The sequence below is a fragment of the Rissa tridactyla genome, chromosome 1 (genome assembly GCF_028500815.1).
Source record: "Rissa tridactyla isolate bRisTri1 chromosome 1, bRisTri1.patW.cur.20221130, whole genome shotgun sequence".
In the NCBI taxonomy this organism is placed as follows: domain Eukaryota; kingdom Metazoa; phylum Chordata; class Aves; order Charadriiformes; family Laridae; genus Rissa; species Rissa tridactyla.
This window is the reverse complement of record NC_071466.1, coordinates 169,646,388-169,765,521: the sequence shown is the minus strand read 5'-3', so window position 1 is coordinate 169,765,521 and position 119,134 is coordinate 169,646,388. Positions and strand designations below refer to the sequence as shown.

General features: G+C 44.1%; 1 protein-coding gene across 1 annotated transcript; it reads left to right on the top strand.

Annotated features, from left to right (window-relative positions):
- Positions 1–10,400: 10,400 nt before the first annotated feature.
- Positions 10,401–96,229, top strand: CRADD (CASP2 and RIPK1 domain containing adaptor with death domain). The gene is made up of 3 exons (XM_054223195.1): positions 10,401–10,514; positions 13,916–14,221; positions 91,477–96,229. Exons 2-3 carry the CDS (start codon positions 13,924–13,926, stop codon positions 91,770–91,772), a joined length of 594 nt encoding a protein of 197 aa, XP_054079170.1. The 5' UTR covers positions 10,401–10,514; positions 13,916–13,923; the 3' UTR covers positions 91,773–96,229.
- The last annotated feature ends 22,905 nt before the right edge of the window (positions 96,230–119,134 follow it).

The following is a 119,134-nucleotide window of genomic DNA, read 5'->3' as shown; positions in this document are numbered from 1 at the left end:
AACTCTTTCCCTAGCCTATGTTTTAATTAAAGCAAATAGACCTGTGTTTGAACAAGGAGGGTTGTCAAGACTTGCTGTAATCTAGCCCTGCCCAGGCTGAAATAGAAACAACATATAATAATCTTGTTTTCCTTGTGATTTAACTGCTCTGTAGTACAGTCAAGATGCTCTGTCCCTTCTCATAAACTCTGGGGCACTGACCAGCTTATTTTGTTGCATCTAAACTCCCAGTGTCATGCACACAGTTTTGTCATTAACATGCTGGCAGAAATGAGTAGCGGGTCCGTTGAGACCAGGAAGACGCCAAGAACCCAAGGCAGAGGGGATGGTCCCTCAGTATGGCAAATGTTTGATACGTTGTTGTTCTCCCTGTGGAAAAGCCACCTGCCTTTTCTCCCTTCTTCTCCACGACTTCAATTCTCTCTCCCCGTTTGTAATGGAAGCTTTAGTGTAGAAATGGGGTGAGTTTTCTCCCGAAAAAAACAAAACAAAAGCTTTTGTTATGTCAATTTTTTTCCCCATGCCCTGCCAAAATGTAGATTGTTGGAAGTTTTTCATGTAACACAGCCCAGAAGAGCTCTTGTATTCCAGGTGTGCGTCATAATCACATGGTTCTTCTCTGCTTGTCATCTGTCTTGCTAGGGACTGCCACCCTGAAGCTGAGGAGCTTTTCCTGCAAGCAGTGCCCATGAGAGAGCCGTATTCCTGGGAACCCTTTTCATGCAGATGAATCTGTTTTCTTACAGTCCTTGTCTAGCTCTACCTTGAGCCGAGATAGCTGTTATATGGAACAACTCCTGTTACAGTAAGGAAACGCGCTAACCGCTGCTATGTCAACCTTCTACTACTGGGCATTTTTAGCCAAGGCAATACCTAGCTGTGATATGCTTGGGGTCTCAGTGGCGAACACTTATACGTGGGTCCTTTGAAATAATTTCCCTCCAGGCTAGCCCCTGGCCTGGGGATTTAAAATCCCGGACACCAATGCTGGAACAAGCAGACTGAGAAGACAAAAGCTTTGGGGTGCACTGAGACAGTCGTGTTGTACATATAAGAAATGATGTATGGCTCGTTGCCGGCAGCCTGCTGTAAGCAGACACAGGCCCCGGGTGTACCCCACAGCAGAGCCGAGCTCTGAGGAATGACACGGGGCAGATGCAGGGCAGGTCGCTGGGCTTTTTGTTAGCGGTTCTCCAAAGCACAAAGGCAACGGCAGGCTGAAGGCAGGGAGCGCTAGTAAACTGAAAGGTGGCGATTCTTGTAAATAATCAAGAGTAGTTACTGTGATGTGGAATCAAGTCACCGAACGTTGAGCATACCGACTTACACCTCCTATCACTTGTACTGGTTACTGCGAGGAATAAGTAGGGTCTGTAGCTATGGTGTGCGCGTAGCAGGGAACAATTTTTTGAACAGACTGGAGGGGGAACTAGTCCTCTTTGTATGAAAGCATAGTTCTTGTCCTCATTAGGATGCCAGCCCTGGGGCTGATGCACTGCACAAGTAAAACTAAACCACACTATGGCTTGCTGCAAGCTCGGCTTCATTCTAACACAGCACAGAGGAATAACTTCTTCTGGTACAAAAAATCCAAGGATAGCACTTTATTAGATTACAGTGATGCAAAAATCTTTCATGTAGACCCCATGAATTTTCAGGCACGATCATGTTTTCCAAACATTTTTTTCAAACTTCCAGTGCTTTTTTCTTTTTACTTTATGGAAGTTGCTGTGGCTTGTTCACAGCACTATCTTTTAAATTGCTGGCTCTTCAGATTCCAAAAATGAGTTCTAACTGATATATGTCATCTTGAGTTGCTAGTAGAGTGTACAGTGAAGCCAGTTTCACAGGTTTGATGCCCATGAGTCAACTGAAAATCGTGATAAGGATTTTAATCCTAAGCCTTTTTGTTTCATCCCATGTTTTGGTTTGGTTTTTCATTTTTGAGGCTTGAGGTTTGAGATTTTCCAGTTTATAATGTTAGTTGCTGAAAACCTCTTCATTTTAATTAAAGGAAGCCGAGAATCCCACAATCCTAAAAGTGATGCTTGAATAAAATAATAAAAAATATAATTGCAAGATGAATGATGGAAATGGAATTGGTTACTGTATTTGGTTTAGCACTAAACCTAGCAGAAGTGTGAACTGTGGCTCCAATTTAGCTGTATGGGTATTTCCCTGCTGTTAGTGCTATCAGCAGAGACAGAAAATGGTTCAAGTACAAGCCGGGTGGGTAGAGTGGGAATGTAACCAAGCAGCTGCGCCCATTGCATTGTAATTAATTTTATTTTAATCTGATCTCTTCAGTATTGTCCTAATTAGGTTTTATGTAACCACATTCTAGATAAACAATATACAATTATTAGCAAGAAGGAAAAATTGTTCACTAGAATATGGGGGGAGAGGAGTTTTTACACCTTAAAACAATCCAGAATTTACTGCCTACTAAAGACTGTGGAGCTTTAGAATCTGAGACTCTTACTAAGTCTCATTACCTTAAGAAAACAGAATCTACATATGATAGGAAGGACAGGATTCTACAGTTGGATGAATTCCTGTATTTTAGCCACCTCTCGTGCCTTAGCAAAGTGTTTCTGTGTGTGAATTACCTTGTTAAAGATCATAGAAAAGCTTTATTTACTTATATGTGCTATTCAAGAGCTTTTCCCTGTATCTCTGATAAAATTCCTATGGATTTTTCCTTTGTCTATAAGCTTAGGATCTAGCAGAAAGTAAGTTGAGAGGTGTCAGGGCTTTGTTCTTTTAAAGCCAAAACAGATGATGGAAATGGGAAAAGATGCCTTTAGACGTGGGTGTCGTGTCTAACAGTTATTTAAGATAAAGTAAAGTAAAACTTCTGCTAACTTTGCTGTCATTAAAATAAATCTAAGTATCATATTGACTGCTAGAGGAAGTAATGGCTTGAGGGATTCTAACGGTTGTATTACTGATTCTCAATAATTACAAGAAGCTTTTCTGTCGAAAGGAGAAATTTTATTTTAAAAAAACTATAGAAATAAGGGAAACGTTTAGTACATAAGCCATAAAATTTCCAAATAGAATAACCAGAAATTACTTGAAAGGTCTGAGCTAGTTAGCGCTGTATACACAAAGGAAATGGGGATGACAAGTTACTCTGGTATCTCAGCCGAGCTCCTGAAAACCGCTTCTTTATTAGTGTTGACTTCAGCAGCTCTCCGTATTTTGCTAAGCCCTTAGCATGACTGAAAATGCCTGGAAACAACATTCCACTGACACGTAACTTCAGATCACCAAGGTCTGAGCTCGCTTTACAACAACATGGCGCTTCGCCACGGTGTTACCGAAATGGGGTAATTTCTACAAGGGGCTGAAGATCCGTCCATGAAACTGGGAGACAGAGTCGTCGGTGCCCAGGGCTGTGAAAGGCATCGGTGCCGGACATCGCTGGTCATTATTGGGTGGCTGAGAAGGGACCGAAAGGAAAGAACGTGGAAAAGGCAGCAGCTCCTGTGAGAGGTGGCGCTTCTCACACGGTGTATCAAATAACTAACCATCGGGACTAGTGCTGTGCTGAAAGCTCCGGGGGAGTAACTAGGATCAACACGAGTTAAAACCACATAGAAACAAAGTCTGGCTAGATAACTGAACTTTAGGGAAAAAAGGAAGCTTATATCAAAATCAGTCTGTCCTGGTCACAGGGTTGCCAAGGGCAGGAGGGATTAACTGTGTTTATTAATTGGGTTATCTACAGGGCTTTGAAGTAGCCAGTGCCTATGAGAAAGTCTAGGGAAATGTAAAAACATATCACCATAATTATGGTGTTTAATCTCCCTGATAAATTGTGATTTTATTCTACTTAAATCCTATTTAAAAAAAAAAAAATGATTGCACCTGTGTTTTGGTTTGTGGTTTTTTGTTTTTGTGTTTTGTTGGTTTTTTTTTTTCATTCAGAGTTGGAGCCATTAACTCTCCAGGAACTGAAACACCAAAATAATATAATTACTTTCTATGATATTAGGAGTAAAAAAATGCAGGAGCAAAAGCTATTTATGTTAGCATAAGAAACAAGCTGACATTTATTAGGAAGAAGTTCAGACAGATAATACCCAAGAAAAGTTAGTGCCGAGTGCTGCAAAGAACAAAATACATTAAAAAAAAAACCCCAAATTCAATGTGCCTGCCATAAGTTTTCTTTCGCTGTCAGGCAGGGTTTATATAAGTAAACCCTTTTGTTTACAGTCAAATTGTTCCATAATTGATGTTTCATAGCTGAGGATTGCAATTTGTGCACTGTTGGTTAAAAAATAGTAAATGCGGAGGTTACGGTAAACGTGGGAAAAGGTTCAAAGCCCAGCGCAAATTCTTCTTTTGCCTTTATTGAGGTTATTTGGATCAGGCTTGATAACAAGAATTATATAAGAAACAGTTGCAAGGCTGATATCTGAAGGCTGTAAAATCACTTTTCAAAATGCTTTGTTACAATTTCATTGTATCTCTTTAGGTTGCAGCCCTGAAATAGGATCTGTTCAGCTTAATCTCTGAACCCACACTCAGTTTGTCCCAGGGGGAATCCCCGAATCTGAGGGGTTGCTCTGGACACCTAGTTTACGCATATCATGCATTTGCTTTTTTTTACCTAGCGCGCTGCTCCTTGATGCAGTCTGGAGGGTGGAATAAGTTGTGGATCAACTGTTAACTGCTTATGGCATTTTTAGCTGTTTCGCTTTCTTTTAGGAAGAGCAATATTAAATAAGACTGAGCCTACGTTAGCTACAATTTACCTGCCTGCAAAGTAGGCTTAACATTTTGTAATTTATCAGTGTGGGGTGAAAAGTCGCGTATATTTCTATTAACATTGATAGGAACTTCAGCTGCAGTGATGGTTATGTCTTTGAATGGCTGCATTGCTCGGAAGCGGGAAGAAAATATGTTAGGAAAGTGAGTTTCTTGTCTCACTCGATTGCAGTGGAAGTGGCATCGCAGCTCCTTGGTGAGCTGAAGCGCTTCAGGGGCGTGTTGTCTGCGAGGGAAACTGCCTGCAAGAGAACTCTTTTCTGGAAATTCATCTGTTTAACTCCCCTGACGGAGGATGCAGTACCTACTGCTGGCTGCTTAACTCGCCCACCGTAACCACGCCTGCAGACAGATTTCTTTTTGAAAGGGAAGAAAACTGCGTAAGCGAATTTTTAATCCAAGGGTATTTTTTGTTTGAAAATGGGACGTTAGGGAAGAAGTATAAGCAGTGGCAAATCTCTTGCTAGGCTACCTGTAAAATCTTTCCATGATTCCTTACTAGCTCCTGAAAAGTTTAATCTTAAAGTAAGACCCTTTAAAAATGTAAGTACTGTTTATGAGTTTGTCCACTTCAAAGGCTAGGAAAGAAACAGAAGATGACAAAAAGCAGTAGTTATTCTCCTCCTAAGTAAAACCAACCTTCCAGTCTTTTATCTAAAATGCTAGATCACCACTCCATATGCTGTAATCTGCAAATAAAAGAAGTTGGGTTTGGGAAAAGGTTTCAGACTTGAATCTTAAATTCCTTTTACTTATTTGTCAATGTTTGATTTTCAGGCTCATTTCTGAATTTTCGTTGTTTGTTCTCATTATTAAAATGGTTGTTTTACATTTAAAAACCAGTTTCGTAAGTCTGGAATAAATATTTAGAGGGTTGCACTATTTCATTTCTCTCCTCAAAGCATCTTTAAATTAAACTTCAAAACCAGAGAACTACATTATTCATATATTTAAAGAAAATGGACTAAAAATTCTGAGAAATACTGAGTCACATTTTGCAAATATTAGTTGCGGGTTTTTTATTACAATTCATTGCAGAGATTTATTATATTTTTTTCTGAAATGAATACAAAAGTTTCACACTGGATGCCTGCTTCTTTTCGTATAACTATTCTGCATTCAACTTTTGCCTAGAGATTATTTGTATCAAAATAAACAGCATTAAGAATTAAGTCATTGCAGTACGGCTAATAAACATGTTTAGTATTGAAACAAATGTAAATATATAGACACTACACGGTCACTTCAAACCCCATGGTTTAAAATGTTTTGAAACTTTCTGTGTTTTGAAACTTTACCTACATGCTGGACATGCCTTTTAATACAATACTACTTTTAAGGAAGTTCATGATGTGTCACCTTCATTTTGTAGCCATTGCTCTCTTTGAACTGTGTTTAATTTAAAGCCTGTATTATTTAAATGGATGGAAACTAACGAAGTGTCAGAATAATGTAAGCTGCAGCTCAGGGGCTGATCCCCTTCAGTCCTGCCCGTCACCTTTTCCCAGGAGCGATGCGGAATCACTTTTGGAGTAGCAAATGCCACCTGAAGAGTGACACCCCCTCCCAACCCACAGCCCAGTGCCCTCAGGCCCTGCCGGCACCCAGCACAGCGCACCTAAGCTCCGTCTACAAGTTGGACACTCTTCCCATACCAAAAACCTTCCCTTCCTTGGCATCAGCCTGGTTTTCGGTGGCTCGTGCATTAGGGAGGGCCACCCTTGCAAAGGGGAGCGCAACGGGGACCAGGGTGAGGAGGAAGAGGAGAGGGAGGAAAGGAAGGGATTCTTGCCGGGATGGCAATGGCTTGCAAGACCCTCAATCTGGTCTTCGGGCCACTGAGTTTGGTCCACCCCGACTCGTGTTTTAGCAGTGTTTTTGAGATACATTACATTCAGAAATGTTTTCTGTGTTCTTCTTTCTAAAAATGACAGGCAACCATATAATACATGTTTCTTTTTTTTTCCATTTTCATTTCAGAGGTTTTGTGAGAGGTTTAACCAATTAGATGTGTTTTTAATAAACAAATCTAGAGGCTCATATTTCTTTTCTTTTGTCCTTAAAGTTGGAATGCTGTCCTACAGACAATTGAAAACAGCGTAGTCCTAATAGATTACATCTGCTTGCACCAGTTTTAAAAACACATTTTGGCTCTCGTTATCAGCAGAAACAAATTAGTCTGTAGAAAACAAAGAAAATACGAACATGCTAGGATACAGCTTGACTTTAATTAGCATAAAGGATCCTCTCAAAAGCTTTTTTTTTTTTTTCAAATCTCATTATACTTGTACAGTTTCTAAAAAGATTTGGGACTTTTAAGTAAGCTTTAAAAAAACTGTATGGTATATTTAAAATTCTGGTACTCTGACCTGGAATAACCCACATTAAATAGAAGAGCATTGTCCGAAGAGATGCTGTTTTCACTTGGTTCCTACAGATTCAGACTCGCTACCCCAAATTCAGCAGTCCTCAAAAGCATGGCCTGACAACCACCGGCGATTCCCCAGTCCACAGAACCAGAAAGAACAAGGTTTTAAGTCTAAAAGTCTAATGATACTGATGTGCAGGATTGACTGTGGTTCGTTGATCCACAAAGTTTAGGAAATACTTTTTTAATTTACATGGCTTTGAGATTTGAGCAGAGTTAGTGGGGAGCTGAGCTGAACCCAAACTGTCTCAAATATATACATATATATATATTTGTTATTTTTTTTCCCTAAAACAGGAATATAGCTGAACTGTCCTTCTGAAGTTTTGTTGAACTTGGACCGGAACTGAACTGGAAGAACTTGTCACGGCTGAACCCAAACAGAACTGAAATGAAAAGTTTAAGGGCTTCTCTCCTTGAACTTCAAGTATTACCGGTGCCGCATCCTTACTCTGTAGCTGCAGAGTATAATCAGTGAGCCTGGGGGGCATTGCTAAAGATGGAACACCAGTAGCGCATTTACAGTATCCGCTAGTGAATTCACAGCACTAGGTATAAACTCGTGGAAGGAAAAGGAAACGCCAGATTTTTCCTTTAATTAGACTTGGACATCTGCTGTCATCCCCTTCCTTCCCAGGCTTATCTGTTTCCTTTCACTGGTTTCCTTCCTTGCATCTCTGTTTAGGCTGTAGGCAAAGACGTGACTAAATGCTGGCTGTACGACTGCTACCATTTACTTGAGCGGGAACCGGGGTTGCTCTGTGCCTATCCATATGTTTTACTAACTTTCTAAGATATTCTTGGACAGTATAAAATAAATAATCCTAATTGCCTCATCTGGCAAAAAGATACAGTAATGCAAGTGATGTAACTGCTTGTCTTCATTTTCTATTTTAATGTGCACATTATCTGCAATTAAATGCAGCTGTCAGGATCACAATGATGTGATATTTTAAGTCTCCAAGTTTGGTCACTCCAGTTCCAGATATAATACAGTTCCTTAGATCGTAACTGAAAAAAAAAAAAAAAAAGAAAAAAAGCTGGCAATCAGAAATACAAGAAGCTAAGAAAGGAAACTTTCAGCAGCTGTAGAGCGCTGTGCGGAGGAATGATCATATAGATGGTTTGTGCTGTTCTCTGCTCCCTGGTGCCCGTTTGTGTTGTTTACAAATGTATTTTTCTCACAACCGGTATTACAAACTATCCATGACATGAAAATGTAAAACCACCTCTGCTGTCCTTTGGCTACAACAGCAGCATACTTCTTGTCTTAGAGTTACCGATAACGACTTGTGTGGTTTCCAGTGTTGTCAGGTCATAGTAAATACGTTAATGCATCACTCTGAAACAACCCATAGGAGTATTTAAATTTTTGATATCTGTGTTTCTAGAAGACTAACACATGTGCCTGAGACAAAAAACCATTTACCTTGGTTTAACAGGTGTATTGGAACAAGGTATTATTTATCAATTATTTAAAAGCAATTTAACGCCCTTGTATCAAATTTATTGTCTGGAAATGATCCTAGATAAAAGCCCTATGTCAATTAAACCAAAAATATTGCTTAAAAATTGCCAAATAACTGGCATCTCTGCAGAAGCTGGACACATAATAAACGTATATAATTTTTTAAGCATTTCTCGAATCCAGCGTACAAACTTTGCCTTTAAGACTATGATTTACATTCTGCGTCCACATAAATTCTCAACTTTGTTGTCAGCCACAGGAAAATCGAAGGAAAAGGATCTAAGCTTTCTGAGCATGCCTAAGGTGTGTATCTGTATGCAAAACCTTGTAGATAAATATCATCTTGAGCATACGCAGCACACGAGCTCTACCAATAATACTTTCAGCTATATTTTTCCATGGCAAATATTTCCTGGGTACAACATCATGGAAAGGCATGTAAAGGTTTCCATAACTAATTTCCAAATACCCTTAAATCCCACAAATACCCTTAAATCTGTATGATTAGTCTACACTGAATGTACAAACGGGATTCACACAGTGGCAGCATTTCTAGCAGCAGCTGCAGCAACTACCTTCCCTGCTTTTCCAGAGGGTAGGCATTCGCAAGCCCAGCAGACCACAGTCAGCTCGCCGCGGTTGCCGGCAGCTTCAAGGTAGCGCGTTCCAGCTCTGCAGGATCTTCTTTTTTTTTTTTTTTTTTTTTTTTCCCTTTTCTTTTCTTTCATCGCTATTGCGGTCCCGGCATGAAAGAAAAGGGCTGACACTGCTGAAGCCCGTGTGACACCTGACTCCTACGTAAATATGGGAAAAAGTTCTTCAATGAGATGCGATAGGAAATGACACCGCCTCGTTTTTATAGCCCTATGAATCACAGTTTTCCCCTCTTCTACTGTACTTGGGTTTCAAATATTCACATAAAATTATGTGAAAGAGATGTTTTGGTATTCAGTAATGGATGAAGAACACTATGAGAACATCCACAGCACTTGAAATGTGGTAGACACCGGCTGGATCTTACTCAGCGGTTTTCATCTGTGAAAGCTTCTTCATTTTTAGGCTGTTCGGATGAAAGTAATCAAGCTAAATATATATAGTGTTCCACACAACATCGCTGTATGTTTGATACCAGCACCCGCACGAAGCTTGGCTTCGCGTATGCCTGCAAATAGGAACCAGTATCCCTAGACAGCAATGAGATCAGCTGTTTCTAATGCCCCGAAAACTGCGAGTTTTGTAGTTTCTCATTTAATTTTAGATACAACTCCTCCACGTTCTAAATAAACCACCCAGCGGCTGAGAGCGCAGCAGCTCCCTCCAAACTCCCGGCGCGGAGCCTCCTTCGCGGGGTCCCCCCACGCCACCACTCACCCCAGTATCCCCGGCCCCCCCTCGGCACCGGCAACCGGCGGGGCCCGTTCCCGAGCCGGCGTGGGGCCGGGGGCTGCTCCCCCTTGCCCGCTCGCGAAGTGGACGTGGGCCGGCTCCCCGCTGCCACCCCCCCAGTCCCCCGTCCCTCAAACACGGCAGCAGACCCCCTCCCCGCCGCACGCCTCCCCCGCCCCGAGGCCCACCTTCCCGGCGGGGAGGCGGCCGGGACGCGGCAGTGCCTCCCGACCGGCGGGGGCCGCCCAGCCCACCGCTGCCCACAGCTGACATGGCGGCCCCCACACTCCCGCCCTCAGCGGAGCCGGCAGCGGCGGCCTTCCCTCAGCCTGCCCGCGGCAGGGCGGCGGCAGCGGCGGCTTCCGGCGAAGCCCTCTTGCCTTCAACAAAGATGGTGGTCCCCGCGCAGGCTCGGCGGGCGCCGGGGCGCCCCGTGTAGTTCCCCACTTCCCTGGTGTAAGTACGGGGCGAGGGCGGAGGGGGCTCTCTCCTCACGGCGCTCGCCGCCCCCGCCGCTCTCTCGCCCCGCTCCCGGCTCCCGCCGCCCTGAGGGGGAGGCGGGAGTAACGGTGTCAGCCCTAGCGGGGCCGTTCGGCGGCGGCCCCCGGCGGCGCTGCGGACGCTGGGGCAGGGGACGGGCTTCCGCGGGGCGGGCCGGGCCGGGGCGGCGGGGGCCGCGGGACGGCGGCAGCGCCCGCCTCCGCTGCGGCAGCCGCGGCGAGAGGGAGCGAAGGGAGGCGGAGAGGAGGGAGGCCGTGGCGGGAGGCTGGGGGCCCGGGTGGCGGCAGGTCGGGCAGCCGGACCCTGGCGGCGGCAGGAGCGGCGGCTTCCCGACCTGTGTTACGGGGGAGGAGTTGAAAGCTAAACTTTTTTTTTTTTTTTTTTTTTTTTTTGAGGTGGGGGTGCGATTTTTAACCCGTAGGCGTGTAGCCAGTAGCCGAAATCACTCATGGATTAATTAGGCAGGGTGGACCTTATCCTTAGCACGTGGGAACGTACCGGGAGCCACGGGCAGCCGGTGCAGGTGGTGCTTGGGAAAGTGCCAAGGTGTTTCCAGGCAAGAACTGAGTACTCTTTTTAGGATCAGAAGGGGTCTTTTTAGGGTCGAGGCTTTCAGGAGTTTTATCCCCGTTCACAGACAGATTCTGCATTGGATCCAGAAAAATGCAAATGTGCCCATTTTGGTGTGGTGATAAGTCAAGGACTGTGCTCATTCAGCAGGACGTGGGGGTAGATTTCGTAAAATTTGGCTCTATTACAGAAAAGATGCATTTTTAGAAGCATCTGGGGAAGGTCTGAGCCATGTAATCTTTTGGGTAAACGGACATCTCATCTTTTTACATTCCCTCTAGCACCAGCATTACTAGAGGAAAATTTATTTTAGAGCTTACTTTGGATCTCCAGATATAGGCTGTGATTAAAATTATTAATTTTAATTTAATTCTACATTGCACTAAGCTCCGTCCCTACACTGTTACACACCAAAATCCTGATACATTTACATATCTGGGCTGCTTAGCTACTGACTTGGACATTTCCTTCTCACAGTAAACACACACAAAGAAATACTTAATCTTTAAAAAGACCTTAAAAATCAGTACACCCCATCCTGGAAGTTTACTGGGCCACCAGCCTTGGTGTTAAGGGCTTTAAAGCCTCAGTTGTGCTCACTCTGCAGTCAGTGAGCCAAAGGCCTTTTTCAGCAGAAATTCCCCCTTCAGATTCGTGGCTTGATAGGCATTTTTTCAGTGCACAAAGGTGCAAACTGAGATGGTTTGAAAAGGCCTTATTTTTGAAAAGCGTTGACTGCTTTGGTCATGAAGAAGGGGAGCTCATCAAGTGCTGTAGAGTGGCTGGAGAAGTCGATGTTCCTCATCCGGAACTGCCTGGGTTTTTCCGCCTGGGTTGAGGTAAGGCCCTCAGAGCCGCCACTGGGTGCCTGTCTTGGACTCTGAGCATTTCATAAGCTCGGGGGCAGTCAGGGAATCCTGGATGGGGGAAATGGCAGGAGTCTGCTGCCTGAATTTTATCTGGTTTTGCTGTAGTCCAGTGATTGCTCCCAGTAGTGTAAAGGTAGTGCGTGCTAGGGACCAGAATCTGCAGCTTCACCTGTCCAAGATGAGCATCCTAACATCAAATGGGGAAATCCAGTTCTCCCTCTTGCCTGCTCTTTTCCCAGCTCCTTTTTTGCACTATCATCTCACTCTGTGGTGGAGTTTGATGTTTGAGCTATGCTTAGCAAACACATTTTTTAAGGACATGTGCCAGGATAGCTGTTTGATTCCCGAATGACTGCTAGGCAGAAGGTAGGCACCTCAAAATTCACTTCAGTATAGAAGAAACATACTGGGTAGCCCAGGGAAGATGGAATGGAGTCCTCCTGGGAAGGTGCCATCCAGCAATGCTTTCAGCACTTGGGGGAAGCATTTTTGGAAAGTGGCTTTATCAGAGAGGGTCACAGATAGGGTTTTCCAGTCTCTCTCTTGTGGTCCTATGCTCTTGCATTCTGTCCAAGATGCCATTTATGTGCCTATATGTTCTGTTGGTTGCCTGCCCTGGATTTTAACAACCAGGCCAACCACCCAACCTTTGATGGGGCCTTGGGAGTCAGTAGGCAGCTCTGATGATATAAAGACTTGAGCAGGTTTCTTAGAAAAGCTTTGAAAACCTCTGCCTCTCCTTGTATCCTCAAGCTGAATCAAGTGCAGTTTCTGCAAGGTCTAGCTGTTCAAACGGCAGCTTCTAGATTAATTATCGTAAACTCTTTTGGTAATTACACTCAACACCTGCTGCAGTTTTTTGACTTCATTATTTAGGCATGAGATTTAATTGTATGACTCTGTCATTTTCCTTTTCAAGTTCCATTAATAGGCCCAGGGATATGTTTGTCGTTAAGGTCTAGACTAGACATCTTGATTCAGTTCATAGGTCTGGCTCAGGCTCCCAGTATGATCTTGGATGAGTTGTTTGGTCTCTCTGGACCTTGATTCCTCTTCTGTAGAGTGACTATAAAATGCATCATTTCCAGCTTTTGTCTAGTCAGAGTATTAGTCAAGTGAAATGAGAGCTGGCAGAGGGCATCCGATTGCTTCCTGTGAACACATTAGAAGGGTAAATACCAGGGAGGGAGAAGAGCTACTTAAGCTAAAGAACAGTTTTGGCAGAACAAATGCCTATAAATAGAAGGTGGATAAATTTGAGATGGAAATTCGAAGAAAGTTTCTCATCATCAAATCAGTGGAATTCCAGAGCAGCCTTCCAGGATGAGTCAGGGGGAAGAACGACCTGGTGCCTGAGGTACATTTCCACCCCTTGCAAAATTAAAATGCATCACGTAGGCCAAAGCTACCTGCTGACTCTGTCCCTGCTGCCGCCTGTCTGTGCTGCCTCTGCCAGTCTGGCTGCTGCTTTTGCACTGCTGCAGCAAAAGTGCTGCAACAGCAATAGCGTCACAGGCATCGGTAACAGAGGTCAGGTGTGACATTTCTCTGACTTTTGGGGGCTAGAGTCTCTTAAGGGCTGGCAAATGCGCCAGCTGCCTTTAGCATGGGTCTTGACCAGTTAGTGAGCGGGATTATTTGGCGTGGTTTTTATCCCAGCGAAGGACTGGTCTTCACAATGCCAAAGGTTCTCTTCCTGTCTAATATTTCCCAGATATGGTTGCATTTTAGCTCATGAGACAGTGAAATCTGAGCGGAAAGAAGATGGTGGGGATCATTAATAGTTTTCCAAGGTTGGTGATTCTGAGTTTGTCATTCTTTCTAAAGATTGCCGGGTATCAAACATCACTTCTGGATGTTAAAGGTTGAAGTATTTTAACCTTCACGCATTTCCCTACTCCTTTTCTCACGCTCTAGGTTGTCAGATGGATGCCAGAGACAAGCAGCTTTTACGCTCCCTGCGCCTGGAGCTCTGCACAGAGGTGCTGGTGGATGGACTTGTTATTCAGTATCTCTACCAAGAAGGGATTCTCACGGACAGTCACGTTCAAGAAATAAAGTCCCAAACCACCAGTCAGAGGAAAACTATGATGCTCCTTGATATTCTCCCCACCAGAGGACCCAAGGCTTTTGATGCGTTTCTGGATTCCTTGCAGGAGTTCCCATGGGTTAAAGAGAAGCTGATGATGAAGCGTAAGGAAATGACAGTACAAGATCCTGCAGGTAAGGCCAGCATTGTTGTTACTGATATTTCGAAGCTAGTTCTCAAGCCGGAATTTTGAAAGTATTGAATGTACCAGTAATTTCAAGTTATGCGTCATATAGATATGGAGCAGGATGCCAACAAAAGGGGAAACCAGCCAAACCCCAGGAAGTATTGCAAAGTTTGGGGAGTGAGCAGGGCTGAGTTTCAGGAGACTGGGAGATGGCAGGAGAGGCTGCTTTGGGAGAGGCTAGGATGTAGGAGGACCCAGACTCCATTACCTCAAAGGGAACAGGGTATAAAAAGTAGTTTTGACTAGCTACAGAACAGTCTTTTTGCCATCCATACCTGATTATTGTTTGTTTTATGTGTGTTTTACAGTGGTCTGTTTCTGTATTGTACATACTGACAGAATTTTTATTTGCTTACTTTTATTATGATTTTAATGTAATTTTGATTTAGTACCATGTGCTAATTTAGATTTATTCAGTTTCTTATGTTTACTGCAGTACCAATGTCTAGGATCATTACTTCCAAAATTACTAGCCATTGCTTAATTTTAAAACAAATTTAGGAGCTAACTGATTTAGTGGGTGTTAGATAATCTCATTTAGTCAAATCTCTGGCTTTCTGACATTTAAATGTACTTCTAGAACTAGTTTTCTAGACTTGGTGTTTGTTCAGAAGTGATTTCTTTGCCAATCTGTGCACGCAGTTGTTGAGCTGTTTTGAAGTCAAGATGACTGCTTAAAATGCACGTTTCTTGCCCTAGATTTTGGCAGCATGCGCTGGCTGCTAACCTCATGTTACCAGTGAGATAGTGAAATAATCCTCACTTGGGCACATCGTTTCCGAGCAGTCTGATTAACCTTTCTCCAAGCCCTCCAACCCCAGCCCCCCACCCTGTTAGAGTTTGGTCGTATGTATTTTGATGCACGTGACGTGTGATTTTTCCAGTGTCAATGTGCTTTGCCTGAGACTGAAAGCCTGTGAAGATGGGTGACTAAGACCCGTTGACCGCCATGTGCACCTGCATCCCAGTTAGCTGCACGTTCAAGAACATTTTGTCAAGATCTGCTGGACAAATCTGACATTATCTTACCTTAGGACATTTTTAACGGAATATTGTGGCAGCTTGTCTTTCTGCTGGCTCTCTGTGGAGGTTGCATTATGCTTGTTCAGAAATGGGTGAATAATTTTCAGAATTTGGGAAATAAATGTCCCATGCTACTCATCCGGGAAAACACTGCAAGTTCTCAGCACAACGCAAACTTGCAGCATTGAGTGTGATGGAAGAGACCTTGCTCGTTGTTATGACAAATCCTGTCACGCCAGTGCTCTTTATTTGCCTTACAAATCAGCCTGTTCCTTTGCTAATTGCTGGTTAAGCTGTGAAATAATCCTTACGGTTCCAGAAACGCACACATAGCCATCGAGTACAGTCAGGATCGCGTACTTTGTCAGCAGAAAAATCGTTTCTGATTTTTGGTTTTTTTGATTGTTTTGTGGATTGCTTGTTCCTGTTCTTGATCGATTGTGACTAATGTGCTGGATTTATGCGTATCAGGTTCTCTGGTTTCGAGTGGGCTGACTGTACTTGATAATCCTATTGCCAAATTTTGTGTGTAAATTAGAAAAGGCTTCCAGATTAGATCAAAGGTTACTGTTATTTTTACTGTGGCAATACGGAGTGTAAGAACACGATAAGAGGCAGATAGCCAAGTTTGTTTTAATATTTAGGCATGTTCTTTAGAAGCCAAAGAAAGAGAGCACCATCTGTGCCCTAATAAATGCTGAGTGCACCCTGGAATGAATTGGAAACTATGGCGGCATCATCAGTGCTGATTACATGCAAGAAAATGTGGTTTGGGATAAAAAGCCTAGCTTTGCATTCTAAACAACAAACTTGTAAGCTTTTGTCTCGGCAGAGTGCTTGAGCATATGCTTGGCCTTAAGCATGGAAAAAGCCATTTGCTCTAATAAAACTATAAGCATACTTAAAATTAAATGTGTTCTTCAGTGCCATGCTAGATAACTTCTGCCTTATTGGAAACAGTCCTTATAAATGATGATTTGTCAGTGGCAATTTCTTTTAAAGAATCCATTTGTAGTGAAAAAAGCCTGCCACATACGCACTACCTTATTCTAGACCTTAAAACTTTTAAAATTGAAGTTGGTTTTATGACCCCAGATTTTTAAATCTTTTTTTCCTTTGAATCCTGCATACTTATGGAAATCACATTCCTGCTGTTCACTTATTTATGCTCAATTAAAATTCTGTTTACTCAAGCAAAATAGCCTCAGTTTTTGCAGATCTTTTGCAGGACTAAGGACTGGTGGCAAGTTGTTCCTTGAAGGAAGGTTTTATTCTATAGTCTTTCACCTCTCACTGACTGCACGTAGGATTTTTAAAGTCAGTAAAAGTAGACTATTAGGTTTTCTCCATCTGAATGTAAAAACTGTGGCACATGCACAGTGATTTTTCTATGTCGGCCTTTGGATTATTGTGCATTTTGTTCAAAGAGATCAGGCTTTCTATCTTTGCTTTGGCTGAGAAATATAGTTTGTTGGTTCCCAGTTAAAAAAAATAAATCACAACTGTAATTATTAAGAAGTTTTTAATTTATTTTCTTCCCCTAGTAAAAAAAAAAAACAAACCAAAACAACAAACCAACTGAACCAAACAAACAGCAATTTCAGAAGGACAGAAATAAAAACATTTTTGGTGATGTAGTGTAAATACGATCTGGTGGACCGAGCAACTACAAAATGGAAGCTAAAGTCTGAGACCTAAACTGACTGCCACTGACTCATCGGGAGCCTTTGGGCAAATTCTTCCAAGGCAATGGATTTATTGATTCCCAAGTTGTGTAACTCGGTGTAATGTTCACGGAGCAGCATAGAGTGTAACTGTAAATTGGCCCAGGATTCAACCCAGAGTACGCAGTTTGGCTGCTTGCAAATAAACGAAGTTTAAAACCTGCGATATCCTGAGTTTTATTGCTGAATGTCAGTTGACTTAAAAAATAACATTTCTGTATACTGTTATCTGCTGTAGTTCCAAGAAACACAGAAGAGCCTAATCCTGCAGAGCACGAGGAATAGTTTTTGCATGGGAATCAGGAGAGTGATGTGCAGGCAGGTAGGGCCACTTGTATCTGTGTAATTGCAGCAGAGACGCCCCAAATTCCTTCCCCTTGCTTGTTTATGCACAGGGCAGCCTTTTGCCGAGGGTCACCTCTCTCCTCTCTCGTATGGGTCTGGCAGAATGCCACAGCTTTGGGGAAAACTTTTCTTAAGGTAGGGAAAGCATCCTTGTAAAACCCCAGAATCTCTAGAAGTAAATATAAAGTCATGTGCTTTTGGAGGTAAATGTTTATGACTTTAATTGATTTCAAGGTGATAGGGTGTGTTTCTCGCTTGTGTAAGAACCTGTGATAAAACAGTTCACCCTGTGCAGAGTGGCATTGCAAGACTTAATCATTATAAGCATGAACTGCAGCATGAGTTCCTGGTTTTGAAGATCAAAACTTCTGCCGTAGTAAGAGTTAACAAAAATAATGTGGGTCTGCTTCATTGGGAAAAGACTATTCTGCTTTTTCTGCCCTAGTTTGGATAACTTTATGCCTTTGTCAGAAACATAAATCTTCAATATAGTATTATAATTCCTATGGAAAACTACAGCTGTTGGCAACAGAATTCCATTCTTTCTAGGAACAGCAAACAGTTACTCAGTATTTTTTGCACTGAATAAAAAAATATAAGCTTTGACAGCGTTTGTTTATCAGACTGTTTTTCTAATTTCTCTCCACTCAGGAATTTTTCTGCCCAAGTATTATATTTCTCTCTATACTATATATTGCTATAAAATTATTTACTTCCAAAAGTGTTAGTACTGCACCTCTTTGTAATATAGATGATTTCTCCATTCCACAGGAAATCGCAGCATATTGAGAAAGGGAAAAGTCTGAGATACAGTGTTTGCCAAAGGAATCCTGCAGCAGCCGTTGCTCTCTGGCAAATGTTAGTGAATTTGGGGCATGGAGTTACACAGAACCGTCTTGGGAAGGCTGTTCTCTCGCAACTAAGCAAGGAATATTTTCGAATCCATGATTTTGTTGTTGTTGTGGTACCTAGTGAGCAGTCTGCGTTAGGGTCCTGTTAGTCTTGGGTGAGGTTTTTTGTTCATTTGAACAGATTTTGGTGTGGTTGGGGTTTTTCTCTGGATGTGTGGGGAGCGTGTGTTCTCATATAGCTATATAAAGCTCATGTTGTGTAACCCTTTGGATGAAGCATGCAAATACAAAACAAAGCAAAACATGTACTTTTGCTGAGAAAATCATCCTTCCCTCCGCCCCCCAGCTTTTCCAAAGTCCTTTTTCCACAGCCAGGTTGTAGGATTTTAAGAATTCAGATTCAAATGCAACAGCATTAGGACACGGGGAAGTTTAGCATCTCTTCTTACCTTTTGTTGGCTGCTTCCTGCCCTCTTCCTATCCTGCTTCCTCTCATGTCTAATGCAGCAAGGAAACAGCCAGGTCTCTTGCCCTTTTCCATTTGGATGTCAGATAGGAGAGCAGATGATGAATTCCTTTTCTCTCTCTAAAATGGTGGATAGAAGACGGTGCTTTTTTTTTTTTTTTTTTTTTTTTTTTTTTTTTCTTTCTTCCCTTTCCCTCTCCTCTCTTGTATAGTCCAGTGGCAGAAGGGGGAGTTTCCTCCCATGTATGTCTGAAGGAAAGGGATGGGCTTAGCAGCCTTGGCTGCACTGGATTGACCTGGAGATGAAGGAATTGCCCTTGTGCCACATCCCAGTGCCTGGAGGCTATAGAAAATGTTCTCTGGAGAGATTCAAAGGCATCCTCGTAGGAGAATTTCCCAAACCCTTTTCCACATTCCCATCCCTCCTGAAAATCGGGTGTTACATTTACAGCTTTGGCTTTGTTCCTGACCGCAGCGAGATCTGTGAAGTCTGGCATTAAAGGTTTGTGCACACACTCAATATTAACAGCATGCATCGTGACATGGACAAGTAATCAATGTCCCTCGTTCTACAGAGCATTCTGTGTATGTATTCTGGTTGTAATGTGTATATGAACATAAGATTTTATTTTTTTTTTTTTTTAACCGTTTAAGGGATATTTGCTTTTTTGACCTTTAATAAGCAGCTGTGTTTATGCTGCTTACATCTATGTTTTTCACTTTTTTGAAGCCTACCTCTTAGGCATCACTGTTATGAACTATAATATTTTCTGAACAGTCTCAAACAGCTTTTTTTCAGGTAAGTTAGTGGAAATATATAACCATACTTGGTGTCATCCTCAGTAACACAAATATGTGAAGGTAATAATAATAATGATTTAATTAAACATATAGTCCCTGGAAACAGGAGAGGAGGAGTGAGTTCTGGCAAGAGAGGTGTTTGCGCCAGCTGTGCCTGATCAGCTACTCATAACCAGTGCCACTAAGAGGAAGCAACGGGTAATTGGGATTGAAGACTCCCTGGTGTAGGGAACGGAGACACCCGTCTGCTGACCGCATCTGACGACTTCCAAAGTTTGCTGCTTCCCCAGAGACTGGATCCAGGACATCACAGAGGTTGCCAAGGCCTGGCCAATCATCAGACTTTGCTAGTCTCTCACGTGGGCACTAGTAATACTTCATCAGATTAAGGATGACTACGGGGCTCAGTGATCCCATGTGAAGGGATGGAGCCCAAGCAGTGTTCTCCATCCTGCCATTCAAGGGGAAAAACCTGGGAAAGGGTGGATGCATCCTGCATATTCTCACCTCTCTCTGCACCTGGTGTCATGGCAGCACTTTGAACTCTATGACCACAATGAAGTCTTCTTAAAAGAGTGTTTCTATTGCAGGCCCTGGTTCTTGGGGAAACTTTAATAACCCTGGTGTTTACTGGGAACGTGACACAGTACAGTGATCCAGGAGGCTTCTGGAATGCAGAAGGGACAATATCTTGATGAATGTCCTGGAGGGGTAGACTAAGGGAGGTGCTCTACTGGCCTTGCTACTCACAAACAAGGAACAATTGTTTAGGGATGTATTTGTTCATGTCAGTCTTGGCTGCAGTTACCATGCAGTGCTCAAGTTTAAGATACTGAGAGAAGAGAGGAAAGCAAGTAGCAGAGTAAAGGTCCTGGACTTTAGCTTGTTCATGAAACTGATGGATGGGACACTGTAGGAGACAGTTCTGAAGGACAAAAGCACCCAGGAGAGCTGACTGATCAAGGAAAACCTCTTCAAAGCACAAAACCGGTCCATTCCTACATACAGGAAAAGCAGCAGGCATGGCAGGAGGCCAGCTTGGCTGAAAGGGGAACTTCCAGCTGAGCTCGAATTCAAAAAGGAATTGTCTTGGAGGTGGAAGTGAGGACAGGCTACCCAGAAGCAATGTAAAAGCATTCTGTGGGCTTTTCGGGATAGAGTTATGAAGGGCAAAGCTTATCTGAGTTTGAAACCATTCAAGGATGTGAAGGACAACAAGATGGACTTCTACAGGTACACTGGCAGTGGAAGGCAAAAACTGATGAAGGGCACGGAAAAGGCTGGGTCTTCATATGCAAAGTCTGCTGTCAGTTGGCCCTGGTCTCTGTGCCTAGTAGTGGAATTTGGATGAGGGAGATGGTGTTTATAGTAGAAGAGAATTGAGTTAGGAACTGCCTGAGTAAAGTGGACATACACAAATCCACAGAGCTGGATGGGATGTGTCTGAGAGTGCTGGGGAGACAACTTTTGAGAAGCTGTTTTCTGTCATGTTTGGTAGGCTGTAGAAAGCCAAATGCACAAAGTGCAATAAAGTGACTGGGAACAGCCAGCTTGGGTTTACCACAGGTAAATCAAGCCTGACCAACTTGATTCTTGCCTTCTGTGATAAAATGACTGCCACTGTACATGACAGAAGTAGATTTTGTTTAATTGACTTCATCAAGGCTTTCAGCACATTCTCATAGCATCTTTGTGGCTAACTGGGGAGGTATGGACTGAATGGGTGGACTGCACAGTGGGTGAAAAAAAGGCCTGACCACCAGGCTCAAAGAGTGGTGGTCGGTGGTTCAATATCTGTCTGACTGGAGGCTAGTTACGAGTCGCGTTCCTCAGGGCTGACAGTAGGACCAATTGCTTAACCTATTTGTCAGTGACCTGGGTGATGGGAGGGATGGTATCTTCAGGAAGTTTGTAGGTGAATTAACTTTGTTGGCACACTTGTCAGTTTTGTGTTCTGGGATCTTCTGAACTGTGCCTAAAGGAGGGAGGCAGGATGACTCCAGGGCTTGTGGATCACTTGACGCAGAAGAGTGGGACTGCCTCTCAGGGGGATCCCAGCAAGCTGGATGAATGGGCCAGCAAGAATCTCATGACGTTCAGCAGAAGTAACCGTAAAGTCCTGCACCTGGGATGCAAAATAACACAAGATGGGCACTGACTGGCCAGTTGCAAGTCTGCAGAAAAGAGGCTGGATGTCATGATAGACAGCAAGTATGATGAAGACGACTAACCGCACACAGAGCTGCATCAGCAAGAGCAAAGCCAGAGGGCTGAAAAAGCGGTTATTCCCCTGTACTTGGTAGTAGGAGGCCGTATTCAAAATACTGTGTCTAGCTTTGTGCCACCAGTGCAAGGGAGAGACTGACAAACTAGACAGTCCTGTGGAATACCACTAAAGTGGTTAGTTTATCGTGAAGTACAGGGAAAGGCTGAGACAAGTGAATTTGTTCTCGGAGAAGAGAAGGCCAAGTAGACTCAGAAAAGGTGCAATCAGACTCTTCCTACAGGTATGCAGCCAAAGGAAAAGAAGTGGCATCCACAAGTTGTAGCAAGGGATGTTCTAATTGGATATAAGGAAAAAAAAATTCACAAGACAGGTTAAGCACTGGACACCAGAGGCTGCAGCCCAAGTAGCGTTGCCCAAAGAGGCTGTGGAATCTCTGTCCTTGGAGACAGTCAACACTCAGCAGTAGAAGACCCTGAGCAACCTGACCAGACTTTGTATCTGGCCTTGCTTTGATCAGGAGATTGGACTAGGTGACCTCCAAAGGTCCCTCTCAACCTAAATTTTTCTGTGATTCTGTAAACTTGGCATCACACTCTTTGTACTCAGTATGTGGGATTTTAATCCAAATATAACTGGTGCTGACGTGGGATACTTTGGATATGTATGCATGACTTCTAGTTCAGATTAGGAAGGTGCTTTTTAAGTATATTGGAGTGTTTGAATTAGATTTCTCTCAGGTGAGTCTAAAAAGGAAAATGAACTCTGGGTGTTCACAGAGTCCGTAGGACCAGACTAGAGCCAGTTAGAAATTAAACCTTCCAGCTGTGTATAGTCTGTATCAGTCTGTAGGTCCTCTTCGATTGATCTGTACTGCTTGCTAATATAGACGTAGCCTTTGCTGTCCAGTGAATGTGATGGTTTTGTCCACAAACACCTGCAGTCTTGGAATCCTTTCTTCCCAAAATTCTGTGTTCATACCTACACATAGATGTAGATGTGCATCGCATCAGGGATGCTACTGCATGCAAATAAATGCATTTCTTTTCTTTAATTATTTAAGCATCTCTGTTTCCCAGAGTTTATAGTACTGTTTCTCATCTTGGGGTATGTCCATTCTAAATGGCTTACAGAGTTCCCTACCTCTAGTTTTCCATTAGACAAAATAATCTTGTGTGTCCATTTTCCTCCTCAACTTACATCACAGTGTGATAAAATCATGCCCGCGTCTTGTATTTCCAAAAAAACATGCATAGTTGCAGTCCTCTCTGATCCTTGAGATCTTTTGTTAATTGTTGCCAGATTCCCACTGTTGGTCTTGTCTCAGGATGTGGCAAAGGAACCGTTGAAAAAGCTTTGTACAGACAATGATAGTTTTCTAGAATAGACTGGAAACTTTCTTGTAAGGACCTGATCCTGCAGCTTGATAAAGCTACTTGTAAACATGAAAAAGCAAGATGCAGTTGTTATTTTTGCATTACGTCATCAGTATAGGCATTCAATTGATACTAATTAATGGCCTTTGTGGCCCATTGATACACACTAATATATGCTCCAGAGCAGTTGAGAGAATTGCATACTTAAGACTTTGTAGACTTCTTTTAATGAAATTTTTCTTCATTAATATTTTCCTTCAGAGCTGGCCGGCTCTTCTTTTAGCACCTCCAGAATTGTCTTGGAGCTCCATCTGAAAATGTTTGTTTAATTTTTATATTCCCATTGTGGGGAAAATCTATTGTCTTTCATAAATTAAGTCTATGAATGCTGTTTTTAAAAAAAAAAAAAAACAACAACCAAGCAGCAAACACGTTCACCTTAGTTTCCGTGTGTTGTGGAGGCTGCGTAGCCATCCAGTGTCAGCAAAAATGTTAACCCATGTTTCACAGTGAAAGTCTGACTCCTGTGAAGTCCTGTTGACCGGAGCAGGGCAAAGGTCTCGCCACTGGTGACTGAAATGTTCTCTCTGGTGAAGGAATGGGTGCTGTGCTGTCTTCCCTACACTGATGTGGAAGCATGCCTTGACCTTCAAAGAAAAATAATTTCTGCGGCTGAAAAGCTGTTACTAGTTCAGACTTTGCACTTTTTTTGCCTGTTGACTGAGAATATCAGCAGTGATGTGACTTACTTCTCACTGGGAAATGTCACTTGCATGGAAAAGGTCAGGAAGGTCCTCTAGGATCCAGTTAATTATGCATGGTTATTATATCTTGAAACCCTCCCTGCATTGCCATATGCAACTAAGCTCTCCTTCCAGATTTGTTTACGGTCATATATATGTTTATATGAATGAGAACTAGAGCAGCCAAGTATCACTCATTGTTACCTCAGAGTGATGTAGCTGCAGTTTATCTTGTTAGAAGATTTACGCGTCTGTATACAAGGCTTTTAAAGCCAATTTTTATCTATTTGGCAATTGTCCGTGTAAACAGAAAACCAATCTTGTTGCTTCTTTTAGCCATTGGACCATTGTTCCAGTATAATGCCAGATTTTCTTTGTAAGTTTTCTTCCTGCTCTTGCTTTGTCTGTGAATAGATTTGTGTTCCCTCGTATATCGATGTATTGGCAAGGAGTTGTACAGCTGTTTTAACAAACACCTCTGCTGCGAACTGAAGGGAAGCTTTGGTGTTTCTTCCAATCTGCATTTAGAGAAGGGGCCGATTTGATTTATATGATACAGTTTGTGTGTGCAGGAAATAAGCATTAATGCATCGGGTCAAGGGGAATAAATTGCCATTAGTGCACCACGTCTTCTGGCAGCCTTCTTAATCTTCGTGTTTCACCACCTTGCCTGGGATTTTCAAAAGGACTCATAGTTAACCCAAGCTCACCCAACCCTCCTCCCGTCAAGGTCAAGGGTAAGCTCCCCTTGGCTTTAAAGAAGGCAATTTTAGTCCTGTGCTGATGCTTTTGAAAGTCTTACCTTTCATTTGCAGTTAATAATATGTTGAGCTCTTTAACGAACGGCCTGTTTCAGTCTTTGGATCTTTCTAATAAAACATGTGCTACGGTTGAGTGAAAGGACTTTACACAGGTAACGGCTTGACTGAGCCCCTTGCCGGCCCTGGGTGTCTCTGGCTGGCTCTGGTGGGAGGTGGGTTTCCTCCACGGGAAGCTGCATTTAAGCAGGGGCATAGGAATCCTCACCAGAATAACTGTTGAGAAAGGAAAGCTGGAGCAAAAAGGAAAACCAGTACTTTCTAGTATTTTTATGTGAAGAAAGTATTTATATAAATATGTTTTTATTTACTGTAGGCAATGGCTGTGTTTGCTCAGCTTTTCAAAGCGAGAAGACATTTTCTTTATTCTTACTCCTCTTCTGTTTAATTAAAGCATCATGTATTTCTCTGTGATCCAGCTCTGCCACATCCCACATAAGATTGGTTTCATCTTCGTACCCTTGAACAGCGATTGCTGCAGTTAGGGTTGCAAAATGCTTGCATCATCCCCGTGGCTCGTGTCCTCATGCTGGATCAGGGGAGTTCACCTACAAAATGCTCGTTTTAAAAGCAGGATCAGGTTATCACTATAAATGCTAGCCGGCTGTTTGCAGTAGAAATTAACTCGGGATTCTTGGAGCGTTCCTTTTGCGGGCACCCACATCCAAAAAGGGGAAGCCTTAAATCTTTTCCCACCCAGCTGCTGGCTGTGCTCACAGCCAGGTCCCTGGGCACCGCAGCTTTTGGTGCGGGAGCTCCCCGGGCACTTCAAAGCCTGCTCTGGGCAGGTCCCAGGCTGCCTGCCCCCTCGACAGTGCTGAGCAGCACCGTGCCTCGCTCAGGGCCAGTGTCAGGACACGCAGCCAGGCCTTTTTCCAGCAATCTTGCCCGCAGGACCAAATCCCATGGGCGGTGGCAGCACACAGCTGTCAGATGGGGCTGCATCCCTGCCAGCAGCTGGCAGCGAGGTGCAGCTCTTTGCATGGATTAGTTTAATATTAATAGGACCCCACAGTGTAATGGGTAGGATACCACCTTGTGACTTGACCTCTTAGGCACTCCCCAAGTAAGCGGATCTATGGTTTATATGAGCGGTGCCCCCTCAGCTGTGTTTTATAAATCTTTGGTGGAGGGGTAGCTCCAAGAGAGAGCTCAAAGAGAGAGACACTGGAACAGGTTTCCCAGAGAAGTTGTGGATGCCCCACCCCTGGAAGTGTTCAAGGCCAGGCTGGATGGGGCTTTGAGCAACCTGGTCTAGTGGGAGGTGTCCCTGCCCATGGCAGGGGGGTTGGAACTAGACGATCTTTAAAGTCCCTTCTAACCCAAACCATTCTATGATTCTGTGAAATCTTGAATTTTGACTAGAATAAAGTCCTTCCTAGTAGTTGAAAGAAATGAGTGTAAGTTCCAGAAAGAGATAAGGTAGGGCTTGACTTCCTCTCCTCCTTGTTTCGTCTGGGCTAATTGAGGCAGCTTCTAAGTCGGTGTGCTGGCCTTTGTGAATCCCCTTCTTAATGCCCCTAACTTTCCCCAGAAATTGTGCATGGATTTGAGAGAAATAATTCAGACCTGTTCTGGGGGAAGGGCTTTGATGATAAACCCGTGTCTCTTCCTTGCATCTGGATCCAGGAGAATTGACCCTGTTACAGAGAGTCTTGTTTTCATTGATCACTATTTGTTTATATAATTCATTGATCCTAGTTCTCATATATAGCAATGCTTCCATCCCTGGAAGTGTTCAAGGCCAGGCTGGATGGGGCTTTGAGCAACTTGGTCTAGTGGGAGGTGTCCCTGCCCATGGCAGGGGGGGTTGGAACTAGATGATCTTTAAGGTCCCTTTTAACCCAAACCATTCTATGATTCTATTGTATCTTTAAATTGTTCAGTTGAGTATGTGATCTTTCTTCTCCTATGCAAACTATAAATACATACACTTCTCCTGTCTATTTGAAGTTGTTATCTATGTTAGGGATTTTTCAGCTTCCAGTATGATCAATCTGTAGAATATAGGTAAGAAAGAAATGTATAATACATGCTCAGCCCAAATTTCTACCCTTTAATTAGAAGTGTGTTACCATACTTCTGTTTAGATAAAATTAAGTTGGCCAGCTGCTGTCGTGGCACTGCATTGATCTGATGTCTTGCACAAGACGAAGGCCTGAAAGGAGCTCCTCAGTCTTCAGAAGGCAATGGTCATCTTACATGGTGTCCATTTTCAATTAGTGGAAACGTGCGTTGCTAAAGTTTGTTTAATTGGAATAGCTAGTTAAAAGGCCTGAGCTAGTATATTTTTATTGTCAAACTCAACCTGCAAACGTTTGTTTGTGCAACTGTGTAGTGTGGTGCCTTTCCATTCACACTAATATCAGGAAGAATTGGAGTGTAAACCTTGCTGTTCACTTGAGTTTCATGCTCTAGCCTGCTGCATGACAAGGTGTTTTCCTGGCTAATGCTGATCAGAGGCATTCCTAGTGTGATTATATGTCCACTGCAGAGTGTACGTGCACCCTTTTACAAAATTCTTGGCATACCAGGCTCTGGTTTAGAAGATTTCTCCCCATTTGTTTTATGAAGCCAGATAAGAAGGGAAGTGTGATTTTCAGCCATGAATTTATGATTTAGAATCACAGAGTCATAGACTCAGGTTGGAAAAGACCTTTAAGATCATCGAGTGAAACCATAAATTTAACAGCTTTCCCTTCCACTGCTCAGTAGCTCATGCACTTGTTAAAATTCCTCCTGTAGACCTCCTGATAGCGTGCCCCAAGGTGCAGTTCACCATTGTACGTTCCTTCATCTTGGTCTTTCAACTTCAGCATCCTTTTGTTGAGTATTATCAAAAATTGGATAATATTTTGTCCATAAAGCTTCAGAGGTCTAAGTTAAGGAAATATACAGGATGTCCGCATCTTGATACAGCTTTCATGCCTACTGATTACTCCTGGTGTGAATCGAGGAAGGGTTATGAATTACTTATGCAGGATACAGCATTATTAGTTTTTCTTGTACTAAATAATATGCTGTCCAGTTAAAACCTCTCCAGTCTTATGTACAGACGGACACTATTTTTTCTATGTGCTGTCCTTACCTTGTAGGATCTTTCTGGGAAACTGTCATCATGTCAGCAGCATTGTCTGAGACAGACATATCCAGACAAGTTTGGAGCTGTTCAGACTTCATTGCTCTCTTGCATTACTGCCTGCGGTAATTATGAACTCTTCCACACGAGGCTGGAGAATAACAGAAGTCCTGGAATTGGGGATCCAATAACTGTTAATCCTGGAGCATCAGAGCGGGCACACAGTCCCAAAGCATGCCTATTCCTGGTGGGGAGAGGGAGGTGGTAAGAGATTCTGTGCTGCCAGGCGTTAATTAGCCTTCTGATTTGGCACCAGCTAACATTTGTACACCTCTGGGGTTTGCACTGACAAACAAAATCCTTTTCTCCGATTTTATGCCATAAGTGTGGCCTTTTGGTTTTTTTTTGACTGTGCAGTTCCTATTGACTGTATAAGTTGTAGCCCTTTTTCCTCCCATAGAGCTACCACCGTTTAGTTACTCAGACTGCTAATTTAATCTTACACATCAAGAAAAGCATTCATATTGTCATATTATTAGTGAAGAGCTACCCTCTGAATAGATTAAATCCTTTGATTTATTGAGTAAGCTAGTACAGGAGCAGGGTATAATATCCCCTGGAAAGCCACTTGTCATAGAATCAAAGAATCATAGAATGGCTTGGGTTGGAAGGGACTTTAAAGATCATCTAGTTCCAACCCCCCTGCCATGGACAGGGACATCTCCCACTAGATCAGGTTGCTCAGAGCCCCGTCCAGCCTGGCCTTAAAAAATTCCAGGGATGGGGCCTCCACGACTTCTCTGGGCAACCTGTTCCAGTGTGTCACCACCCTCATGGTGAAGAACTTCTTCCTAACGTCCAGTCTGAATCGACCCATCTCTAGTTTTAATTCATTCCCTCTAGTCCTACCATTACCTGACATCCTAAAAAGTCCCTCACCAGCTTTCTTGTAGGCCCCCTTAAGATACTGGAAGGCCACAATAAGGTCTCCTCGGAGCCTTCTTTTCTCCAGACTGAACAACCCCAACTCTCTCAGTCTGTCCTCATAGGAGAGGTGCTCCAGCCCTCTGATCATCCTCGTGGCCCTTCTCTGGACACGTTCTAGCACGTCCATATCTTTCTTGTAGTAGGGGCTCAAGAATTGGATGCAATACTCCAGGTGGGGTCTCACGAGAGTGGAGCAGAGGGGGAGAATCACCTCCCTCGACCTGCTGGCCACGCTTCTCCTGATGCAGCCCAGGATACGATTGGCTTTCTGGGCCGCTGGTGCACACTGACAGCTCATGTTGAGCCTCTCATCTACCAGCACCCCCAGGTCCTTTTCTTCAGGGCTTCTCTCAAGGCAGTCACTGCCCAGCCTGTATCGGTGCTTGGGATTGCCCTGACCCAGATGGAGGACCTTGCACTTGGTCTTGTTGAACTTCATGAGGTTGGCATGGGCCCACTTCTCCAGCTTGTCAAGGTCCCTCTGGATGGCATCCCTTCCCTCCAGCATGTCAGCCGCCCCACACAGCTTGGCGTCGTCAGCAAACTTGCTGAAGGTGCACTCTGTGCCACTGTCCGTGTCGCTGACAAAGATGTTAAACAAGACCAGTCCCAGTGCTGATCCTTGAGGGACTCCACTTGTCACTGGCCTCCACTTGGACCTGGACCCATTGACAGCCACCCTTTGGGTGTGGCCATCAAGCCAGTTCTTTATCCACTGAATTGTCCATCCATCAAACCCATATTTTATCAGCTTGGAGACCAGGATGTCATGCGGGACAGTGTCAAAGGCTTTGCTCAGGTCCAGGTAAATGATGTCAGTTGCTCTCCCCTTGTCTATCGATGTTGTGACCTCCTCATAGAAGGCCACCAGGCTTGTCAGGCACGATTTGCCCTTGGTGAAGCCGTGTTGATTGTACCCAATCACCTCTTCGTTATTCTTCTGCCTCAGCAGTGCCTCCAGGAGGATCTGCTCCATAATCTTACCGGGCACGGAGGTGAGACTGACTGGCCTATAGGTCCCTGGTTCCTCCTTCTTTCCCTTTTCAAAAATGGGGATTATGTTTCCCCTTTTCCAGTCAGTGGGGACCTCACCAGACTGCCATGACTTGTGGAATACAATAGAGAGCGGTTTAGCAACCTCATCTGCCAGTTCCTTCAGTACCCGTGGGTGTATCCCATCAGGTCCCATGGACTTGTTCACTTTCAGGTTCATCAGATGGTCATGAACCTGATCTTCACTTATGATGGGCAGTTCTGTCCAACCCCTGCTGTTGTCTTCTGTGACTCCAGGAGTGTGGCTGGAGCCCTTGCCAGTGAAGACCGAGGAAAAGAAGTCGTTGAGAACCTTGGCTTTCTCCATATCACTTGTCACCAGTTATCCCGTTTCCTTTCTGAGGGGGCCCACACCCTCCCTAGTCGTCTTCTTACCATTATTGTACGTATAGAAATTTTTGCCTTCCATGTACACCCAGTTCTAAATGGCTCCCTTTCTCCTTATCTGGTTTCAGTCATCTCCGAGCCACAACTATTGAGCCTTTCTCCATTCTGGACGGCTTTTTCCTTCTCAGTTTACTATTTCCATATACATAACCCTTTCACAGATCAGTTAACATTATAACATATCTGATTTAATTCTGAGACGCAAAGCACGTTGGTCATACATTCCAGAGAAGAGTTTAATAGCATTTCTGTGAAGAAACCAAACATCGTTGTATTGCATCTTCTTTAAAGACCTAAAAGCAAAGTTATTACTTGGGCCTTTCTCTAGGATTGCATGTTGTCCCTTTGTCAGGATGTTTGGAGCGGTCATGTTATTATTTCATGTCCTTTCTTACCGGCCTCTGAGTCCAGTGGTATTACAAGGCCAAAACAAATGTCATTGGCACATAGAATGTATAAAGTATGAAGAATTGACTGCTTTGCCTCACCATAGGGAACTGCTGTGAGTTATCTATGTGCTTATTTTCTGCATGACACTGCAAATGGATATTGCATTTGGGTTTTTGGATATAATTTCTTCCTTGTGTTAAAAATTGTCAACACCAAAATGACCCTGAAGTATCTTCCTTCTACAAAAGCTGTTCATCTTTCTTTTGCAGTGGTAACATTCATGTTTGCCATCATGGTCTTTCGTCTTTTCCAGTTTGTAATATATCTGTTATAAATTCTAATGTACAGTTGTGATTACTGCTTTGTCCTTGAATCATTGCAGCTGTGTAGCAGACACTCACTGATTCCTGACCACAGCTGATGGGCTTACTCCTCGTACTATGTTTTATAGATTTCCTCACCTTGTTTTTGAAAAAGGGTCTTTCTCAAGACGTAATCATTAACCTATCCTATCCTTGCATAGCCTACATTACAAACTTACCAGTGTTCTTTGCCTTGCCTTTTGGGGCCTTGTAGGAGCATATAGGCTTTGATGGGTTTTTTTCCGCCTGTGGAATCCATTATGTTGTTAGTAATATTACTTCTCCTGTAGTAGTCTCGCAGGTGCTCAGAAAACTTCCTTACCCGTGAAGTCTTAGCTGTAAAAGGAGAGATGCTTGAGGTTTTGTTCAGCATTTTTGTAATATAGCCACTGGGATGAGAGATGATGAAAGGGCAGTCATGCTGGGTCTGTTTTGCTCAATATGTCCACCGTGCCAAGGAGCTCACCATTAACCTTTGCCAGGCTCTGTCAAGCCAGACATGCACACCACCACGAGAAGGAAGCTTGACTGGGGAAATGCCAGCAGTGGGGTAGGACCTCTTTCCACTCCCTTTTGCTGTCCTGTCTCCAGACAGAGAGGTGCCAGGTGGCACCTGATAGTTTCTTATGTGTCTTTGGGAAATGGTGTCAGGGATGCCTTATTTGAAGCTCCCCTTTGGCCCCCTATTCTTACATTTTTTGAACTCCATGACCCTCAAGCCTCTCTCCTTTTTTCTTGATAATCACACGCGGTCATTTTCTTGTTTCCCCTACATCTAGCCATCTGTTGCTTGTCCGAGGTAGGAAAGTCAGTCAGGATAGTGGTGTAGGAAATAAGCTGAGAGTGAGCATTTAATTCCAGGGTTTTCAGTGACTGCCTTTTTAGGCATAGGTTTTAGTACTCAGTTTGACTTTTTTTTTAATTTCACTGGAGGCAGCTAATCAAAGTTCTGTCTTTTAACACCACAGTCATCATTATTTTCATGCAAAGTGATAATACAACACATACCTGAAGAAAGCGCATATGCCATGTCTGGAACACCAAAACGAATTACTTCAGACATACAGGCAGAAGGCAATCACTCAAAACAAGGTACGATTTAGGATCAAGATATGGGGAATGCGCTATTAGATAATCTTCCTCCACCGTTCCAGGTTTATAAAATAAGTATTGGCGCCTGCACACAAATGTGGTTGGTGCTTTAGGGATGCCAAAGAGGATGTAGCTATTTTGACAGAACTACAACCAATTCTACGCTTGTTTTTGCCTACAGGTTATGAGAAAGTGTTGAGAGCTGTTCTCAGCTTTGAGTGGGTCACCCTGGTTTTGGTAGCGTGAATTCAGAATACATATACATACCTAAGTAGTTTATTTCCAACGGGAAATGTATGTTTAAGTAGCTGAAAGTAGGTTGTTCAAGAGAACTGCTGCTTCTGGCAGACCACAATTCTCTTCGCTTGTGATGTACCCAGGCTGGCTGGTGAACCTTTGGCCTTGGGAGGAAAAACAGCTGAATCTCTTGCTGTTCTTGATGTTTTCTCATGGGGAAATCTGCATGACTGAATTATGTTTTGTACAGAAGAAAGCTAAATGGCTTGTCTTTAGAATGGTTTTTTATCACTTTCTTTTTTCCGTCTGTACAAGTTGGGTGTGTTACGCTCCAGGCAGCACCCAGCTGAGCTGAGTCTTCTCAGAAAAGTGTCTTGCACCTTGAACAAGCAGTACGTAGCAGCCGGAGCTTTGCCCCAGTACCAAAAGTACTGTGTGTGTTACATTTATACTGTAAAATACACCAAAACTTAATTTCAGGGTAGTTTTCTTTGTGACTAAAGCCAGAGGAGAAGCTGAAGTTTGCCTTTTGTCTACAGCTGTTTTGTAGAGTTTCAGTTAATGTTCAAAGCCTAGTAATTGGTCTAATTTTGTTACGAAGTCTTGAAATGGAATTTTAAAGAGTCATTCCTGTCTGGAGGTAAACCCAGTCATAACTCTCTCTGTTACAAGGTGAAGATTCAAGTTTTGGTTGGTTTTGTTCTGAACACAAATGAACTCTTCTAATATCAGGAAAGATTAAGGAAAAGGTGATTTTGATGTATGAAGTTCTGTCCATCTGTTTTCTCATCATGTTTCTTAGTAGTTCTTGTTTTCTTGCAGACCATGAGAAACGTGAACCACAGGTAGAACATGCTATTTTATCAAAGTTTTTGGTAAACCAACACATTTCTGGGAACTAGGCAAGGCTGTCTTTTGTCGCTCCTTTGTCTTTCCATGATATGTGTTTTTTTTGTTTTTTGTTCTTACTGCGGTTGAACAGTCGGATTGTAATCTGTAAAGAAAAATCCATAGCAGGACCTTTAGACAGTGACATAAAAAATCATTTAATTTGATAACAATTTATTGAAATTTCTATAAAGAACCTTGCCTGTGGAGCAGAAGTCACAGCATCACCTGCTGACTTTTATTACATACATCTCAAGCTGAAAGTGCTGGATTTCAAGTCTACTCTGTGACCTCCCCTAAGGAATATGCAGGAGAAACCTGAACTTCAAACCGAGTTAGTGTTAGGTAACATCTCAGAGTATAAACATCTCATATTCCCACCAGACACTGGGATTAGTGAGAAAGCTCTTGTTAAGAGGGACAAAGCTCCCAGGCTTCTTAAAGGCTAGCAAAGATTTATTTAATTTTTTTTAATTAAGAAGCACATAAAAAAAATCTTGAAAGCCTTGATCTTGCATAGGCACTTTACTCTTAGGCCCTGAAGCTTTTACAGTGGTTCATATTTAAAACTCATAAAAGAACATACAGCTGACTGGTATAATACAGAAGATCCTTAGGCCCAGGGGCCCTGTAGCATGGTGTTTCAAGAGGGTGCACTTTGCAAAGATTTGAACTTTTCTTGCAAGGCACCTCTCGCTGCTGGAGGGGAGTTTAACACCAGGGGTGAAGCCGGGAAGTGCCAGGTATTCGTAACTTGCCATGGGAGACATCTTTGTTAACTGTAGTACAGTTTTTTTAGGGTTTCAGATTGTGATCAGCACCTTGTATTGCATTTGGAAGAGAAGAGGAAACTGGTCTAAAGTACACGTTGTCATTCGACTGAGCTCATGGTTTCAGTAGCTGTGCAAACCTCAATTTTCCTTTACCCAATCTGTTTTGATTTGACTGTATGATATTACGTGTTTGTCATGTTTTTGTCTTGCTCCGTTCCCCTGGACTGAGATAAGGTTTGCTGCTGGTAATGTCTGGTGTGTTAATTGTCGTGTTCTGCCTTGACTTGACTACTTTTAAAAATGGCACTGCATAATCGACTTTTCAGGAATAGTTGCTCTTTTAAAGGGTTCAGTTTGCTCTACCAGCAAGGGTCATTGCTGCTTTATGCTATTTTTTCAGAATTTCTGATGCGAGTGATTTACAGCACTTGAACTTCCCAAACTATTCTGTAATTTACTCTACATGGATCTTTGTCCAGGACACGCTGACTACCCATAAAAATTGTTTGGAAAAGAAATTTCCCCTTTCAACTCAATAGCAAAAAATGATGTAAAAAAATTAATGTAGACTGTCTGCTCCACTGCCATGGGTGGCTGAGATGGGCTACAGTCAGACGTGCCATCTTATTGTTCTCCTCCTAAAAGATGTTACCAAAGAAAATGGGTTTTAGATGATTGCTTACATGACAGTTGTGCCTGCAGAAGAGATATTTAAACAAGGGACTCTGGTCTCGATCTGGACCATGACTAAACTTTGTCTGGATGCCAAACCGAGATCCCAGAAATCTGCTGTCTCCTGAGGCCATTGTGAGATCACTTGCCTCTTCTCTGGGGTGTCTTGGGGGGTAGCTGGAGCCTGTGACCCCCAGCCAAGGGCATGGCAAAGGGGGCAATGCATGGCTTTCATTTCTGACTCTTGAGGTGAAAGTTTTCAAGTCTTCACTCCCTCCCTTCATCATGAAGAATGGAGGGGTCTTTTTCTTCATGAAAACCAAGGGCAGTGGGTTTGTCAAAATGATGGCAGGAGCTGGGCATTTAGGCAAAAGAGCAAAGGGTGTTGGTCCTGTGGAGAAATTGCTGCCGGTCCTGGGTCAGTAGGGAAGGCAAGGGTGGCATGTGGACACCACGGCCTTAAGACATGGAGACCAGGCTGCTACGTCCTGCTTCAGACAGCAGCCTCACTCCTCAGACGGCCTCTTCAACTCGCGCCTTCCTTGACGTGCAGATCTCCGTTTATTTGCAGTAGTGAGCCGGATTTTTATTTATTAAAGGGCACTTTGGTAGCTCTCCTGCATTCGTCATTCTTGGCTCACTCACCCGAGCTTAACTGTGCCTTTTTACGTCCCGTCTCGCAGGTCACAAACCGTCTCCTGACGTGCTGTTGTCGAGCCGCCTCTCAACCCACCGTGTGGTCTCATCTATGTTCTGTTTTGCGTTTTGGCCCGATCTGGTGTACTTATCCGAGTGCCATATGTCTTACACTCCAAAAGAGTGATCCTGTCATAGTTTGAGGGCAGTTCCCTTCCTCCTTTAAGATTACTGAATTTACTCCCTGCCCTTAAAATCACTGTAAATGGTCCCTCCGAAGACTTCCTCCTCAAGCATCAAAAAACTACCCTAAGAGCCTTTTGCTTACCTTTTCAGAAGATGGCTTCTTCAAACTACTCCCAGATGTGCCATCCCTCCAAATAATACCGGGCTGGTTAGTTTTAGAGCTTCTTCAGAAATATTCAAGAATCCCCATATTATTAAGTTACGGATATAACTTCTTCCATGAAAAATTGCTTCCCTGCCTTCTTAGGGTTAACAGTTGCATTTAAGCGGTGGAGCAGAAGGAAGCTTGTTTTGGTATTTGAAACAAAAAGGAAAACCGGGAAGAAAAGTTGCTGTGTGTGTTGGTGCCCCCTTGGTTTCAGTTTGATGCTGTGTCGGAGCAGGACACAGCCTAGCACAGCCTTAACTGGGCAGGAGGCTGTTTTCTTTAATCTTTTACATTTGCTGCCTTTTCACTCTCACTGCATATTCTCTTTTTAATGGATTTTAAAGATCATTGTGAGCAGCGCGCCAGGGTGTTGAAACAACTCCCCTGGCCTATTCCACCAGTCACTCCCGTGTATTTCTAACCTATATTTGCTGTCAAACTTGTAGCTCTGATTTTCTGTGTCTTGCCGATGTCTGACAGGGGCATGGATCCGAACCCTGCTGTCTCTGCTTGCTTCTGTCATCACGTTGCGTGCTGTGCACCTCCTTTTCACTTCTAACTTTACTGAATCAGCATGGCAAGCTGTCTTCTGTGTCTATGTGGACATATATGTACACACACACAAGTATATATACAGTATATATACTGTAAGTAGTGGGGTGGTTACTGTTGGCCGCAGCGTGTAAAAATCCTGCTTTTTTCCTGAACCGGTGTGCTGATAATGCCCAGGCCTCCTAAAATTGCCCACTTTTCTTTGAGGCTTATCAGCACTCCCGTTTCAGGTGGGTGCTCTGATTGAGCCCAAATGTGTGGTGTTCAGCTGCCGTCAGCCTTGCCACAATGCTCCGATCTTGAAAGAATTTTCCCTTTACATCAAACTGTTAATTTTGTCTGTGTGCTTGTTTGGTTTTTTTGTGCTGCAATCCACTGAATGGCGCCTGAACCAGGAAAACAGAATGATTTGGGAATTTTATTCCCAGTTCTAGCGCTGATTTAAAGCGTGGCCTTGGGCAAGTGACTGCTGGTCTGCTTTCCCTTACGTTCACTGGAGGCAATGATATTCATTTATGCATCTCCTGGAGCTGCTCAGCTGCGGTATGAATGCACAGGGTGGATGGACCCACAGGACCTGCAGTAACTAGCTGCAGTGGGTATCAATGGAGTACTTCTTAATCACTTTCTCTATATTTTTATTGTCCCCCTCCCAGGCCAGATGGATTTGAAATTTATAGTTCTGAGAAACTGGATTCCTTTGTTCATACTGTATGGGGTTTTTTTTCTTTCTTTTTTTTTTCCTTTTTTTTTTTTTTTTCAGTATGGGGGTATCTAATTTAATAAAGGATTCGATCAGCTGGAGTGTGCACATTGCAAAGTGACAGACAGCAGAGGCTCCCAGGGGAGGCTGGGCGCATGAGCCGGCTTTAAGAGAGAGAAAGAATGAGGCAACGGTAAAATAAAAGATGTCTAATGCAGTTAACATACAAATACCTTACACAAAATGACTAGTCTGCTCTCTTTGTCATGCTAGAATGTGATGGTGTTTCAGACCTCATTACTTCTTTACTTCAGCTGAGGTTTAATGCTTTATGACAGGTGAGAGGTTTGATGGCATCTGCTTTTCTCAGATGAAAAAAAAAAGTAAATGTATCCACCTGCCTCTCCTTTCATTTGGGGCCTACAAAGGGTTAAGGACTGCTGAATGCAGACATATATGGTGCTGTATTGATATTATGTACTTTGTAATAGAAAACAGAATTATCCAGGTCAAATATCAATAACATTCTATAAGCCTTTCTAGGAAAATATAATTAAAACCATTCAGAGCTGTTTCCCATAACTGAATTTACTGTGTCTTATTGACTTCGGTCCTGCATCTACAATGTGATATTATTATTGACTTTTAGGGCTCTGCCTATTTTAAAAATAAAGAAAACACAAAATCAGGTGGTGGTATTCATTTTATTAGAAATCTTGCCCTCCTTTTCTCCCTGAAGCAGGGGTCATATTGAATTGTTGGAACAACAAAATGGTGGGGTAGCCCTTCAGCTGGTTTAAATTGTCATAGTCCCACTGAAAGCAGCTAAACCAGTGGACTGTCAACGGAGAACCTGCCCCACGTTCTGCATTTGAGCAACTTACTCCTTTGCACCCAAGGCTCCCAGCTACAGCACTACCTCTGGTTTTATTATCAAGCTATATTGACTTGGTTTCCTATTGAATATCGTGAGTAGGATTTAGAGTAGGAAGTTCGATAAATTGTTTAAATATTTCAGACAGAACGAGTTTGCTCTTCTAATTCTGTCCCTCCCCGTCCTCGAAGCAAATATTTTGTCATATCATCCACATTTAAATCAGGATTGTATTCCTCCAAGCATATAATTTTCATGATAAATATATTTTATATGTTCAGTAATTTCTTAAAACCTGTTTGCTAGAAGAGCCTCTTGAAAAAAAAGTGTGTCATACTCTCAAAATCTGAATGTTTATATAAAATAACTGATACTATACCATATTCAATAATTATATTTATTCTGAAGATTTATACCAAATATTAAGTATGTCTGTATTTTTCACACAAATCTGCTAGTGGAATAATTTTTAGTTGTAAATATTAACCATGCAGAACTGTTTTCTGCAAATATTACAAGAGCCTAAGAAAAATCTCTTCTGAGAATAGCTTTGTTATTGTTGTTGGCTGTGGGTAGCTTAGCACTTCATGGTTATCACACAATATGTGATCAATATTTAAGTTTTTTGAAGAAGTCAGATGTATGCAGATGTCTAAAATAGATGTGTATACACACCCACCCATATATATGTGTGTGTGTGTATATATATATATAAAAAAATAAGACATGGGTGTAGAACCTTACAAGGAGTTTAAATGTTTTATTTCCCTAAATTCTGTGTTCTCATGTAACATTGGTCTGATTTTCCTGAAATACGAAGTTTCCCCGAAGTTGGTAGGGACTGCGTTGTAGAAGAGAGGGAAGAATTCGGACTGTTTCCTTTCTACTTGACTTGCACTATATTGGGTATGTTTGTAACTCAAATAGAGTACCTAGATTTAACATTAACTTCCTTTAAAAACATTCAGACGTGGATATTTATTGGTTGTGACAGCCTAGAATAATTTTCAGTCCACTAATGTTTTCCATGCTTTTTTAATGTAGTTGGGGCTTAATTGTTAAAATAAGGAGCACCCCTCATGTCCTGAGGCAGACAGTGGCAGCACTTAGAAAAATCTCATGGTCAGTGATAAACGTACTCTGAAGGAGATGAGGTAAAAGAAAATAATTCTGAAAATATCGAGAGCTGAACAGGAATATTCTGTATGGAACAACAAAAATTAAAATAATTTTTTTCCTTCAGCAAGTACCTTTTTATCTTATTATAACTTAGTAGATACATGTGAAGCTGGTAGACAGAAAGGCTTCTGTATGAACCATAATTATATTCCTTGTGCTGTCAAAACTGCTATAATTCCATGGCTGAGTTTTAAAAAGTACATCCTAAAGATGATATAAGCTACTGTCCTTGTTGCTGTTTGGTCTGAATACTCAGTTAGGAATTCATTTGGGTGAATAGTATCTTAATTTATTTTTCAAGTAATTTTAGGTCACCTGCAAATTGTAGGCAGGTCTGAGCCATAATTTTTGTGTTTAGCTTTTTGAAAAAAATCTCGGTATTTCAGTTTCAAATGCAGAATTTTTTACTCTCTAGGTATGTGTTTAATATTGTAATAACTGTATGTTTGGATGTCTATATTTTCTTCTTGTGGCATATGAAAATACATTAGTATGTACAAGGGAACAAGAATTAAATAATTTAAAAATCTGCAGGGCTCTCCTGTCATTTTCATTAGTTAGTTCATGTCATTTATATTTTCTTCATGTCTAGCTTAAAAATGGCTCTACAGTCTGGTTTTGGATTGGTGTATGTCTTGTCTAAATATAAAGGTGGTGGTGGCGAAATATTTGCCAAGAGGAATGCACAGGGGATTTTGATGGCCTGTCCTGTTGTTCTCTTACCTTTAAACAAAACTGCTTACAAACACTCAAGAGCAAGCTCACAGACTGGGCAGTGGCTAGAGATTTTCACTCACACAATTCCCTCTTTTTCAAATCTGATAGTGCTGTGCTGTGCCATTTCAAGAAGGAATATTGGTTACAATCATGATAGTATCATTAAATGTTCTTCACTAAAACTTCACTGTTTTAGCATACAGGTGGCAGTAGGAAGATTAAGCCAAGCAGATGAATAATATTACTAAAAGACGACAGGAAAAACAATCTGATCCTGACCTGCATCGCTTGTTTTCACTGCAACTTCCCCCTGATCCCCCATTTTTCACATCGCTCGTGAATACTTGAAAAAAAAAATTGTTAAATCAAATTTTTAACATGCATCTATAAATTTGGCAGAGTCAATTTCTTGTCTGGGCCTGCCACTTTTATATTTTTAACTCTGTTCTTTCTTGCTATGTGAGAAGCATCACTGCAGTATGCAGAGAAATTGTAATTGCGGTAACACATGCAGTAGCATATTTTTTCCAGCTGCAAATTAATTATTCCCTTTATCTTTAGGATTATGGTGCAGCGCTATGATTTTATGATCATTATCAGGCCTCTCGAGGTAGTTAGAATATTGTGTAATACTTTTATGAGTTCAGAGACTGGACTTTACTGTACAAGAGTGGTTAACGCACATGGATACACCCCCAAACTTTCCAGTAACAATTACATTCCAAGAAAGGTGCTAAATATATTGCTACCAAGAATCTTCTGGTTTTTTCCTCCCTCAATCTTTGATGTAATTTGGGAGTGCCAAGAATTTTCACTTCACCTACTTAAAACATTTAAAAGTGAATATAAAAATTTGCTTTAGATTTTTATCCTGCCCAGGAAGCTTGATCCTGTGGCTATCACCTGGCAAAAATTCCCACTCTATTAAATGCGAGTTTTCCTTGTGTCAGGACTGCAGGAGTAGGGCTGGAGTTACAGTCAGCCCTTCGTGGTGAAATTATTCTGAGCCCACGCAAGGTTGCTGGTGTTGTTATTCTAGCTGAAAACTTCTCTACAAAGGCACAAGCCCTTGAAAATAAAGTTTACAAGATCACTTGTTTACATTTTATAATTCAGAGATGTAAACTGTTTGGTAGTGTTATGGTCAGTGTTTGTTTTAATTTGGAAATGTGTTAACCTTTGGAGGGTTTGGTGGTTTTTTTGAAGAAAGGTTCTTAATGTAATTCTTCTATATGCCCAAAGTAAAAGCTGTAAATAGATTCGAAATTATGACATATTTCTTTAGGTCAGGATTATACTCACTACGTAGTTTCTACCCACGATTACTTTGCAAAGTGAGAGCAGATGATAATTGGGGTAGTTTGCAGGCAATAACAACCTGCATTTTCTCACAGGAACCCTAGTAACAGTGTGACATAACGAAGGTAAAAGCAAATTGAATTAGAAAAACAGCAAACATTGTGTTTTATAACCCAAAATAAAATTCTTCAGCAGCAACTAGTCCTGTAATGTAATCCAATCTGTTTTAATACTGAGATTTTTCCAAGAAAGCAGGAAACAGTAAAGGGTAAGGCTTTCAAACCTCTGCTGTTTCGTTTACAGATCCCTTGTGTTAATTTAATGCTTCTAGGGAACTGGGGCTCTTTCTTTTTTCTCAGAATCCCTTCTCTAGGAAATACTGAGTGGTGTGGCACTGAGAAGCAGTCATGGTTTACAACAGATAAGCCAAAGGACCTGGCTTCAAATTCCACACTTCTCTGAGAAAACAAAACACGCCAATGCATGCTTCTCTCTAAAGCGGATGATTTCTTGCAAACAGGCTACAGAAAATTTACCTTAGAAGGAGCTTAGCGGGCAACCTTCAGGGCCTCGACTCTCCTCCCCTTCTCCTGTCCCCCAGTGCACGCACCAGCATCTACCCGTTCTGTGCAGTCAAGTTTTTTAAGCATAAAAGATAAATATTTACAGCTGTTACTTCTGGAGCATTACGCTGAAAGTTTTGCTGGCACAAAATTCACACGCCTGCCCCTTCCCAAACCCTGCCCGTGCATTTTCCCCATGCTCGAAACACCCCCCTCCCTCCCCCCAGACCAGAGACACCCACCTGGACAACTGGATTTTGCGGCTAAAACTGATTTTGCCTGGAAAAAAGAATTATAGAACGAGTAGCTAGCAAAAACGCAGCCTGTGAGCAGCCCTGCCGCTGCAGCTTTAGGAGATGCCTGGGCAATGCGTGGTTTGGCCTCTCGCTGTTTCTTTTCCTTGTTTTGCTGGTTAAAAAAAAAAAAAAAAAAGGCTTCACAGTTTGATTTCTGAAATTGCAACAGCCCTGACTTCTGGGGTTTTGGTGGCAGTGAGGGTTTGGGGGTGTAAGTTGTGGGGTTTGGGTGGAGGGGACCGTGGGGTGCCCCATGGTAGGGGGGTGTCCCTGAGCAGCTCCCGCCGCCTGGCCCACACGTGCTGGGGGACGAGCAGCCACCGGGAGGAGACATCTGGAAGGGGACCATCGCTGGGGACATGGCTGGGGACCCACTCCTGGCCCTCGGAGGGGCCGGGGGAGAACGAGATGTGGGGAGGAGAAGGAACGATGGAGGCGCAGCAGGAAGGAGCAGCTGCCGGACTGGATCCCAGCCCGCAGAACGAGCCTGGCACCTGGGGAAAACCAGGGAAATTGAGGCTAGGAAGGGGGAGAAGTTCATATCATCTTTTTTTTTTTTTCCCCCACCTCAACATCTGAATCAGTAATTAAAACTTTGTGTTAATTAAGTGAATTAAGTAAAATTCCCAGAGTTGAGACTGGTTTGCCTGCAAGAGGAAGGGAAAAGCAAAAATTAACAGCATGCTTTATAACCAGCAGGCTCTTCTGTCTTTGGCTGTAGTTTGCCTGGCACGGGAGGAAATTTTCAGTAACTTTGTTCTTGTTGTGATACAGAACATCCTGATGGACTGATACTTTTCCTCTGGTCATTGATTTTTTTTCATTACTATGTAAAGGCAGGGACAATATCAAAGGCTGAGCCATCTCCTCTCCTACTCCTTGGGTAGGCCAAAAGGATCTCAGATTCACGTGGCAGGAGCAGAGATTTGGCAGAAGGAAAGAGCATTGCCCTTTATCATACATGCTTGGTCCCAGCCCTGGTGCCATATAGCTTAGGAAAGAAAATTTAGCAAAGAGCTGTAGGTGTGCCATCGAGAATCTTGCTGCCAGGCCAGGGCAGGTGCAGCTCCCCTGGAGTCACCCTCATGGTTTAGGCTTATGGCTCTGAAATTGGTCCTTCATGGGATTGACGCCAGAGTGGGATGTCGTGGCGCTCCCAAGATCAAGGAAATATCTTGGGAATCTTCTTCAGGGACAGCTGTTCCTCCCACATAAGCAGAGGGAGACAAATCTCATGCTGCAGTAGATAAAGTGCCGCCCTGACTTTCTTCCTAAACCTTCTTTCTTTGGTTTTATATAGGAGGGAGACCTCTGCATCCATTTCATCAGCAGGTTCAGTTTTTGCTTGCAATGTGCGCCAGATGAGCTAATATTGAGGAGCGCTGGGAGAGAAAAAGAACAAGGCAGTTCTGATTTTAGAGGGTATTAACGTGCTGAATACTGTGCTGCTCAGATCTGTAGCAATTTTAGAGCTTCTTGTTTCATGTTCCCTTTGCAAAGGTACTTGAATCCTGCAAAGAATTCTTGATAATGTCAAAATGTTGCCCCTACCAATTAAGGAAACAAACTATAAAAAACAAATTGGCTACTCTGTCAAAATTTGCAAACTAAACTTCCTCTCCCGTCCCTGCCATTTCCAGATTTTTCTTTTATTTTGTTGTGCTGGTGCGTAAGCCGCTCAGGGTTGGCAGTGTTGTACAAAGTTACCACTGATTTCTTCTAACCCATGTGTTAACTCTTTGAAATGACATATTGTGTGCGTATTGGGAACAGACTTTGAGAAAACTGAACATAAAAATAAGCTAAGGATGGCCATATGAAGCCAGACCAAGGTCCATCTGTCTCAGCAACCTGTTTCTGATTAAGATCAGTAGCCCCGTGGCTGAGGGAAAGCAGCAAGAACAGGATCTGCCTGTAGCAGTGGGTACCTGCCTTGCTCTTCCTTCAGGCTGGGGCTTGGAGGCGTCATGAGCTGCAGTTTGTATCTCAGTGTTGTACAGTACTCCGTGGATTTTTCTCTCCCTGAATTAGAGAATGTGCCTGTTGAAATCTGGTGCTGGGAGATTGTGACGGATTCGACTTTTGACCTACTCTCCCATTCTGTTCCCCAAGCGTGGTTGGCTTGAAGGAGAGCGAGCAGTATACTCTCACTAAGGATGTAGCCTGTGATGACTATGTAATAAATCATCTACCTTCAAGCACAAAGGCAAGGTCCAGTTGTACAAAGAGATGCATGCAGGAAGGCCCTTTCTCTTTGACCTTCCTCTCCTCTTCCTTCACCAGGGGTCTTGCTCGGCTCAGGAGACCAAAGTGAGCCTTTTTTCTTTAGGATTGGCTCTGTAGAGTTATGTAGTGAGACTGCTTTAGTCTGACAAATGCTTCTGATAAAGAATAATGGCACCCAACTGCCCAAAGGTATCAGTTTGGTGTTACTTACAGAAAGCCTCGCATGAAGACTTGAAGCATTTCCTTTTGTCACTGTGCGATGCATGACAAACCAGCTTCACATGTGGAAGGGCAATGTCTGTCTGTCTGTCTGTCTCCCCTGTATAAAGTAGTTCCCCAGCAGCGTTACTATAAGTGGCTGCATTCTGGCTGGCACATCTTAGGATCATAGAATTATAGAATTGCCCAGGTTGGAAGGGACCTTTCAGATCATCAAGTCCAACCATCAACCTAACGCCGCCAAAACCACCACTAAACCATGTCGCTAAGTGAATGTGATTTGTAGATAACTGGTAATGAAGGACTCTGAAGTCCTGTAAGCAAGATACTACTGTAAAAGGTCCATCGATAAATTTGGACACATATAAACAAAGCTTGAAACTTGCAGCATTGATGATCTCTTTTCTGCATAGGATTAATCAATGCCATTTGCGTAGTCGTTCAGCAGTAATGCGAAATTGTATGTGCTGTGTTGTGGAAGTTGCTTAACGCAGGCAGTCTTCCATGTCTATCGAAAGAGCCACTCCATCTGCTCTGCCACTTCCTCTCTTCGATGGATTTCTTGACAGTCATAAGGAAGATAATAAAACGGTGCTCTCTGCATACCAGACAGATAGAATTTGTCCTATGTCCTATTAAGTAGTGCTTATTAATTCATAGCCGCTTGGGGTGCTTTTAAATGAAGATGAAAGTTTGTGGGTGTTTAATTCACAGGGGGTAGAATGGGTTTCCATGTTGCCCTATAGGTTGTAAGAATAATAATAACCAGCAAGAAAATTATGAAAGGCCTCCCATTACAAAATATGGATTAAAACAAGTCAACTTTTATTCAAATGTGGTAATCCTTGTTTTCACGAAAACTTCTTCAGACATGCAGCAGGTCTCTGCTCACACTGAGATCCTTGTGTTTTGTCCCATTTCCTTTTGTTACATTGTTGTGAAGGTACTGAAGTTGAATGAAACTAGCATTTTCAGAGAGATGCCTTAAAATTTAGGGTATATTCTGTGAAGAAAAAAGATATTAAAGATGAAGTTAAAATGTACATTTTATTTTTACTTAAATATTAACAGTATGACTGAGTTTGACCTTTGAACTCGAAGACTAGGGGCTATTAATATGAAGGTTTGTGACTGACCCTGTGAAGTGTGATTATAATCACATTGCCTTTCACTTATGTATAATTCATTTCCAAGCCAGAGCTTTGATCTTCCCAGTTGATACAGACCTTATATGGTTGATATGTCAACTTCTGCCATGGTTGGGTTCCAGGTCGTTGTGCAATTTTACGTGTAAAAGCTTAGCCCTATCAGTTGCTAGAAGTCGGCACAGTGGGAATAAGCCAACGGAGCCAAAGTCATCCTGCGGGATCAACTCGCTGGTCGCGGTAACAGGAGAAATGTAAAATGAGAACCGGCTCCATTGTTCTCAGCAGTCACCGTCTCCAGGTGTGGAGACCTCAATACGTAAGGCAAGGGAAAAACAGATGTTTATTTTGCTTTTGCAGCTAACAAATTGAGCAGCAGAATGAATAGTTTCCCCAAAGTTCATGGCGCATTCAGGAACTGAAGTATTAAGTCCCAGTCCACTGTCCTAACCACAGACAGTTTTTCTTATCATCAATTAAATGAAAAGCTTTCAAGGCTGTTTTTCAGGGATACCTCAGAGCTGACGGCACTGGTCCATCTTAACCTGTGAGTGTTTTAATGTCTGGTATCTATTTTACTTCAAAATTTGCCGGAATTTAACTTCTGAGGTTGAAGTCTCCTACTAGCTCACTTCTGAATTCTTCCATGGTCCCAAGAGAAGACAGAAATTGCTGTTTCCTCTGTAGAGAATTTCTTGAGGTAGTATTTCAAAACCATCAGTGTGTATGTTTTCTAGGAAACCTGGTAAAATAATTCTTTAAATTCCTGAAAGATTGGAACCCTATATTAGCTCTAAATATCTTTTTTCCTATCGTTCTTACTCCCTTTCTTGTAAATCCAGGGGCTTACTCCTGCTCCGGGAATTAGGCGGCACGGAGATGAATGTGTTAAAAAAAGAGAAATTCTTTTGCAGTACAGTTGTACATGTCTGAACATAAGATTCCAATGGGCATGAAGAATAGGTATCAAATTATTTGCGTAGAATTTTCACTTGGAATCTGGAATTGGATTTGGGGAATCTTACCAAAATACATAACTCCAGAATGCACGAAGTTTAAGCTGTTTCAATAATTCCTCATTTTTATAGTTATCACTGTTCCTAATGAATTTGCTGCAGCTTATTTTAGAGGCTTTCGGAGTGCTTGTTAGGATTCCAGGATACTTATTGTTTGTACATCATAAAAACACCATGCTATCTTTCAACAGAAAGGTTTTCCTTTTAACAATCCTTTTAAGTACATTTCATGAAGTAACAAAGACAGCCATTAAAAGACAGCATTGAATAACTTCTGCCAAGTTTCAGTGAACAAATTTTTATTTAAATTAGGAATGGAAAAGATTTCCTGAACCTAGCATTCGTTCTCTTACTGTTCCAGGCAACCTCCTCCTGCTATGCCATTTGCAAACTGATCAAAATCCCGTTAAGTTCTTTGTCTTCACTACTGTCATTAAAAATATGTTCCAAAACCTCAGTGCGGTCAGGCTAGAAGCCGTCTTCTAACTTCAGCCTAAATTTCATTGTGGCCTGTTTATATCCACTTGTTCTTGAGTGAACATTGTCATTTTGCTTAAATAGCTCTGTTACTTCCTCTGCAATATATTTATAGAAACAAATCTTGTAGCCCTCTCAACCTACGTCTTCCGAGGCTAACCGAGCCAAGCTCCTCAGGTCCTCTTCTCGTCTAGGAGAAGCTTGTCTGCTCCCTTGACCACCCCAATAACCCTGCTGTGCACCAGTTTGGGGACCAGTTTCCTTCAACATGGGTAATGAAAGCCTTTGCTCAGTGCTCCAGTTGAGCTCTTGCAGCGATCTTTATCTAGCAGAATCACATCTGATACACTTTAGCAGTGTCTTTGTCTCTTATATCAGGGTGACTCTCTGTGCGATTTTATGGGTTTGTCTTCTTTGACATTTCTAGCTGATGAGTTTCCAGTTTATAGCAGAAATTTTGCTTTCAATCCTTTTGTTCGTGATCTTGCTTTTTCAGTTGCATTTCTAAAGCAATGCTTCACCAGCTCAGATAGTTCTTCCTATTTGATATCTCCTCAGGCCAGGTGATTATTTAATAAACTGGTTTCTTTTAGTTTATGAAACTTGCCCCTTTGAAGTCCTGAACTTTTATTACAGGCATTTTGCTTATCTCTGTTTAGTTTAAACAAAAGCAAGTAAAGATCTTTCAACTCATGATTATTTTCTTAATACAGTTGTATTACAGATATCTTTGCTACTCCAAAAATCAACCCTAAGACTGTCCACAGACCCTCTTGTTTAACCAGTGTTTGGTAAAGGAATACACAGGATCTCACATCCAGAAATAACTGGGCCCCTGCTGTTCTGCTGTCTGTACCTCATAATTTAAAATCCTGTTTTCTAGTAGGAATTGTGTCTTTTGAGTGGCAGGTATAAATTTCTTTGGGGAAAATGGAAGAAATCTTCTGCAAAGGAAATGAGAGCCTACTGCAGAGCATTTCTCCTAAATGGGTTTTGTATTATCGATGCTATTCCTTCTTATCACATTGCCATTGATATTATTCATGCTCAGTTCTTGTGTATCATTTTTACTTCTGTTTTTACCTTAAGAAAACACAGTCGTGTTCTAGTCCTGATTGCATTTTCTTTTTTTCCTGCAACGTATTGCTTCACATTTTGCACCAGCGATTAAATTTCCCCTTTTTCTTTGGTCAGTGGCCTAAGTATTAGTACACAAACATTTTACTTGTTTCTCACTAACCGCATCCATTTCCCTTGCTGGATTAGGCATAATCCTGTGTTTCCTCTCAATCACTGTACTCGGCAGTGTTGAATCTGTTTTCTTTCTCATTTTTTACTCACTGACGTTCCTTTGCCCATTGCCATATCTTTTAAGTGCATGATTTTTCAGGATCGTTTTTAAGCCTAACTCGATATCCTATATCCATTCAATACACAATTCTTATCTATAGATCCGGTTAGATGACAGGTTTCCAGCTCGTGTTAAGGACAGTCCCCCATTGTGGGGGGGACACTGACTCCTTTCTCTTCCATCCTTTCTCCTGTCGGTGGAGCATCCTGTTTGCTGTGTTAGCTGCAGTCTCCAGAACAGTCAGGATCCAGTCCCTCCATGTTTCAGTTCTTTTCTTTCTTGTAATGCTATTTCCCTCATGTTCTCTTTCCCTCCACTGCTCATAGGTCTCATTCTCTGCTTACACAATCACCCTTATCTAGGGGATTTTTGGTTTGTTTTATTTTGGCAAATCTGTGCCAAGTCCCTGCCACGGTATTGAGCTGTACTGGTTGTCTCCCTGTGTAAAAAAAGCATCTGTCAAATACACCGTCAAGGATGTGGGACGCCTCACTTTCTATATCCAGTCATCCCTCTTTGTAATTATTCGGGTCTGCCCCACTGCTGCCGTAGTCACTGTCGTCGTTTTCTCATCCTTGCCCTGAACTTGTAACAACAAAACCAATGAGAAAAGCCTTCCCCTTCCAAGCTCCTGAACAGCCTGCCCTCTTTCCTTCTCTCCGCTGCTGGCTCCAAGGCTGCTGGATCTGGTCCACGGTTACTGGCTTCTTTCTCGAGAAAATACATACCGTAATCAGTTGGTGAATTGCTTAATAGAAAGACTTACATTGAGGAATTGCACGCAGCGTAGTAAAAGTTGATGAATTTAATATTGCTTGTTATTGTATTAAAGGAACCTCTGACTACAATGCATACCAAAAAACCCAGCGTAGCAGCATTGTGGGAAAGCATTTTACTATTTGACTGTACGTATTGACAGAGATACTTTAAAGCTGCAATTTCAAAGAATGTTTTCTTTTCCTGAAAAATGAAGATGCTTCTATAAATTAAGCGTTTCTCTTTGAAGCTGTGGAAAAGTCTAAGTAATAGACAAAAGCAGCATATTTCTTTAATGTGGCTGATTCTAATAAGATAAATTCTCATTGTATGTTTGAGCCTGAAAAGAATGCAGGCAACGTTCAGAATAATTTCTTATCATTCACAGAAATCTGTTACAGTAATTGGGAAATTATTTAAGCTTGTTTGTTGGTGGAGTCGCAGTCAGAGGTTTACATTCTTATTCTTTCTCAAGACTGACGAAATTTTTTTTTCTATAGAACAGCATAGTTTAAAGCTTGTGAAAAATTAGTGGATTTTTCCTCCCTCTCCAGCAAAACCTATTGAAGTATACAATATTGATGAATTAGTTCAGTCTGATAGTTGAATAAGAGACCAAAATTTCTGTTACAATTGCAGATGTCTCCTGCAGCTGAGCATGAAATTAGGTAAATTTTAATTAAGTTACGGTTGCTATTTTTTGAGCTTTTGCTTTTGCTGTTCCTATCTTTTTTTCTCAGTTACTCTTACTGTTTTCCAGGAATTCTGGAACTAAGAAATGTTCTACTTAGAATTTGAAAACATAAAGCCTTCGGTTCAGTGAGTTTGTTTTTAAGTTTGGAAAGTAGTGAAATAGAGGTTTCTAATTTGTTAGTCTATGTGCTATCTTGTAAACTTGTTTAATATACTTTAATTGCACTTTACCAAGCAAATAACCACAAGCAGTAATTGCAGATGCATTCTTGCTACATTAAACAAACAAATGTTGCCCTCCAAAAGAGAGTGATTTTAATAACAAAAAAAAAAAAAAAAAAAGGAAGGGGTAACTAACTAAATAATAAAAATCACATTTTTTAAAATACGGAAATTATGTAATAGCTTGTTGCCATTCTCCTCTGCACTTGAATGAAACATATCTGCTTTTTATTCTCACTGGCTTCTGTGAAAGTAGGAAGTTCCTTCTTTCCTATAATTTTCCTATTAATTTGTTTTTCACGTTAAACTTGCCAAAACTTGACCTTTCTCTCATTTGATTCTTTTCTTTTTCCAGCTGTTTCCTCAGAAGTTAGTCCTTTTCTGCCTTTTTCATATTTTCTCCACCCTCATTCTTCTTTTCTCAGGGCCCAAGTCCAATGATGCTCAGTATTCAGAGGAAACCACGGCAGTGTTTTCCTTAGGCTTTCAGATCCCATCCTGTTTTTAGTGAGGAAGAGTAGAAGACATCCCTCCCTCAGTCACCAGCACCGGGGGCTGCAAGCAGAAATCTATTATTAATGCCTACTTTTTTTTTATTATTATTTTAAATTTAAAAAAAAAAAAAAAGAGAGGAGAGGGAAGGAAGCACCGGGCTAGTAAATGTGAAACACAAGTAGGTTATCACATCAGCAGAATTCAAGCTTGGTTTTAGGAACTGAAATTCACTTGTCCTATTATCTCAGAATGTACCTCTCAGCTGCCAGACCTATCTTGTTGGATTTTAATACCCAGTGTGGTTCTCCTCCTTCTCTTTTCAGGATCACAGTAATCACTCCTGGGAAAAGATGAAATAAGTAGCCTATGAAGTTAAATGCAGTTTAAGGTAAACAGGCTGGTTCCCACATGATGTAAAATGATATAGCTCTGCTAATCCTGTTTGGGATTACACCCGTTTCTGCCATCCAAGAAAAGTGAATAATGGCTTTGGTGGAAGACTCTGAGCCCAGCCTAAAAGAGTTGTCAGTCAAGAGTACAAGTGCTCTCCCAGGAGTCAGTCAGTGCACGGTGACAAATACTTCATTTGTCACAGCCCAGGTTTATTTTATGAGTAAGAATTATTGATGTGTGCAAAGAGGAGATAGTCTGTAAGGGGAAAGCAGGTCTGAAACAGACAACAACTGGTAGCGAAGTTGGCTCTTCCACAGCTCCGGAGGGGGCTGACCATTTCCGTTCGCATCAGACCTGGGTCTCAGCAGCTTCTCCTCCAGCAGGAACGGGCCCCTCATTAGAGCCCGTTATCTCACCTTCCTAACATGGCCCTCAAAAAGCTAAGACTCGCTGCCTCCCAAAGCAATACCTTCCTACTCCTTGTCCTGGCGCACGTCCTGGGATGCATTCCACACTTGTCCCATTTGAAGGCCAATACTATAGTATATACTGGCTGTGTGCTGTTAGCCAAGCAAATCCTAAGTAAGCAGTATGTAATATCTGCATTTCTTTGAGGTTCCGCAGCGTGCCTTCAGAACCAGATACATGATTACCCATTTCAAGATTTAATGCTGCTCTTTTGGATTGGTGGGCCAGATAATTGATCTTAATGGCATCTTGAATATTGCCTTGCTCTTCTTTTTCATCACTTGCACTTTCCCGGGTAAAAGCTTTTCCTTTCTCCAGCTGAATTTCTTTGGTAGATTCTAATGATACAGGCAATCTCCTTTCCGATAGCTGGTGTTTGCTTTATGTCAACCATAGTAAATTAAATTATAGTTCTCTCAATGCAGAAGAAACGACATTCCTGTTGATATGCATGCTTTTGCTTGACATGTTGGCACCTGTAGTTGTGTGTAGAGACTGGCTTGAGTCCACCCTGTAGCAGTTACAGGTGACAGGAGCAACATCCATTTTCTCACTTCATTGTAGCAGGTCACTTGAGTGAAGCTCTGTATTTGAAAGACATATCTTCTTCCTAACCTGCAATTTTCTCCCTGCCAAGGAGCAGCAGAGTTGGCCTTTTAGTGCAGACTTACTTCTAATGCTGGTATCAGTTGTGTCTTTGCTTTTCCCATCAGGTTCCCTTTGAGTACTGAACTTCCAATATTTAAGATTAATTATTTAAACCTGAAGTGTTTTCTCACATATCGTGATTCTGTTGGTCAGAAGTCTCTGGCTAGCTGAAACGTGTAAAAATAACAAGGGAAGAAAAAAAAAAAAAAAAAAAAAAGAAGATCCCTCCATAAAATGTCTCTGTGCTTGTGCTGCTGGGAGCAGGTGTTGAAATTGGGTGTGGTAAATTCCTGTGCTGTCTTGGAGAGTAATTTTTCATTTGAATGACTTATTGGTAGATAAGTGGAAAGAAGAAAGGAGAGTGTATGCCCTGGTGATGAAGTGTGTTTTAAATGTGACGTAATCTGTACAACACCTTTCAAGGGAAGGGCGTGCTGGATCCTTGAAGATGTACCACTCCCAAGCGCCTCATACAGGACTCGGTGCTGGCTGCCGTCGCCACAGCCCTGCTGGACTCGCACACCTGACAGGAAAAGGCAGCAAATCACCACCCTCGCGATGTCCCTGTGCAGACAGTGTCTCTACTGGCACCTACTAGGTCGGTCTCAAGCTTGTGATCCCCTTCTCCTGCTGAAGCCTTCTTTCTCTTGGAACACATCACAACTTTTTCTGCCATTCAGCAACGTTGACCACAGAAGTGGGTAAGATAAACCATCCAAAATCTCGTAACCCAGAGATGCACAGTGATTTTTCATGCTGCCTATCCTCTGAATGGCTGCCACCCTCCCCTTGAGACTGTGCCAGCAGGTTCATCTGCCAGTCCTTCCCACTAGTGGGCCTGTGGGAAGAGGGACCTCTTTCCTGCAGAAGGAAAGAGACTGATTCAAGGCTAGATGGTGTGGCTCATGTCGCACCCCAAAACAGCATTGAGAAACCGCCTTCTTCCTCCGTTGACTTTGCCTTGTACATAGGGTAAATTGCATTGATTTAGCAGAATGATAAATCTGGCTTCAGGGCTCTGGTGTCTTCTAGTGGATAATGAGACCTGTGCTGGATCCTGCATACTCAGCAGCAGGGTCTCCCCCCTCTTGGTGATACGGTGTCTCCCCAACCCCACCCGGGTGACCAGCATGGAGCACTGAGAAGAGATGCTAATTCCCTAGAGGGGAAGACAATGATGTAATGGAGATATATATATAAGTTTCAGTTCCTTCCTTAGAGAGCTCTCTCCATTTTCCCCCAGTCATGACTCTCTTTGTGATTTCCTCCTTAGAATCCTCAAGCTGCTCATGCTTCCACTCCCTGGTTTCCAAACCCTCAGTCCCTTCTATTAGACCTCTGGGCCTTGATTGTGGCCAAGGCCTCTGCCCTCACCCATCCCCCTTTCTGGCTGCTCCCAAAAGTGTCCCACTTCACTTCCAGCACGCACAGATGCTGTCACAGTCTGGTGGATCTGTTTGCTCTTCCTTCCCATTGCTTTCTGGAATGAGCTAGCTATTCTGCTCATGAATGTTTTGTACACGCTTAGGGCTCCCAGGCTTCAGGAAGAAACCACCACCTGGATTATCTCAGTGCTTGAAGCAATCTGCAAAAGGAAAATCTGTTTCTTGTTCCCTGAATGAGGAATAGCCACTCATCTCAAAAGAAACTTCCCAGAGCTTCCTTGTGCATAATGAAAAATGAGCTCTCCTTTTTTCTGCTTAGCTGGAAGGCGGGTCTGGATGGTTGAGGAAAGATGTGGTCACAATCCTACATAAGCCTTTCCAGCTCTTTTGAAGGAAGATCTTTGTCTTTACTTTTTCTCGCTCCTGCTGTTACTGTGTCTACCGCTCAGTGTCTCATCTGGGCTTGGCTTTGCTCTGCAACTTTTCCCTCTGAATCTTCCTCCTCTCACATACCAGCTGCCTACCCTCCCATCCAAGCAGTTTTTCACACCGTATAATGTTTTGCTGTTCTCTTTTCCCAGCGATGCAGCACGGTGGCTTGCCAAGCTGGGACACACCTCTGTCTGACGGGGAATGTGGAATATACTTGGGGGGGCCAGGGCGGGTTGCACCGTGGTGTGCTTCAGGGAGTGGAGCAAAGGGAGTACCTGGAAAGAAGTGGCTGGTACAGGGCTGGGGGAGTTTTTTGGGAAGATGAAGGAGGAGCAGGAGAACACAGCAAGCAGGAGAAGCCGGAGCACATGGTAACTAGTGGCTGGCGCAGCATCAGTCTTTAGTCATGGAGGCTGCCAGCCTATCCTCCTCTAGCTGTGGTCAGTTCTGGGTGCCTACCTCCTGCCACCCCTGCCCAGTCATCACTGCTAGCTGCCCTCCCCATGGTTTTCCTTGGAAGAGCAGCCTCTTTCTCATAGGACACAGGCTGCAGTTCCCCATCTCTCCTTTCCTTGTTTCTCCCAGGGTCTCAGCAGTTCTCCATCTGGCTGGGGAAGGCAGGAGAGGGCATAAGGAATGTATCCCAGGAGAGCAGAGAGGAAAAGATGTTGAAGAACTGCTGCTGTAGCTTGCTCCTTCTCATTAGTAAGAGTGGTGTGACTTGGTGGCATGTGTCTCTGGGACCTCTGCCAGAACATCCATTTGGTGTGAGCTTTGCTTGGTGGAGTGATACAAATAGCAGAGGTCCTCGCAGAAACCAGGGACTGTCAGCTGAAGTTGCTGCTTTGCTTTTTATTTCTATTAGGCTGTTAGGCTTTTGAAGTGACTTGAAGTACTTTTTGTCTGTGGTAAATCAGAGCTTTCTAAAGCCAGCATAAGTAAAGAAAACCTTGAAACTTAGGTGCAGTCAGTGAGGTTAGTGAGACTAGAGCAGGTGGCGTCAGTGTTCAGAGCATGCCCCCCATTCCTGTTACTCTTTTCTCCCTGAGGTTTGTTTGCTCATTTTAATAGAATCTGTGTATCAAGGCCAAAATACTGAATATCTCTCTTTTTCCTCTCTGAACTGGGGTTTGCTTTTACTAGAGGGGACTGGAGGCCCCTTGGGGCCCTTGGATGCCTGTGGAAGGTGGGGGAGGCTGATCAGTCCTTTCTTTAGAAAATTTACTGGCATTTGATAAGGAACCTGAGCTACACTTTTGAATTTGAGTGTTAAATGATAAAATTAATCTTGGGGCGGTCTTATTTTTTTTTAATGTGAAGGGGAGAAAACAAGCAAGGGAGAAACCGATTCCTCACGTATTTCTTTTATTCAAGCTAATGATAAAAAAACAGCTCTTCAAATGTAGTTCAAGGTGATAATAAAAGAGGATCTCTCTGAGTGTGGTTAGCGTGTATTTGTTCACCAGCCCTGTAGGAAGTGGTATCTTCTGTGCAGCATAAAACCACACAGCTCTCAGGTACTTCTCAAAGTTACAAGAAGAGCAACGTGCACACACAAAACAACCCAACAAACCCAAAACAACCAACTCTCCAAACCAAACTGCAGCCAGAGTGGGACTCCCTAGCAACACAGCTACCTATTCTGAAATTATCTATCCCCAATTTCCCTCCAGAATATCTAAATTAAAATGAGGACAAGTTGCCAAGCTAATTTATTAGTGAGTAATAGCAAAACTGGCTAAAACTGCCCTGTCCTTCTTCCCTCAGTCCTCTTGACCTTAAGGACCATTTTTATGTTAAAGCAGAATGGAGATTAGAGTATTTCATGTTTGTGATCCCTGGTGCCCTGTTTCTGCTAAAATGTCACTGTAATGAGTATAACTGTATGTTGGCATGTTGTACATGTTGTGCATATATGGCCTGTTCTGTCATATGGCTGTGGTGCACATCAGTGGATATCTCAGGATGATTTGCACTGTAAGGCGTGTGTGTGTGTGTTTGAGAATGACCTCAGTTTCCTGGTAGCAAAGCTATTTTGCCATTTTGTCTCTAGCTGGGTTTGTCCAGGAACCTTAGTGTCCCTTTCTAATGGCTTGCGTTTGAAACGGAAATAATTTCTTAGCAGCTTTATGAATATAGAACAAACCGATTGTGAATTGGTATCAGTGGCATGGAAACTGCATAAGTAAATTGGATGTAACTTCAAGGGCTAATGGGTATATCCTCATTACTAGGAATGGTTAGTGAAAAGCCAGCAAGTGATACAGCTGCATTTGAGTTAGTCTGGCTTGTCTGGATGAAAGCTCTAAGCTTTGTCCATATGCTGAGCATGGGGCTTCCTCGTTTGATACTCTGGCCTTTATTCAATGGAGTTCTTAATCACAAGCCTAACTTCAAGCATAGGGATAGTCCCACTTATCATGGGTGTTGACAAAGCTGTCTCCAAGAGTCCATTTTCTGACTTCTCTAAATATAGTATTTTCTGCTAGCGTAAGAAGTGATATTTGACCCTTCATCCTGGATTATCTTCCTCTTCCTGCTTTTTCACCCCCAAAACACACTAGGCTTTTTCAGACTGGAAGGATTTCATTCCTCTTAACAGAGTGGATGAGGCACGGAAAAAGAAATGTTTATCAAAAAGACCAAGAAAACAAAATTCTACAGAGCATGGAAGTTTCAAAACACATTAGTTTGCAGCAAGGGGCAAGTGACTTCTCAGAGTGGCAAAACGATGTCCCTAATGAAAAGAATTACTACTTTCATAGGCACAGTCACGACATCACGGAATGGTTGAGGCTGGCAGGGACCCTTGGACAGCATCTAGTCCAACCCTCCTGCTGACAGCAGGGTGAGCCAGGGCAGGTTGCTCAGGACTGTGACCTGTCAGATTTTGAGCATCTCCAAGGATGGAGACTCCACAGCCTCTCTGGGGAACCTGTTCCATTGTTTGTTTGATCACTCAGTAAAAAATTTTCTTGTGTTTGAGTTTCCTATATTTGAATTTGCACTCATTGCCTGTCATCCTGTTGCTGGGCACCACTGAGAAGAGCCTGGCTCCATCTTTTTTACTTCCCCCCATCAGTTGTTTACGCACATGGATAGGATCCCTCTGAGCTTCCCTTTTCCAGGCTGAACGCTCCCAGTTCTTTCAGCCTCTCCTTGTATGTCAAATGCTCCAAGCCTTTTCATCCTCTTCCTGACCCTTTGGTGGACTCTCCACAGTGTCTATGTCTGTCTTTTTCTTGGGAGCTCAGCGCTGGACCCAGCCCTCCAGCTGTGTCTCAGCAGGGCTGAGGAGAGGAGAAGGATCACCTCCCTTGGCCTGCTGGCGATGCTCTGCCGAATGCAGCCTCAGAGGCTGTTGGCCTGCTTTGCTGCAAGGGCACATTGCTGGCTCATGGTCAACTGGTTCATCAAGGTCCTTCTGAGAAGCTGCTTCCCAACCTGTACTGTTGCCTGGCGTCGTTCCTGCCCAGGTGCAGGACTTGGCATTTCCCTTTGTTGAACTGCATGAGGTTCCTGTTGGCCCATTTCTCCAGCCTGTCCAGGTCCCTCTGGAAGGCAGCACAACCCTCTGGTGTGTCAGACACTGCTCCCAGTTTTGTATCGTCTGCAGACTTGCTGAGAGTGCCCTTTGTCCCATCATCCAGATCATTCATGAGGAGATTAAATAGTTTTGGCCCCACTATCTTCCCCTCGGGCACGCCGCTAGTGACTTGCCTCTAGCTGGACTTTGTGCAACCCTCGAAGCCCACCAGCTCATTCCCTTTTTGGTCTATCTCACTGTCCACCTAACTAGACTGAACCCCATCGCTGGTCTGCTAGGATCTTATGGGAGACAGTGTCAAAGGCATGACTGAAGTTGAGATAAACAACACGTGCTACTCTCCCCTGGTCACTGAGCAGTCATTTTATCATAGAAGGCTATCAGGTTGGGCTATCGGGTTGCCATGAAAGGACCAAGGAAAAAAGCAGCAGCTAAAACACTGTTGCATTACTTTCTCAGACAGTGGATTTGCTAGCTAGCATCTCAGTGGACTGTGAAACTCAGATGCGATTTTAAGCCTGAAGCCAGCTACTTTTAAGATCGAAAAATGTATTTTAATTTAATTTAACAAATAATTAGTAAAACTTTTCAAGCTGGTTTTTTTTTTTATAATTCTAGTTGCAAAAAAAAGGACATAAAATCAGTGCAAAAAATTATTCTTGAAATTTGGATCACGCAGGTTAGCAACAATAATTTATGAGCTCTTTAGGTATCAGAGGGAAGAAGGCCACATAACACCGCAATCTTACGGCTTTTCAAGTGTGGCTAAATTTGTTCATACTGTAAACTATATCAGAGTGAAATCTGGACTTTGCGATTTTGTGTACTGTTTTGCTATTCCAGTTGGGGTCTTTTTTTATCTCTTGCTGTAGTTTAACTTTCTAACTTCTGTGCTAGTTAATCATTTATAAGTGTTCAATACTATACTAGATTTACAGGGAGTAACTTTGGCTCACTGCCTACATAAGTAGTGCTTTTTCTTTTTTTTTTTTCTTCTTAACGTTTTAATGTGTTGCAACTCTGTGGCCACTGTTGAGTCATGCTGTGTAACTAGGCCAAGCAGGGATGTCTTGCCTATTTCTGTCTTTCTAAGGATATTTCTAACATTTGTCTCTAATTAAGAGAATGAAGAAATGAGGGAAAACAAGGAATTTTTTTATATGACCTCCAATTACTTAAGGAGAGAGTTAAACTTATCAATTTGAGTTCTTTTGTTAAAATGAAAATAGAGCATTGGGTCATTTGTAATGCCTAAGTACTTTCATGGGGAGAAAATATGGGATGCTAAAATAGTGGGTTACTAAAGGTCACTTGAACAGGAGCAGAAGGCATAACAGGAATCAGTGGCTGAAAGCTGAGGCCAGAAAATTTCAAATTAGAAGCAGGGTTCATATTTTTAATAAGGGAGGTGGCTAACCTTTGGAGTAAAATGCTGGTCGACAAATTAAATATTTCTTGATATCTGCTACTGAAGACTAGAAAATTTTCCGGAAGATGTGCTGTAGCCAAACATAAATTTGCCCTGTATTCAAACACAGCTGAACTTAGTGCAAGAGCAACAATCTGAAATAAAATGGTTTGTGATAATGCAAAAGGTTAGACAAGAGCGGGGAGGTTCAGCATCTAACTCTGGGTCATACATGGCCCCTCATCCAGCCCGACCCCCTCTGTTGCTGTAGGACTCATCCATCATGAGATGGAGTGAAAACTAGCATGCCTCTGGGAAAAGTGTGGCCAGTAGCTACTTCTGCTAAGACACACAGGTCTCTGTCTGAGGACAGTCAAGAGCATGCAGGAGCCTAGTTGTACCTCACTCCAGCCCTTGAAATTCAGCTAGTGCCACACTTGTAAAACGTCTGCTTAAAAGTCTGGGATTAGATATGCAGAAAAGATTGAAGAGGGCAGATGTGGATACAATCATTTAGAAAGACGAGGTGGTCTACCCACACTCAAAATTCAAAGACTGGAAAATGTGGGAGTAGCAACTGCCCCAGGAAAGTGTAACCATACAGGAATGGAGCTGAGGAACCCCATAACTCCCCTTAAGAGATAGAAGATGGTCCTGCAATTAAGACCTAGGAAGGAAACATAGAAGATAAGGATCCTGTCAATGCAATTTTAAGGCTGGGCTAGGCGGGGGAAGTGGGGAGTTGTAAGGTGCTGTTTAGCCTGCCCTCCCACGTTATAGCTCACATACTCTGCACAGTAATCCTTCCGTGAACCTCATAACTTCTGTTGAACTTGGTCAGACTTTTCTAGAAAAATAGATGCAAGGCAAGGATGGGCAAGGAGCGAAAGTACTGTAGGTCAACGTGTCCATTTATAAAATGGAGAAAACATTTGGCTAATTCACAAAGGCGTAGCTGTGTGGATAGGGTACCCTCTGATCCTCCGATGGGAGGTGCAACAATTACAATGTGTTGGTTTTTTCTTGTAATCCTGGGCGTGTGTAAGGCCTTGAAGATGAGTCAGCTATGAATTAATAATGTGGGGAGCAATTAAGAAACCCATATCATTTAGCAAAATTCTCTTCTTAGGACAGCAGAAAGTACACTGAGACTGCTGTAGCTAGGTCATAGGTCTGTCACCGCTTGTGATCCTCCCACTGAAATCACTGTGGCAGTGACAGTGTTGGACATCGTACTGAATTGTGACCATAGTCCCACGGATCAGAAGTAACAGACCGTTGTGAGCCAAGTCTGAGATTCTTCCAAAAACATGTCAGTGCATTGGGGTTTAGCTCCCACTGAACTCCACTAGTCTTCTCTAGAAATCTCAGACATGAATCTCCAAGCAGATCACCTGTTGTTATCTGACCCACCTATAGAAACTCCACCTATGAGAAAAGCTGTTTATTCAAATAACTGGCCTAAAAATAAAAACAGCATTTATAGTGCATTTCAGAAATCCATCAATTATAAATCCCAGGAACTTGTGTTCAGAACACAGGAACAGCTCTCATCCTTCTGTGTAGGGCTGGGAAGATGACAGGGAGTAATACATTGTTGGGAAATTGGTATTTGTTGTGAGATATGTTTTTTGACTGTGAAACATTACTTTAAGTTGTGTGGTTTTGTTGTTATTTTTCTTATATTCATTTTATTACGGGCTTAGGGACTAACCAGGGGCTATTATGCAAATGCGAAGTGTCATCTTCATTTTGCAGATATCTCCTGCTTTAAGTCATTCTTGACATAAATTGTTATAGCACAGAATAAATCATTTGATACTTAAAGGAAAGTTATTAGTTTGTGTAAGCAGAAACATTCATTGTTACTAAAATCAAAGAGGTACTCTTAAAATTCATAACTCCACCAGAGGTTTGAGATAATTTTCATACTTATATTTTGGTCATCTTGTTCTGTTGAGATAAAGAGGTAGAGTCACTATTTTGGAGGAAGCTCCACATACACGGCCTTTTATAAACCATATAAATCAAACTATCAGATTTGATTTTTATTATAGGAACTCTGCTTTTATTACATTTACCCTGTGTGGGTAATGTACTCCGCCCGCGACACCCTGCTTTTGAATTTTGAATATAATCAGTGTCACAGTGACCTTACAAATATCTTATGCAAACTTTTTATCTCATAATGTCATACCCAAATGCTCTCATCATCCTATATCACATCATCTTCCCCATCCTATATCACATCATCTTCCCCACCTTCTCAATGCATTCCAAGCTACCCAATTAGCACATAACACATTTCATTGCCTCTTACCTAATTAGCAGGAAACAGTTCCTTCTTCTGTGTTATGGAAAAAGAAATTATTTGACTTTTAGGCCAGCCAACAGAGATCTTAATCTCCTGGGCCTCTCAGAAATCCCAACCTTTATTTACACCACTGCAATTACTTAGCAAACAAACAAACATGTCACCATGCTCCACGGTGCATTATAAAGTGATATTTGTCAGCAAGATGGTATGCACTGAACTCAGCGTCTCTGTGCTCTGAATATTGCTGAAGTTTTGCAGGCAGCATAGCAAAGGAGAATTTTGGAGAAAGAGTTGCAAGAAGCTTATCTGGAGCAAATGACAGATTTTCCCTCCAGATTAGCCGGCTACTTTAGGAATGGATGCTGTCTGTTAGAAGATGCTGATGTAACCTGTTAACAGAGATACCCATTTCTAGAAGTTCTGCAAGCATTCTTATAATTACTCCGGGTATTCAGATGATCTGGACTTGGACCTCTGGATTGATTTGTTTCTTGCATCATGGTGCCTAATATCACATGATAGCTCCATAGGGGTATTTAGCACTAGCCTGGAGTACCGTGATTCTGTGATGCTGAGAGAAAATGGTAGGATCCTTCTGCTAGAACTTAAGATGAACCTCTGAGGCAGTCGATGGGAAGTTTGTTTTTTTATGGGAGGCCCTATTTTTAAGCATTTCTCTCTGTTAGAGAGGCCTGAGAAAAGCTGTGGACTGGCTTGGAAAAAGAGCCTACCTGGCGCAGTGTTGCTTCTTTGAAAGAGGCTGGTGGGAGATGGTGGTGAAGTATAGGGCCTGAACGTGTCCAAAGGCTGCATTTGAATCACTGTGTTTTGTAGTCACTGAAGACTGTTTATCCTCTGGATTTATCTAATCTGTTTTGAACCCAGTTATACTTCAGCCTCCAAAACATCCTGTGTCTATGAGTTTGGCAAATTGTAGAGTGAGGAAAAAAGCTAATTTTTTCCTTCCTGCTTTTTAGTTATACGCAGCCTGTTAAGGTATGTATGGTAAGCACCTGTGCTCAAGGGTGGCTTGCATCTGTCTTTCTGTTCCTTTGTTTTCAGTGAGCGTTGCTGACATGGTGATAGATACTAAATATAAAAAATCATTACCAAATGGAAAGTATGAGCACAAATAATCTTCTCAAGAAGATTATATATTCTCTGCACAGATGGTGGCTTTTTAGTGTTCACAGACTCAGTTGCAAATAAAATGAGAACATACGTTTTTATGATCTTTTGAAACTCACTGTAGCCCACAAAGCAGTTTGTGATATTGCTGTTGCGAAAATACTAATTTTTACACAGGTGATGCAATCTCTTGTTGTTCTGTGGTGGTATGAGGTTGGAAAGACTCTTTTAGTAGTTAATGCGTCATACTCAACCTGGAGGCCTGTGACAAGTGGACTAGCACAGGGTCTGTTCTGGGACATGCCTTGTTTGACATCAGTGACCTGGGGGAGGAAACCAAGTGCACATTCACCAGGCCCACAGATGACATCAAACTGGGGGAACCAGCCGGTATGCTAAAGCACAAGGTTGCCATTCAGAGGGACCTAGGCGGGCTGGAGAAGGGGGCCAACAGGAACCTTAGGAAATTCAATAGGGACAAACATCAAGTCCTGCACCCAGGAAAGAAGCAACACAGGCTGGGGGCTGACTGTGGGGAGCAACTGTGCTGAAAGCAAATGTAGGGATGTAATAGACAGCAAGCAAACATGAGCCAGCGCTGTCCCCTGGCAGCAAAGAGGGCCAACAGCATCCTGGCCTCTTTCAAGAGAAGCTGAGACAGTAGATTGAGGGAAGTGATTACCTCCTTCAGCACTCATGAGGGCACATACAGATATCGTGGCTCGTTTTGGTCCCCTGAGCACAGGAAAGACATTGATAAACTGGAATGAGTTCAGTGAAGGCCCATCAGGATGGTTGGGGGCAGGAGCACCTGACGTGTAAGGAGAGGCTGAGGGACCACGGCTGGTTCAAGCTGGAGGGAAGATGGCTTCAGAGGGACCTCGTAGCTGCCCCTCACTGCTTACGTGGGAGTAATCGAGGAGAGGGAACCAGGCTGTTCACACCAATGCACGGTGGTAGGGTAAGAGTCAACAGGCATAAGTTGAAACAAGAGGGATTCAAACTGGATGTAGGGAGATACTTTTTCTCCACTGGGACGGTCAGGCAGTGGTTGCCCAGAGAGGCTGTGTGGTCTCTGTCCTTGGAGGTTTTCAAGCCTCACCTGGATAAAGCCCTCATCTGATCTCACAGCTAATCCTGCTTTGAGTGGGAGGTTGGACTGGAGATTTTCTGAGGTCCCTTCCAGTCTGAATTATTCTATCCTTCAGTTACGCCAAGATTTCGCCCACGGTGCATTTGTACGTGCCAGTCACTGGCAAGCTTGATGTGTGTTAAGGGCAGTTAGCATCAGTCCTATGTGGATTGCATAAAGATAGGTTCAGTGCCTAATGGGTGCTCCTTTAGAAGCCAGAGGCCAAACTGTTTCTTCTTTAAGTATGTGTCAACGTCCCATCCTGCAATAGGTGTGTGTCAGCTTGGGAAAGGTTTTTTTAAGGGTATTGTTTGTCAGGGTCACTCATGTTCTGTGTGTCTGCTTGTCTTTCCAATGAGGATGTGAAAGAATAAAGCAAATGTGATCCTATTACAGCTCCCTTTTTCTTTCTGTAGTCCTGAGACGGACCATGAAATGCATCCAACCGGGTATTTTTATCAGACTTCAAATTTGTCCTTTCTAGATTTGTTTGGTGAATAAAGATTATCCTCCTTTCTCCTTTCCTCTGCTTATTTTTGTATGTTGCAAATAAATAAATGAAAGTACTAATCAATTTTTCCATAGTACACTTTCATGTATGATTCCTCAACATAGCTTCAAATGTAATAACAATTAAATTCCTACTGTCTTGTAATGTGATAGTTGGAAATTCTGCCCAAGAGAAAGAAAACAAACTGCAAACAGCCTAGAACACGTTCTCTTGGGTTTTGTGCTGGGTCTTAAAAAAATGCAGTAATGTCATCTCTGATGCAACCAACAATGACAAATTTTATAGGAGCTACGGTAAACACAAAGATTAAAATTATTCTTGTTAATGATTGCTGCTTTTAGTGCTACATGACCTGAAATAAAATCCAGTTGTGACAATCTAGATATGCTTTGTTGTGCTGTAAGATACCTTGATGTTCATGAATGTGCTGCTGCTTGCTGGACATTACCTGTGTGTCCTAAAGCTCTAACTTTGGTGCACCTGTTCCTTATTTTAACAGCTAATATACAGAAAAGTTTTCATGCTGGTTCATGTCTCCCCAGCTGACAGATAAGTTAAACTCCCACAGCAGGTTTTCCGTCTTAGCTTACCAGTCCCCAGTAGAGGATTTGATTATTGATGTTTCCATAATAATTTGGGGAGCCTACATGAATATGTAGTTTCAGGCATGGTATTTAGAAGACATCACATCCTATGAATGCTTTGGAACTCTGAACCATGAATATGGTACTGTATTCTCTCACTTTTGTCAAAAATCCACAGTGCAGACCCTGATGGACATTATCTCTGTGATGCTTGACAAGAAAATCAAGTAGATGCCCATTCATTGTTTCTCTGGAAATGGAGGAGTTCTCAAACTCCCAAAACAATGCTTGCAGTATGGAGTACCTCTGTGAGCTCTTCACTTTCAGGAGGGAAAAATAAACTTGTGAACTTGCTGAGTAGGAGGGCAGTTTCATGAGAAGCTGATAGAGAGCTGATAAACATCAGTGGGGCTTCCTGTGATGGATCTCTTTGCTGCCAAAGGTGTTAACAATAGCAACACTTGAATTTCAGGAGCATGAGTTCAGGGACACTGATCATTGTCTTGTTGCTTGTGGTCTCTTTTTCTTTCTCAACCAGTTCCTCCAATTTCCAACAAGGTTTCTAAAGGCTGGAGAGAATAAGCCATGACCACTTTCAGAGATCCAGACTGGCTGGGATAGAGCTGGCAATACCCTGTCTCCATTGAGACTTCAGCAGGTGGTGATTGCTTCACAGCATAAACATATGTCAAAGAGCATACGCAGTTCCAAGTTCTTTCCAGCGAACATATTGGTTATACACATGATCATTATTACTGGTCCAGCTTAGCCAGGACGTCACAGAGTTATGACCAGATAGATGATCCGAGCCCAAGGCTCCGGCAGCGCAGAGCCCGGCGTGGGGCAGAACGGTGCCATGGAGAGGGCCCTGAGGAATCTGCCTTCCACTGACCTTTTCTGTCCAAGGACATGGACAAGATTTGTCATTCGATATTCAGACTTTGCTCTGGGGCTGCAGATCCTGGAGCAGAACACTTCATCTTTCCATTCAGCTCCATCCAGGGTGGAGGCCCCATGCCTGGAGACGTTCAAGGCCAGGCTTGATGAGGCTCTGAGCAATCTGATCTAGTTGAAGATGTCCCTGCTTGCTGCAGGGCGGTTGTACTAGATGACCTTTAAAGGTCCCTTCCAACCCAACAGATTCTATGAGTCTATGATCAGAGTCCACCTCTGTTGTGCAGTCTCACTCTACCTCCACTCATGGTGCTGCGGTTTCTCATGGCCTTGCTACGAGGTTGTTCATCAATGAGGAATGTGCCTTGCCCACAATGTCCTGAAACTCACTAGTTCCTTTTTTGTTTCCTTTTTTTTAGAATACTGATTTTTTTGCATAACTATGAACTGCTTTCTATTCGATGTCACTGAATTGAATTAAATCTTTTCCTGAGTTATTGCATTCTGACACATTCTCTCGTCTTGTCCTGCGCAGTTGTTACTACCAGCATTAATGGCAGAATCAAAAAGAATGCAGCTGAGCTTTCAGCTCCTGGGCAGTGAATAAGGCTGAGAGTTAAGAAAAGACACCACCAAAAATGTTTAGTTTTTGTAAATGGAATTAATTTTGTCTGGAAGCCACAAGGTGCAGAATTTTAATGTCATTTCGATAAGCCACTTTTCAGAAAAAAATTACCTTTAAAAACCTCAGAATTTTAATAGGTAAATATGTTTTAATAGGTAAATATGTTTTATAAATGTGTTTTAATAGGTAAATCCATTCTGTGATTCTGTGATTCTGTTTGTTAAAAGCCAGCAAGTACAGACAGACATATCTTTAGAATGGAATAGAAAGAAACAAACTTGTACTGGTTATTCAGAGAAAGTAATGGAATATATGTATATCTCTGCTCTGTACTGAAAGAGACCTATTGGGGTTGCTAAGAGAATTATTAAAAATTAGGAAAACACTGAAAGCAAAATCATCTTCACTATTTAACTCCTTATGACTACATATTGCACCACTCTTGAGTTATGCAGTCATAGATACGCATTTTCAGCAATAGCACCACATCAATACGGTGAAATGAATATCAGAATAGGTGAGGGGACTTCACTTAGGTTTTATTTAAGACTTCAAACAAAGGCAGGCAGTTCTCAAGTGATAGTTTCCCTGCAGGAAGTACCTTCACCTTTGTTGTGTAGGCACAGTAATGTACAATGGCTTTTCAGTGGGTTGGATTTTTTTCTTGTTTTATTCTCCAGCTAGTCTTCACACTGAGCTGAGGGAGGATAACATGTTATTTAAAGTAATGAAGGTTATTGCAGAGGTAATTGTTGCATGGGTGATATTAAAGTAACACTTTGCAGCTGGTGAGCACTTCACTTCCCATTTCAAAGCTAAAAAATCCTCAACAACAACCAAAAAAAAAAAAAAGAAACTGCATCATTTAGATCTCTTTATAAGAAAGCATTAGAGCATTCTCCAGTATGAGGAATATTTATCATCTATCCTCATATGTGATTTGCTGGCATAACCAATAAAGGAAAATAAGACAAAGCCACCTAATGCTGTGATTGCAGATCCTGTGTTACTGGCATTGCAACCACTTTTTGAAGTTTGGGAATAAATGAGTAGATATTTTTAGATATTGTTGCCCAATGGAAACACTTATGTACCATAATTAAAATTTGTGTCATTAGTGTTCATAATCCTTCTTGCCTGCTGGCTGGCCTGTACATCCCTTCCTGGGAGTATGGCCTGATCTGGGATTTATAATGAGAGTTTGGCCGTGCCCTGCTCTCCAGTTTGGACTCGGGCGTGTTGTGCTCATATGCACATCGCTTGACGTGTAAGGCAGCTGGCTGGCTGTGATGAGGAATTGGAGGGAAAACGTGGATGGGAGAGAACAGCTTCTAGCTTCTTGGCAAAGCCTTCTAGTTTTTCAGCAAACCTGCATGATCGATTTGATTAACGCGGAAAGCACAGAAGGTGATCTCAAAGGATATAGCCCTTCAGCAGCAGAGCGGAAGACGGCAGAACAGCCGTGATGTTCATAGATGCTTTAATAAGTTCAGAAGTGGAACATACTGCTGCCTGCTTGCAGAGCCAGATTGTGAACTCCTTATCGTGTAAATCTCTGCTGAGCTCATGGGGCTGTCTAAAAACCCACAATATTTTTTTGTAAGAAAAGATGCCTAAATTCAAAACCACAGCCAAATGTCAGATTATTTAGATTTTAGAACTTTAGTGGGAGTTTAGGTTATCAGAATATAAAAGATTGCAGTGTTTCTCTTTGCTTTTGGCTATATACTTTTCTATGTAAGAACTGCCAGCTTTCAGCTGCCAGGTTATAATTCAGATGAGGCTGAATTTCAGTAACAGACAAAATGATTCTGAAACACAGACCTGTTTGGGACACATCTAGGACTTGTGTAAATGTTTTTGGTGAAGGTAGAGTATTCAGGTCAGGTACAGAATATGCTCCTGGTGTCTTAAATTTAGGAATTTTCCTACATTTCAGCACCGTCTCTCTCAGTGTGTCAGGTTTGTATCAGGCTTGGAAATGCAATTGATAGCCAACTGGCTTTTCTTTTAAGAAGACTCAAAATGCTCGAACAAATTAACAAGTTGTGAGGGCTTCCAAAGGGAAATTGCCCAGACTGGAGCTTGTCTGAGGAGAGTTTGTCATCAAGGGGAATTCTCTGCCATCTAAGAAATCTTTCACCAGCAGTAGACATCCCTTACGTAGAAAACACTGCCAAGCACTTATGGAAATATTTGAACTGGAAGTGACTGACTAATTGATTGACTGGGCTTTTTCTACCACAGCCTTTTTCTTTTTTTTTTTTTTCCTTCTCTCTTTTTTCTTCCCCCCTCGCCGCCCCCCTCCCTTTTTTTTTTTTCTTTTTAAATCAGGCAGTTTAGAAACCAAAGACATTCCTGGCCAGGACTGCTTCCTCAATTGACTCAATTTTCCCATTTCCTCCCTGGCTTCCGCCAGCTGTGCTGGGACGGGAAGTTCTGCTGTGCCCTGCTCGAGTCTTATCTCCTTTTGCAGCTCAGGCCCAGAGTTTTGCTGTCATTTGCAGACCCTCAAGCAGCCACTGGTGGTGAACACCGAGGCAGGAGGCTAGAAAGCCATGCACGCGTTTGGTGCCTGAGGGCAGCCAGAAAAACAGCTTTACGTAGGCATTTTTGTGGGAACTGAGAGGTGTGGATTGAAACCCCCTTAGAAATGAATTGCAGGTGCCTAGGGATGTTGGGCAAGGTGGGTCAGCAACAGCACCGGTCTTCGGATCTCATTGCGAGGACCGTGGCATTGCTTGATTTTGAAATAAAGGATTTATCCTGCTCTGGAAGAGGATTCTAGGCTGAGAACCTTGAATGGAGACATACCTCCTTGTGGCCCTGTGTTACGTTGTTCTCGAGGGCAGAAAGGCTCAGCACTTCTCATTTCGTTAAGTTGGTTTTTGCTCAGTCTGCCAGCTATTGTGGATCATGCTCTCACAAGTCTCGCTTGCCCCATGCACAGCATAGACGGAGCCTCTGCCTTCAGGAAGGCATCTAAAGGTCCCGTGAAAATCCAGTCTTTGAAATCTTGCAAGTTTGCACTTCCCACTTTGCATTTGTTCAGACCTTTGTGGAGCCCTTAGCTGTTTGGAGCAGTTTGCTCTTTTTCTTTTGAAGCACACAATACCTTTCATCATGGTCTTTTCCCTGGAGCATTGTTTACATTTGCCTGTTCCTCTTCAGAAATGCAGAGGTAGCTTACTTCGGAAGCCTGAAGTGCTCAGCTTGCAGTATTGGAGCAGGTCTCCCCTTCCGGGTCAATTCCAAAATACAGAACTTGTCTTTTCTCAGTTTTTCTCCTTTGCTACTTTATTGGGCTACGACTTTTCCAGGAAGATGACACATCAGAGTAGATAGGTGCCACCTCCCCTGCCTTCTCAGGCGGTGCCCCTTCAGCCTCATGAGCCTCAGGAGAGATTAGCTTTTCAAAGCTTTCCCAGCATCCTCTGAGAACGTGTCAGACTTTGCTCCCAGAGCTTGTGTTTCTTGCTTCAGTGCTGCAAGCTGCTGGTCATTTCATCCTTGAGTAAGATCACTTCTTTCTCAATGACGCTTGACAAGAAGTTTGGAATTGCCTTTTCTTTGACTAAGACTTCAAGCTTGTTTGAGCCTCAAGTGCTCTGTCTTTCAGGCGATTTAATGCTTAACCCTCCGGTTCCCCGTTTAATGGTGCACATGTCTTTCTCAAAGAGCAGCTGGAGAAGAGAGAAAAATTGCCTTACAGGCATTTTGCAATCTTACCAATTTGAGAGGCATCGAGGGGGATTGCGGAGATTGTCTGCAAGAATCTACTAGGGAGGATGTGACTGCTTTCCATTGCCCAACACCATCCTTCTCTCTTCACTCAGCATCTTCAACCTTGAGGCCCAGGGAAATGCTGTAAAGGAGAAATGAACCTACAATGAGCATCAGGATGCAAAGTCTGAGCGTTACCAAACATTAACAAAGTTACTTTCCGTCAGTTGGAAGGAATGTCTAAAGTAAAGCAAGTATTGAAATGTGTGAAACAGGCTGGTAAAACTAACTTTACAGCTATAAAATATTACCAAGGCAGCTGCCCCATGCAGTTTTTTCTGATCTCGGTGGCAGTCAGTCTCATGGAAGAGCTTTGCTCCGTTTGGGAGACGGAGCTGGGAGAGCTTCTCCATCTGCAAGGGGGCGGCTTGGAAGGGCTACAGCAAAGGGCTGAGGACAGTTCGTACTATTTTAAACTGTCAGTTCCAAACGGAAATATTTTCATGTGAGCTTACTGATAAGCAGTAGTACCAGCTTGGATTGCTAAGCCTGGAAGAATTTTAGAAGCTTTTTTTTGTTGGACTTCCCATGCATAGGTTGCAGTATTTACTGACACTCAGTGATGGTACCAGAGCCCAAATTTGGTTTTCATCACAGAATTTGCATTTCGTGGTCACAAAAGGTGGAACTAGACTGGCAACTTTCACTTTCCTTTTTTAAGGGCTATTTTTAAAATGTTTCACTTTCTGGCTCCCCTCCATTTGACCTGTGGTGTAATGTTTGGACTAGAGATGCTTCTGGGGAAATATTAAATCCAAACAAACTCCCTTCCACCCTGTTTTTCATGAAATCTTTCTTGGATGGTCACTAATGCTCTATGGTTTTTTCCATTACATTCTCTATTAAACACATACACGCACTAGAGATCTCATGATTAGTAATTTCCCCAAACTAAAGCAATTTTAAATGCTTTTTTGTTTGTTGTGTTTTGGAAGGTAATTAGAAACACTATAATACTTACTTGTTTGGTTTGTTTTATTTTTCTTTGCTTTGGGGTTTTGGGGATTGGGGGAGATTTGTTTGGAGGGTTTTTTTTTGCTTTGTATTTCCTGAGGATGGGCTGGGAGAAGTGAAGAATTGGAAACCCTGGAAATCCTTGGCACTAAAATCAAAATGATTTTTTCCCCTTGGTAGTATGTCTGGAAATGAGGAGAGATGGCTTAGTCTGTTACACTCTGATTTATGGAAACTTTCGGTAGTGACAATGCCTTCAGTCGTACCTAGGGACATACAAGTTCCTTCTTTCACAGAATGCTAATGTCTTCCTGAAGCCATGCAGACCATGCAGATGCGATGCAGGCAAGCTCTGGGGGCATTTTGAAGAGAGATCTTTCCTTTTTGCAGGCAGCGTGGCAGAAGCTGAATGAAATATTCAAAGCTCACTATTAGGAATTTAATAAACGGGACCTCCTTGGCTGATTTGCCACTAGATATGTCTCAGTAGAGAAAGAAATGAAGGTCAGAAAAGGAAGGGAAGAGGAGACCAAATGGTCAGGGTAGAACAGATGTGAAGGTTTGCTGTGGCTGTGGTCTGTCCAAACCTTTGCCAAAACCCAAAACCTGGCCTCCCATGAAGTTTCAGTGTTTCTCAATCTTGCTTTATCCGTGCTTTATTATTTTATTTCAAGTCTTGTAAAATCATCAGCTCCCAATGCAATAAAATCTCTGCTTGCTTTGTTTATGTCTAACACATATATCTATCTTCCTCTGCATGCCCCACACCTGGGATAACATGACAAGGGGTCTCCTCATGTCTTCACAGACAGTCTTTGTTCCAGGGTTTTTAAATCAAATCATTTACTTTGTATCCTATTGTTGGGTAAAATACGTATTTCATATGCTGCTTTGGTAGCCCAAGTATCTTATGAGACTTACATTCTTCCTGCTGAAGTGTCTTTTCAAAAATATCTGGTTTGAGTTGATGAATCTGAGAACTATAATCTGTATTTTTATTATGAGCTTCTTGGCACTGGTATGTAATAAATTCGCTTCGTTACCCCTTCCAAGAGAAATACTGCGAAGTTGAGGGTCATGAATGTTTCATATCAATATCCTGTCTTTAATAAATCCTGGTCACTTCTGCAAAAAATCTGTCTGCTTTCTGTTCTGGGATATTCATGAAAAAAAATATGGAAAAATGAAATATTTTAGTCTGGGACTTCCTTCCTTTTCGCTCCCTCTGTCTCCTTTGTCTTCCTGGTAGATGTCTCCAGGACGTGCTAACTTGTCCAGGCTGCAGCTGAGCCCAGGAGCCAGAAAGGAGTTGGTCCATCCATACCTCTTGTGGCTCACTTTCCAAAATGTTCTAACCTCTAGCATTTTAAAGCTTCTGCCTTCCGAATCCTAAATTATTTGTATATAACAGCTTCCTGCCCCCCCCACCCCCACCCCCATCCAAATATTTTCTCTCCATGGCAGCAGCAAGCAAAAGTCAGTATAAGACCACTAGGCTTGTGGAGTAGTGGAATAAACCGCAAAAACCTAAGTGATGGGAACCGGGTGCTGTGCCTGGCGTGTGGCACGTGTCTGGGGCTCATGGGCACTGCTGGTTTTAGTAGTAAGAAAGCTTTCTCAGAGTAACATTGCTTGGTCCTTGTACTCTGCCAGAGTCCCTGTCTTCCCAACAGGCTGGCATCTATGCTGGCAGCTTGTTCTGATTTTCTTCCATTATTTTGTCTACTGGGGACAGACGGACAACCTTAGGGGTGAGCTGATGACTTTGTGAGAGTGAAAGAAAGTAGACGAAATGAGAATAAACTAAGACTATATGTTTTTATTCTGGTTATAGTTTCAGCAGATGATCCATGGAACCTCTGCTGGTACAAAAACCTGTTACAGGGGAAGATTTACCCACATCATTAGGTGTAACACCACCTGTTATCTACAACAAAAACTCAAGCTATGATCTCATAACAAATGAAAGCTATGGCATACTAGTTTCCCAAAGGAGCTGCGATACCAAGATTTTCAGTTTACTTTGGAAGATGCTACCAGGATGTAATTTCATAGGTGGGTTTTCTGGGCTGTTATAACTTGTCAAAACACACTTCAATTAGTCCAGTTACTGGAATTCCCTGGAGGAAAGGAGCCTTCAGAGGAGTGAAAACCACAGCGTAACAGCACAAATAGTTTTCCCATCTGTTGCATAATAGGGTGACTTGCTTGGTTATTCCTTGCTTGATCCTTTCCATGCTGAAAGAAGTATTTGGAAGCAAAAGTCCAGACAGCGTTCAATGGCCTGGTCTTTTTTTGAAGTCAGGTTCTGAAACAAGGGAAAAAACCTAAGTAAGGGAAGCTTCGGGAATTTCCTAATTGTCTCATCCCCTCCAGGACAAAGGGAAAAAACGTTTTGCTGTGTACGTGGAAGCATGATTTTGCAATTATGGCGTATGACGGAGACTCCAGAAATCCTGAGTTTTTAGCTCTGCCATAGCTCTGTCTACCATTCCCCCCTCTCCTTGCCACGGGTGATAGTAAAATCATTCTGGGAGGACCCTGGAGCCTTGTGAGGAAGGACGCGTGTTGTCTTTTCTGCCTGATGTTGTTGCAGAATATTAGCACCCATCAGCTCTGCAACACACCTAGATTTCCTCCCACAAGCAACAGCAGGGTGAATTTAAATTCAGGCCATTGTGTGGGTGGGGGTGCAGGACACTTCATGTGCAGTGTAAGTAAAGAGATAATGTCTACAGCGTGCGTAAACTATCCTTTGTTTTGGGAAATGAGACCGACATCAGCTATTAAATCATAGAATCAGATAATCATAGAATAGTTTATATTGGAAGGGACCTTTAAAGGTCATCTAGTCCAACCCCCCCTGCAATAAGCAGGGACGTCTTCAACTAATCAGGTTGCTCAGAGCCCCATCCAACCTGACCTTGAATGTTCCCAGGGATGGGGCATCTACCACCTCTCTGCGCAACCTGGTTCAGTGTTTCACCACCCTCACTGTAAAAATTTCTTCCTTATATTTAGTCTGAATATTCTCTCTTTTAGTTTAAAACCATTACCCCTTGTCCCCATCTTACCTGTAGGCCTTCTGTAAGTACTGAAGGGCTGCAATAAGGTCTCCCTGGAGCCTTCTCTTCTCCAAGCTGAACAACCCCACCTCTCTCAGCCTGTGTTCATAGAAGTGTTCCAGCCCTCTGATCATTTTCATGGCCCTCCTCTGGACCTGCTCGAACAGGTCCATGTCCTTCTTAAGCTGGAGATTCCAGAGCTGGATGCAGTACTTCAGGTGGGATAAACCTAATAAAGCCTGTGGCCTGAAGCTCTGGACTTAATCGCTCGTTTGGTTTGCTTTTCGGTTCACAAAGCAATACTTTCCCACTCTAAATACAGCTTATCACACCAAAAATGTGTGGTGCTCTTGCAGTTGCTGTGGCAGACGCTGCTTTTAATGAGACATTCCATGTGGAAAGCAGCAATTCCATACAGCACAGCTCAAGCCTCACTGAAGCTGGAGAGAACAGCTGGCTTGGCTGATGCATGCTCCATGATACTGAATTTGGGCTGACACCATAAAATCTGACCCATCGGTGTTTTATCACTGGTGTAGGGTTGCTGTGTTCCAGCTGCAGTTGCTGGATCAACAGTTGCTGGTGGTCTGCTGAGAAGTTGCATGTGTGTGTGCGCGTGTGGTTGGGATGTTTCTTCCATTCCTGTTTCCAGGTGCAAGCAGACTCAGAGTCACGGAGGAAAGAGGATGGTTGTTGTTTGTCCCCAGAACTCGTCATGTTTCCAAGAGCTGTTATTTGTCTTGGTTTGCGTGGAACTTACTTGTGCCAATGATGGTCGCTGGACTTTCACTTATTTCATGTTTTGTAGATAGTTGTTGAGTTTTAGGAGGCCAACGCCCTGTTGCTGGGTCAGGCTGGCATTGAATTACATCTCGCTGTGCCGGTGAGCGCTGCCGCACCGTCGGAAGGAGGGATACCCAAAGGAAGCCGTGCTGCCTTGTCGTCGCAGCACACCCTTGGAGACTCAGCTGGAAAGGGCTCGGTCGGTTAACAGCCAAGCCTTATAGGAGGTTCCTGGCCAAAAATAAATTAAAAAAAAAAACAACCCAAAAAAAAAGCTGCCGAGGGAATAAACTAAATCAGTATGTGTTTCTGCCACTGTCTTTTCTGGTACAGTCCTGCCTTATGTACTTGCTATTGCAAATTAAGTTTGGGTTTGTTCCTGTGTCACTTTTTTTTTTCGTGGGAGACATGGTATAGCCAGAGCGACGGGTCACCTTCTGCACCTGGTGGTGCAGGCTCAGCTCTGAACCATGTGATTTTCTAGCTGGGAATTCGGATTTTCCTAGTAGACTCAAAAAAAAAAAACCAAAACCAACCAACACTCCAACACCACCACCAGTTAAAGCAAAAGATTGTTGTAGGTAGTTAATTAAAAATTGTGTAATGTTAATTATATAGTCTGGCTAGATACGCGCTCCTGTAATACATAAAATAATAGTTTCAAGGAGGGAATTGGAGAGACGGCTATTTTTGCATTGTTAAAGAGAGCAGCAGTCTTTATTTTTGAAAACAGCCAGGGGCTTGTTTGGCAGCAAAATGTTAACCCAGCAGCCATCATGCTTTGCCATCTGCTCAGACAAAGCACGCCTTAAACAAGGGTGACTCCTGAGCAGAAACAGAGACAGCGTGCGATGTATCCACACACTCCCTTCTCACCGCTGACCTGCTCAGATCCCTGTCCCTCAACGCCGTTGGAAAATCAGTAGCTTCCAGTGCCTTTTTCTTCTCCTTTACCAGCCACTCCGGTCTCCGCCGCTCTCTCCGTGCATGGGAAGGCTGCCCCAGCTTTTGGCCGCCCCGGTCGTCTCCTCGCTCACCAGTGCTTTCCTCCCTCCTTCCCGAACATGTGGAGGCAGCGGGGATTAACACCGGGGCTGCACGAAGCCAACTGGCAGCAGGAAAGCATCACAAGCTGTGCATCCACGCTGGGCTACGGGGTTTGATTTATACAGCCGAAACCCTGAAAAGAGGTTTGCAAAGATACAATTCAAGAGGAAAAATTCAAGCTGACCTCTTGCCACACTTAAGGCTGGGATCTGTGCTAAACGAAACAGAGGTACCAGCTCCCTGCTACCTTCCACACCAAATGCCAGTATTAACTGGACACTTATTTAGGAAATTTCAAATAAAAAAATGGTTTCTGAACCACACTGAAAAAAAAAAAAAAACACCCAGAAAAAAATTTCTGTCTTGGTGGAAAATTTTTGTGTTTTTTTTTCCAACAGAAGCTGAGGGAATCATTATTCTCCCTGTCACTCTCCTTCCTGCTTGAAAAAGTGGGCGGGGAAGGAGAGAAAAAGCTGGAGAAGAAAAAACCAAATTCATTCTTTAAAAGTAGGAGGGGAGTTTTGTTACGGAAAAACTTGCAACATACCTTTGACACAGGCAAGTCCACCCATCCGGTGGGAGGGCTGCGTGCCTGCCCGGCGTGGGTTAGGAGACAAACCAGTTGCCTTTCTGTGATGGAGGGACACAGTGGTAGTGCCCTGCCCCAGCTCCAGGGTCCTCCAGCAGCCGCAGCACAAGGCAGAGAGGAGAAGAGAGATGGAGGAGATGGCCGACAGCGGGAATAGGCTAAGTCAATGCTAAGCGTGAGAGACCAGAAGGAATCCATGCTGTGAACTGTCTGGGAAAATCTCTCGCTTCATGTAAATGCAGACATCGGCATTTAACTCAAAGGTGTTTTTTTCCAGATTAAACCCAATGCCTTAAAGTCCACGTGAAGCAACTGGCAGAATAGAGGTGAGGTCCAGACGTTGGAGGATGCTTTGGTAAGCAGTGACAGTGGATCAGCTACGGTCTTGTGTAGCTTTTCATGAATTTTCAAGAAATGGTCATGGCAGCACCTGCATGCACAGCGAGCACAGATGGGAGAGGTTTTCAGATACTTTCGTGAGTTACCTGCGGTCACTGGATGGCTGGCAACAGACAGGGCAAAACTTCACTTAAAGTCTCCATCTTAAACGCATGGGAGCTCCTCTGTGCAGAGCCTTCCTAGCTCCATGGGTCAAAAGCTTCAGGAGGATCTGCTCTGTACAGAGCCCCGCGGTCAGAGCCCCAGCCTCGTCCCAAGCACACGTGTGCGTATTTGTCTCCAGTAACATTTCAGCCTTTCTGGCTCAAATAGCTGCTGGCCCCTTTGGTTGTCTGCTCCCTCTGGTTATCAGTACCTCAGTGGATTTCCAAATTCCAATATGCTCGATTCCATACCTGAGATCGTTTGGGACAATTTATTACCTACACTTCTGGAACCTGGTAAATTAGGTTCTCTGTTTAGAACTGCAGAGCTCCATCAGCAGCTGACGATGGGCACCTTTCGAAGCAGTGGTCATGAGCTGGGAATCCAGCATGGATGAGCTGCTGGGCTGTTGTCTCCTCTAGTGCTTTTCCTTTTGGACCTGCGCTCTTTGGAGTTATTTGAGCATAATCATGGCAACCTCTGTGTACATAAACTAATACATGCAAAGCCCTTTTTCACAAGCCACGCCTGAGATGATTGCAAACTCTCCAGTGCAGCATCTCTCCTCCCTACATGTTTGTATTTAACACAACAAGGCCAGTCTCACGGGGAGTTTCCAGACAGTACAGTGTGGCAGCCATAAAATACAGTAGTTCAGATATAAGAAAGGCTGGGAGGCTGTTGGTTCAGAGTTCCTGGAAAGCCTGGGATGGTGTACAAATGAGGTAATATCTAAAACATCTTCAAATATGTTTCTAAAGCAAATGTTGCACAATTAAATTAAGGCTTCAGAGGAATAAAAAGTAGAGGCAGATTTGTTTTTCTGTCGAATAGGACAAGTGTGTCATATTTAATGATTCCCATAGAAAAATGTGGACTTCAAAATTAAAGCCATAGCCATGTTGTCAGTGTAACAAAGTGTACCGGATCGGGACATACAGAGCTGGAGACAGTTGCATAAAACCTGAGGAGTTCTCACCATCTCTTTCTAGTAGAGTTTTGTCTTTTCTTAGGCTTTCTCTTTTGGTCTAATATGTGAATTCATGCAGTAATTATATTTTTTCTCAGGGTCAGAGACTGAGAAGCAGAAGAGCTGTGCTGCAGATTGCTTCAGCTGCCTCCTGCTGTCCCTGCATGTAGCTCTGATCTTATTTGATAGATATTCTCAAGCTGTGTTTCTTAATGAAACTGTCTTTAAAATAGCAGTCCATGGGTTTACAGAACTACAAATTTTTTGCAGTTGTGAATCTGATTTTTTTTTATATCCGATTTTATATGTTGTTTGAAATTACTCCATTAAGCTTATGTTCAGCTGTTCCAAACATACTGTTCCCTGTAAAAGGTGTGCTCCTGCCATACTTACAGACACAGACGTCTTTCATTGACCGATTTCTCTAATTGCATGTGGAAATAATTGCATGACACAAAGAACAGTATTAAAAATCACTTCTGCTTTCTTTGCTTGGTTTACAGAAGGGGTCTCTTGAGTCGCTTTGTCGAATGCTTTGGACCTGGGTTGTTTAAAAAGGACTAGTGGCTTCTTGTGGTGATCCAGGGATTCTTGTCCTGAGTCTGACAATCCACCTGCATGGACTGTGCAGGTGTGTCCTGGAAGCATTGAGGCTTTTCACAGTTTTCAGCTTGACTGCTCCCATGCACTTGGCAATTTTGGAGGTAAACACTTTCACAAATCTTTAAATTCCAAGATGCCTTGAGCAAGGACTTCTCATGGGTTGCCTAAAGTTCTCAAACAATTCAGGTACAATATAAATATCACTAAATAATGGCTAGTAAATAATGTATCTTGAAAAGCCTGAGTCATAGCAGTACGTTCATGTTCTTGTCAACCTCTTTCGAGTAAACAAGCCCTCATTTTCAATCTACAGAACTGAATAAAGATATTTAAATAGTTCAGTCTTGTGGCTTTAGGACGCAACTCCTAGGCTGTATAACAGACTTGGAAAGCTGGCATCTCCCAAAATGAGGGAAAACCAAAGTGTTGCAGCCAAGTTTTCGTCTGTCTTCTGCACTTGAACTTGTGAACTTGCGCATGAACCCTCCGTGCCTGTCATTATCATATTTACACACACTGAAGTGCAAGTGGAAGGTCAGGTTAGGTAGCTGGGCACTGTCTGTGTGGTTCATACCCAGCAAGGCTGCGTTTGCATACGCTGATGTGGTACGGCGCGTTTCCGCGGGTGGAAATTCGAGGCCGCTTTCGCAGAATGTGTTAACCTCGCATCGCCAGATCGTTCGGCTCTGCTCTGAGGAGCACAACACTCAAAATCAGTTAACGCATTGAACATGAAGCTCAAAATATTTAGCCCTGTCTAACACCGAAGTCAATTAGAAGGTTCATTGCAGGGTATGTTTGATTTCTTTACTAAAGTCAACCAACGCACAGCAGTTACATCTGAAGAAGGAAGGAAGAGAAAGATGTTGATGTTTACAGTTCTGGCACTAAAGTTTTCAGCATTATAAAAAAACCAACCTGGTCTCTTTGTTTACGACTTTGTAGAACTGAAAAGATGTTTGCTTAAGGGAAAAAAAATATCCTGTCTTAAGATTGCTTTTCCATTGTTACCTCCAGGAGGTAGCTGTGATATCAGGAACAGTTGTCGAGGAAATAACAGCCCTTCTCTCTTGTTCATAGCAGGATTTCGGATTTGTCTGCCCCAGGGACACAAGCATCATTTGTATTTCTGCATCTCTGGGACAGAACAGATCTGTCTAGTTTTTTGTTTTGCCTTTTGGTTTTGTTTCAGTCTCACTTATGTTAGGCATAGCTGTGTAAAAATCCCAAACCAAGTAAAACAAATCTTTTATGGTCTGTCTGATCTTCCAGCCTTTTCATTTCTGATGTTAAAACATTTTTATTTCTGATTTGCTATGTATGAAAGCCAAAATGACTGAAATTTCAATTCTGGATCAAAATCTGGCAGCTGGTAGACTACAAAACTGTGAGGGAAAACATTGTTCTGTATGCATGAGACATGAAAACGAATTGTTTAAGCAAAAGATTTTTTCAGATGTTTAGGTTTTGCGTATGAATTGTCCCACTAATACTAGCATAAATCTTTGACAAACGCTGTAAGTAATATAAATGTTTGCTAATAGCTTGTTTGTTTTCCAACTTGCTTCAGTTGCTTTGGCAAACTACTATTCCTGAGTGAGTAAAAGAGTAATTGGGTCTGCAGCACCTTCAAGTGCGTGGCTGCAGCTGTGAGTCACCTCATGACTTTCAGGAGTGTCTTGGGGTCCGTCATGGCGGTGGCGGGTCAGCACGGGGTGTCACCTGCGAAAAGCCGTGTCACAGGGCAGCCACGAGCCACGCCAGCGAGCACATGGCGCGGGATACTGCGTCAGTGCTGACTCGGAGGGGAAAGGAGCACTCATCAAACCCCTGGCAATGTAAAGTGCTCTGTGAATTAGGACCTCTGTTTATGAAGTGACTTCGCCCATGCTCCCGTTCTCATCCTTTTTTGCTCACAGGGTGGTGTGACAGTTCCCTGACATGAATTGGTGGAAATGAAGTCTAAAAGGGGATGAGTTTGACTTGTAGATGTCTAAGACTCTCATCTTTTTTTATTAAGGATTTGAAAATGTTTGTTTATTTATTTACTTATTTATGCACACAGACAAATATAATCTCACATTTGCTTTACAGATAATTAAAAGTCCTGTGACTGTGACCTTCTAAAATTACTGCCCTATCAGTCAGCTAAAGTTGCTTTCAGACAGTACGGGTCTGTCAAACCAGCCTTGAGATTCCAAATCAATTTCTTTCAGATCTTCAAGCGACTTGGCACTTGAGAGGGCTGGTTGCGATGCTAAGCCTCCCACTCCCGCTGGAAATTCAGAGAAGCAGATGATGCCACCTGAAGCTCTCCTTCCTGACACCTATGGAAAGTCCCGTCTTCTGACTCAGGCTGTTGAATCGCAGGCTTGGCAAGCTGGGCGTAGCGACCGGCTGTGGCTGGGCAGTGTATTTTAGTACCAGTACCTGTTTTTTTCCTGTGGATTTTGAAATGTCGAAAAGTCTACTACATTTCGTAAGCCTTTAAGGCACTGACACAAGAAAAGGAGGAAAAAAAAGAAAGCAAGAGGGGTCTAGGTCTGTGTTGCTTATGGCATTTTGTGAAGCCTTTTGCACCTGCACAAAATGTCTGTAAAGAGACACTAAACAACCACGTTGCATTTTGTTTACTTGCTTTGCATGGGTGTAAATGATTAAATAAAATGCCAAGCAGTGGAAGATTCAGCATAATGATTGTACTGTTTTAGCTTGCTCTGCATGGCTTGTTCTATTAATATATGTTTGTGGTCAGGAAGGAACGCAGTCTCACTTCGCTAAAATCTGAAACTCGGTAAAGCATAATATGTGCAGTATTAATTTTGGTTTGACACCTGCCAGGCAAAGATCCTCACCAGCCAAAGGCATTCTTCTCAACCGAGCTCCATCTGTTGTGCAGATCTTCGGTTCTGATATTTCTAACTACTCGAGCCAAAGGAAAAAGAAGAGCCAACTTGAAGGGAAAAAAAAAAAATCTCTAGGAGGAATGAACAGTTTTATCAAGGCTAAATATAATGGCTTGTTGTCATACTTGGTTTAAGTCCTGTAAGGGAAACATGTGCGATTAGTTGCGTTGTATAAGAAAACAGTCCTTTATACTGGCAGTATGATTTTTGTTGTTGCGTGAAAGGAACATCGATAGCTAAAGTCCAAGCACATGATTTTATTGTTGAAATGCTGCAGCCTTTAGAAAGATTTCTCGGTAGAAAAGTTGCTAGTGAAAAATTTACTCACTTATTGTACTCAGCAGATAAAAAGCCCAAGGAGTCGGCCGTGATTCTTGCACGCAGAGGAGCAGTAGGATTAACACTTGCCTCAGCTCTTTGAAAGACAGCTTAGGCTATTTGAAATAAGCATTCAAGTAGCATCTGTCGAAAGAAGCTAACTTCCAGTCCCCTGACAAAAGTTGCATAGATGAGTTTGTCACCTAGCTGAGAAAATAATCATTAATTGCTCCAATTGTCTTTGTTCTGCACTTGAAGTGGGTGAATTACCCTGTCAGAGCTGTCCTGCCCACCCGGGTAAACATTTGCCTCCTATGAAACCGTGAGAAATCTACTGCAAATATGAATGTGCTTTACGATTATCATCCGCTGATTGTTAATTATTATTTGTGATAGCGTGGAGAAGAAACTTTACTTGAAGGAAATGTTGGCTTTGTGTGCTTCAGACCAATAATTAATGGTTGAAAGTGTCATGAGTATTATCAAACTCCATTGAATTCACTAAGAACTGCAGAGCATTCAAAAGTGTATAGAAATCCACAGGCATACTTCAGAATTTGATTTTTTCACCATTATTTCTAGAGTTGACTCTTGCTGCAACTGCCAGCATGTAAACTGCAGACTCTCACCTCTCCTCTCTCAGGCAATCAAGGTAGCACCTGGCTTCCAAAAAGCGGTCATACGTCTTCTTTCCATTTAACTTTTCAAGTTGTATTTGTTCATTTGGGGAAAAAAAAAAAATCTTTGGCCGAGCTCTGAACGCTCAGTATCTCTATTTCAGCAGTTCTTCCAAATGATTCCTAAAAGCTCAGGTATTCCTCAGAACCTCCCAACTGAGTAAAAATTTTTTTTCTTCATTAGTGTAATGCTGCATGCTGAACCTGTTCATGCATTCATAGCAAAGGTATCACCGCAAGGATGCCAGTCTTAGCTGTGGCTTCAGTGCTGATGCATATAGCTTATTTACTTATAGCAATATAGAAACCTATAGGAAATATTAAGCTAATTTCACTTCCATTTCAGGGCCTACATCAGCATCAAGTGCTGCTAAAAGTAAAAAAGTATAAAAATACAGTATCATTAAGACTAATCCTGTCTGTAACGTAGGGTATTCCTGCTTGAAAAGAGAACAGTTATTATAGTGTGTTGTGTTTGTGTTTTCTTTGCATAGGTATTCTTTTCTTTGCATGCATCTGCAGTCGCCGCTTTATTTATGAAATTAATTATTTGAATTCATGGTATGCAACAGCAGAGAAATACTAGGCGGGATTGTATTGAATTTTTTGCATGGGAAACAGATTAAAATCCACGCTATTAACTGCTGAAACTTCCTCCCTGCTCTTCCCAATAAAATACAAATGAAAAAGTGAAAATCCAATTTCTTTCAACTCCTTAAATCCAGGGATTGCTCCCTACAGCTTGAAAAGGATGAAAACTTAAGACAGCATGAATTTATTTAGGGACTTCTCTGTCAATCTGTTTAACGTGGATTAATACTGAAGGCCATCAGTATAGCAGAGATCTGTGGTACAAAACCTGTAAAACAGATTAAAAAAAAAGTTCAGGAAAACTGCATAGCTACTGGAACTGAATAGTGGGAATACAGTTGAAAACTTTTATCACGAGATCTGAATGTTGATGTTTCAGGTTTTAGCAGTCTGCTGCCACATCCGCAGCTACTAGGCAGTCATTAGCAAGTGATAAAGAATATACAAATTAGCTGCTGGTATTGAGCCAAAATAGAAACATCTGCGTTCTTGAATTGCCTGTAGATTTAAAAAATTTTGTGCTGTCTTTTTTTGCCTGCCCTAATACCCAAAATGTATTTAATGTCACAAAGCGTGATGCTTTAGAGCTCGCACAGGAGAAGAGATTGCCAACAAATGAAGATACGTGTACTTTTTAATTACACCGGTGATGCTGAGTCCCAGCAAGCCTTTGGCAGGAAGGAGTTGAATGTGGTACCATGGGTGGATTTTGCGTCACTTGAGGCAGACTGTTTGAAGTTGCCATAGATTTGATTATCATGGGATCATGGCCACAATTTATCCTGCAAGCTGGCTGTCATAGGATTAGATTCCAATTTATTTAAAATAAGACAGAGAACTTCCTGTCTTTTAATACAAGTCTTAAAAAAACAGCACGATGCGGAGGAATGCAGCCAGTCTTAAAAATTTATTCATATTTGCTTTCATTTTGATTAGTGCCTTTCATAATTTAATTACAAGACATGGAAATGTAAATTACCATGATAGAAGTATGCTTACGAGTATGTGTTTTATGATCATTAATTGACAGATTGGTTTTATTCATACACATTCTGTATATTAATGACTGTTTGCATTCATCAGATCAGAAATTATCAAGGTACGAAAACTTTACAATCCTGCATTTGTGAAGCATAACTGCGGCATATACTCAGACGAACATAAAATTCTCTGTCAAATTTGTTTTACTGTAACGTGGTCAGTTGAAAAAAATGTGCTGCTTTCTAAACCCTTGTTTTAGGTGTTTTTCTTTTAATGTGCTTATGGTACAGAGTCCAGTCTGCAGTTTTGTCTGGGAATTTAGTCTGGGAAATTAACCAAGATTTGATTCTGATGGCATCAGAGAAGATAGTATTTATTCTTAGGAAGGTAACGGGGCCTGTTGTTCCTACAAAGGTGCAGTTTTCCCATTCCCGGGATTTCCCTGTGCTGAGTCAGCTCTATGGGGGGAAGAAGCAGAAGTTCCCAAGCAGAAATCAGAGATCAGCACATGCTTGGCAGCCATCGTTAAATGGTGTCCTCCGATAGCCTCAAATGGGATGAAGGAGGTGGGCAGCTCTTTGGTAGTGAGCAGAAGCCTACAGAGGAGGCAACCAACATGGATAAGTGGAACAGCTCCCACAGTCTTCCGCCTCGCAGCTACCCATGTAACTCACCACTCACATTTGTCAGGAGAGACAGAGAAACAGCTATGTACGTGCTGAAAGTGGGAGAAGGCTCTACATCTCCAAGATATTGTAATCTTCTTGTGTAAGTTATTTTAATCTGACTGTATTAACTTTATATATGGAAAGATCTATCTATAATGGGGTCAGCTATCTGTCTTCAAGTAGTACAGGATTTACAGTTCAATTTTTTCTCGCTTCTTGGTCGAGCGCTTTTTGAAACCCATCAACACCAGGAGGAGGACCTGGTGGCTTTTCAATGGGCTGCGTGATCCATGCTGTTTGCAGATGTATAGAAAAGATACATATAAGGTGATGCATAGAAGAGAAGTATTTTTCCATGTTCCCTGGAGCATGATTATTTGGAGCTGTTGCAAAACACTAATGTTCCCTTCCCAGCCTTTGAATCAGTCTGGTGTTTAATTAGCAACAACGACAACAAGAAAAAAAAGAAACACATAAATTATATAGCAGGGGTTGGTTTCTAGGTAGTCTCTTCTACTTTTTTCACCAATTAGCGATTTGAACTTGCTTCTTGTGTTTAAACAGGCCCCGAATCAGCCCCTTCTAAAGGGTCTTCTAAAGTTCACAGCAATGAAATAACCTTATAATGCTCCATGATCATTTTTAACTTGCACAGGAGGGAGTAAGCGCTGCATTCTCCATGCAGGCCTGCCAAGTATCTTACATCCAGCGTGATACTTTCTCATCTGGCACTCCAGTCATTCATTGCCACAGGCTGGCTTAGAGCTCATGAATTTGGATGCGCTGTAGGAAGAGGACAGGCATTTGCCTGCAGTTCCACCTGTTCAGACAGGGTTGGGAGAGAACAGCTGAAAAAGAAAGCAGAGGAGCAGCCGTACACTGTCACCTCCTATCCCCTTTTCTAACAAATTGAGCTAAGCCACCCCCTGCTGTTACCCAGCACCATTTGTTTATTCGACCCTTCTCTCCAGGACCTCCACCGTGATCTGGTCTTTGACTTCAGTGACCTACAGCCCCCACTGGGATCCCTCAAAATGCTTACTCTCTGCTTTCCCTTCCATCCAGCATCTCTGGTGGCTCAAGGGGGGGCTGCGGCTCTCAGAAGTCTCCGATCTCTCCATTAGTGGGAGCACTGCATACTTACCTTCCAATTCAGGTTGTGCAACCCCACCTCATTGCTCTTGAAAGCCTGTCCCAACCTGATCCGCCAAGTGTTGTTCTGCTGCTTGACCCACTTCTACCGAGGTGCTCAGGCCAAGGGGATTTCACTTTAAAGCAAATATTACCTGGTTGTGTGCAAGTTGTGTTTGCTATTGTGACATGCAGTCATTAAATAATTTCTGGAACATCGCACAGCTGCCAAAACACACAGCACACAGTCTGGCAACCATGACCATGCCCGTTCAGTGCCCGCTGCTGGGTCTGTGGCTCAGGTTTGTGGAACAAGTGCACTGTGCTCTGAGGGGGCAGGAGGGAAGCAGAGCCTGACGCTAGATTCTCTATTATATATGTTGGCCTTTAGCTGAAGTGCCCCAAATGTCACTGGCTGCTGGCATGGTAGCCACGATGACTCTGTGGAGCTTCAAAGTCCCTTTTAGCCTAATTTCCTATAGTAACCACGGCTGTGTGCTCCTCTGCTGCGGGCCGTTGTGTGTATTCATGTACCCCTAGTAGCTTCTGAACCTGTTGTCCAACTTCAAGAAGCCTGCCTAGTTGCTGTTGTGGAAAGGAGCAATTTCATGATGTCTTGCGAATTGGTAAGCAGCTGGAGGAGAGACGTCCTGAAGCACGAGTCAGCTGTAGAACTCGCACCTGGGGGAAACAAGGCTTCTTCGGTTTGCTGCTTGTGGAACTGCTTGATCTAACTTTAGCACTTCTCAGGGAAGAACTGTACTCCAGATGCCAGGAAAGATGATTAAAGAGGACTCTGAAATGCTTGCTTTGAACTCTTCAGAAATTATGAACAGGATCTGGTAAGAGGGTCAAGTGAACAACAGTGACTTGAGTCCAGATCACTGAAGGACTCTGTACACCTATCAGTAGGAGATGCTGAGGCCAGATGCATGCCTAAGCAACTACTCCTTTTTACAGTCTCATTCCAGCTATGCAGGGTCTGAAGCCCAAAATCACCTACCTGTTTCCGATGTGATTATATAAAAATTAGAGCATTTGCCTAGCACTGTTTCTGCCAAGGGCTCTTGCATTCAATTTTGCTCTGTTTCAGCACACCCCTTGATTCCCGGGAGAGTTTTCTCTCCACCAGGCTCCATTCTAGAGGCTGGGAAGCGTTCTTGGCCCTTCCCAGGGAAATCTTTATATTTTTTGCTGGAATGATTTATCAGGAGAAAAGGAATTAAGAGGAGCATGACTGTGCGCCTCAGCGTTAGGATGTACAGCTCAGAGAGACCTGGATTCCCATCTCTGCTTCCAGGGCTGCTTCTGTCTTCTTATCCACTGAGTATGTACATGGTCATTTAAATGGATAAAATACAGAGGCAGCACTGGAAGCTGAGACCAGTCCCCAGAACATCCTTTCCCAAGGGACAGATTTATTATGTAGTTATTAGATAAGAGGTGGGCCATTGTATCCCTGGCTCCCCAGCTGTCTCCTGAACTGCCTGTGGAGTTGTCCTTGCAGGATTTGGCAGCAGCTGATTGAGACTTTTTCAGCATTTTGGATTCAGGTACATCATTTCCATCAAAGTCCTTTTTACACAGCAAAGAGCAAAAGCTAAATAGTTGGTTTTGTGTTGCATCATGTAAAAATGTGTTGACTGCATAAGGGAGAAGACTCCCTGAAACTCCCAACAGATGCTTTTGGTTTGTGTGTCTCTACACATTTTTGTTGTGCAGAGAAGTCATACTTACATGGAGGGGGATCCTTTAGACAAAACCGTAAGGCACTTTGGGCTGTCAGCAGTCTGGAGGAATCAGCTGGGTAGTTTACAGATCACCCAAAAATGCCTCAGCACTTTTCGCTGCTGTGTCCTGTGTTGGAGCCAATCTCGCTTGCTCCCCACTGCATTCCAACAGCATGGAGAGCGGGAGGTCAGTTCCTCGATGCTGATAAAGATATTCCCATGGCACAAGACAGCCTAAGAGATGATCTCAGCTTTTTTTCATCACCTAGAGATGTCATGAGAAAGCAAAAGCAAAAAAAAAAAAAAGTCTTTAAGTGAGTCAAAGCCCATTTTCACTGGACTTTATCTTGCATCCTCCCACTTGTGCCAAGCGGGAGCTGGGGTGAGTTTATTTTCCATCCCCCTGTTTGTTGCAACATCTTCTTGGAGTCTCCTACTTCAGGCTGGAGAGGTCCTGAAGAAAAAGAAACGCAAAAGCGGCGACTGGCAGCCTTTGCCCCATATGTAGCTTTGGTATCTGGGTTACTCTGTTTTGTCTGGTGCATATCTGTGATACTGTCTATTTATATCCAGTTCTGTTTCCTGTCCACGCTCACCAGCTCCTGTCTCCTGGTCTGTGCAGTGGTCTGGAAGCACAGATGTACACACAGGCCAGAAGTTGTCAGCATCTCCTGTTTTTTTAACTGGGACAGCTAGGATGAAAGCTTAGGGTGGATGAGCTTCCTTGACCAGTGAGAGCTGGAGATGGGGAGAAGCGCATTCCCTTGTGCTGCAACTTTGAATAGAAGGAGCTGCAGGTCTTTCTCTGGGTCGGTTTAATCTCCAAAACCAAGATGGAGAGTGTCCTCCCCGCCGCTAACCTGGAGAAAGGGGATTTTCATGGTCCCAAGCGCCGTGCCAGCGCGCTGGCCGTCAGTCCCGGGAGAGCAGCTCTGCACCAGGCTGGCTCGCTCCCCAGCACAAAGCTGTCGGCTCCCCATTTCCTCAGGGACTTCGTGGCTTCAGCGTGAGCAGCGAGACTTCAGCCTCTAAATCTCCACAGCGTGTGGCCCTGGCACTTTGCGGTCTCGACCATGTCCCTAGCTGGACACGGTGTTTCACTTGGTGTCCTCGCTGGAGGTGGCAGCACCACAAATCGCCTTCTCCAAGGAAACCCTAAACACCCTCCAGTGGTGCCCCAAGCGCCGCTTCTTCCCCTTTCTGACAGTGCAGTGCTCGTTTTGCTAAGCTGAAGCATGTACCCGATGTAAGCATGGATGCCTCCACATCGGATCCACCTAAAGCAAGAAGAGCTTCACATTTTTTGCAAAATTGAGGTCACAGTCTCCACGACGTACCTTTCAAATGCAACTGGAGGATCTGCATAATTGAAACTTTTGCTCTAGTCTCATTACTTCCCTCAGGCAGTTCCTGACAAATGGAGATTATAAGTGAGGGTCTGTAGTAAACCTAACTAAAAAAAGGCATCTTTAATGTTTTTGCAAAGTGTTCAAAGAAGCTTGGGTGCTGAGCACAGAAAACACATTTCCCTTTTACCTGAAATGCCATTATGTTTATTAAATTAAGAGTGGCATTAATCCTAGAACATATCCAAATCTTTTTGTGATTTTGCATTTGTCATAACTAAAAGTTCTCACTAAATATTTCTCCATACCTCTAAATAATATCACCCATCATGTAATACTTGTCTCAGATTTTCCTCAGTGACTTTGTATCAGAGCTGAAAAAGAGCTATCACAGAAAATAAAATGGGACTAAAATAACAGTCCTTTGTATTAAATTTAACATTTGGCTTCTGTCCCAGGATTTTCCACATCCATATTAGAATCAGATGGTAGCGTAAGATGAAAAGATTTCCTGGATGGGTTTTATTCCTATTCTTATTAAAGGGCTGATAACAGGCTGAAGGCAAGATACTTGTTGTAGTAAAAAAATCTGCCTAGTATCAAAGGCTGGATGGACAAGCTGACATGTATTATTGTTAGGCCTCCCTGCTTGATCGCATTTCAGTATCATAAAATTATTCTGCTAGTGAGCATGAAGTATAAAAATTCCAGCGTGAGAGCAAAAAGCCCAGGCTGGCAGGTAGCGCTCCTTCGGGCACGCCGCTTTAGACTCAGTAAGACAATACAAGGATTTAATATCAAAAGGCAGTGTTGCCGACAGCACAGTGTAGCTATATTTAGTTTAAATTTTAGTTATTCTCAAGTATTTGCATTCACGAAAGGCATCCCCTTGTCCTGACTTACCTGTGGAGCTGGTGTCCCGTGGGATGTGACAGCGTAGCGCAGCCCCACCAGTATTGCTCAGCCTTTTTCAGGAGCCGTGCATCCTCTGCCCTGTCCCCGAACCAGCCACTTGCCCCGGCTTCCTTTGGCAATCTGGAGACAGAAAGATCAAAGGGACCTAAATACTCTTCAGAAAGCAATTTTCCCTTTACTCAAAGCAGCTTTGTATAGTACTTATGTATGATTGGGCTTAAATTGTACAAACGTTTCCAGGCTCTGGGTATTCTATGCAAAACCAATTACTTTTGATAAAATGAAGGAATGGTGCTTTCTAGTGTTGCTGTTCTGCTGTAGTGGAGACTGCGAGCATGATATTGGAGCTATAAATTAGATTTTGCAAAGCGGCTCTTCTGTAGGGAGTCTGCTGCTTCAGACCGACAGGCTATAATTAGCGTTTTCTTGGGGATATTTTTGCTCTGTTTTGATGCAGTATCTTCAGCAACAGAAGCAGAGCAGCAATTGCAGGGCTACATTGACCCTTCATTTCAGCTTGTGATCGCAAAGGGTATCGAAGAGCAAATATGCTTTATAGGTATCCTATGCTGCTTTTCTAAATATACCTTTTTAAAGCAACTGGTATGTGGCTTGAATTTACAGGCAGAGAATCATTTCACCAGCACTGGGTGTTTACAGTGTCGACGTCAACGTCTGAGCTTTTTCCCAGTGCTCCTTTTACAGTCAATGGAGAGAAATGTGCACGTTTAGGGGAGTAATTCATCTGATTATTTTAGGCATCTTCTTTCCAGTGAGATGGATTGTGTTCTAGAACGGTCTGTTTCTCTCCTAAGCGATAACTAATCCTAGTATAATTAGTTCAGAAGAGGCTATCTGTAGTTACGTGAGATGGATCCCGTACAGCATGTTTCTGAATAGCACTGTATTCTCTCACTGTTCTATTAACACTGTATCAATGCTTTTTTTTTTTTTTTTTTTAAATGATCAGATTACTGTAGGGCACACACAAAGGGATCACTTGTGTTTGTAAGAAATACTTGATTCGGTCCCTAAGAGGTTTTTACCGCTGATAATTACAGCTACCTTCATGCTTCCTGTGAAAGCTGGTTTGGTAGTCGTGTTGGTCCTGTCCTCCATGACTCAGGTACCACTTTGATGGCACCGAGCCATCTTCTCGGGTGAAGAATGCGCTCTGGGGCATGTTGGGTACTTGGGCAATACGAAGGGACATAGGGCAGAAATCTCTGAGACAACATGGGTCTTCCTTGCACTCTCCTCAGAACAGCCTCAAGGAGGCCAGGTGAGTGGGGCTGTAGGATATACATGCCTGTTTTCAGGAGTGTAACTACAACTGGGATGAGGGATAAGGAAGCATAATTTGTATTGGGGAACAGTGCTGATGCCCTGTTCATTTGGATTCCCCTGAACCGTGCTTATGGGTTCATTCAAATAGAAGAAAAGCCCCCAGAGCTGGTCTCCTCAAGATGAGTTTGCCGTGTATGACAGAGCACAAAGGGTAAGTAGCATCTTAGGAGACAGAAGAATTTCCTGTGAAGAGCCCTCAGCAAAAAATGGAGTACTACCTCGTAACTAAGGAATCAAAGTTATTTCTGAAGTATATAACCAGAGTCACAGGATAGGAGTAATAAGATGTTATTGGTCCCATATTTGTCATTAGTCACTATATCATACTGGTGCAAGCAGATTGATTTTCAGAGGGTGATGGCTGCTGGAAACGTGTTCCCCAAAATCTATAATTACTTTTGGAAGTCTTGGCTTTGGAGTAGAATTCTGGTATCTGGATTATTGACACACAAACCCTCAAGGCTCCCTAGTATGGTCCACAGAGCATTATTTTTCTTCTAATTAATATTCTGCTTGATTATGTAGTTAATTTTTCCATGTGAGTATGTATTCTGTTTCTTTAATTAATGAATTATTTCACCTCAGCTTTGCTTATTCCCTCTTTTGTCAAGGTCTTATGTTGGTGTTTACATCATTACCTAGTGAGATGTGTACGCATTTTCTTTCTCTTTTTTCACAGCTGTAACTGAAATCGCACCATGTATTTTGAAGACTTCACCAACAGATCAGCAGCTGAACAAGCTTGCGAGGAGACTGGGACCCGAATGGGAGCATATAGTTCTGTGCCTGGGTTTGTCCCATACTGACATCTATCGATGTAAAGTCAATCACCCTCACAACCTGCAGTCACAGATCGTAGCTGCATTTGTCCTGTGGAGACAGCGTTTGGGGAAAAAAGCCACAATCCAAAATCTCCAAGCCGGTCTGATGGCAGAAGAAGTGGATCCTTCTGTGATACAGTACATGCTGGAGTGAACTTTGCTATTGATTGTGAGCTTTCAAGTAATTTGTTAAATTAATTAGAGGATTCACTGAAATGTATACTGAAGATCTGACACCTCAAACTGGAAAAAAATGGGGTTGGGAAGTGTGGTTTTATTAAGCTTAAACATTCCAGTTTTCTGTGGCATCTCGTGACTTGTAATTCTTTTCATGCCAGATTAATTTTTAGCAGGCATTAAAAAATGGATCACTCTTTCCTGTTCGCTTTTGTACTATTCCAGTGGGGATATAGGGTGACACTTACAGTCCTTGCAAGCAGGAGGCCCTGCAGTGAGTTCAGCGAGGTTTCTGGTTTCATTGCGGGAGCAACACTTGGTTTAACCTATTTTCTGGACTATGTAGGAGCCTTTTTTACTGCTGTTCCATGCTAGTTCCCTGATATCCCAGCAAGAAATGAGAATAATCACTGTTACTAATTTAACAATTTTACAACGGTTATTGCAGGTGGCTAATTTCACATTTATAAAAGTTTTAGCACCTACGGTTTCTTGCTAGGATAGATGGCTGCCACCTTAGTCTGCCTTTGAAATTGGCCCTAAGTGGAAGTAACTGGAACCTAGTGTGCCTGTGAGGCTTTTTCCAGTTATTATTTAATGCGTTTCTGCAAGGAGACAGGCAGTGTGCACATATGCCATCTCTTAGCATAGCATGGGTGGGGAGTTCTTAGTAAGACACATGGTTTAAAAGTGACTAGAAGATAGGCAGGAGATGGCAAACAGAGCAAGAAGGGGCATAAAAAATGAGACAACTTCTAAGTTGTCCGTGTTTGTCTCTGCTGATAAACTGGGAGACAATCAGGTGCCTGCTGAGTCTTTATACTATGTTCTGGATCCAGGCAATCTTGTTTCACAGGAGTTTTACTCTTAGGCTGAGTGTCATAGGCACCTTTCTCTGACCACCGCGTGCCCAACGGGGTACTGAAGCTTGCAGGTCTTTGCTGGTCAAGATGAACTCCCCACTCCTCTCCTTCCAGCTTGTGCCATCCACCAGGCTCGTTTGCGTTCTGCCAGCTTTTCTGCACCTAATGGGGGCAGCTTCGACACTCCCGTCCCTAGTTCTTTGCCAGCTGTAATCGTACCACCAGTGATGATTAGATTTTATCCAGAAGAATGGTAAAGCTTGGGCTTTTCTCCTCCTCCCCTCCTGGCAGGGAGTTTTTCTTCCTGCTGGAAGAAACCACTGAGGTTTTTGCTGATCAGGTAAGTGGGGATCAGTCCACAGGGTACGCATCCAAAGGCAATGGAAGTGACCAGCTGCTCTCTGAGGCCTGCTGATAAGAGGCAGAATGCATTTTAATTCTCCCTGGGCAGTTTGCTGTACAGTAAACGAGGAACAAAGTTTGGATGCAGGGTTTCCTGCATCCAAGGTCTATTTATGAGCAAGTTCTGGTAGACTCTTTCATCTGCAGAGTCTTTGCCAAGTTACTTCCCATCCTACACGATCTGCCCCGTATAATTTAACAGCTTAACAGCCTTGTCAGAAGTCTTTATTGGAGCATGAATGAACTTTACTGCCTTTTTTTTTTTTTTTTTTTTTTTTTAAGTCTTCCTGTGCCCAGCTTTTGGAAGACGTCTGGGAAATTAGGAAAGACAAAGAGATTTTAAGGACACGCTGTCTGCCTTGTTTTTAAGAAGCATGGAAACAGAAAACATATCCTGGCAGTATCAGCTCCTACAGGTCCCAGAGCAGTCTGATGGTATTTTGGTTTTAATCTTCTGCATACAGTTCTGACCTTCAGTAAATCATGATCCTGTTATACCTCACTCAGATCTTAACTAATCATATCCTGTTATGGCTACTTACAGGGTTTAAGGCTATCAACAAGTCCCAAATAAACAATGTAAATAAGTTTAGGCCTTGGGATTTATTTATTTTTCTGTTTCATGATGCTTTAATGCCAGCGTATTCCTTTTTGGTTGAAAATCATCCTAGAGGTGGTGTACAGGCATTTGGCAAATTGAGATGAGCGTGGCCCAGCACGGGGAGTGTGATGAGGACTCTGAAGCAATTCTGCCCGTGAGACGAGCAGGAGCATGGTCTGCGTGTTAGGGAAGAGGGGAAAAGCAGTGTCCCTGGCAGCAGTTTGGAGGAACAAAAGCTAGAGATGGAAGAAACTACTGAAATCACGTAGAGGAAGAAGCTGTCTCCCGGTCATATAAATGTAAGTAGCTTACCTTGTTCTGAGCTGGCATGGACCAAGTCTTAATACAGACTGGTCTGCAAAGGAGACATCCCCAGTTAACCCAGCCTGAAGGCAGTGCTCCGGGAAGGCAACTAGTCTGGATGGTAGAGCAGTGTAATGGGCAGACTCACAGGGCCCTAGTACCACCTTCTTTGCATGAACTTTGTATTTCATGTCCCTGATTTGTTAGACCAATGTCAGGTTATCCATAACTAATATATTTAGAGCATTTTTAATGATTAAGAAAACAGCCTGGAGTAGGTGTGAAGTCTCATGCCAAAGAAGCCTTCCTTGCAAGCCAGGTATCCTTCTGTGTATCTACTAGGGGCCACTGGAAACCTGATGGGGCACTATCTCATCAGGTAGTTTCCCCACAGTCTTTAAACTGGGCTTTAGGTGGGCTGAATCCTGCATCCCGGCAGTGGTACCGAAGTGACAGGAGCCATGGCTGAGCAAGGAATTTAAAACCTGGCCTCTTGTATTGTAGAACAAAGCACTTAATTCATAATTTATAGTTACTTTCACATTCCCAGGCCCTAAATTAATGCTGTAATACTTGAGTTGCAAATACTGAAGGGAGAGGTTTACTTATTTTATGAGGCTGTTTCCATTGCTGTTATTTTTAAATTCATGGAAATGTTCCTATTAGACTCTTCAGTTTTATTAAAGCTTGTTTTTGCACCACACAAATGCAGGGACACATTTAACTTGACAGTAGTATTCCTTTAACCCAGTGGATTTTTCCGTTCACTTAAAAATATTTTTCTTCTGTATGTAATGCTTTATTTTGCACAAGGATGCAATTAAGACAATTTAATTCTTCAAATGTATAGCAAGGCCTCTCTTTCTCTCTTAGGACAGCCAAAAGGTCTTAAAATGTTTATTCTTCTCTGGCTAATTTGGGAGCAAATGTTATTTATTTACATCTCACTCATGGACAAGGCTGGGACTTCAGTATTGTTCAGGAGTGAGGCAACTCAGGGAGTGAATTTCCCCATCTCTCCCTTCGCCTCAACTGCCTTGCGCCACCAGTTTGGGTGACGACAAGGGGCTTGCGCAGGGGTTCCTGTGCCCCCAGGACTGGTGCATGGGACAGGCTGAGAGCTGGGGGCAGCCCCCCCAGCAAGGACTCGTCCCTCTTCCACCGCTCATTGCTTACCTTGAGTGGCCACTCCAGGCTTCCGGCTAGTGCGTGGGCTCAGGGACAAAGGCTAGGCAGCAGCAACTGTTCTCTGGTGTGTTTGGGTTTCTTAACTGATGTTGAAAAAGCCTTTCTAGTAAAAATGGTATTATGGCTATCTACTTACCTATGGCAGTGTTTAGGAGCCCTGAGAGAGGAAAGCGTAAAGGTGGCCCCTGTTGGACCTTCCACTGAAATGGATGGCTTAACTTCTGTTCCTTGGAAAAAGTAGTTGTTGATTCTCTTCCTTGGTCTGTGAAGGACACTTTGAGATCCCATGTAACTTTCCTAAGTGGTAAGCAGGCTTTATAAAAGCTGTTTTGTACTCTGCAAGTACAGGTGGACTCTTCGCATAGCAACAGGCGAGATCTAAGAGCACTGCTTCCCACCTGTATAAAGTAGCATGGATGATCACAAAGGAGGGATCTCCTCAGGGCAGAACCATGTCAAGGAGGCTTTATGCTGCATTGAACGGTAGTTGGACTGTAGAGTAAAATGAAAATGCAGTCGTCTTTGAGCCGCTTCTCCCAGATGATGTGGGGGAAATTTCCATCTTGAGTCATATGTTATGGCAGTCATTGATCGATGGAATAAAACATTTTGCAAAAGGCTGGAAAAATAAACAAAGTCATATTATATTCACAGAACATAATGGGCACACTCATCTGATGCTAAATGCGGTCATGCTGCCAGTTTTGTTTCTTATTGGCAATAAAAACAGTCTCTGAGAGCTAATCTGTTTATAAACTTCCGTATTCTCCATGGCCATAGGCTGATGTCAAGGCATAGAAGAAGTAGAGATGAAGTAAAAGCTTTCTGTATTTATAATGAATATTGAAAAGCTTTGTCCAAATTTCCTTAAATGAAAAGAATTTTGATTTCCAAGGTGTCTTTCTATTGCCTGATAAATAGATCTAAAAATAAAACCACTGATTTGCCTTTTCTTTGGCCTTAATACAGTGCCTTTTTTTAACTGATTTCCTGAGAAAAAATGAACATTTGCCGGAAAAGGAAATAATCTTTCAAAATATCTTTCCAGACTAAAAAAAAGAAGTGTGCGTTTTAGCAGAACTCACTTCTGAACCTAGCATTTCAGTTGCAAAAAGAGATGACTTGGCAATTTCCCTTTGAAGCTGTTGGGGAGAGCTGGATGATCAATAGACCTGATCGGGGTGCAGGAAGACTCCCGGCACTCCTGCAGCAGTGACTGCACTAACACGTCTGCACGTGTTACAGATACCATTTCTGACACTGACGTCTGGTCCAAGCCCCAACAGCAAAGAGGCAAAAAAGTGCGCTTTGGATTAGGCCTTCTTTAATTGGAACCTGCTGAAGCGTGGTACTTTTACTACCTCCCTTTGAAAAGCAGTCTTTATGGATTTGGGGCAATAAAAAGAAAAGGGGTTTTTTTTGTGGGTGTAGCAAGCAGTCTAGGTTATGGGGTCCTCTTTTCACTGCCTCAAGTGCTACTTTGCACTATTCACTTCAAAGTAAGCGTCATAAGAAAGGAAAAAGAACAGAGGAGTGGAGCCATTCAGCAAAGGATATCGGTATGTTTCCAAAACCGAGAACGTTTGGAGTACTGGAATGTGAATAATCGCCTAAGAGGTGGGATTTGATGGCTCAGGAGATTGTTAATAGATTCATGGAGTTTTCCACCTCGAGATCAAGGATCCAAACCCACACTGACCCAAAAGAAATGTAACCTAGTGGCAGCTTGTGCAAAATGAACTATGCATTTTCTTTCTTCTTTCTTTAGGACTTTCATTTCTGACCTACGCAGCACCAGCCCTTGCTATCAGATTTAGAAAAGGGCATAGAGGATTAAATGAGCCAAGTGCCTGACCTGCCCTCTGCCCAGAAGAGGGACAAACCCATTAGACCCTGGGAGGGCAAAGTAGGCAACGTGAATTGCCACAGCCGGTGTTAGTGTTCACATGGTGCATGCAGAGAGGCCATCAGCTTCCCGAGATGTCACCCAGACCTCCTCCACACCGACAGCAAGCTCCTTCACAGAGAGGACACACAGGGACCTCCGTAACAACTCCTTGCAGCATATGCTCAAAAGCTGTTTTCACTTGTTGCTTAGTTATTGCTCTCCTGTGAGTGCTGTCATAGCCCTTCCTGATAAATGTGTGTCTAGGCATAATATTTAACTGCCCAAAGTCCCATTTCTGCATGACAGAGTCTCTTCCCATGAACGGGTTCAGGGCAGGGTAGGACAACACCTTAGCTGGGAGCGCTGCCCACGGGCAGATCCCATCAGTAGTGTTTCTAGTTGAAGATACGTTTCCAGAGGCAGAGTTGTTTTCTGATTAACAATGCCTTTTTTTTTTTTTTCTTTAAATTCAGAGCTGACCCAGCACTTGCTTCCTGGTTTGAGTTCTGTGGTGGCAGAGTGAGTTTTGCCCCCGGGATCAGGATGCTTGTGCATGGCCATTCCGTAGCTGTAAGTCAGCCTGCCCCACGGCACACAGCTCAGGCGCGGGCCTCAAAAGTAGCCATTCTGACTTCCAAAATATGCGAACTCTTCTAGCACCTGCGACATCTGCATGTTGCTGTTCACTGTGATTTCAATCCTTAGCTATTTTATTTTTACTGTCTCTAATCTTCTGTCTTTGCACCGTTAATTTTGGATTGTCCTGAAGGATATTGCAAACCGGAGCAGGGGTATTTTTATGCGCGCACGCTGAGCACTGTTCCCTGGGAAGCAGACACACGCAAACTCTTACACTCCGTTGATGATCGTTTTGATTTTTTAGTTATCCTTTCTCTGCGGGGAGGGTGATGCGTCCCCGCTCCCAACCCTGTGAACACCTGGAAGGGGCTGGGAGTGTTCCCACTTGGCTGAGGCTGGTCGGGATGAGCCCACAACCACATTCGCCTTTGTTGCACTTTAACAGGAATGGCACAGTCGTTGCCCTTGAAAGCCCAAAGGGCACCCAACAGCCCTGTAAAATAAAGGATATAAAGACATACTAACAGGAAAATAAAACTTTCAATTATCTGGGCAGGCATACCTCAGTGATACCGCCGTTTATGAGGTAATTTTATTTTTATGGACACATTTGCTAGGCTTTATTTAAATAAGAAAGCAATTGAATAACTAGAGCTTGTGGAGACTGCTGATAAGGATCCGTCTTTTGGGTTATTAAACAAACTGCATAGCAAGTGTTCAATTATTCTTCAAAATGCTTAAGCAACACCTTTTGTTCAGATTCCCATCTAGAATTACCTCCCAGTAAGTTGCCTCCCAGTAATTTCCAAGAAGCAGTGTGCGATCAGCACACACCCCTGTTCCGGATAATAAGGGCTTCTGAGAAAAAGTCTCAGCATTAACAAACAAGCCACACAGGGACCTGGAAAATCAAGCCTTCTGAAGGAATTTTACTTGCCTCGCACTGGGCTCGCTGTGCCATCAGGTCTGATGTCTGCATGCGAAATGAGCCTCAATAATTACATATTTTTCCTCTCCATTGCTGGTCCTGACTTTGCAACATTTGAGAAACCACTTCAGGCTGCAACTTGTAGAGCGAATGCAGACTTCTGATGAGCAGAGTTTGACGAAGGTATAGCGAGCCTGAGATTGTTTACTTAATGCACGCCTGGGGTTTGCTGTCCGAGCAAGTGGCCATCGCAGGGCGAGCAGGGTGGAGCACAGAAAGCTCTGCAGAGCAGAGGGAGCTCTGAGGAGCGTGGCCGTGCTTCTCAGCCATGGCGCAAAGCGTGACAACACGGCTCTTGAGGAGGCAACCAGAAGTTTTCCTTCTTGTGATACGCACACGTTTTCTCACCCAGCACCAAGTATTTGGGTCTCACAGAACTCGGAAAAAAAAAAACCAAAACCCCCTGAAACTAGCTATCTAAAGCAAGAGTCACATCCTAGAAGCAAGCAAGAGTAATAGCAAAGATCTGAAGAAAACTAGACTGGAAACAACGCCCCGAGTCTTGATGACCAGCCTGTTGTGAATTTGAGGATTGTGATTGTTCTGTTTCCGTGGGCTCTGTGTCATGGGTTGTGGGCTTCTCCGCTTCCATGCCAGCTCGGGGCTCCGGTGAGTCAGCCCCCAGGCGCCTGGTAAAGACAGGGAATAGCAAACAGATCAGAGAGGAACACGGATGCTTGAGCATGTGGAGGACAAAAATAAAGGGACTGGGAGAGGAGAGAATGAGCTCCGGAGCTCCTTGAGGGCTCACTCCCAGCATCACCCCATCCTCAGCAGTGCCCCAGGTCCCTGTCCCTGCCATGAGGCTGCGTGCTGGGAGATGTGTCCTCTGACACCAGCAGATGCCAGAGCAGGTAGGCCTTTTCTTTCTCTTTTTTTTTCTTTTCCCAGGCAGACACAACCCAACACATCAGATTTCACCCTGAAATCCAGCCGACGGGCTGCCTCCAGGTTTAACATGCTTTCCTAGAAGGGACATTGCTCACAGGGCACGCGGCTGCGATTTCCAAAAGCTAATCCCACGAGGCGTGCATCCTGGCGAGGGGACAAACCATGAGCGACTGAAGCAAAGTCGTCACCCAAAAGAAGCGCCAGCAGGCACCTGGCCAAGCATGGCCGACAGCAAACACTTCTGGCCATGGCTGCTGCCCGCCCAGCGCCGCCCCGAGGGGCACGTGGCCACCACTGCCTCCCTGAATGGGGGACGTGAGCACCGGGCCAACCTCGGGACATGCACCGTGCCAGGCTGGATGATGAGCCCTCGCCACCCCATCCATGGCCTCCTGCTGGCTGTCGTGGCCTAGTTTTGGGACGTGTTTAACCACCTGAGCCATTGGGTGCAGCTTTCTTGGAGCTGGAAAGCCTCACGAGAATGTCAGGCTCCATCAGCTGGAGAAACCTGCCTTCTGCCTTCAACAAACTGGCAAATGAAATATCTGGTTCCTTGGGAACCGAAATAAGTCAACAGAAGCATCAGCTGCTCTCAAGTGTCTTGTCTTAGAAATGCAGGTTTCTTCTCTTCAGTGATATAAATAAAGCACCTTGATCAAGGAGAAGAGGAGTGGGTGAGCATTGGCCCAACGTGGAGGCCCAGACTCCTGTTGCTCCTCAGGATGCCCCTTTACTGTACCCATGCTCGTGGCTAGTTCTGCTCTGCCTGCCCCACCATGGGCATGCTCAGCATGGGCCCGCATGGACCCTCAGGGTGGACCATGGTGGCATGTTTTAGTCCATCTTGCTCCTTCTCACCATCCCCATGAGCAGAGACCTCCCTGCTGGAAGGCAAAGCTGTGCATGGTGCTATCACCCGCCCACTCCCATTTCCTGTCCACCCCACTGGGACGTGCTGGGCACAGGAGTCATCTGGGTGCCTTCCTAGAGGGACTTGAAGGTGGCCAGCTGCCAGGCCAGACCAACTGTGCAGGCAGCCTGGGCTTCGCTGATCTTAATGACATGGAAACTGGTGGCTGGGTGAGCTGTGCGAGTGCCCTGGAGCTCACAGGAGCACTGCTCCATACCCGAGTCACAGCGTGGGCATGGCCAGAGTAATGGTCCCCCCCGGTGTCCTGCTGATGAGCCCAGCAGAGATCCAGCAACGGCGAGTGTGGCCCGTTGAGTTGGAGCTACCCATGCAGTGGTGACTGCCACTTCCCCTGGCAAACAGCAGTGTTTTTCATTAAAAAGCCAGCATTTCTCAAATAGTGCCATTGTGTTCTCCTGTACTTGAGCACGTTGGCAAACCCTTATGTTTTTTAAGGGCCATTGCAGCAACCAAGTAGGAGTGCTGCACAAAAGTAAGCCAGAAGTGCAGCTGATCAGAAGCAGCATCGACGGGCTGCCACCTTCGCTGCTGTGAACCCTCCTGGGAACATGAGCTTGGTGAGAGAACGAGGAAAAGATGAACGGCACCATTTGACAGTGGCTATAACTAACGTGGTAGGAAAAGTCCAGACCTAGTATATAAGAGGTGATCATACGGCATAACAGAATTGCTCATCTGTTAAGCATTACTAAACGCTTACTATACTAAGCATTGCCGATCTCCAGGAAATGTACCTAGGTGAAGCTGAAGATTTTTAAATCTAAAACTGATGGCATAAATCAAACCCTTCTTAGGCTCCTGCAATAAGAAGAGAAAAGGAAATTGCTTTTCAGCCCAGAAAGCATGCTCCTGGTAGCTGATAAACTGGCTGTGACTCCCCGCAGAAGGCACGATGGATAGCGAGAGAGCAAATATCAGAACTATAATGAGCCTCTAAAGGGACACAGGGAGCGGCAGCAGCTACTGCCGCTGCCGGAGGAATTTGGGGCCGCAGGAGATCCCCTTGGGAGGGAGGGGGAACTGCACCCTAAGGGTAAGGGTCTGTAGGGTGCCCAGGGTGGAGCTGCTTAGCATCCAGAGGCTTTCCCGTGTCGCTTTAACTGCTTCACCCTGAAGCCAGAAAAGATACCTGAGGAAACGGGAAAGCACCAATGCATTTGCACCATGCCAGCCAAAAGGTGGGCTGAGGCCTTACTGAGGTCGTGGGTGAGGGTGTGATCCTGAAGCAAAGTAACCCTACGAGGGGGAGCCCTGACTTCATCCCTTCTAGTTTTCATCTGGCCAACCATTTAGCGTTAGAAAGCCAGAGAAGGATCCATCTAGACATCTACCGTAGAGACACCTACATCAGAGCTGATCTTTGTCACATTCTTTTATAGTCAAGGGAGAGAAGCAGGCACCTTTTGGGCCAAATTCATCTACCTTTCCATATGTTTTTGCTAGGATGGGATGAATTCACACCCCAGTGACTATAATTGATGCCTAGCCCAGCTGTAGGTATGCATGTTAATCGAGATGAATCCCATCCCTCATGTCAGATTAAATGAATCCCACCCAAAAGTCCTGATTTTTTGAGACAGTGCAGTCAATCAGGGACTTGATGGTTCTGGCTGCCAACGTGGACAGCCCCTGCAGTACTGCTGCCACCTTGCCAGCTGTGGAGGTCCTGACAACGTGAGTTTCAGGGAGGCCTTTCAGGGGGTAATAAATGGCTCGTGTATCCAATAAAAGGAAATTGAAACTTGGTAGACAAGCTTCCCTGGAAAAAGACCTACTCAGTTTGTATAAACAGTTCACACACAGCAAGAGGGATTCTGGAACAAAACGCAGCCTTGTAATCCAGTTCTAGTCCTAGCTGTGTATAAACACAGAGTGGATCTCTGCTACAAAAATAGATATATGAGAGGAAGCCAATAAAGACAAGGGTGCCTAACAAAGGTGATAAACTACCAAGCAGTAGATGGTATGTGTTACCTTTACCGAGGTACGTCACTGTCTGCTTTGTGAAGTGCCAGAGTAAAAATGTTCCATTTTGCGCCTTGTGAGAAGTTTGGTGGTTTGGATTTTTTTATCCTCCCCCCCCCCCGCCCTTCTTTGTTGCTAGAATTTTAAAAGCTTGAATTTGGAATAGACTTGCATTTCCTCATGTCTGTGTGTCTCACCTCAGTGCCATTAAAAGTCATGACACGTAATAGAGAAACAGCTGTGCAGGAAACTTCGAGCATCTGTTTAATATTAATTGCATGTATTCCTAAAAAGTCATAACATGTTTTTAAAATTTCACTGCACATCTGGTGCATCACTGCTTAGGGGTTTTTTTTTTTAATAGTTTTTATCTGTGAGTCACTGAGAATTATCAGCCACAAGCTGGCCAGAGAGCAGGGAGATATACAGGCAAGTAAAATGGAAGAGACGTTTCTAAATAGCTTCTAAAAAACCACAGCTCTGAACAAAAATGACAAAGCAATACTGAGTGTTAGCTGCCCGTCGGCAGACACTGAGTTATAGGGGATCTAGGTTTAGGGAAGGAGAGCGTAATCTATTAATAAACACTGTATGATTTAAAAGATGTATCTTCCACGTGAATCCTATCCCAAACTGTAAGCTAGGATTTCTTTCTCAGCCAGAGGAGGATGAGCTCTCCTGCAGCCACTCAAACACCCACAACTTGTCCCCTTTTGCTATACCCCTTCCCCACTCTTACCCCACCCTCCTTGCATTTAGCCATAAACTGCTTTTCCTGCCGACTTGGCAAGTCTCACGTTAAAGAAAGTGCTCTCTTGAAGATGAGGTGAAAGGTGCGTTCTTCAGCCTGACACGGCCCTGCACAGTCTCCAGCTCCAGGAGGTCCTCCCACCGCTGTGCCCAGGGGACCACGGAGCCGCAGCCTCCCCGGGGAAGGCACGGCAGCTGGTCTCACTGCCTATCCATCAGCTCCCGAAAATTATGTGAAGCCGCTGAGAAGGTTTTTCGGAATGAATGCTGGATGAAGGATTTTTGCACGTTTTTCTGTATGCCCACCCACTAGGAGGCAAGGACACCAAAAAGCATCACTGTGAACGACTCCTCTTTTTAGGGATCTTTTTTGAAGAGCTCATCTTGTATACCGCTCATAACAGGGTGTTTCCCGCTGTCAGCTGTTTGAAGTATTTGCTGAGTGGTGACAACCAGTAATTAAGTCAGTAACAAATGATGATTTGAGATGTTTATTAATGCATAAAGAAAAGGACTAGGAGACGTAGACTTGGAAAAACATGGCTTTGTCAGTGTTGAAGAGCAGGTGCATCCCACAGTGAGCTCAATTTAGGTCTGGGGTGTCTGCGCGCCTGGGGTTATCTGCAGGAAATGAGAGGACCCACATGGGCTGGCGCAAGGGAAGGAGAGGGGGAAGCCACGGACACGGCTCTCGCCCCAACACGCTGCAGCAGTCACCCACACCCACGCGTAAGGGGGTGTTTATGGGAGAAGCGTTCCTCAGTCCCACGCTTCGGAGGTAGAGAGTAAAGCCTAAAGAGTAAAGGTGCATTCCTGTTCTCTTCTCGGAAGGGTTACAACTTTCTCCTTTTGAGTTTCTCTAAAATCAGGCTTTCGTTTCATACCTTCCCCCAGCTCTGAGGGAAGTTCTCGTTTTGGGCTACACTTCACGGTAATGGGGTGGAGAGCCTTGGGCACCATGGTCCTCTTTGGCGGGGGGGAGGGAGCTTCTAGTTTGGAGTCGGTGGCCTGGGTGCCCCAGCCCAGCGTAGCCCCCCTTCACACCTCTCCGCTCACCGGTAAACAAGGGCAGTGGTTTTACTGTCTCCTTGAAAATTACTCTGCATTTTTCAAATGGGGAAGACTTGCAACATCCAAGAGCAAGTGGGAAGGTGTGAAGTGGGTCTTCTCCAGAGGTGTAGGGACCAAGTGTCCATTGCGTGATCGCCTCTGTTTGCATTGCTAGCACAAGGACTACCTTCCAGTCCTTATTTTTCCTGTCTTAAAATTTGTGGATCTGAAAGGTCCCTTCCAAACCAGGCAATTTTCTATGGTTCTGTTACACCTCTGCAGTTGTATGCTAAACAAGTTTTAGGAACCCACAGACAAGATGAGCTCTGGGCCACTGCCAATCAGGGGCGGGGCAAAAAGGGGCAAATCACGCAGTATTGAAATGTATCCATGATGTGAGAGGGGAAAAGGGAAGGCTTCTCTGAGCCTCTGCCTGGGGACCCAGCGGGTGCCAGCTCTGGCAACTGTTTTGAGCCGAGTGTGTTTTGTCTTGATATTTTTACAGATATGGATGAAATTTAATTCCTGGCAGAGAGCGAGTACATTATTTGTTGTTCATAGAGTTGAAGAGGGATAACACAGAACCTGCAGAGCATTATTTAAAAATAATTTTAGTGAACAGCTGCATTCGCAGGCTACAGAAGAGAAAGAAAAAGCTCATGGGACTCCGGGCAGAGACAGCATTTAACCTGCAGAATCACCACAGCCCAAACGCGGAGGCCAGGGCGGCTCTTTGCACCACGTCTCAGCTAAGCACCTGGGTTGTCCCTCCTGGCCCTGATCCACCTCACGCTGCTAGGAAGGGACATGAAGACAAGCCCAGATCGTGCTCCTCTCGTGGAGCAGGAGCAGGGAGCATTACGTGGCTGCTGCCGGTGATATCGGCATATACATGCTGAGCTGTGCTGATACAGAAGCAAAGATCCTTTAACATGATAAGGAGCTATCTAGGCCAGCATTAAACACAGCCAGCTAAATCTCTCTGAACATGAGGAGAAAATAGCTGTCATGGGCAGAAGGGCAAGCCTGACCCTGGAGCTAAGGCACGGGGGGGGACCCGAGCTCTCCTCTGCATCCCGGCTGGGGTGGGACATGGCAGAGCCAGGCTGTGGCACTTTGCGGGGAGCGGCCTTGCGTGCTTTTCTAAAACAGAGCAACTTTGCTCTCTGGCTGGTGCCCTGAGGGCACGACCCCTGTCACTGTCTACATGCCGAGGCTGGTGAAAAGGGGCTGGGGAGGCTGGGTGACTTGACCACGCTCACAGGCCCTCCCCGCTGCCGCTGGAGGGGACGTCCTGGCACATGGCAGCACTTCTTTGCCCTGGGTGGGAATGCCAGCAAGTCATCCTGACCTGCCCTGGCTCAGGCTGGGCCGGGATGACTGTCCAAGACCTTTTCCTCAGTCCCCAAGAGGTGCCAGGGTCCGCCCCAAAATCAGCGAAAGAAGTGGACCTCGCCAGGGCAATTACAACCAGGAACAGGTTAAAGGCAGGAGAAGCCTTTAACCACCCACCCAACATGGATCTTTGGGTGTTTTTCTCCTCGCCGGTGTGCCTCACCTTAAAGCAACTTTCTCCTAGCGTGACTTCACCCTGCGCTGCTTTCGCGGCTGGCAAACAGCCGCACGCTGCAAAAGCTCAAAGCCCATCTCCGGTGTGCACCTCAGCGCAGAGGGATGGCCAGGGACACCCGGGCACAGCAGGGTCGGACAGCTGGCATCGCCCTGCTCCCGGCCACCACGTGCCTCTGTGTGTGTGTGTGTGTGTGTGCGTGTGTACATGCATGGGATTTCCACCGCACCAGCGGGTGTGCAAAGGGGCAGAGCTTTAATTTATAGTCTGGGGCCATTCGCCTTCACGCAGCAATTGTTCTGGCAGCGCAGGACAACCACGGCAGTGCTGCCAGGAGGGGAGACGCGGCTCGCAGCACACCGAATCCTGCGGGACACTTGGGTGCAGAACGGGTTGGGTGGAGCTGGTGGGGTGGGGGGAGAAAGGGGGGGATGCCAAGGTGATGGAAAGGGGGGACCCCCCGGGCACAGTGTGAAGGCGAACGCCAAGCTGTCGCAAGAGAGGGAGCGAGCAGCGCTCGGCGCGCAGAACAAGATCTGTTCAATTCCATCAGTCAGCACTCTCTTCCAGAAGATGACCTATTGAACATTTCCAGGAATAGCTGTGCCAAGCCTGTCGACTGTTTCTTGGAAATACACTCAAGAAAAATGGCTTCCTTCCAGTAGGGATCTGCAGAAAGCCTGGACTGGATCATGGCTGCAGTCAGATGCCCAGACGGTGATGCTGTCGCAGCAGCTCTTTCGGGTGCCGGGGATGCAGGGGGCCGGGGCGGAGCGGATGCGTTTTTTCCCCTTTCTCCTCCTCCTTTCACATCAGATGGGGTGGGAAGGGGTGATTTATTATTTATTTTTGAGGATCGTCTCAGCACACTAGTATGTTTATCCTTACTTGCCGTCTCCAGCAGCGAGCAGATAGGAAAACCTGCGGTGCTGCACGCGACTGGGCTGTCAGCCCGGCACACAACCTACCTGGGCTATTCCACAGGCAATCACTACCATCTGCTGCCAAGTCCGGCACAGGCCCCCACAATCATAACTCGCTCCCGGCGTGGTATTCTTGGAATTCCCTTATCGCTTTATTGCTGGAATTAAGGCGATAACCTGCAGTTATTGCTGTGGCACCGAGGTTTCACTCCCTGCACCAACAGTTGCCTGGGTGGCAGGGTGGGGAGCGGGGCTGAAACGTGCCCTTGGGAAGGTCCTGTTGCGGTGGCCCTGTCCCGGCTGGAGGGTCCCACTGGCTCCAATCGACCGGCAGGGAGAGGGGTTGGCGGGTGGTACCTGCTGGGGCCTGTACCCACCACGTACGCAGTCACCTGCAGCCCTGCCATTGCCAAACCCACCTCTCTTTTGCCAGCTGGAACCAGCAACATACAAACCAGGGTCACACACCGACCGGAGTAGAAATTTAAGGTGATTGTCTTGCATTGACACATTTCTAACGTGGTACCAGTGCGGCAGATGGCTTTTGCAAAGTGGGGCTTCGAGTCCCTTTGCATGTCTCACCGGTCCCTTTCCACCGTCGTCCTCCGACATGCGCCGGGGTGAACAAGACCCCATGGAAATGAACATTTCCCCCCTGCCGGGTGGAACTGGGCAGATGCTGCTCTGCCATGCGAGAGAGACCATGGAGGGGCCTTTTGGAGTTGCTCTGGATCGACTCCAGATCTGGATTTGCATTGGGTCCTTCCTGACGGGTTGCAAATAAACCGAAGTAATGGGATCTGGCATGGCTTGGCGGACTGTTAATAGGATATAAAGTCTTTCATTTCTGGGTCATTAATTCAAACCAGGCCAGATCAGTAGTGGCCACATTTTGTTGCAGTTTAATAGCTGCATAATAACCTCTCTGAACAGAATTAGGGAGTCCATCACCACAATTTATTTTAATTATAATAACTTTTGTTGGCTGTCTCAGCAAAGAAACACGGGATTGAATATGCCCCAAAGTGGGGGCTCCCTGGAGAAGCGGGGGCAGGTGGTAGCTCTTTCTGCAGCAGCCGAGTGCAGTCCTGGGGGCCGTTCCTCCATCGCTGTTTACAAGGCCAAGTTCCCCGGCGTGCAGAGAGACCACCTGAGCAGTAAGCATCTCTGCAGCTATTAAAAACTGGGCTCCAGATGTAGCCTGCATCTTAGGAAGTCCCCTCAGCCCCTGCATGACTTGTTGGAAGCATAGGATCGCTCTGTAGTTGCTTGCTTTCTTATAGTCTTTCCAAAGCATCTGCTACTGGCGACTCTTCGAGTCAGGACACCGGGCTGGCCGAGGCTGAGTTTGAAGTTTGACCTGACAGGGATCTTTTTTCTTTTTTTTTTTTTTTTCCTCACATTCTTATATTCTGAAACCCTGAAACCCTCAAAGGGGACATTAATGATATGCAGCGCACTTGTCTAGGATCTATGTACAGTTTTACCCCTAAATTCACACACGCACTTGTATATGCTCAAGCACATCCAGCATTTGTCTGCATTTTTGGAAAGACCCAGTAATTAAAAAACCCTTTGAATGATTTATAATTCCTTTGTGAGGAAGGAGAGCTATACTGCTTTTTTTCCCTCTTTCTGTGTCAAATCCAGTTAGCTGGCAACCATCTCATTTCAAAAATTAACTAAAATAAGCTTTCTGTTTTCCTGGGAGGAATATTTTCATGTTTCTTTCTGGGTGTGGTCAGAATTTTTGGCAGCACTTTGCTGAACCGAAGCGTGTGTCTGACTAATGCAGCAAACAGGCTAGTACACCATGCCGTCTGCAGAGATTATTCATTTCATACCATCAGATCACATCATTTGTAATTTGTTGTAGCGATTCCAAAGAGCCCTGGAGCTCGATGCTCGGTCCACTTCACATGTAGACGCTTTCAACACACGGCAGAGGGGTCTGGGAGGGGAGGGGGGCACGCTATGAAGCTCATGTATAAAATGGGGGCGGTGGAAAAGGCCACCGCCTGAGTGTCAGGGGTCTATAAAGGAATTTATCTAAAAGGACAGCTTTTCATCAATGGGTTGTCTGCAGCAGAGTCATTTGTCACAGCTGACAGTTTTCACTTGATTGCATCACTAGCTGTGCCACCCTAATGCTGTTGATTTTTTTAAAAAATATTGTTATTAAATTTATTGTTCTTTTAAAAGAGGGGCTGAGGTCCTCTCTTTACTGAATGAACAAACAGAACCGTGAGCATCTCCTGGCTGACTCGCCCGTGTTCTTCTGAGTGACTCCAACTCACCCACCACGGTGTCTGCTAGCAAGGGTTGCATTAAGCACTTTTTCTTCTAGTTTTCCCGGTAAGGAGGATTTGTTGTGGGTATTAGGTTGCACCATTATATCTGAGTGGTCTCCAAGCCTTGCCCCCACCGCTTCCCTTGTGTTACACAGTCGCGGGCTATGCATTGTGGACCCAGCCTCGAGCTTTAGCACCTGCAAGTGAGATTCAGAGGGCATAAGTGCAATGGAAGAACACGAGTTAGACCCTGGGGACCCTCTTTTGAACACAGGGAGATTTTGAGCCCTCTTATTCCCCATAGGGCTCCATTCTCATTGCATTAGCAATGCAATGGTGTTAATGAACAGGCTTGCGGCATAGGGGACTGTAGTTTTGAAGGCCAGCTTCCCCAGATAAACAAGAGACACTCGGAAACTATTTGCTATGTGCAAGCAGCTTAAGCTGGACACAGAAGAAAGCAGATCACTTGCAAACACTTCAAGCACTGAAGATATTATTTGGATAATTCAGAGGTTCACATGTGGGCACTATAAATTGGGATAAATTTTGGAAGAGCATAACCAAGAGATTAGAGGAGTTTGGAAACCAGTGGTAGTAAATAAAGTAAACAACTGCAAACCTAAATGCCTATGAAAGCATGAGTGCTGCAAAGTACGTAGATAGGTCTTAGCTCTATTAAGACAACCATCAACAAGCCTGTGCCAGTGACAAAGGGAAATAAGCCCTTCAATGGAGAAAGAACTTAATGGGGTTTGCAAAGCTATTGCAATTTATTATGGAGGCTGCCATTCATTTGCCACAGTCATGAGTATGAAATTAAGCTATTATAGGAAACTTTCCTGAACAATAACAGCACAATTGTCTTGCAAAAGCATGATCAAAGTAGACCAGTAGCTTAACGCATGAGTATATGAAGAGTCCTGTGCTCATCTGGGGGAAGAATACACTGATTAAAACTGCCCACAACCCCTACTATGACCAAAAGGAGCTGTAGACAGCTGTTGGGTGCTCATGGCACACCGGATCATGTCAGGCAGCAGCGCTGGTGCCCAAAGGCTGAGGCTGGGGATTCTGATGGAGCATGGGCCTCACCTTGGGGCAGTCCTGCTCCATGTCTCCCTGCAGCTCTCCAGGGCAGGTGTGACGAAGGAGGTTGTGTCTGGCCCCAGTGTAAGTCCAAACTGGGCAGAATGACAGCCCCGCCCTGGGCATGTATGAGGGTTTTCTGAGCGGGCCAGCGTGAGGCAGAAGGTAGCTGTGAGAGTCGCATACAGAGATCATGAGATGTGACCGCTTAAATATAGCTAGAGCAAGGCTGAGGCCGGACTGATGAAAATCAGCATTGGTGGCTGCCTGCCATTGTACTTCCCAATTCTTTCAGCAGCCATTTCCTAAGGGTACACGAAGATCCGCCCTCCAGGACTCTCCAGGTTTTGGTCTGGCTTAGATTTAACCCAATGAGATTGTAAATGGGAAAACGCTCGAGACAACCCTTGGGCTAATTTCTGAAGCAACCAGCAAGAAAGCTAATTGTACTGACCTTGGTGACAGTGTTGGTAATTTGATCACTTATTCCCTGAGAACTGCACTGAGATCAGCAACTCGTGTCCCATGGGTGATGAAACAGCCATCCTGGGAGACAAACTTTTGGTCACCACCAACAAATCCTGGCTTTCAGTCCTCAATTCTGCCATCTGGTGACATGACATTGCCAAATCCTCATGGGCGCCGTGGGATTGCTCTGTACACAGTCTAAATGATGTGTAGGCATATCTAGCTAGGTCAAGAGAGGCAACCCACAAAGTGAAACAACCGTGTCCCTAGCCTTTCTCTTGACTGTACAACCCATTACCCTTAGCATATTGATCAATCCCCATTTAGGAAAGATGTGATATGGATGTCTTCCATGTTTCCTGCCAGGTCTTGTGCAAAACGGCTATTGCATATCTCTCCAAAGATGGTGCATTTTAAGTGGAGGTATGAGCGCTCATTGAGCTCCAGGGCACTTTGTGATCCTCCACTGATATATACTATAAAAATAGACTGTATCATTGTTATTTGAGCACAGATGTGAAAATTGTTTCCAAGTCTGCTGGGCTAGCCATTTTGATTTTTCCCATCATTTAAAGGAGGAGACGAATTCTTTTATTCTGCCTACACCCCTGACTGGAATTCAAGCCTTTATCAGAGTCTTCCCTGCAGAAAACCACAAATGCCAGATCAAAAATTCTTTGCAATTGAAACCAAGCTCTTTATTTATTCCATTTTATGTTTAGCAGTGAAGCCCTTTGTTGGCTGATTTCCTAATGTAATTTCATTTATGGATCTGTGCTGTCCCTATGTGTCTGTTAGCCCATTCTTCATAGATTTGACCGGGTTGACTAGATTCTGCCATATTTGACGGTGAGATAGAAACCTCAAAGATTCTGCAAGTCTTGGGGTAACAGGCAGCCGTGGAGAGGAACGAGATGCAAATTCATGGCATCTATACAGTGGAGCAATTATTTTATCTAACGTTTACAGCTCTATACAGCATAGTACGTGCTGCCTTCTCTCCAGGTTGCAACCGAGGGACATTGAAAGCAGTTGATACAGAGAGGGGATAAGGGTGTGAGGGGAGCAAGGAATCTAGGAGATGTTGGAGGAATTGGAAGTCTCGTAGCTGGGGGTAGTCACTGGGGCTCGAAGATGGGAACTAGATTTGCTGTGGCACAAGGGGACAAAGGTAGGGGAAGGAAGGGACCGAGAATGCAAATCCCCAAGGAAGCAGCATATCGTCCACTCTGATGCACCTGGAATAAAACATGCCTCTGACACCCTTTATACTAATCTTCCACTTCTCATCTCTTCCCCACCAAGCAGCAACTGCTCATAAACCCAGTCAGAGGACTATCTGTTCATCTCCTGTTAGCACAGTTTGCTATTTTCCAGACACCTCTGCCTAGCTGCCATTGACATCAAATCCCCTGTGCACCCTGTCCTGTAGACCATACCCTTCTTCATGCAAACTGTGACGTTCATGAAGTCCTCTAGGTCTGCGTGCCTGAAAGAGATCCTCTTCGTGCACTCCAGCAGTTTTCTTTGCTTCTGTTAAAGAAGGCGCTTCTCTCTGCACTGCGGCTCCTTTCTGGGCCACCACAGTTATGTCTACACCAGCTGGTGCGAGCTGCCATAGGGCTGCTTTCAAGACCAGACTTGCTGATGCTGCATGTGAGCCAGCAAGACCAGCAGCAGGTGTGGCCAGGACTCCTTCTCCGAAACCCTCCTGCCTGTGTGGCGGGGCAGAGGGCAAGGCCAGGGGAACTGCAGCCGATGCCCCTTCAGAGACCTGGCTCCCGCCCGGGAGCTCATCCACTAAACAGCTCCTGTTCCCAGTGCCCTTTTACTGTTCCTTGTAAGGTAGTGCCTTAATTAAAATCCCATAGTTTAGTCTGGTAGGCTACTTTTTAAGTAGTAGCCGCTTAATTCAAGCTTCCTAATCAAATCACGCTTGGGTCGAAGGCGCTTCTGGAACATGCTGGGCTCACGTCAGAGCCAAGAACTGCAGCGCAAATGGCAACCTCATGCCTGTTCGGGGAATGAGGGCTCATTATTATCTTCGTGATTTCCTTTCTTTTCCTGCTTTTCTTTTGTGGTCAGCTTGAAGTGTAATTTTGAAACTCGGTTGTCTTTTGGTGTACTCACATAAGAATTTTCTGCTTGAAGTGTCTTAGAAAGAATTGCAGAGGTGTGCTAATAATAACAAGGCATTTTTTTAAAAACAAGCTTGGCCTAAAACCAGAGAGATTTGAATGCTGTCAACAAGAACAAAAAGTGCTTCAGACCTGAGGCTCATTTCAATGTTTGTCGGCTCACATCTGACTAGTTCTGTGTCTGGAATGAGAACTTAATCTCACAGGACGCTGCAGGGGTGAAACCCTGGGCAATGGCTTCAAGCTTTCATCGCGCTTCATAGCCCTTGGTGTTTTGGAGCAGCGTAAGGGCCCGAGCAGATGCTGTGACGCAATGTCTCACCCCAGCAGCCCACCCACCCTTTGCACATGGTGGCCATGGCCATGGGCAGTGCTGGAGCAAGGCTGGTGGCACGGGGAGCGTGTGTCCTGCTCAGGGCCCCAGCGCTGAGCGCCTGTCTAGGGACACTGACCCTCTGCCTGCCTCCGCCATCTCCTGCTTGACGCAGAAGATGCTGTGCCGAGATGGCTGCTGGAGGCAGCTCCTGAGATTCCTGAAGCTCTTGCTGCCTGCCTTTTGGAGGAATGCGTTACCAGAATGACTCGCTTGTGAAATTATTGAGAGTGGTGTGCATAGGCACACGTTGTACCACAAATGGACATAGAAAGTCACAGACACCCTATCTGAAAAATATGTAGATTTTTTTTTCCTGGTTTTCCATCCCTTGAGATTTTCATGTTTTGTGACCCGAGAACGTGGCATCTTCCCATTTCAAATTATTTACGGCCAGAATACCTGTTCCTTCACCTCTCTTAGGCTCAAGTCCCCACCAACAGGTTTCTTGTGTTTCCCTCTTCCACTGCTTACGCTGGTTGAGTTGCTGCTTCCTTATCTTGGAATTATAAAATCTGTGCTCTAACTAACTCACTGAAGCAGGTAGCTAGCTCAGTAAAGACAGCACAATGAAGCCTTTCTTTGCTTTGTTATGGATAAAGAGAGATTAAAACAAGATAGACAGAGACAACGCACGAGGGAAAGGCAGACAAGACAGAAACACGGAGAAGGTAAGATTTTGCAGACTCTCTGCTCAGATGGCTCGTTTGCTTGCTCACAGTCCTTCCCCCTGCCAAGCAGGGTGTGCACCTTCTCCCCCCTCAGCCCTATCTGTGGACAGACCCTACAGATCCAGGCAGACCATGCGGGGGAACACGCTGGGCTCTGGCTGCCTGGTTGCGTCCATCTGCAGCGGCCGGCCCTTTCCCCAGGTAAGCTGTAGGCTGCAGCAACTTTGCAAAGCCAAAGCACATGTCCAGAGGCCCTGCTGCTTTCAAGGGTACTGCATCAACTTTGCAGGCACCTGTACGGCCGATAATTTACGGCAGTATATATACATGCCAGCAAAGATGTGAAGCTGCCATGCGCAAAGGCTTTTTATAGCACTTACTGCCCATTCCCACACGTGCTGGGCAAGGAGCCTGCCTGTGCTCCTTGTCACCAGAAAGGGGACACGACAGTTTTTGATAGCCTTATCGAGCAAGAGGACGAAAGTTCATGCTCCCATCCAGCTTTTGCAATGGTACAAGTTAAAAAAGTAGCTTGTGGAAAAAATAGCAGGCAGGTGAGCCAGCCTGGCAAGCCAGCCACACCTGCCCAGGGCCGCAGGCGGTGGAGGGAAATCCGCAGCGATTCTCTGAAAGCTGTCAGGACACAATGACGAGAGAAGAGGAAACCTTAGTAAAGCAAAGTTCATGCCCCAGCGTGACACCACTCCCCCCTCAAGAGCATGTCTTCGCAGTCAGGAGCAAACAGATGCAAGCGAGTCCTCGTCCCCAAGCCCTGCTACCGTAATAGCGTGTCCCTGTGCTCCCGCCAGCTTAATATGTTGTGGTCAGTGCTGTGCTAACACCGGACTAATCCCGAGCTGGCCGGCACCCCTGGCACCCTGGCAGAGGAGCAGGACGCTGTCTGCACCTGCTCGTCTGACACACTGGGGTGGAGCAGGAGTGCAACATCATACACGCCGGGGCTGATAGTGTGTGGGCCTGCTCTCTTGTTCCACCACTGCCTTTTTATTTACCTTCCCTCCCGATGCTGCTTTCACCCAGAATGGGCTGGTTTGGGTCTCTGCACGCTGGTAGCAAAGTGCCACCCCTTGGTTGTGCCTATGGAGGTAGCATGGGCCAAGAGAGGGCTCGAAGGGCCACCTGAGTGTTTGGCAAAAAAACCCACGTGGGCTGTCTTGTAATTCACTTGTGGGGTGGTCTCTAGACTTTTTATATACAGTGGTTCCCACCACAACTACATAATCCATATTGATTAAAAATAAACATGGGAGAGGGTGAGGATCACAACCGCTGCCTTGTGGGCTTGCTGATCTTTGGGAGAGTCTTGAAACGCACACTGCGTTCGAGAGACAAGGGAGTCCCAAACTGGCGCAGCGTGCAGCGAGCCATGTCTCAGGGAAGGAGCTGGAACCCATTAGGGGTAACTGCTCAAACAAGATTCCTCTATTCATTCCCAAAACCTGCTGGCTGCATGGAGAACAGGAATGTTTGCTATTACACCCAACAATTATCCTCTCAGATAACACCATCAGTTATGCAAAACTGCAATAAACTTTTTTTCCCTTTAGGAAATCGATAAAAACTGATGCTTTCGCCAGGCAAGCTCCTCTATTTAAAGCTAGTGTTAGCGAGGCAAAGCAGGCTGCAGCCTGAAGCAGCAGCCTGCCCCTGGCCCCAAAACAGCCCCGCTGCCTCTTCCCCCAGCAAAGATGGGGAGAGGTTTCCCAACACTGAGATTTTCTCAAGCCCTGGGTGCCATCCTGCCTTTGTCCCCCCCCAGCCCCCAGCCCCCAGCCAGGCTGTTGGCCGTAGCAGGCTGCAGGAGCCTCGCCATCCCTCTCAGGAAGCCTGAGCCCCAGCCCCTTTCAGGGCTTCATCAGCTCCAACCCCACCTGTGCCCACGGGGATGCTCAGGCATCCCCCACCCATGTTTCAACAGCTAAAGCTCCTTCCACTCCCGTACACAACATCATTTCTAAGCTCTGCCCATTAGTCAGTGAGGGTGTGCACCTCTTATGGTTGCATGCGTGGTTTCCCACTGAGCTCTTTGCAGCTCTGACTACCCTCCGCAGCAGGTCTGCATGCCAGAAGCACTGAGAGAAGCGTTTGATGCTATAAACTTGCCATGTGTACTAATTCAGAGATCATCTTTACCGTCTGTCCCCATCTCATACAATACGATGAGAAGTGTTTAACTGCCTCCCAGCCCAGCTGCAGCCCTAAATCAGGACTGCTGCGTTAAGGAAAAGCAGCAAAGAGTGGTGAGGTGGTAATCCTTGGGCCAGTCTCCTCCGAACCACAGGGTCCTGCCTGCAGAGGGCTTATTTGGAGGAGTATGGGAGCTGCCATAAACACACTTTCCAAAATCCCACACTCAGCCCTGCCCTGTGGGGGTGGACAGGAGGCAACAGCCCCCGTCGGGTAGCAGAGGGGTCCCAGCAAATGGTGGAAGGTGCTTGGGGTGGTTGCCCCTGCGTGGAGTCATTCCCCACACGTGGCATGGGCCATCACTCCGTGCAGAGGGATCACTCCCAGCATGGCCACGTGGCACCTGGGGTGTCTCTGGGCAGCCATCCTGCAAGGTTCATGCACTGTGGGCCAGCTGGAGAGCCTGGCTGTGGGAATGTGGGGGTGATGGGATGCTTTGCCCTTTTTTCTCCTGCGCTCATACCCTCCTGGTGGGACTGGGAATGGCACCAAAAGTGTCCCCTGGTATGGTCTTTGTGCTGGTAATTCATCAAAAACTGAATGGTGTCAAAACTGTATGCGTTCCTGAAGATTTCCTCTTTTTAATTTGCACTGACTGTGAGCATTGTTCAGTTTTTGGCAACCCAGTAAACTAGGTAGCACTGACGACAGTGACCCTAACAATGTTTTCATTCCAAGAGGGCCAGATATTGGGCAACCGATGCCAAAAACAGCATGCAGGTTTTCCCCATCCGGCAGAGAAGCTACAGAGAAATCCTCAGCACCACTTCAGTCTCGTTGGCTTCAAATGAAAGCAAGAAGAGACCAAAAACACTCCTAGAACCAGCTCTTTAAAGGTGTGCAAGTGCCTGATAGGCTTTAAAATCTGTGAGTGGTGGGCAGATTTCATTTGTTTCGAAAGTTATTACATGCCTGAAATCCTTAAGAAATGCAGGCTTTCCTGATATAATTGCATCTCCTATGGTTTTGATTTTTCTTTCCTCATACATGTTTATGTCAGTAAAAGATTTTGCAGGGGCAGAGTTCAGTTGGGAAACCTTAGTTTAGCCGGTCCTACAGCAAAACAGTCCATTTTTAGCACTTTGATATCAGTATAACTATACGCAGTCCTTAGGGGGTTTGCTGCAATTACCAGCTTAAGATTGGTTCTTGAAAATCTCTGCCTCTGAGATGCAACTCTGAATCCCGTGCTCGGATGTTCCTCCCGTCTTCACAGGCGGGTACAAAAGTTGAAAATCCATCAAGAGTACACAGACATAAAAATAGTAAGAGCATCAGTAGAGGTAAGTTCTTTGGTTTCCAGGCATTTAAGTGATTTTTGAAAATGGCCCTTAAACTCAGCAGCGGATTCGAAGCTAAACTGAAAGGTCTGATGCAACCTGAAAGTGGAAAAACTGCAGCCCACAGAGGTAAAGGCTGTAAGGCCGTAATATTGATGGCCCGAAGCCGGTGTAGGTCAGGACGGGCAGCTCACCCTGAGCTATGACAAATCACTAAGACAGGTATTCTAGTAAAAAATTGCCCTAAGTCATGACTTATTTACGGTGCCGTTACTGCAGAGCTGTATCTAATCCTGTTACAAAAGATTCTGCAAAACACAGTAAGAGACTTTGAACCTGATCGTGCCAGAGGTAAATTCAAAGAATTGATTCTTAATTATTTGTCGTAAGAACAATGTGCGATAACGCCTCCAGTCAGGAGCCTGCGGAGGAGGGGACTGGGGGAAGGATGAGTAATTGCAAGAGAAGGTAGAGGAAGGGCTCTGGGCAGCCCGGGCATTGCCCATTCCTGCCACCCCACTGCCTGGCAGGTGGGGCAGGCTCTGCATAATTCCACCATGGGCTTTTAAAAAACAAACTTAGCGAAAAATAACCCAGGAGGCCCATCACACATTAGCCAAAGTAGTAAAAACCTCCGTAACTTTCTTCTCTCTTCAGGTTACCAAGTCAGCCAAGCCTGAAAGAGGGTGGAGTAACACTAATGGCTTTTCATCGTTATGCAGAACCGTTTCCAGAGCTGCAAAGCAGGGAAGGGGTGGCCAAAGGGGGTGTTTTGGCCATGCAGGGGCAGGTAACCTGAGGCAGAAAGGCAAAGCACAACCTGGAGGACCTTGTGACGGATTAGTGAAAGCAAGCCTAAAATACCACCGGTTCTTAGTCCCACATGCAGAGCGCTGGAGCACAGCCGGAGTGATGGATATCTGAAGGGGGTTTCTTCCCTTATCAGGTAGGTTTGGGCTGGTCAGATGCCCCCATAGCACCTGACATCTCTAACCCAGCGGTGCTCCTCTGGCTTATGGCTTCACCCGAGCTGCAGAGAGAAGAGAGCATGTTACCAAGCTGTGGCTCGTTCAGTCACTGGCGATGGTGATGGCTGGGGCATTGCCAGCAAGGCAAAAATCCTGGTCCCCAGGGCCTGTTGCTGAGCGCGGTGTTGGGGGGTGATGACCTGTGTGTCAAGTTTTATTTCTAACAACAGTGCCCAAGGGTTTTTAACGTCCAAGGATTTGGTCTATGTAGCAAAGAAATTTAGACCACGTTGGGGAGGTGGAGGGCATTGCTTCACATTTAGATTTCACTTTATGCAAACAGAAATGCAAAATATGATGGACTGAAACGTGTGAAGATGTGTTTCTCTGCGTGAAGAAAAGGAGAGGTTTGTGAGGAAAAAAAGTTATGTGAAGTCACTTTACAAGGCTAGAAACCCTGAATATGTCCCAGGACAGGTACTATCCTGAAGAGCAGCCAGGTAACTCTTCCCCCCAGCAGCACCTCCTAATCCTCACCCCTGGGGTGAGGACAGGTCTGTCCCCCCTGGAACGGCCGCCCCTCTGCTGAGGCTGCGATGATCTCTGCCAGGCAGTTGTACAACAGCCCGGGAGAGCCTGTTCCCATGTAAAATCGCGTGGAGATGCTTCATTTCCATCGGCTAAAGAAACCTTAGGATAGATAATGATTTCTGCCATTAGTTGTTTGGATGCTTTTTGGTTATTTGATTATGTGTGCTCTTCCCAGTCCTCTGCGGTGCGGAGTTCATTATTTCACTTCCTTGCGCTGAGGTACAGCCTCGTGGAGTAAATGCTCTGCTAACATCAATTAAATTCTAGTAGGAGTAAGCTTCCTTGATGGTAAAATTAATGGCCACGTTATGGAGCAAATGTGAAACAACTGCACGTAATAGAATTATTTTGGATTAGTGCCGCTACAACT

Coding starts and splice junctions, on each gene's coding strand:
- CRADD (XM_054223195.1), top strand. CDS start 13,924: ATGGATGCCAGAGACAAGCAGCTTTTACGCTCCCTGCGCCTGGAGCTC. Junction 14,222..91,476: donor GACAGTACAAGATCCTGCAG/GTAAGGCCAGCA, acceptor CTTTTTTCACAG/CTGTAACTGAAATCGCACCA.